Source organism: Nipponia nippon, unplaced genomic scaffold, assembly GCF_047370975.1.
Source record: "Nipponia nippon isolate SJK-2023a ecotype South Korea unplaced genomic scaffold, ASM4737097v1 scaffold_3, whole genome shotgun sequence".
Lineage (NCBI taxonomy): Eukaryota > Metazoa > Chordata > Aves > Pelecaniformes > Threskiornithidae > Nipponia > Nipponia nippon.
In genome coordinates, this window is record NW_028262347.1 from 50,082,748 (window position 1) to 50,226,926 (window position 144,179).

Here is a 144,179-nt window from a genome sequence, read left to right on the forward strand (position 1 = left end):
ACGGATCCCTTTCTTTCTCCTCCCATCCCGCCTAAATTAAAGTTTTAGTACTTAATTAAAGTTAATTTCTGAGGACTGACTGCTTGACTCATCTTCAAAGCTGTTAATAGATTTAGATCAAAATCTTCGAAGCATAATAGGCAGTATAGTTGAAAAATTAACTTTTCAAAACGAAAAACTCTCCATCAGTTTTTCTCATTTTTTAAATGAATTTAAAAGGAAAAAAATGTTCTTTTAGCTAAAGTGTGTATATTTTATTTGCTTTTCCTTTACTTTCCTCCTTGTAAAAGCAAAACAGGAGAAGGCGGGGGGGGAGATAAACGCAGAAGTAAGCAACAGCTATAAAGCTTCACAAAAACATTTCAAAACATGTTTCAAAAAAGTTCTCTGTGTAATATTAATGAAAAATTAAAGGGGATGTCTGTCTTCATTATTTGTGCAAATGAATGAGTGAATTTTCTGAAAAACTTAAATGAATTTTAACCTGTTATTGGGAAACATTTCTTCTTGTTTTTAGGACGCTGTGACTGAAAGAGGGCTCATCAATTACCAGTTTTCTCTCCAACACAAAGACTAGGTGGGAATTTGTTTAAATTTTGTTTTGAAACAAATTGAGAAAGGATCTTGATAGCCCTGGAGTGTTCCATCTTAGCCTTTATCTGGAACAGAATGTCTGTATTTTCCACTCAAAATGACCTTGTTCTATTTTCTTTTTTTTTTTTTTTTTTAATGTCCTATGACAACAACCACTGCTCTTCGTCAGACCTGACTTTTCCACATCCCAGGCTGGCCAGCTCTGTTTCAAAGACTGACTCTGTTGGACTGCAAAATGATAAACACCTATACTTATTTGATTTTAATCTGCTAATATTCTTTTATTTTTAAAAATAACATGTGTCTCCCTGTATTGTTATCTCATAATTCAGTAACTGCCTGCCTTTGGCCAGTCACAAGAGCTTTCTGCTGGTTACTTTATTTTGGCAAGGTTTAGAGATGGATGTGAGTAAGAAAGGACTTCTGTCTCTTCATCTGTTTGCCCCACTTTTTTTGTAAAATAAAGGCCATCTGGATTTTATTTTGCACTGAAGAATGTACAGCATGTACAGAATTTGTTTTCCATGTGAGAGACAGCATTCAGTTACGACTGCTTGGATTGTAAGCCTGCAAATGTTTGTGGCAAAATACCTGGCTTCAAGTTCTGCTTTCTAAAAAGAAATGTGAGCTAAGCCTGATCTTGGGGATGAAGGGGAGGGAGGGGGTGAAATGCCATGTTGGAGAGCCTGAGAGTTTCATATAACCCATGTTCAACCATTAATGTGCTGCCCTGAACTTCGCATGGCCCATCTTAATAACACGCAGACTCCTATAATCATGTGGCAGTTCTGGTGAGAACAGATCAAAACCTCAAATAAGACATATAATGACTTTAAGCCAGAGGAGGAAAAAAACAGCTAAAAACCAGCTTGAGGAAAGTATAAATTTAGCCTGTGGTGTACTATGTACTCAAGGCATGCTGTCAGAGAGGGGTGTGGTTTGTTATTGTGAACTTTTCTGCTTTGCAATAACAACTCTCCCAGCAATCCTTGCTGTAGTAATCATCACCATCATCATCATCATTCAGAAAGAACATCCGGGCTCTGTGGGGAATATTGTGGAAATAATATAGATATGATACATTTTTGCATCTCAATTGTTATGTGCATATACTTAAGAAAACTTGTTCAAAAGGTTGATGGTGGCTTACATGGAAGGTGCTGCCTCTTCCAGGAGCATGGCATTGCCCAAGTAAGAAGGGAAGCACAGTCATGTTCTGCCCCCATCATCCCCAGCATCCTGGCACGCTTTGAGGTACAAAGAGCCCAGTCCTATAAGGACTTCACTGAGCTAGCCTCTGCATTTCTAACTTTCTGGGGGAGAACAGACCTTGTTAATCTACCAAAGTGCAAGACTAGCTCATTATTCCCCCTTAGAGACAGGGCAAAATGCCATAGTCCTAAAACTGAATGTAAAGGCAATTCAAGAAATCATCTGATATTCTGTGAAGTAAGGGAACAAGCTGTGCTGGAGGACCCAAGCAGTAGGCCCAGGTTAATTCTGAAAGATTGCTGTATACTTAAGTCTGGCCCAGGTGTTTGCATCCAAACTTACCTCTAAAATAAAGCACTACTTGAAAGTTTAGGTACTGGAAAGAGGGAGGGATGGTTTGACACATTCCTTTCTCTCTTGACCTGCTTCAATGCTATCCAAGCTAACTGAGAATAAGAAAAAGAAAGAAAGAAAGAAAGAAAGAAAGAAAGAAAGAAAGAAAGAAAGAAAGAAAGAAAGAAAGAAAGAAAGAAAGAAAGAAAGAAAGAAAGAAAGAAAGAAAGAAAGAAGGAAGGAAGGAAGGAAGGAAGGAAGAGAAAAAAAGAAAGAAAAGAGAGGGAGGGTGGGAGAGAAAAGAGATGCAGTTCAAAAAGAAGTATTTCAGAGGTGGAACAAAAATTTATAAGCTACATGCCTGCTGGACATACTTGACCAGTCCTGAGGAGAAGCTCCCAAAGCAGCAGCAGTAAGAATGCGTCAGGCTGAGCTCTCCTACACTCACTCCAACTCGTGTTCCGCAAGTCTACAACCTGGGGACAGCAGCCGTTTTAGCCCATTGCAGCCATTTTAAATCCAATTGTTTGGTCTAAACTGAGCATTTAGGCTTCCCCCTACAACCAAGAGCAAAAAAACGGCACTTCTAGAGGGGGATTCTGAGGTAGATGTCTGGACAGGACAGGGTCTGTTGCTGTCTGGACATTGTCCGTAATGGACATCTTGGCAACTGGCAAGACTAGTTTTTGAAATGCTAAGGAGTCTTCTCTCACAGAGATACTCACAGGATGCAGGACCCATAAAAGAGTTCAGGAAGTTCAGCTGCTGTTGATTATAAGATTTCTTTTGCTTTTTTCAAGTGTATATCAGTCAACAGCTTTAAAACCTCTTCGTTTTCTTTCAGCTACCACTTAATGGTACATTGCTGACATGCATGTTTCACACAACTTGTTTTTCAAACTGCATCACTCATAAAGCATTGGTTAGCCTTCCCTCAGTCCCAGCCAGAATGGAAACATTTCTCCCTGTATAGCATATTCCCATTTCTCCCAGAGATGATTTAATACATTAATAATCCATTATTTAATGTTATCAATCATTTATCTCTCACACATATAATCACAATTATTATCAGGCTACATATTTTAAAGATATGTTTGATCTGTTCCTTGTGGTGGGTTTCACAAAATTGCTGCCAAAAAATGCTGAGGCAGTTTGTGGGAAGCTACAAAAAGTTCAGCCTGCACAGTCTGCTTCATTAGGTTTAAGATTATATTTTGGTTTTAAACTCAAACAGTCCTCACTGAAATGCCATCAATCAAGATAACAAATGAATTTTTAAATGCCATATGTTCTCCAAGTGGAATTTTAATGAGATATTAAAATGTACTTTAAAGCTCAGGTTATACACAAATATCTTAACATCAAATATCTCAGTGTCATACAAAATATTTGACTAAGTCAAACATCTATATGAGAGTTTATGGCTTGTTTTAATGCGAAATGTGTTTCCTGGTGGAAGATAAAGCTAAATAGATTTATCCTCTTGAAGAGAGTGATACTTTTGTAGAAGCCACCTCTTTTAATACTAAACTCACCTCTTTTAATAGTAAACATTAATCTGACAATGACAGCTAGTGAGAATTTCTGCTTTTTTTTGTGAAGAATTACATGGACTCGATCTTAAAGATCTTCATCACTCCATCATTTTTGTCTTATCCAGTATTTATAGCTTCTTCTTTAGGCAGTAAGATTTTAGATGTGGTTTTCTGTATGTCTTAGAGCAAATTGGTACTTCATCTTATGGAATTATCTTCATTTTCCTCTAGTCTGTGTGCCTCATAATAATAACAGCAATCAATTACTTATTTCAAAACTGGTGTTATTTATTCATTTGGAGTATTCAGAACCTGACAAGGCTTGAACTGCCAGCCTCTCACAGGCCTCCCGTTCCTGGCTTTAAGGCTGACTGCCAGGTCTGCTAGTAGTGTTACGTGCTGTGGGGTGCTGGTCATGCATCAAGCAGAGCTTGCGCAGCAACTCATGTCCTGCTTACAGTCACAGAGGGTATTTAATGGGGATCCCGCATTTCCTTCAATTACCAAGGAGGAGCTGATGCCATCTTTTCCTCACTTATTGTAAGCTCCAAAGGACAACTGTGGGAACTATACAGCATCTTTTTGAATGCAACAGCTTATCATACAAAGAGCCTGTAGAAACCGTATCAATCACTGTATTTCAAGTTGTGTTCCTCTTGAGAAATGAAGAAAGTAACCATGGGAAATGTACCAACAGATGAGGGAATTTTCCCCACCAGCAAGTAGAGTTGTTTTTTCCTCCTTGTGCAGTGAAAGCTCTTCACAGTACTTGCTACATTGGTAGTTCTTGCCAAAATTTTCTCATGTGCTCTTAAAGAGCTCAAATAATGCTGTAAGTAAAGCTATTGAGGAATTTACATGTGTGTGTATATAAAAACACAAAAATAGTATACTTTTTAGAATCTGAAAATGCATCAGTTTCAGTGAAGGTTTATTGGGGAAACTAGCTCTCAGATTGAAGCTGGAATTTCAAGTGGGGAATGAAGGGAGGAGACAAACAGGCTCTAATAATATTTACTCAAATAAAAGATAACTTGGTGCCAGGGCATTTTTTCTGGGTGTGAAAAATCCCAGTTTTTGTCTGTGGCCTGAATGACAGAAAATTTGCCTTTCTTCATGATTTGGGCATTATTTTCTCAGTTTGATTTGGTTTAGTTTGGTTTAGGAAGAGTAAGGGTTATTGCTGGTTTTCTTCACTGAAAACCTGCAGTTAGTTGAGATTTTGTCCTAAAGCAGAATAGAGGGGGAAAAAAAAGAAAAAAAAAAAGGAAAAAAAGCACCTCGGACTGGAAAGTTTCATGGGACAGGAAAATTATTTCCTGCTTAGCCTGACTAGTAAGAGCTGGCAAAAGCTCCACAGCTGCTCTGGAGTGTCTCCCTGGTGCGGGGAGTTAAACACATCAGAGGGAAAGGAACACAGCATGAGTAACACGATGAATATTCATGACCTGGATGTGGGTCTTGGAGTCAGCAGAAGCAAGCTCCTGCCAGATGTGAGGGTTCAGCCCAGACGAAGGGGACTTTCAAAGAATCCTGTGGAAAATCTGTTGTGCTCCTACTGACTGAAAGAGTTCCTGTCTCTTCTAGCTGATGACTCAATAAAATGATTTTTGCTTTAAATTTAAGAAGAACACAACTGGGTCTAGTGTATGTGTGCAAGCTTGTAGAAGTGAATGAAACCAAGTGGAGAGCCCAAGTAAATATTTTTCTTCATCCTTTGAGTGCTATGAGGTGATTCGGACACCTATGCTGCATTTATTTTCTGGTACTGACACAGCTAGTGCTGCTGGTAACCCCTAAGTTCAATAAAAGCTTTTTACTTGCTTTCTTTACTGTGTCCTTGTTATTTATTGTTAACCTGTGAGTGCTTTCAGGCTTATAAGACAGAATCTTAGTGAGTGTGGAAACAGCCCTGTTGGCTGGCCTAGAGCAGTTGCCGCATCCCAACACGTGCACAAAGACAGCCCTGAGCAGGGCTCACGGTGGTCGAAACTGCAGAGCCACCTCAGCCTTGCCCAGTGGAGCTTTGCTTTTCCCCTCTCCTAATCGTTTCCTGCCCCCTCTACCCCCTTCCAAGTGTGTGGGCCTAGAAAGTACTGGCAGTCCCTCACTTCATTGTACGTCTGGGCTACATATTATTTACATTACAGTAGCTGCAAAACAGCTCCAGTTGGGACTAAGTCTTTTTTTTTTTTTTTTCTTAAACACTGAACAAATAAGAATGGAAATTTTTGGGTCTAAAGAGATCACAATCATGAACTACAAGAGCGGCTATGACAAAAAGAGCCAGGGAAAAGGGGAGGGGAGATAAAAATGAGAGCTAGAGAGAACAAATGAACAAGTGCAAGCTTGGCTTTGATCTCAGACTTACTCCCAAGAGTTTTTTTTAACACATTTGTTAAATTTTAGCATGCTAAGCTACTATTTTCTTCTGAACTGGAATCAACATCAATGCTAGAATCATCTGATGTGTGTCACTGGGAACTGTAAGCAGATTGGAGAGCCATGCTCCACCTAAAACTGCTGCTCGTCACATTATTCTTCTTATTCTGGCACAATTAGCAGAGAAACAATGTTTGAGTAACTTGTTCTGTAATCTGTTAGACAAAGTGATCTGATACATTAACTATCGCATGCTGTTTATCCACATGGAAATAATAACAAGAGCCAAAACAGATCAAAAATGTCTCAGGAAGAAGAGGCAAAAGAATTTGGCTTTATGATCTGCCCTCACAATCCTTTCGGTCATGGATAAAGGACCAAAAAAGTACAAATGTGTTCTGAAATTTAATGCATGGTGAAAAGTTGGTATCACAATGAAGACCTTGATTTTCTCAATAATTCTACCTCCTACTGGTAACAATGCTGTCCACCTTTGAAAAACACGAAATATATCATTGTACATAGGCTTTGCTAACCTTATTGGGGTTGTTTTAGGATAAACTGAATGAAACTTCTAAGAAGAGCCCATTGGTCACTTATGATGACAGGATCAGAAGAGGAACAAAAGAAAGTGTAGTGGTTAAATGGGCTGAAAACTTTGTGTGTGTGTAGACCACTGAAAGAATAAACAGAAAGAAATTATACTCTTGCAACATGATAAAAAATGTGATTTTCCTGGCATAATAAAGAGTGGGGTAATTCATATGCTGAAAAATTGCTAGAAGGAAAACAGATTGTTCATTAAGGACATGTGGGAAAGTGAGGAAGGGTGATTTGAAATCACAGGGTAAACCTGATGAACTAGGGTTAACAATGGAAAGGGGAATAAACATGGGGACTACAACGAAGGAGGAGGCAGATCACCATGAACAGATGATCAAGAGGATGAAGTTTTATGTAAGCTGTCTATCAAAAGGACAGGGTCTACTTGGAGGATTTTAATTACTCACCTTTTCATTGGGAAAAAACAGCATGATATGGACAGGTGATAATTCTGGGTGTGCTGGAAGCAGTGAGAGGCAAGAATTCAAGTAAGGAAGGACTAGCTGAGAATAAAAAGATGGTAGGCAACTTAGGTGAAAATCACTGAAATTGTAAGAGTTCATGATCTTTACAAAGAAAGGGAAGGGAATAGCAAAAATGCCAGTGAAATTCAAGAGGCAGACTTCATACATTCAGAGACTGCAAGATAAAATCCCAAAAGAGACAAGAGACAATTAAAAAAAAACCCAAACAGGTAAGGAGAGCCAGCAATTTCCTGAACAATGGTAAGGACCCAGGTACAAGCTATCTCAATGTGGAGAGAGAATCAAAAGCATAGATGGAGCCCTGCTGTCTAAAATCACAGGTTCTTCAATGATCTCAAACCTAAGAGTGGCACAGTAAGAAAGTGGAAACTAGGCAGAGTAATAAGGATGAGTATGAAAGAAGAGCACAGGCATGTGGAGACAAGAGAAGAAAGGGCACTGTACAGAATTAACAAAGAGAGGTGAGTCATAGTCATTCAGTAATAAGATCAATAGTAAGAAGAAGAAAAGGTGACAGAAGAATTAAGAAAGCTGAAATATTTAATTCCTGTTTTGTTCCATTCTTCAATAAGAAGGTCAATGGCAATCATGCAGATATGTTTAATGTCAGTAACATGGGAATGAGATGTCAGGCTGGAATAGGGAAAGAAAAGGATAGAGAATAGACCAGGCTAGAGTATTTACATAAGCTGGATTGCTTTAGATCAACAAATTCTGATGAAATTTGCCCTAGGGGACTTAGACAACTGGCTGAAACAGTCCTCAGGGACATTATTTGTTATCTTATGTAATCTGAGGAGAGCAGGTGTGGGTCCAGAAGACTGAAAAAGGCAAACTTCGATCCAGTTGTAGCTGGAAAATTAAAATAAATATGACACTAGTGCCCCCAATCAAACATTGGAACTCTTTCCCTAATATTTTGGCAGATTTGCCATTACTTAAAATCTAATTTAAGCTTAGATGCCTTTTTTATAAGAGCTGCTTCAACTCAAACAGAAATTATAGGGAAATCTGTGAAACTGAGTATGTAGAATAGAGAATTCTTTACCTGGGAAACTATCAAATATTTGGGGTGTTGCAAAAGAGGGGAAAACAAAATCAGGGCAGTAAGTCAATGCAATGAGCTAATCATCCTATCTCCGTGGAAACGACAGTGTTGAAGCAGTAGTCATAAAGTACAAGGTACATTCTAAGATATTTATCATTGTTTAATGCAAAGAAAACTGTAGTGAAGGGTGATTAATCTGAAATGGGAATGCAATGATTGGGATACATGGGCACAAAAATACTTAATACCTAGCACTGTCTCACCCTGTTAGAGCCCCTCTTGATCTTCCAGAGCCAGAGACTCTGCTTTTCTGCAGACAAAAAACAGCAGCAGTGTCAGTGTCAGCAGACCTGGAGGACTATCTTTCCAAAGAAGATAGTAGATCAACCGTAAATAATACTCAGATTTTTGAAGATCAAGATGCTTTCTTCATGTCTTCCTGGTATTTCTGAAATTCCATGACAAAAATGAAAAAGTCCTTAGAATAATCTCTATTCCAGTTTCCTTGAAAAATTCAATTTTTTTCTCTTTCAATTTTCTAAATAAATTCTTAAAGATTAAGATTGTGTTATTTTAAGATTTGTTATTGAAAAGCACTCATGTTTTGATGTCCCATCTTTTCAGAAATAGCTAGCTATCTACTTGTAGTAAGTCGAGAATCAGAACACTGAAATGCTGGGAAATTCCTTCTATACGCCAGAAAACAAATAGAAGTGATTTGAGGTTTCAGATGTAATATACATCTTTTTAGTCAGCTAAAACCATAAGATTTCACTTTATGTAACAACTGTTGTTCTGTTGAAATGGAAAATCATGTAGATTTTGTAAATTCCCTAGAGCTTGTCTTGGGAGCTAGCTGTGTGGAAGAAAATACTGTACAGAACTAGGTTGTTTTATCGTCCACTTTATGATTAGAATGATGCTAGCACTAGCACAAAAAAGGGCAAACTTCAGGTAGAACTATGCTATAAAAGATTGATTTTGGATATAAGAAAGATCTTTTAAAATAGATCAGATTTTTTTTTTTTTTAAGTAACTATGTCACACAATTTTTGGCCAACCAGAAGAATGAAAAACCCTATTTATGGAGAGAATCTTAAAAAAAAAAAAAGTAAGATGATGCAAAGTCTATTACAAGAAGACTATTCTGTTATCAGATGTGATTATTTCTGGCTGTACTACAATATTATCATGTTTGAAAGGAAAGAAAGCAGTCAGAATTAAGATCTACACTCTGCTGAAACCATTAGAGTTGCTCATAAATGCATTATCAAATAACTCTCCAAATGGATATTATTTTGACCTGAGAAAGCCGTTATACCCAAGTGTATTGGCCATATAACCACATTGTTGTTAAAACACACTATATAGTTTATAGAGAGCTTTGCATAGTGAATGTATATGTGCTTATCAGCAAAGCATTTGCTTGTTTTCTTCAACAGGCCTATTTTCTTTATCTGAAATACATGTGACTGATATTCAGATCCTCTTTCCTTTCAAGCAGCTTACCAACCTGTCAAATATTTACTTGCCAGTTTAAGTTTATTGATCCACCATAGTATTAAGTCTCTCAAGTTTTGGGGAGAATTAGATTTAATTTCTTCCCCTCACCTCAGACAATGCAAGCCACAAGAATGCATAGCAGCTGATAGAGCTGCTCATGCATACACCTCAACACACTAAAGCATGTCAAATATGTTGTTGGTTTGGGGTTTTTATTGGTTTACAGCAGAACCATTTTAACCAGTAAGATAGGCTGACCATACCACGTATAGATGAAGGCATTTCCTAAGCAGTGGAAGGCCACTGTCCAATTATGCAGTACAATTGAGAGGACAGGTGTTGTAACAAAAAGAATTGATCAAACCTAAGCTTGGCACAGTCCCTACTGAAAATTGTTAATCTTTATATGATTCACACCCATGACCTCCTGCGCCAAGATCTTCCCGATAACAACATTTATCTTCTTCTGAGGCCTTTGTTCCCATTTTCAGTCATATAAAATGTCTCATCTTCTTCATACCCTTCCACACTTTTCTTTTTAACTTTTGTTAGCTGCAGTAACACAGTATATTTGCACCTGGAGATTATCAGGGTCAGGTATATTTTACCTCACTATGTAATGCTCTGGACACCATGAGACAATGTCAATTTGTCGTTGCACATACTGGCTAATTGAGTTCCTGTTAGCCATACTGGATCTGCTTAGCTCTTTTCAGTTTACATGTAGCTCATCTGAGCTCATTCTTCTTGATCAGATTTTTGAGTAAGAGTGGAAGTAGAACCTGCATACATGGTGGGCCAGCTTTTAGCATTTCCTCCTGTCCTGTTTATCTAACCAAAAGATCCTCTCATTTTATGGACCAAGACTTTGCCTTAACGTAAAATTTTAAAAATATATATTATTTACACAAATGTATCTGAAAATAGAATTGTGAAAAGCATTGAAGTCTGGGGTTTAGTATCCATATAATTTGGGAATAATAATGTTAAAATGGTGCAGAAACATGCTAAATTTTATTTAATCCTAGAACACATATTTGCAGTTCAAAAGGCAACGTTTGTAATACCTATCAAATAAACCTCAATGCCAATACCCAAAGGCTGCTTATAAAGTTACCTTCCACCCTGCCAGAATGCGCTAGGAAAATGACCTGGAAATGCGGATAGCGGGGCAACATTGCTTTTGAAGGAAGTGTAAGCTACTGAAATATGTCTTGCTTCCTAGCTAGTGAAATATGTTTGACATTTTAGGTAGAGGCTACAACTCTAAACGATCCAAATGTCTCTCTTCTAAGACTGAGTCTTTTAAAAAAATAGTACTTCTCAGAGGGAGCACATATTGTCTCCCCAGGATTTCCAAAAATGCTGCAATACAGAGGAGTCATAGCAATGAGAGCAGCTTTATGGTAGCTACAGTTGATCAAGAAATCATGTCTTCCCTTTACAAATATTTCTATTCAACTGAATTCCTTTTTTGTTATTACTTTAGGGATTCTGAGTGTTATGAAAAAATTCTGAAACTATGTTCAGAAAGTAGCTGGATTTTAACAGAAATAATGTTTTGATTTCGAGTTTTGAATGTTCACAGCAAAATAATACTGATTTTCAGAAGTCCATTTTCCTATTTCTTTTTACCATTTTGTACAAAATTTCTATTTTGTCAGAAAAGCTTCTTCGCAAAATAAAGGAAAGACAAATTCTACCCAGTGAATGCAGAACCCATTCTTCTCCTATTTATTGTTTTAACATTACCACATTTCTTAAAAAACAATATCTGCATCTTTCTGGATGTCCTGGCTTCTCCCTTCTCTAGAATTCATTAAACCTGACAATCTCCCAAAAAGAGACTGGCTTCTCAGAGCCAGTGCTGCCTGCTCAGTAGAGCAGCATGCAACACATGCTGCCTGTGAGTGCAACTGAGAATGGCCCAAAGGTGATTTGAAGCTGCCCTGTGCCTTCCTCCCATACTGACTTGCAAATTCTCTTCTTTATAGCCTTCCCCTGCTTGCAACCAGCAGGACAAAACGACTAACCTGATCCTCTTTGGAGCAGAGAAACAGATGTAGAGGTTAGCAACAATAGCTCATTACCCCAGTTGCACATCTCCATTTCACCCTGCCTGTCCTCTGGCAGTTCTTAGCTGCTATTCAGTTGGGGTCTGGAAATGGTCTTATAAAAGCGTGGAAAGTTTCTTTGCTTTCAGAAACTGGTAAATTTTATCATTTTTCAAGCACACTTTTCCAATCATAGCTTCCCACCAGCCAGAATTCTGTTTGTACTCAAGGCATGGTTTAAATATGCTGTCCAAATCCAACAAACCTATCAGTGTACATTTTGCCTTCCTTTCCTTTCAGCTGCCACCTTTTGTTTCATAAAGTAGTACTCCATAGCAGAGTTCAGATAACATATTTTATCTGGCTTAGGTATTTTTCCAAAGTATTATTCTTTAGTACTAAAACCTTCTGTTCTGATAAAGGCAAACGCAAAAACCTACATGTTTCCATGTCTTGTACTTCTTGTATGAACTTCCTTTCACTTAGCTGATGTTTGTATGGCATTATCTAATGTAAGCCAAAGGGGAAAACTCCATTATGGGAGAATGCCAACAACTGTAGAATGAGATAGCAGCTTCCTTCCAGCAGTTTGCTTTGATTCGAGAAAGAAAGCTTTAATGTATATGTGCTGATCTTGGAGACATCATAAATACCGTATTTGTGTTCAAGGGACCACTCCATATTCATAGGAAATAAGCATAAAGAAAAAGCACAGAGAGTTGCAAAACACAAATGAAAATGAAATTTGTAACTGAAAGATCTGCTGATCATCCTTCCCCCAACCATTGGCAACAGGAACAAAATCAGGAAATTTTCATCCACCTTAAAAAAAACCTATCTGGAAATTCCACATTCTCAGAAGACCTCTCATTTCCAGCCTTTTGTCAGAATGATATAATATATTTACAATGTCGTTACTCCAGAAGACTCTGTAATGGCAAAGATTTGAAAGAGACGCAGGTATTTGTGACATCCCAGAGTGTTGCATTCTGGGATGGCTTTACTAGACAGGAAAGCCTGAGGCTGTTCATAATACTTCAAGAGAAGGGAAAAAGAATAGAGTAGATTTAATTCTTCATCTTACCTGACAAGACAACCTGCATTTCAAAACTGTTGACATGTTTTTCATCACTGGTCATCTGTTCCTGAGCCTCAGTTCCACAACTCGATGTAGATCGTGAACAACAGCATTATTTATCATTCATATTCTAAGGGCCTTTTTCTGCTCTTTTGGAGGAGTCTCCAATGGGTGGAGTTACGGAAAGCGCTAACAAAGATGATGTCTTTGAGTAGTGAGGGGATGGGATTTCGGTACAGCAGCACAAGTCCTGTGGGAATGCTCTGTTTAAGGGATGCTGATGGAGATAAGATATACATATGACTAAGTGCGCTCTACTAGAAGAAGACCGCCTCCAGAAACTGTCAGTTTTGGGTATGCCAGCCTGCAAGATCTCCAGTCCTCATGCATGCCACTATTCTGTTTCCCTCAAGAAGGTCCTTTGGTATCTGTCCTTTACGATGTTCTGTTTCTTGAATAGACTGAGGCAAACGTTGTGGGCCTGTCAGTCAATCACCCATTCAGATGCATCATTGCACATGCAGTTTGCAAGGGGCTTGTAGGCAGCTTGGTTTGTATAGGCACAGAGAGGGAATTAGTTTCCCAATACAGTAAGTGAGTAGTACTCACCTCAGGACTCTGAATCAGCCTTTGGAGGTACCTTTCTCCCTGGACAGATCTCTGATGGCAATGTAGGATAGCAAGATGTCTCTTTTAGGCTGCCACAATCAACTTGGTGGGGTCAGGCACTTATTTCTCAATCATCACAGTAATGAAATGAGACATCTGAAGCAGCAAGGGAAAATCTGGCCTAAAACCTATTGGGCAGTAACATAGTATTCACATTCTCTTTATAACCTGTTACTGAGTTGCCTAATTTTCTGGGAAGAAAGACAATCCAATGCCTTACCATGAATTCGTATTTGTAGAATTGAAAATTTCATATTTGTAGAATTGCTCAACCCCTCAAGCTTCTCTATCCCAATAGTTAGGAAGTTCTCCTTGGAGGGACAATATTCACCTTCAAATGCTGCTTTTCAGACCCTGCTCCGAATCATATTCAGTGCTTAAAATGTAGGATCAGTCCTTCACCTATTCACAGGCATACCTGGGTAATATGTCACTGTTCAGAATCTGTTTAGGCTCAAGAGTCTGTTCTTAGATTACACCAGACAGTACATAAAAACAGTTACAAAGTACTGTAATTTGTCTGGCATACCCACACAAGACATACCATTATGTAGAGCTGCTGATGGCTGAAAAGAAAATTATTGACAAATAATCACAATCCAGATAATAGTGAGAGCTGATGATCTATTTTGTAAAGGAAAACGGAGATCAGCCTTGTTTTCATAGAATCAAGCAAAGACCCAGACTAACCACTGGGCAATATAATTTTAGCTCATCTTGTTCAGAAGAACCCAAGCACAGTATTTTATGTGACCATATCTGTATTTAAAATATAAATAGAGACAGATATATACTCCAGCTTCTTCTCTTTTAACCAACTAAATGAGTAAGTTAAGTTCTTCGGCATAACGCACATGGTACCTTTCTGCTAAATGTCTTACACACATTACAAACTAGGTTTTAAATGAAGTTGCTTTATTTACTTTCTTGAAATGGCTTTGCAGTTCATTTATGAATCTGCTTAAATATATGACTGTCCATAAAGTCAATGCAAGCATGGTAGTAAAGTGGAACCAAAGTTGTCAATGCAATGAACGTGCTTAAGAACACTTACGTGAATTTGGTTTTGTTATTTTGTTTTCTAACAAATATGCTTCAGGTTCTTTTTGTTTGCCTCATGGTTGCTGAGCATTGAGGATACATGAGAGTCATATTATGATGCTTTCTTCATTGTGTCTGGGCAAAAATAATACTCTAAAAGAGAAAGGCAAGAAGAAAAAATGAATAAGAGCAGTGGGAAGAATGAAGAGGTAAGTTGAAAAGATAGATGTTGATAGATGTTTCCAACTGACCAATGGTCCCAGATGTTTTCAAAGTAAGCCCCTTTCAGGCCAAAGACCTTGATGACAGAAGGCAACCTGGGACCATAGTGCAGACTGGAGCATGAAGTATAAAAATTGTAATTCCTTTCTGTTCCTTGAGGAAAGAAGAGAGACTGAATTTTAAGCAAGGCCGAATATTGGAATAAATTGGTGGTGGAAACACAAAGTGTTGCAGACCCTCTTGCTCAGCACTATTGCTAAGCCAGGGAGTTGCTCTTGACGTATGCCTCTCTCACCAGGAGGCAGGATGCTCCCACCTCCCATGATGACGCTCTAAGAAAGGTCCTTGAGACAGGACAAAATTAGCAAAACCCAAGCTATTTCATGCTTCCCTGCTACTCTCAGTCAGAGAACTATTTATTCATGAAAGTTTCTGCATGCTCTCTTGTGTGCCCCTACTTCTTATGTCAGCATCAGCTTCCAAGGCCAAGAGGTCATTTACTCCCTTCTTTTTCTTTTCTTTCATTGGCCTCCTGATCCCCTGAAGATGACCCCTTTGCACACCAACGCAGTTTGAAAATTGTGAGAAATTAAATTTCAGTCTCTCACACAATGGCAGGTGCATCCTTTTCTACTCTGCTGGTGGAAGAACAGCAGCTGCCCTGCCAGAACAATAAAACTACTTTCCAGCTCTCTGTGACTGGCTGTCATTGAACAACCATGCATAAATATAATCCATGGAGATCCCAGGGGTGGCATTTCTCATCTCTTATCAGCTCTGCTGCACACAGTAGAATTCGATAAGACACCTAGAAGGATGATAAAAGCTGCTATCAATCTGTCTAAGTAGAAATAATAAGAACAATAGTAACAGTATCACTAGATGTATGGAAAACCAGTGGCTATATTATTTTGATGCTGGTTTAATTATTCATTTCTAAAATCTTTCTTTCTTCTCCTTAAGCTAAGGGCAGCTAAGGTAACAGATCTGTATTTTTATATTAACCTGACAGATTAATGTCCTTTTGTATGCCTGAAACAAGTTCAAAATATCTTCCAATTAATTAGAAAAAAAAAAAAAGGAAAAGAGAAATGAAATCAAATATAGTCATTCAAAGTAACCTCTTGAGCCCTTTTAAACATCCACACCACTGTGCACATACACATCCATATCTGGCCCTCCTCATCCCCAGTGTTTGCAAAGTGGTATACGTATAGTATACGTAATCCTGATAAAATTATTTTGGGATTTATTAACACTGGAATAGCCTGGTGATCTGCCTGGTTCCGTATCCTTTCTCAGGCAATGCTCTATGGCAGATGTTCCAAAGGAAAACATTAAATTCCCTATAGTGTACTTGACAATTGTGTAATATTACTGCTCAAGGGGAAATTTAAAACTTTCCCCAGCTGGTAATCAGCTCATATGTTGAAGTATGAGGACAGATAATTGTTATCCTACCCAGTGTGACTGCAAATGATATTTTTATTCCTGAGCCTTCCTCTCTGAATCCTACTGATTACTTTCTTTCAGTAATACCCTGTGACTGAGAGTTCCCAGGGCTAACTTCATGTTGCATTTGGTTTTGTTCTTGTGACTCTAAATGAATATGTTTCAGTTTCATCCAATTTTTTCTTGCATGTCTTTCTTTTTTTTTGTCACAGGTAGTGCAAAGAGGAGATTCTGGCTGTCCTCAACTGTCTCTATAATATGAATCATTTTATATGCCTCTGTGGCATCCTTTTTTATATCTCCACTCCTCAAAAGAAAAAGTTCATGTATTAAACAATTAGTTCTATTCAAAAGTCACGCTGTTCCATCTTTCCTTTCAAAACCACCAATAACCCAGATAGGTCTAACCCATCTCTTTGCAACCTAAAGGAAAGCACCATATGAGAACACAGTGATAATAATAACTAATGACAGTAGTTTGCCCTTTGTAACTACACCCAACCATAGCATTGCAGAAGTTTCTCTTGAGTACATGCTTTAGCAGTGCTGACTGACACTTTTGCATGTCAGATAATCCCATTCAGAGGAGCAGTAGTAGCTGCATAAACTGGTCATTGCAATATTTTCAGAAATGGTCCTATAGATGCAAGCGTTACTGCAAAGTACGCAGAGAAATATGCAGTCAGTGAAGCACATCCCTCTCACTGAAACGAGTTGGCAGCTAGGGATCAGCCTCTCTTTGCTGGGGTGCTTAGGGAATTATCAGCAGAGGCTTTCCTTGCACAGCTGTGTGAGACTGTGTGACTACAATATCTTAAACACAGAAGAGATGCTGGGAGCACTTCCAATGAGCCTTTCCACGCCATAAATATATAACTGCTGGTCTCAGATTTCCACATGTTGAAATCTGTTGACTGGAAGAGGTATCATTTGAATAGATACTTGTGTGGAAAAAAATGTGCTCTTTGTGGACAAGCTCTAGTGATACTTGTCCAGTAAACAGAAAGCTTTTTAAGGCTTGGTTATCCAAATTATTTCCTTTGTTTAGGAGAAGAAAAAACAAGCTATAGTTCTGGGTTTTTTTCTTATACATGTTTGATGGGAAACCAGAAAGCACAAATTCTCCCTTTCAAAAGAAGAGGAAAATAATAAGGTCAGCTCTGTAGATCTTCTTGATGTATTGGGCAAGGAAGTACGCATGAAGCTTTAAAGGTAGGAGGCATAATGAAGCACCATAGGGAATAGAAGTCAGTGGGGTGCACGGATGCTTCCTTTCAGAATGATACCAAGGGGGTTAATGTCTGGCCTGGTGATAAAAACCTGGCATCTGCTACAGAAAACACAATGAGCATTGTTGTCATTGAGAGAATGGCTCTGTTTTTCCTGGCATGAGTTACTGTTTGGAAGCTGTTTTAAAATAGAAAAGAAAAAAAAATCTCACTCTGAAAACTTAAAAATAAAGGGCTATGCCAGAATCGTGTTCTCCACTGTATTTCTAGGAAGTGTTGTTGGTTCATTGTTCTGACAACATTATTTACATACCTTAAATACAATTGCTGCTGAAATGCACAGCAAACTGTACAGACTTCGACATAGACACCAACTACTGCACTGAATGTGTGTAAGCTCAGAAATACAGGCTAAGAGGAGTCTTCCCAAAGGCTGGCTGCAGGCACAGGGCGGTAGTCCTGCTGGGCTTTCTCTTTGCCAGTGGAGAGCCTACTGTCTCTAGTGCAAGATTCGGAGCACCCAAATTAAGAACCAATTCAGACTGTCCCTAGGCAAGCTTCTTTTTTCCCATTGGAGATTAGCCCCTAGCTAAAGTTCATCTTTGTGGAATGCCCTTCCAAAACATGCCAAGTATTCACATGTGAAATGGGATTACAACCTGCCCTCTTCACTAACCAGTTCCTATTTTTTATGTTTCTCTCCTAAGTCGAAAAGATTTTGTTTGTACCTTCTAGTCCATATACATTAACAATCTAGGAAATATATCCTTCTGCTATGACATATCATCTCATCTTATACCAAACAAGACCCTGTACTCACTGTTTTACCAGAGGCAGTGAAACTAGACAGCAGGCTTTTCATTTTCCTTGCTAATTGTTCTGTCCATGCTCTGTTGCTGTCTGCTATTTGTTGGCTATCAGCTAAATAAACACAAGCAGGGAGAAAAGGTGAAAACAAGCAGTTCTTCAATGTTGGTTTTGATGTCGCTGATTCCCCTGTTATGAAACTTCAGAACTAATGGAGAAAATAATCTCTGTAGGTGCAGAGCAGAGGAGATAGCATATGTTATCCCCAGGCTGCATTACTTGCCTCAGAGCAATGCAAAGGATCATGCTGACTGTGACCACAGCTTGTAACAAAAACATTGTCTTCTTTCTTGTTTCAGACAATGCCACCAGTCTGAGCCAACTGCGAAAGCCTAAGCTGTTCACAAGACGCAACAAACTGAACCCTGTACATTTGGTCAATAACCAAGCACATATTAGCCAGTGCAGCCCATTCTCCTTTTAATTCCTGGGAGGTGACAAAGGAACAGAGGTGATAAGTGAGATTAGGATCAGATTCAGCGCACCAGAGTGGCTCTGCTATATCTACTTGGTGCCAGAGCAAGCTAGGTGTTGATGCAGCAAAGAGCTGCTGCATGAAACTATCATGTACAACCTCTCCAGCTGTAGCCAAGACATGCCTATGCCTCTGGTAAATCTGTGCCTGATTCAGTCAATTCCATGGCTCAAACTGATTGCATCTCAGAAAGCTGAGGACCCTTCCATGGTTTGTCAAAGCCATCATCAAATGGTTTATCTAGCTTCCAAATTGCCTCCTTGAGAAGCAATACAATGGGCCTGATGGGTAAATCAAGAAAAGTTCATTGCATGTCTTTGCAAGTGGAAAATGCACTTTTGATTTTCTGTAGAGTTAAAATTGAAATGTCAATTAATCAAATTATAGGAGAAAACAAACAAAAAGTACATTGAGAAAACCCATTTTAAAAAAACAAATGCTATTTTATATTTCCTACAATGACTGATTATATTGTAGGTAACAAATTTCATTAAGCTGTAATGCATTAGACAACGCAGATAAGTAACACAGTGGCAGAAAGCCTAGTTCAGATTGGCCCAGTTATTCAAAAATAGCTTTTAAAAGCCAGGAAGATCAGAGTTATGATTAAATATATGGGAAATTTCAAATACCATTTACTTCATTCATTTTTCAATGTACAGAATGCATAAATAACGCAGCCAACCTCAAGCCTCTATGGTTTCACCAGCATTGAAGGAATGCCACAAGAGACATACTTCAGTCCTTTAGCTGAATGGTGCATGAATACCTAAATGTGCTTTCAACAGTTTGGATTCATTTCCAGATTCTCATCTCTGGGCACCCTAATTTGCCTCTGGAAACCTGGAGTCTATTCTCTTCTCCTCCATGTGTCCCATAACCTGCTGCCAGAAAAGCCAATCCTCATTTTAGTAGTAGCAGAGAACTGTCATAAAATCTTAAATTGAAGAATTCATTACTTTCACGGCACTGGATAGGGGATCACAGAGCCTTTCCCGGAGAGCTATGTAATATTACAAGTACAATATAGAAAGAAGTTGGCATCAGAAATGCAACAGACTGAATTATGCTGTTGACTGAGGAAAGAAGCTCTACCAGCCAAGAAACAGCCTCAGTACATAGCTCTGTCTACCCACTACACAACATGAGTCATGAGAAGCTGGTATCAGCCTCTCACACTATGCCACCTCTGGCACATCTTTTTCTCACAGGGGACAATTTGGACAAGACTGATTTGGCAAAGGTATCCCCACATGAGCACTTGTAGACGTATTTCAAGCCACTCCCTGCCACCAGAGCAGTCAGTAAGTACCGCAGAGCTGTGGCTTGCTGCTACATGGTGAAGTTCTCCAGGAAGGTCCTCCCCAAATGAAGAGCCACAGTCAAAGCATTTACTGCATTCTTTGTGTAAATGGTAAGGAGCTGTCAGAGTGCTTAGTGTGAGTGATCAGCAAAGCAACTTTGACAGAGTCAAGGTGTCAGAGGACTGTGATTTGCCCAAGGACATTTGCTAGTCAAACGTCTTTTTTTTTTTCCAAAAGCATATTCTAATAAAACAGGTCATCACAGAATTAATAGCAAAAATCAGGGAATGTTCGAAGCACCACAGTAGTTCCATTTTTCTCTGAATGAGGTAACTGATCTTACCTAACTGCAGCCTTGCTCAGCCTAGCCGTCTATGACAGGACAGTGAGCAATAAACGAAGCACCATTGCATAATGAGCATTTGAGCCACCTTTGTAGCTGCATTCTGACTCCTTGCATAGATTCAAACAGCAATACCTGTTCATGTGAAGCAATAGCTTTTTAGTGACCAAGTTAGATAAAAAGATTACTTCTTTTTTTTTACCTGGGAAAACCATGAGATGGAAAGAGATAATGGAGACAGGCCATTCTCTGCTAAAGAAAATGGACACATAGACACCCAAAGGTCCATTCTATTTGCATATACTTTTAAATAAACCATTCATGTCTTTTCTTTATATAAATTTCAGTGCTATTTCCCAGAGATAAATCACACTTGCTTAAAGACTAAGTGGGTATGGAGGGCAGAAACCTCTCAGAAAATTCAGTCACTACACATTCTGAAGTCAAAAATTTTACCCTCTTCCATTCCTGCCTCCCTACAGAAAAGAATTACAGCCACCGACTGTGCTGCTGGGATCCCACGAACTGGGATACTTTTTAGCTCCAGTTTAAGCTGCAAACCATCTTGACTAACATCCTTTAGTGGGGGCGGGGGGGGAAAGCTTCACATAAATGTTCACTGAAAGGGAGTCACAGGCATCCTCTCAGTGAGAATCCCACCTCTCTGAGATGAGCCATCAGTGGTACACATCAGCAGCACTCTTCCAAATAATTCAAAAATTATTCCTGTATTATCATTAAGAGAAGAAAAAAGGTGAGAGAGAGGAGGTCTCTGTCTTCCACATGAGTTGATGGTTTGCAACACCCTTACATAGGCATCCAGGACAAAATCGATGCATAGCATGTGTCTAAGCCCAGGGCCATGAGACTTCACCTGCCAGTCACACACAAAGGAGCCAGTGGCTGTAAGGTAACACTAGCAGAGGCTCCAATACTGCCCAACACTTTCTCAAAGATGATTCTTGCAAGACTCTGATTTTGTTTCTGTGACAGACACACCCCCTCCCCCCAAGACAAGGAAAAATTACTGATACATATGGATTACATGTGGGTTTCTTTTCATGTGGATATTTATGCTCTACCAAAGAAGACACATTAAATTGCCTCCTTCTCTGGCAGCATCTGATCCATGCATTGGGTCTGCCAGGTCAAAAAAGTTCTTCCTGGCTATGGGATCTGCATTAACAAATAGCCATCAAATGCTCTCCTGGGCTGTAAGCAACATCTCAAGCCAGGAAGATGTTACTAAACAAAAAATACAGCTTGAAGCCATATTCACATCCCTATAATGGCTCCTACACACTGGGAAGCCACTCCTTTGAACACAGCTTCACTGATGGGATGGCGTTAAATTTTGCCCCCAGTGAGATAACCTGGAGAAAATTGTTTAGAAGTGTTTGTCTGTTTGTTTGATGCTGTTCTCCTTCTTTCTCTCATTTTTTTCATGTGCTTTGTTTACTCTTGAGGAAGGATTTGTGTGACTGTGAAGATGATTGAAGCACCATTTTCTCAGTCTTTCCCCACATCACTTCTTTGTGCTGTGTGCCATCGTTTTTTCCTGTGACTCTTCCCTTTGTGACAAAAAGCACTGCTAATTGCATAGATGAGCTGCAAATCCAGGATCAAAGGTTTAGCACTTCGATTTTCTGCTCTTCAGGCATTTTATTTTCTTTCTCTCATTATGGGAAATTTGCAAAACCACTCACTACAGAATTGAATTGATTTCCCTCTGTAAGTTGAGGAAAAAAGGCTAACTGGGGAAGGGGAATATTCTTAGTTGACCTTATCTGGTGTTTTGGGAGGCTGATGTATTGCATTGTATCATTGAAAATGCAGAGTGATGGTTTTCAAGAGTGTTTACAGAACTCCTACTGCTCGAAGCCACACTGCTGAGAAAGGAAAGACTGCTACTGTCTCACTTTTACCATTCATGAGAGTGATAAAACTGAACCAACTCTAGGCACATAGTCTGGTTATACATCATTTGCTAGGTTAAATGAAAAGATATGTTGTGTTCCTTGCCTATCAAAAATTTGTACACTCATTCAGAGTGGACAGCTGGCATTTTGAAAAGCTGTTCTGGGCTTTTCAGGAAAAAAAAGTTTATACTTCAACTGGCATGAGAGACCTCCATTTCAAACACCAACAAAGGACAGACAGTGCTTGTAAGAGTGCCTTGTTCCTGAGGGCAGCAAGGACTTGGAGTTCCCTGTGCACCTCTCAGTCAAGTTCAGCCACATTTTCTCAGCTTTTATAAGATTTTAAAAAAAAAAGGGGGGGGGGGCTGGGGGAGAGATTTTCATATTTTAAACCTGGCTTTACTTATCTTTTGCCTTTGAAAATAAATTTTGCCTTTGATTCAGTTTTGGCAGTCAAATTTTGCAAAATTGCTTGCATGCAATTTGAACAACAGTTTAACACTATACCTTGACATGCTGGGTTAAAACAATCCCAGGTGTAATACTCCTGGAATAAACAGAGTTACACTGAGAGGCAACCTGCGAGGTGAAAACTGTGTACATGAAAGTAGATATTACTAATGCTGTGCTTAAAACTTTCAGCCAAAGTAAAGAACTTAAACTTAATGACACGGGGGTGGTGAAGATGAAGCTAGATAAAAGCATAGCTTTCCACAGCACCGTGTTGCAGTTATTTTTCTTATGTACAACCACTATAGAGCTTTCCTTTCCCTTAGCAGTAGCCAATCAAAAAAGTGCAAAATGGCAGATGACTAAAGCAGCCTTAACAACAAGCAACATACCGTTTGCTCAGTGTCTGCATTAGCTAATTAAAATAGAAGCTGAAAGAATCAGAAGCAGATCCATTATGTGGTTTGCTTTTATGTAAGTAGGATTTATTTGTGTTCAAGCTTACAGATAAACAGTTCATGATTCAAGAAACTGCCTGTACGTACAGTCTGTTCATGTGATATTTTGTTTCTTGAAAGCTTCTCAAGATTAAAAAAATTACCCTTCCTATAGCTACATTTTATCATCAAAGACAATGGGAGTACAGAATTATGGTTTACTCGCCCACACACAGAAGAAAATTGTATGTCATTCCTGCATCCTGATTGGCTGATGATTGCAAGGGATGGATATATTTTCTTTCACCTTTTTTTTATTTCTTGTTTTTAGGAAACTTGAATGCCCTCTTTCCTCGGTTTTCCCACTTGTCCATCTACAACCTCCAATGGGAATTTTTACCAAAGGTGCTTGGTCACACTCCCAGACCGTGGGAATGAGTTTTTGCTATTATTTCTGTTGTGACAAAGATTTAAAAATATGAACATCTTCTTCTATTTTTTACTTCTTGAGGCAGTGAGAAAAAAGGGCATTGAACAAACACACGGCATTAAAGTAATAAAATATCAAATGAATTTCTTCTGTATTTCAAGCTAATTATTTTTTCCACTTTGGTCACACACAGCTAAGAAGCATTTAAAGTGATGCAAATTAGAAGAGCGCTAGTATACAAACTATAGCTTCATCTGCCACTCTTCAAGCAGAGAATCACTCTTCCCCCTCAACCACCACTTTCAAGTTCTATAGCTTAGTGTAACCATTTTAATTGTTTTTTTTTTCTGCAAGGCATGAAGATAACCCATGCATGAATCAATACATGAATGAATCAGCCTCTGGTCTAGCTTACTGATGCACTCATCATTTATATCCTTGCATAATTTACAGAAATTGAAACTGTAGCTGGGCTTTGCATTCAGCTGAATGTGGCTTGTTTACACAGGCCAATAGGGTTTCTTGTTCCAGAAAAGCTAATTCTGTAGGGATTGCTCAAGCAGGATGAAAACATCTAAGGCTTTGTGCTAAAACAGATGCAGTTAAGTACCCACATGTCCCAGCACTTTAAGCCAAAGCTTGGTAAGATCACCAGCCTCTTGGCTTTGCCACGTATAATCTCACTTAATTCAAAGGGAGTTTTGGCTCCCTAGGCAAAATGTGTTTGGGCCCCAAATTCAGTAAGCTGAAATATTGACCACTGACTATCAGAAAGAGTCAGATTCATCTCAGTGAACTGTAGCTGCTTAAAAGTTAGGCATGTATTCTAACGTCCAGGTTCCTGCAATGTACTGAGATACCTCCCCCAACCAGCTCTTCCCCAACCCCTGGGGTTGTCCCTCAAATAGCCAGGATTAAAATTCTGGGACCACCACTTCCTAACTGGCTGATTCTTAGATCTTAGCCTCAATTGTCCTCTGCCACTAACCCTAAAGAGAATGAGATTTGAGGCCACAAAAAGCAACTCACAGTAACTATTCTCAACATTTCTTGAAAACTCCCCTTATTATCAGCACATTCCCTTCTGCTTTCTGTACCCTCTCTTGTCATATATTACAGGGACAAGGATTAATGGGAACACAATGCCTGCCAGGTTTCCCCAGAGATCTTCTCCTTGGGGAACGGTGTTCTTTCTCCATTGTCTCCCCTTCCTTGCAAACACACCCTGCATTTCCCCCAGGCACCACTGGGTATAGGGGGCCCTTACAGACTATCGGCCTCCACAGTCTCCCCGTCTTATTTTGGATTTCATTGACCTTTGGTAGGGCAACTCTGTTTCTGTCATGTCTCTTGGTTGCAGTCTCCCAGGGATATGTCTTTTATATTCTGGATTTTAAAAGATTCCAGGGAAGAATTTGTGTCTCTCAAAAGTCCAGTATCTCTTTGAAGTGCTCAGATTTAGCAGTTACAATTACAAAACTGTAGAAGCTTATATGTGAGGAAAGATTTTTTGGATTGGAAGGATATTTTCACTTTGGTTGTAACTGTCAAAGGGGATTTCACAGCTATCCATATTACATCTCACCCCTGCAGCTGACATCAGAGCAACCTTTGCTGCTTGAGTAAAAGGAGACTCAGGGAGATACATTATTCAATTTTGTACAGAGAAGGAACAAAAAATGTATTGTCAGAACCAGTCTAGAGCTCCACATTGAATAACATCTGTATTTAAAGAGAAACATGGGGTCGTGGTCTTAATGAGTTATCGTTATTTCCTGAAGGCGCAGATGAAGTGTTTGGTTCTGTGAAAGCCAGAAATCTCAAAACAGCCATGTCCCATTAACACAGCACATCAAACACCACAGGCTGATTTTTAGTTCAGCTGAAGGCTGAGGATTTACACCACTGACAACAGCTACGCATCTGGTCACATACAGTCAGGAAATGAATAACTCTGCTTGAACCGAGGAGAGAGAGGGTGCAATAAAAACATATCCTGCAAAGGGATCTGCAAGGGGAAATGGGAGGAGAGCTCAGCTCACATGAGAAGAACAAAGCCTGTCTCACATTGGACCCCACTCGTCTGCAAAACACAGCACAGGAAAAGGCCCGAGCCTCAAAACATTACCAGGGAGATATTTCCAGGCCAGTAACTCGGCCTGCATGACTGTCTGTACCCAGGGTGCCAAGAGGGCACCGAGAGGTCCTCCTTGCGCCAAGCAGCCCAGTCCTGGGCTGCTGGATGCTGACGAATATGTTTGGCTTGTCAGTCACCCAAATTCCTATGGTAACTAAGAAGTCGAGACTGCTTGCTCTATGCCTGCTTGTGAAGTAAGAAACTACACATTTTATTTGGCTAGGCCAGGTACAGTTTTGGTATTCATTTCTGTAACCATGGACAGATTTTGGAAGCAGTTAAACAAGCATACCCAGAAGGGCTGGAAGAGAGTAAAAGAGTGTATACTCTCTTGATATTTCTGATATTCCCAAAGTGAAACAAACACAGAAAAAGAAGCTGTGAGTCCTTTGTAACACATTATAATGCAGTGAGAAGGAGCATAAATTCTGTTTTGTTTTGTTTTGTTTTGTTTTGTTTTGTTTTGTCTTAGTACATTGCCCTCAATAACTTCAGTCTTGCCCACCTCAGGCAGAAAAAAACTCCACTGACCTGCCTGGAAAATGTGTTTGCAGAAGGGAAGCAGGACCAGTCAGTCCCTAAGTGGGTTAAACAGAAAATGTACCTATTCTTGCTTAAAAATTAAACAGCTCTGCATGGTGACACTTTGGTGACTTAGGCTGTTTCAGTGACATAGTACATCTAGTGATACCACGAGCATGCCCCTCCTGTTTGCAGAGGGATGTTTGTGTTGTACAGACGTATGCCTTGTTGATGTCTTTGGCCACCTGCTGTCTTGCTTTATCTGATTAATATTTTATTGATTTTTCATGTAATCAGCATATCTGTTCACATAGTAATTAAAATTGGAAGAATTTTGTTGTGTAGATATCTGCACTGAGTTGTGACACCTGGCCTAGATGGTGTACGTGAACATCTTTTATTCATAGATTTTGTGACCTAGAACCAGAATTCTTTTAAAGTAATTAGCCATGACAGACGAGTACTACATCAGATGACAAAAAAACACAATAAAACATAAAATGGATTATTTCTTCTCTCATATTGCTGATAAATCGCAAGAAACTTCAGTGTGTTTGGCAGAGCACTCCACTTCCTCTTCTGTATGCATGTGTGAAACGAAAGGTACATTTTGTGTTAATGTAGGTATACTACCTCTAAAAATAAATACATTGTGATCTCATCTTCACCCAGGAGTAAATGAGAGCAAAGCTAAACTTGCATCTTCAGAGGAATGTAGACAGATCGTTGAAGGCATGCAGACAGAAGAGGTGCTTGGGCCACTTAGGCTAATGGTGCTATTTGTAGAGCCAATTCAAAGTGCTCTGAAGTCAATAACCACCTAATTGGCCTTGATGGGCTTCGAGTCTTTGGTTCCTGTGACAAAAGTAAGAATCTGCTCAAATTTATCTGAGAATGTTGGTTTGCACTTAAATTTCAGTAAAGCAAATCGTGCAGTCTATACTTTCTTATAGGTTATCACAATTTCTTTTTGTTGACAGATGAGGCGGGATTGTTCCTCAGATGCAGGTGAGATGTATACATGTATACTTTTTTTGGAGAAATCAGATGTCAGAGTAGAATTAGATGCTTGAAGGCTCCTGACAGTAAAAGACAATGTGAGGTAAGACGCACTGCACACTGCAGCAAAAACAGACTATGCATATTGAAAGAAGGTTTTTATTCTAATTGTACAAGAAGAAATCCTTGAAATAACTTTCAAGAGGCTCAGCCTCACAACTAAATTAATGGCTCACTCTATTCTAGCTTTCTTTAGGAGCCTGGATAACGATGTTGAATGCACACTTGCTTTTTTACAGTTGGATTTAGCCTCTGATGTGTGTAATCACACCTGTTGGGTGTTCCTACCTGCTGATCCTACCTGTGTTCCCAAGGGAAGCGCATCTCCGGGTGGCTGACAGATCGGGAGGGAAACTGCCAACTAGCACCAGGACAGGGCGTTTCTCAGCTTGGAGCTTTTCCTGCAAGAGATGGGAAGAGCCTGTCCAACTCATGAAATGCAGCACCAAGGAGAGGAACAGTGACAGGGCAGAGACCTTCCCTTGCCCCACTGCTCAGGATCACGCTGCAACAGGGAGCCTCCAACAGCCATGGGGCTGCTGGCTCCACAACAGACCCTGTCTTCCTTGGGGGGGAGCAGGGACCACCCAGCCACCCCTGGGCAGCACACAGGCAGCACTTCTGGGCCATCCTGAGCTCCAACCTCTTGCAGCCCAAATGGCGGTGGGAGCCCCACAAGGTGCCCACGGCCATAGGTGAGGGATGCAGGAAGTAACAGCCTCCCAAACCACCTCCCTGCTGTGGGCAATGGTGCCTACAGCACTCTCTGCTCTCTGTGCAAAGTGCAGCAGACAGTGGTTATCTGATCTAGCCTCACTGACCTTGCACTGATGTGGATATGGAGCAGCCACATGGCCAGGGCACTGGAAAAGAGGCTTAAAATCTGCTCCCAACTGTTTCCCAGAGGGTGTTTACTTCCTCCCAGCTGACAGGCGTGACAGACTGTACAAACACTCCTTGCCCCTTTGAGTTCAAAGTCAAACAAGCAAACCTTCAGCAGCAATTTAAGTTTGTGTGACTTTGCTCTCAGACACATTAAGAGTGATTATATGGCAGGTAACTGCCTCTTAGCTGGGAGATGGTAACAAAGAGCTGGGAGTTCAAAGATTAGACGGAGTCACCTATTCAGTTATGATAATAACCGGGGTACAAATTATAACAGACTGTGAAACAGAATTGCCATTAGACTTAACAACATATGGGTAATTGTTCCCAAATCCTTTCAGTACTGAAAAGTGCACCTCAAAGATTTTAGCCCCATGCAAAGTAACTAGGCTTGGGTTCTTCCAGCCAGGGAGCCTCAGGTATGGATTCAGAGAGAAAAGCGGCAAAGCAGGGACCTCCCTGACCAATGGCTCTACAGGGTAGCAGCATCACCCATCTGGTACCTGGCCCCCCCAGCAGGTCTTCTGCCTACATGAATACTGAGTCCTGGCTGGAAAATCACAGGGAAAGGATGTGTGGGCTAGCCATGAAAAAGGGATCACAAAACCTCAAAGTGGAAAAGAAACAGAAGAAGAGAGAAAGGAAGATGAGTGGGATGTGGAAGAGAAAGTTGTCCAGAAGAAGAAATAATGGTGCTTGTCAGAGGGTGGACATCTCCCTCCTGCCAGCCCGTTCCCCCTGGGAGGTGGGAGTGCTGCAGGGAGGAGCAGGGTGACTCAGAGTGCTGCATCCTCCTCCAGAGCCAGGACAGAAGGAAGGGCTGCACTGCACTGTGATGGATGACTGTACGGCGTGAGGTGTTGGCGCCTGGATGAGACATAAAGCCAAGGCCCTGTTTACTATGTCTACTCATCAAAGCTCTTATCGTTTTTACTTCAGAAGAGCAGGATGTGACACCTAGTTTCCTGCCCAGCAGGTCATTAATTTATTTTTCCCCTTCAGTGTAAACAGTGTTTTGCTTTGTGGTGGCATTCAGTGCTGTTGGGTGCCCTTAAATGCTACACTGTTTTCCTCCCTGACAGAAGTCATGGTCGAGGAAAATCATTTTAGCAAAACCAACTATTTTTTCAATAATGTTTTGGTTGAAAATGCTCATCCACCCTTATAGATCTACCACCTATGTCTCGGCCTCAATTCTGCAGCAAGACTTCCTGTAATCTCTCCGGTGAAGTTTTGCTACGCACAAATCAAATCAAGAGAAGCTTTTATTGATGTGAAATACAACTGAGAGAGCATTTCCCAGGATATATGTCCTAATCAAATGAATTTTCCTTTCAAATTTCCAGCATGATTTAGATTTTTCACATGTTACTCTCATGCAACAATTGTTGTCATGCAAGACCAAACTACATTAGGCTTTCAAAACTGTCACCATGTTGAAAGGAATATGGAATACCAACATCAGGGATAATTCAGCTGCAAATCATTCTCCTTTGTGGGAGGAACCGGGTTTTGGCCACCAGGACCTATAGGGCAATCATCCATCTCTCTGCAATAAAAAGCAGGACTGTGCATGTATGGATTTGGGGGAGTTTGAACAACCAGTTCCACTTTATAGCAGCTGTTAGGAGTCTGGTGTTCCTAGACAAATTCCTGTTATTCCATCTTTATTAACCATAAATTTATAGGCCAGGTCTTTAGCCGGTGTACGTCTGGACTGCTCTGTTCAGGTTGCTCCCTTGTACTACGCAAGCTGCTACCTGACCTTAACATACTGCACATTTCCTAACATTTCTGTATTTATAGACAAGTTATTTTAGACAGAGAAGAGCACTCTTTAATCCTTTGCTTGGAAAGCAGAACACTGTCTTCTTTTGACATGAGTGCATGAGAGGGGCAGGGACTGAGGAGGTCAGATAGTGACCAATGGGAAATATGGAGGTTTATTGTCTTGCATCCACACATAACCGATCCAAGGATTTTAGACTTCAAAACTTAAAGTACTGCTTAGCACTGACGAAAGCACCAGATGTTACCTGACAAAAATGGATTGGTTCAGAGCTGCAGTAACAAGACATTAAATGCCCTTAGGTTTCCTCCCTTGAAATTAAACACCGCTTGTAGAATATTGAGGTTGACAAATTAACAAAATATCTAATTGAAGAAAATGCTTTTGAACCAGAAGGCCATAGTCCTATGTCTGAGGTCACAGATAGCCATGTCACCCAGCACTCCCAATACAGAAATGAGCCACACAGTCACCTTATATGAGTCAGTCATGGGTGACTTTGCTTGTGACTTTAGATAATTTTCACAAATGCACCAGTTAGGACCTCTGGGGCCAATTATTGGTACCCCTCAGCCGAGTACAAATTGCAGAGCAGGACTTGATAGGCCTGGTCGACCAGTCTCTGTGCTGATGAAATGCCACTAATACTGCTGGTTGTCCATGGAGGTAAATAGAGGGGCTGCCAGGGTGCTCTGATTTGAGTCAGAAAGGCATTCAGTGGGAATCCTAAGCAACAAGCAAGGGCTGACTGTGCTCCAAGCAAAAGAAAAGGAAGAAAAATTAATGCAGCTGTAATTGTTTTGGTTTTTAAATACATGTCATTAAATGCAAATTTAGTGATTCTTTTTTTCCCCAGAGTACTCAGCTCTTGAATAAACCACAGTGCTCCCTCCCCTCACAGTGTTCTCAGATGACTTGTCACAGACCGTGCTGGTCAGCTGGGTTCACCTCCAACCCCCATGCATGCTACTGTACCTGATATTTTTGAGTGCCCTGTTAGCCCAGACAGGTTGCATGAAGAAATGAGCATAACAGTATTTCTGGGCTTTGCACCAGGCCAGTGATTTGTTAATGTTTCAGCCATGCCAGTGTGTGCCAAAATGTTCTCTCCCTTCTTTGAAAGAAACATCATCATAAACTCAATCAGCCTGAAAGATGAACCATAATGTTTTATAATCAGCTGTGAAGTCCCTTTGGTTACAAACTGATCACTGAGCTTCTTTGCAGGAGAATGTAAGTGATATGAGCAAACACAGTCACCTCCACAGCTCCCATTCCCACTTGCTCTCCAGCTTTGGCAAGGGCAGGGATACAAATTCCTTTACGTTCCCATTTGCTGGGTGATAACAGCGCTAATGACTGCAGTGTTGACAAGACAGGGCCATTTATCAGTATCTTGCCTGACCTCATTCGGAGCTGTCGCCTGCCCTCAGGGGCTGCCAGCTCTGGACCTCTGCAGACCCTCCATGCTCTTCAGAGAGGCAGAGCTCTTTCCATTTGCCAGGCACATCAGTTTGGGTTGAATATGGGTCACCCGAGCATGACGCATAAATGCCGAAGCTCTGCCTCCAGCATCATGGCAGCTTGCTTCAATCCCACCTAGTCTTCACTTTCCCGGGATGGAAAGCCCACCCTCCTTGGGTAGCTGAAAGAAACTGAGCCCACTGTGCTGCTGCTGCTGCTGCTTACATGGTCTTGCCTCTTGCAGCACAAAAGGGCGCGCACCAAATGTGGCCCTCAGGGATGTGTGTAGTATAAATTAAATTAAAAGAGAAAGTGCAGATGGAGCTACTAGTATCATCAAGGTACGTGGCATTGCCTGATTCTTCTCATCATAAACCCCTGTTTTTCAGCTGTTTATAATTTTGTCAGACTCTGGGGGAGGGCAGGAGGAAGTTTTCCATGCCAGGTGTCTCCCCACGGCTGAATCTTTTATTTAATTATTTGACAGAGTTTCAGCAAAGTGGTTTAGCCATTTCCAAGAATGAAACTGGGGGCAGGGGAAAGAGAGAGAAATGTTGTCAAGGCAACAGTAATCCCATTATTTTCTAACTTCTGAGTGCCTGAGTAGGCAACCTTTATCTTCTTTTCATGCCATTTTTTTACATAATAATAACGTTGGAGACAATTATTCTCATCAGTTTTAAGAAAAGAGCATGCTGGGGTAGTGAAGGGACAGTAAGACAGGCATTTGCAAACAAAACAAAATGGCACCTTCATATTGTTGGCTGCTGGATCTCCTGCTGCTATTTTGAAAACAGGCTTTCAGGGCCTAACCACTCTGTTAGCAACATCTCTTTAAATTGCCCTCCATCCGGACAAGATCAAGAAACTCATTTCCCTGGCTTGAAGTACAATTGACAGCCTCCACGCGTTCTGGTATTGAAATCATTGAGCATATGTTAGTGTTCAGTAATCATTTCCCTCCAGATTTTATGGCTCATTGTCATTTTTCACACAACAAAATGTTTTAAATGAGGAGGAATGCTCTGCTTTATGTTTTGGTGAAATGTCCCTGGGGAGAGAATTTTAATTTCTGCATGATGGGGAAGACTTTTAAATCATATTGCATCAGTTACCATTTGTCAGATAAGACGTGCTCTTACTATAAACTGAGCCTACAGCGTATTTGTAAAGTTCACTAAATGAAAGAAAAAAAAATAAAAGAAAAAAAAATAATTGGCCTTTCAGAAGTCCTGCTGGATTTACATGCCTTCCTTTCCCTCCTCTAGAGCAAATGAAGCTTGTCAAAAAATTTCAGGTTTTTTTTTTTATTGGAAAAATATAGATCTATCAATACTGGCAATACATGCAGTAATCTAGATCAGAGATTGTTTTAGGAAAAACAAGCAGAGTGGAATGTGACAGTTACACTTGAATAGAACATTCTGTGTTTCCATTCAGAAAACATTTTATTTCCAAATTTATTTTTGTGTTTTTACATTTTTCTATTGTTTTTCTTTGAGACTCTTCTGGTATTTTAATACCATTGCTCTGTATTTTTATATTTTCATACTGCAAATTATGGCAGCAACAATTCCTAGCAAGTAGGAACCACTGGCTTATAGCAAATGAAATTTAAATTCTATTCATGGTTTTGCCACTGCACTTCTGGCCTGTATGACAAGCCATTTTATTTCTGTTTCTCCATTCCCCAGCCCATGAAATGGGAAAGATATATGATCCCACTGATTAAGTACATTGATATCTATGATAAAATGCTCTGTGGAAAAGCTGGGTTTCATTATTTGTATGTTATATATAAAATACATAGTATGAGGAAGTGTTTACCTATGCGTAAGAAATCTAATGGGCATGAGATCAGACATGTAATAGGAGATGTCAATATTATTAATTTTGTTCTTATTCAGGTTGAAAGGTCTTCAAAAGTAGGGCTTTTTCCACAGAAAATAAGTCTTCCTTGGCTTCTGCTCATGTTTTGCACCACTCAGCAGGGCCGGTGTCTTTGATTTGCCCTGGGTATTACCCTGCTGTCCTACCTCCCACATCATCAGAGCTTGTCACCTTACTGCTGTAGGAAGCTGAGCTCACATTTCTTTTTCAAGTATGTTCTGACAACCCATGCAGCTTTGTACCTAGCTGATATGTGCGTAGGTACTGAATCCAATCCAGCACTGTACACCAATTAAGTAAATGCACTTTGAGAACAGATGTGACATTTAAAAAATCCCAGCACAACCTATTTCAGCAAAACATCAAGCAAAACATTAGCAGCACTATGAAGAATTTCTCAGAATATCAGAAATTATTTTACTACTGCAACAACAGCAACAAAAATAAACCCATGGCAGGAACAGGAAAACACACTTGTTAAATAACAGCCAAATCAGCCAGTGTGAAAACCTGATGAGAAGTTATTGGCTGCAAAGGAGTACGTGTGCATATACCACACCACCACCACAGAGATACAGGATGTTATTAGTACAATGTGAACCTTCACTCAGTTGTCATTAAACCACAGGCTGTGCCCTCTCTTGGGTTGTTTAACTAATTCTGAGATACATTTCATGGAATCAGCTGTTCTGCTGTATAACTTACACCAATTGTTCTCCACCTGACAGGGTGAAGTAAGCCACTTCTTGTCATGTGGCAGCACTGAAGAAACAAAGCTGCACGTGCTTTCTCCTCCTCCCCAGAACCCTCAAAACCAAATTATTGCGGTAGTACTTAGGGAACTGGAACCCCACACCTGCAAATGCTTACATGTGTGCTGAATTTTCATAGAATCGTAGAATCATAGAATCGTTAAGGTTGGACAAGACCCTTAAGATCATCAAGTCCAACCGTTAACCTAGCACTGTCAAGTCCACCACTAAACCATGTCCTTAAGCACCACGTCTACCCGTCTTTTAAATACCTCCAGGGATGGAGACTCAGCCACTTCCCTGGGCTCCTGAACTTCCCAGTTTGACCTAGTGCAGTGTTTAATCCTGCCTGTAATTAAATAAATGGCAGGATTCCCACTGGGAGGAAGCTAAATTCTTGTGACTTTGCAGGAATAGGAATATGGTTCTATGCCCACAGAACTATGTGTGATTTTTCTCACTATCAATCATGCATTAATCAAACCCTCTGTTCCAAATAACAACAATAATTAAGTACATCGCATTCCCAAGAGGCAAGTATAGTGGTGGAGGCAAGGGTCAATGCAGTTCATGCAGTTCTAACATGGTCATTATAGAGTTTTCTCATTGCTGGGTTTAGAAAACAAACATGGATGCTGTTTATCTGTCATTTTAATTACTACTGTAGCACTGGCATTGTGGAGAAATCCACAGCTGTGAAACAGCAGCTGGCAGCTGTATTTCCTGCTCTACTCCTATCAAAGAGGTAAAACACCTGATATTTTTCTATCCCTCCCAGAAATATAAAGGTGCTTTGCAAAGAGTAACAGAAGTCCTGTTATGGCCACACATATGTATACACACATGTACAGTGACATCTCTGTAATTACTGAGAAACTGAGGGTCAGACACAAGAAAAACTGAAGTTTTTCGAAAGTAGACAGTAATCAAAACTAGAAATGGACCATAGATGTCCTCACTCACAGCCTTCCTTTGAACATTAAAACACAGTTCAAACAAGAAACAACAGCAAGCATAGAAGCATCGAGCAAGCATTAATGGCCTTGAGAAGATGGGCTCCCCGTGAATGCTCTGCAGTTTTTGGTCTGATAGGCATTTGCAACATGCTGAAATGTCCCAGTGTTGCTCTCTTCTCATCTAAGCAACGTATCTGACCTTTCCATGTCATTTCTTGTGCAACATGGGTAGCGTGAGAGCTTTAACCGGGCAAGACAAATGAAAGCCAACATACATGACTGCAGTCACATTATCTGTCTTGGATGCTTTTGCTCAGGGATTGCCACAGCTTCATTTGCTGAATAGTGAATGAATAGCACTTTTGCAGATTTAACCTTTGCTTTATGTTACTTCTCATTTCTCTGAGTCACAAGGAGTTTATTCTCTGTTCTTTAAGCTCACCTGCAAAAAGCATAATTTCCTTCCTCTGACACAAAACATGCACCCACAGAGTAGAGACAGAAGAAACACTGTTATCATTTCTCCTTGGCTGATTTGAAGAGATCAAGCAGCTAAAAGCAACATTGTCTCTGCCTTGTTTACATTCCTGCTGAGCAGGTACAGGCAGGGCACAGACCCAGATGTGTCTACCAGGGCACCGCTGCGCGCACACAAAAACTCCTCTAGAAATTGAAGCTCTGCCAAAGGGGAACTCAAGGGTCTTTTCACAGTATCTAAGGTGGGGATTAACGCTTGCAATTGTGTGCAGTTTTTAATTTCCTTGGGGCAACATTTCTCATGCCATAAAGGCATAATTCTGTGGTTTATTTTCCTTCTAGTTACTCAGCATACATCTCATAAAAAGAGTAATAGAATATTATCTGACTTTCTCTTGCTGTTTTACAGATCGTATTTTGCCAGCAATGCCTTGTCCAGTCTGAGGGCACTTTCAAAGCACTAGTCAAAAAGGACTGCTTTCCACATTTTTTAACCATGAACTTCTCCTTTCATATTAATTTTCTAAATGTCTGACTTGGTCTAAATTTTCACAGGCAATTCCTGAACCTGAGGACCTCCTCTTTTACATAACTGAGAGCAGAACTAAATTTTTCTGAGCTCTCTACAACTACCTGAAAGGAGGTTGTAGTGAGGTGGGGGTCGGTCTCTTCTCCCAAGTAACAAGTGATAGGACAAGAGGAAATGGCCTCACGCTGCGCCAGGGGAACTTTAGGTTGGATATTAGGAAAAACTTCTTCACCGAAAGGGTAGTCAAGCACTGGAACACACTGCCCAGGGAAGCGGTTGAGTCTCCATCCCTGGAGGTATTTAAAAGATGGGCAGACATGGTGCTTAAGGACATGGTTTAGTGGTGGACTTGGCAGTGCTAGGTTAATGGTTGGACTCGATGATCTTAAGGGTCTTTTCCAACCTTAACGATTCTATGATTCTATGACTTTTGGAAAGTCAGGCCTCTTAAATCTTCACGTTGTATTTAGCCAGAACTGTGATATCCCAAATAATCAGACATTTTTGAAAATATAAGCAAAATTTGTACTCTTTCTAGGGAGGCTTTTCAATGCCGAATGCTTAAATAGTGACACCTTCCCACCAATGGGCCAGTGGGGTGGCACACGCGGTAAGTTTCAGAAGAGCTCTAGTTCTTGTCCCTCCTTGTTCATAGAGCTAGGACAAATCTCCCTACCTATAAATCTTCACAGTCTCATTTGTGGAGTGATTTGAAATGCATTAAACTGTTCCTCAAAATTGAGATGTTGTTAGAAATAGTTTGTTAGGTATAAAACCTCACTCCCTCCTTCCACCAAAAGTATTTACTTCAGCAAGCAAGATGTTGCTTTATATCTTGAGGACTGTATGTTTGCCCTGACACAAGCCTCCTCTGGCTCTTTCCATAGATACAATTCAGAAAAATCACTATGGTCCAAAACCTTTAAGTATTATATGTAGAAACAATGACTTGAGTAAGATGGGCCTCATCTTCTTTCCAGCAAAGCCAGAGATTGACCTGCCAGTGTGTAGTTGAGCAGGATTTTGCCCTGCGTCTACTCAAACAGCACCAGGATCCAAAGGTGGAGAAACGAGCAGGGCTTTTTGAGCCAGGGAAATGGCTTCCACTTGAAGCCCCTGCCTGTATGGTTCCTCATCTCTTTCCTGGCCATGGACACTTGATTGCTCCACTCATGCAGCATGCACTTTGCTGCAGATGCTAACAGGAGGATGCACTTGGGATGGAACTGCTGAGGGCCAGCAAGCTCCCTGTCACCAGCTGCAGCAGGAGCAGGGATGGGCCGCCTCCGATTCATGGTCAGTGTATGCAAAGAGTATGGACTTTGCTGCTGTGGAAAGGAAGAGGCAGGGAGGGTCAGATCCAGCCAGCAGAGAGGAAAGGAAAACAAACAAAGTGAGAGGGAGACAGGGTATCCTGGGAAACTGCAAACATCTTATCTAATGGGCTCCCAGGGTCATAACACCACCAGTCTGGCCCATTGCCTCAGACATTTCTTCCAGTTGCTTTCAGTGTCATATGGCCCCGAACGCCTGCCTTCTTCCGCTGCCCTGCTACTTGTCTGCTTTTCCATTGCAGTTAATAAAGCCCCAACTGCCTACCCTTTTGTGCAGTTCTTATGAACTGCTGCTTCGTGCTGATACATTAATTTGCTTGGAAAAGTTTGCAACATTTGAATCTAATTGGTCTTGGCAAGGAGGGACAGCCACACGATTGCTAAATTGTCAGCAGCCCGCATTGCAGTGCCTGGTTCAAACTTCTAGGGTTTAAGTGGGAAAGAAGCTGGGGGAAAAACCTTTTGGAGCTGTAACAGTTTCCAGTGAAACAAGCAGTGCTTGCACAAAGCCTGCTGTGCTGCTCCAAGCTGCGCTCTGACTTTTGCTGTTTAACTGCTTGAAATTTTACACAGTCATTACTAAGAACATTTTTTTCAAATAATAATTGGAGTAACCATAGTGTCTTCATCATGACTTCTGCTGTTAGACATTCACATCTAAGTTGAGATACTGTAGCAAACTCCACTGAAGTGGAAAGCTACACATGAGTGGGGAAGTGATGCCTGGATGAGCTGAAGTAACTTCCTAAGGTTATGCATAAAATCTGTGGCTTGGTGCGGGAAATGAGCTCAGATCTTGCAAGTCGTGGTCCAGTGCCTGCACCCACACAGATAGTGGTCATGAGCCGTTCTGCCAAATGACAAAACTAAAGAGGAAAGGCCATTTCTCAGCAACGGTGAAACCCAGGCTCAAAAAGGCAAACAAAACCTCAGCACTGTAAAATCCTTCCACAGGTGATGTGGAATGAGCACCTGTGCATGGCCAGGATGAAATTCACCCTTGCAAGAATGGCTGTCTCCAAGCCGGGGCATCCTCATTAGCTCTCACTGTGTACAAATTCTCATGATAACTGTGGGTAATGACAAAACATCCTTGGCAGCTTTAGCTGTACAGGAGCCAGCTGTCTCTGCTCTCTTTGCAAACCAAGGGAGGAAGATGGGGGGGATGTCTGTGAGAAGCAGGCATGGCCACCCCCCGCCCTCCTGGCAGCAGCAAGAGCAGCAAGCAATCCTCTCCACAGCACTCCCCACATTTCTCCATCCCATGTTCATCCTGCCTCTAGCCCTGCTTTCTGGCAGGAGGCAATTTTTTTATTATTATTATTTTTTGGCCAGCATTGCCAAGAAGGCTTGAGCTGGCTTTGCAAAACCCTACTGAAATCCCAAAGAAAGGCGTAAGTCTGAGATTTATGTTAGCTTTGGCTCAGGAATAAATCTCACCTGCAGAGTCCAGATGGCCAGTTTCTGCCTTCATTAGATCTCTTGCAGTTTAAGATAGGTAGTCCAAAGACATGTTGAAAGGTAGAATTTGGCCAAACGGTAAACAAGAGTTCAGTTCATGCACCAGCAGAGACTGTACCGCATTCTTAACTGCCTCCGGGTGACACAAACATCCCTGTGAAAAGCATCGTGCACCTGGAAAGCAAAGGGCTGCAGCAGCTGCCCCGCTTCAACCCAGACATCTTTTCTCCAAGGTCACTGTGTTGCATTGCTCCAAGATCACAGATTTATCTCCTCAGCATGCCAGCTCTTGGCAGACCTGCCTAGTAAATACGCAACACATAGTATGACACTTTGACTGCTGCTCTGCCATGGACATACCTTAGAATCCTGTTACTATTCTCCTTCTCAGCTGTGGCAAAAGTTGCCTCAGGAAGCCTGAAGAACAGTATCAGTAACATCAGTGGGCACTGGGGTCTGCCTAGGGCCCCCAGTAGTGCTTCACACACACACCCCCCACTGCTGATAGAGTAACTATTTCTACTAATTTGTCAACATCTAATATATTACACAGAAAGCAGAATGATGTAAGGGCTTGGTTAGAAGCAACCAAAACAATGAAAATAAACAAAAACAAACAAACAAACCCCAACCAAATAGGAGGCATACTAATGGTTTGTAACTTAATTTCAGTTTGCAGGACACCTGGTATTTTCCACTAGAGATGTCAATACTATGAGAAATTTCATATATGAAGGTGCAGCTTTTATGAATATGATTTTTATTTTTGAGACACCTTTGGCTCAGAACAATGAACTGTTCTCTTTTGAACTTAATTTCTCAAATATTTCTTTACCTTGTACACATAGACCATAGACTACAACTGCATCAGAGAACCACAGACTATGTAAGGATATTTGCAACTGGGAGTAATGGCATGCAAATTCATAGCTCTGGTTTTCTGCTGAGAGAGTTGAATAGTACTTGGCACCAGGCTGGAAATAGGAAGCTGCGATATCTAGGGTCTTTGGCAAAAGTCTGAAAAAACATAGCAAATATTAAGAATCCAGGTCAGCTGCACTGGTAGCTCACTGTGCTGCCTTCAGCTGGTCTCTGTCTGCAAACCCACAAGCATCTCACATGAAATGAGCTTTAATGGTCCCCACACACATGTGAACACACACACACACTATCCAGTAAGACAACCATAGAATTTCCCTAGCAAACTGCACAACAACTAGCAGGAGATATCTGGCTGCTGCTTGAAAGATTAATGGCAAACCACCAATATCCTTCATGCTTAGCTTCACACAGCTTTGTTTATTATTTATTATTTATGGGGCAGCTGAGAGAAAATTCTAGGATGATGGACCTCTGTTTAGTAAGTGGTACAGTGTGCACGAGGGAAAAAAATGGAAAAGGCCATGTGCACCTCCTGTATGAAAAAAGCCTATAAGCAAACAATTCACAGTCTAGTAGCTCTCATGCTGCCTGTAGCATTCACACAACAGGATAGCGTGAATTTATTTTTCCAGAAAAAATGAGTTATTGTCTCTTCAATTCTGACAAGTGTGAAGTGCAAGAACAAAGGTCTGGAAATGCTATCACAAGACATATTTGAGCAATGAAGATTTTAACCGGTACCCATGTGCCAGGCTACTTCACTCTTCAGGTTGTACTCTTTGTCTTATACCAAGGATAGGCAATAACCTTTCACCAAGTTGCTTTGAGATTCAGGGAGATAAGGCTGGGCGGCTTTTACAAGAGATGGCAAATGAAAGTTAAAGACTTGCAGGCAGTGTTATTAACCTACCAAAATTGGGACAGATACATGAAATGTGAAAAGAGAACAGGAAGGAAAATACTCCGTAAGGACTTGTCTACTCACACAGGTTACACTTTTATCTGGATTTTATGGAGACATATGGTATTGTGACATCTCTCTCCTTACATTTGGATGGTTTATGTATCACTCCTTATCATTTCAAAACAATGGTGAGAAAATGGGGGAAAATCTGTTCTTCGTAAAAATTTCTCAGCGTTCCTAGGAATGCTCGCCTTTCCCGGAGGGAAAAGTTCCAGCTACTATTTCAGTAACCCATCCTGTCACTCTCTCAGCTTGTTTGGTGTCTCCTTTAAAAAAGGGTTGTAAACTAGCACTAAAATCCTCTTTGGCACAGACAGCAGCAGTACAGCATAAAACCATAACAAGTGCCTGCTGAGTCAGACCGCTGGTCCATGTTGCACAGTATTCTTTTTCAACACTGAAAAAAAAGATACTATTTGGGAAGTGCACATGAGTGAGGACACATTCTTCTCTCCTTTCCCGTTGTTGGGGGTGCTAGAGGGCACCTCCTTGCCTATTGCCTCTAGTATTCACAAATGTGTCTTATCCCTTTCTGAATCTGCCAATAACATCTGTAGCAAGTTCCAGAAGTTTGCTTCCCAATGAAAAAAGAAATCTTTCCTTTTACTAACTTTAAGCTGATCCTCTACTAATTTAATCAAGTAGCACAGGCCCACAGTTCCACACTCAGTGTATTCGCCACATTCATTTTATCACAAACCTCAACCTTCCGTATTCCAAACTAAACAGTCCCAGATTTCTTAGTCTCTTCTCTTAAGGCAGCTGCTCCATCCTCTTGGTCATTGTAGATACCCTTTTCTGCACCTTCCCCACCTTCACTAAATCCTTCTTGAAATGCAGAGACCAGGATTGCACATGGTACTCAAGATGGGGGTACATCAGGTTTCGAACAGCAGAAAATCATGCCCCCTGTCCTGTTCTCGACATCCTTCCTGATGATGCTCAATATTTTGAGGCCTTATTTGGCCATACTGCACACTGGGTTGATTTTGGCAACAGCAACTCTAAGATCTCTTTCCTGAGTTGCAATGGCCAGTTTCAAGTTCAGCATCATGTAAGCGTGATTTAGATTATTAGATTACTAATGCAAATACAGAAATCAAGCATATTTTGATACCATACCTATAATTAAAATGCAAACCAGCTCTTTTTACAGTCCTTGGAACATGGATTTATTTCATCCTTTGACAACTTTTACAGTCTAAAATCTGATAACTGTTTTCAGGGGAAAAAATTTACAAAGTGTCTTAGAAAACTAATTTTGTAAGCATTTGCTTGGGCGTCTGAAGTACAGCAGGCTACTATGAAAAGAGGTCTACTCACTTTTCAAGACTAACATTTAAAGCAGACATGCTTCTAAGCTTGGCAAGCTCTTAGTCTTATTTTTGTATTGATATCTACTTAATGATTATAAATTCATTATAAATTTAACATTATTAATTCATTGAGAATTGATTGCATTAGGCATTACACTTCCAATAACTCATCAGAACTGTCACCACACACAACATATAAAGCAGTTCTATTCAATCAAATTAAATATTGGATGTTATAGCTAAGCTTGACAGATAAATTTTAAGGATAAGGGCAAAACTGAAGCAAGTCATAGGATGAAATTTCCCACTGTGCTGAAGGTTGCTGTCAAACTATGTACTATGGGACCTGCTTTTAAGCTATGGCATTGGAGGGAGTTCCACTTATTGTAAACTGGAACTATTTATTGCTTTTGCAGATATTTTTACCAGTTCACTGGACTCTTACATATGTGTATGGAAATCACCTGCCTCAGACGATTGCTTTTGCTCTAAGTAAACTTGGCTGTTTTGCTAAATTTGCTCCTTGTTTTCTACCAGGATGTTTTGGAAGTGGACTAGACAGCAGCCCCGCAGATTGCTACAAAAACAGCATTTACCAGACAGAGGAACTGATGCTTATGGATTTGTGCCAAAAACAATTGACCTGGTTATCCTGACTGGGTAAATATCAGAACACGGGTTGTAAAGAGTCTGAGAGAAGTGTATTCATGTCTTGGTTCTAAAATCCCGTTCATTGATACTTTTGCCAAAGGGAATAAAAAATAAATACACAGAATAGTCACTGTAAAAAACCACTGGATGCTTGTTCTACACTGTGTAAACTGCTGGAATATTCTTGGTCCTTGCCTCTTTATATGAATTCAATCTACTGAAATCTGTATGAGCTGAAGTCACCTGTTTGAAATTGCTGCACAGGCTGGAGAGATGATTACCCAGTTTAAAGCAGCGCTGTTGGGTTTGATAGCCCCAAAAGGAAACATCTAATAATTTTAATTTCGTATTTCCTTAGTCTTGAATAATTCCCTACTTCCCTCTGCAGGTAACAACAACTTGCCTCCTACCTCCCCTACTGAGAGCCCAAGCAAACCCAAGATATGTAAGCTAAGGTTTGCAGGGAAATCCTCCTGCCTCTGCATCTTCTGCGCTGGGACCTTGGACCTTTGCCATTTCAATAATCAGTATTCTATGTCTGGCAGAGATGCCTTGCTAGCTCTCATCCTAGAGGACTGTGTCTTCTCACAGGAGGATAGCAGGAAGAAAAGAAACACACGGGGAGATGATGTCTCCCAGTTTGGTTGTTAAATCTGCCTGGCCCAGCTGGCCTGTGCTCTGCCTCTACCTGGGGCTCAGACAAGGCCACTCATTACCTCTCTGCTGTGCTAACAGTACATGTTTTGGCTTGTGTCATGTAAAGATGAAGAGAGACTCTGTCAAACTATCCTGGGATGTCCTCACCTGCAAATCTATTTGAAAAAACCCTTTATTTTGGGACAACGTGGACGGTTCCAATGCCCCAATATTGCCTGCTAAAGGAATATTCTTCACTGCAAGGACAACTTGTCTCTATCAGGAGAGTCTGCTGCAGAAAGGGTTGGATCTGAGGGTGGCAAGGAGAGTATTCTGATTTCCCATCTCTCTTAACATAGATGGGAGGATTTCGGCAAGGGTCTCCAGCAGTGTTATCCAACACATCAGAGTCTGTGGGGGCACCTTTGTGGATGTGAGAGGAAAGTGCAGCTCTTCTAAGTTAGGATGTGATGCTGCTGGGAATCAAGGGGTCATTTTGTATAACTGGAAACAAATTTCAAAAGGAGGCTGATTCTTGTTTGATGTTTTCAGACATGCCAGCTTAAAGCTAATCAGGGAAAGTAATTTTTTCTAGTCCTCTGAGTTTTGAGCTAATGTGTTTTGCTGGCTAAAGGACTTGATATTATCCCTACCATAAACAGCCATGAAATCTGAGATGTCTTTTGTCTCCTTGTGATTCATGCAGAGCAGAGACCTGTAGCATTTCAAGCCCAGCGATCGGTATAGAAAATTGACTTGATAGAGATAAAAATGATGTTTTAGTTATCAAAAATGAACTAGCTATCAGAGAGCTGTGTAAAGCTGAATAGTTAAAGCAAATTAGTGCTAAAAGAAGGGCAAAGAACAAAACATCATTGCCATTCTCTCTCCTGTAAGTAGAGGAGAAAATTCTTCCTGATTTCTGTATCATCACTTGACAAGGGGCAGCCAGCCTCAGAGCTGTGCTGGACTGCAGCACTTGTCTCTGCTGCTTTCATAACAGCATCACCCGCCCTGATTCCACTGTGACCAAACCTGAGCAGAGGAGTGCTCTGAAACACTAAGTGCAATTCCCTCCCGCTTGGTACCTGGGACAAATAGTTGTCCCAGTGTTAGCAGGAGAACTTTCATGAGTGAAGGGAAAAAGATTTGGTTCAATGTCCATATACTTCAAATGAACTTTCTTCCCACATATATAGGTGTAGAAATGTAAACCTCTTCCCTCTTTCCCAGGAAATTAGCATCTGTGTTCATTGCTTTACACATTCTCGGTTTTCAGGAAAAGCTGTAATCCAGCTGCAGTCATAGCCCTCGACTTTTAATTTCCAGAGCAGTGCAGACTTTCAGGCCCTCACAGCATTCCTTCTAACACATCGTCACTGCCCGTGAGAGCAGAATCAAACCTACTGTATCAGCCTGGCATCATTCTCTGTAACTGCACACTTGGCAGGAGGGGAGGAGGAAGGAGGGGAGAACTGAGGTTGTAGCTGTATGAATAAAAACCCTGAAATGTTCATCTCTCTCAGACTTTGATGGAAAAAATGTTTGTTTCTTCTTAGCTCAGGGATGTCTTTGGCTGGAATTTAAGATTTAGAAAACAGAAAATCAGATCAGGTTTTAAGAAAACAGTTGAAAGTCTTAAATGTCATCTATATTTTAAAAATCACAAAGGTGCATCTGCTAATCCCCTCCCCGCCCAGTCCCAAGTTAACATCTCAGAGTAATTTCTATGGATTGCATCATGCCAGGATATCTGGTTGTTACTGCTCCAGCTGATGTTTTACCGGCAGGCTGATGACAGTCAGCTTGTGTTTCTACCCTCCACGACAATGAAAGCAGACAGTTTGTGGGAATAAACCATGGGGAAGGACACCGATAGGAAAACAGCTGTTCAAACATTAAGATAAGTATCTGAATAGTTCCTGACTGGGAGCTAATTTTTAACAATCTTTGTGGATGTGGATAGACACAAGCAAAACATTGGAGCCATCCATTTATAATTCCAGTCTGCAGGCAGAAAGGTTGGCCATGTAACATCTTTATCTTCTGATCGGAAAAAGCCCTTCAGTTGAAGAACACCACGTCTAAAAAGTTCTGAGACACTCCTGAGTAAGGGCCAAGTCCTGCTCCATCCAAGGAAATTTTGGAAGGGGCTGCAAAAGTACTGCCTCATGTGCTGGTGCAGGGCAGTGGCAAACATTTCTCCTCAGGGTCAGGTAAGGAGCACTTCCAGAGAGGGAATAGCAAATGCTCATTCTGCAGCCAGAAAGAGAGAAACAGGCTGATGGTTTAAGCAGACTCTCCCTTCTCAGCAACAGCATTTGCAGGAAGATTGTGAACTTCTTTTATGAAGGTGTGCAACAGATGAATCTGTGTAGTTAAACAGTAACTATCTTCTTTTGAGCAAACTATCCCTCCCCTCTTTCTCTTCCTTTCTACCACCACCACCAGCCTCGCCACGTGATTTTAAAGCAAATAGCAGCCCCTCAGCAACCACAGCTGTCACCGGGGAGGGAAAGAACATTCATCCTTGCTAAGCACAACTGCCCCACTACCAGCAATGCTGCACACCCTGACATATGGGGAGATACACAGCACATAGGCACATGCCCTGGGGGTGGCAGAGCCAAGTCACAGGCAGTGAAGACACCTCTTTTTTTTCTAAACAGTCTGATCATAAATATGATCAGTAATTAAGAACAGGTGAGATGATCTTTCCTCTCAAAAAAAAAAGTCTTTGGATGGATTTCAACTCAGGTGGCAAACTCCTGGTAACAGAAGCTGTTTTCTACTGGAATTACTATTTTTTATTATTATTTGAGGGAATAAATGTGGTACTGCTGAATAGATCTTTTTTCACCAAAGATAAAAGAGCATTTTTCCCCTCTGGTAGTTTTCAGTTGTGACAGAAAGCTTAGTGGGGGGAGTGGGCATCCGAGAGCACGCAGCAGCCCTCTGCCCAGGGTATGAAGCAGGACAGGCAGCACTGGTGTGCCATACTGTCCATGATGGCATTTGAAGCAGTTCTGGTTTCTGAAGCGAGCTCAGCAACAGCTGCCACCTCCACAGGGGTGAGGAGCTGGTAACCAGCCAGGATCACTGAGGATGTCCTGCTGCCCAGTCAGTTGAAGAAGCACCAGCCTCTGGGCCTCTCCCACAGGTGACCCATGTCCCACCCTGGCCTACTCCCACCTGGAGAAACCCAGAGCTGATACCTTCCCAAAAGCAGCAGTTTGTGCCAGACCCAGCTCTGCCTTGTGCCCTCCCTCCCCTTCCTTCCCCCCTTTAATACTCCTTCTGACCCTCAATAGCCCCAGCTCTGGCTTAGATGTTGCCCTGCAACCTTCTTTCTGTAGAAGGTGGTTTCCTGCTACAGTCCCTTTTGACTTCACCAAAGTAAATCAACTCTTGTCCTTCACCTGCATTTTCAACAAAACAGATGAGTTATAATCTGTGGGTGTTTTGCTTAACAGAATGATAGATAAAAATGCTTCTCTTTCATCAGCCTGTTTTTTCTCCCATGTCATGTGAAAGGCAGAAAGAAGAAAGCCCAGAAACTCAGCAAAAGAAGAGCAGAGTTTGTCTCTTCTCTTCACCATCTGTGGTGCTCTGCAGCGAGATGGCAGCTGCCATGTCACTGCCACAGAGAGCAAGCCCTCTTGGTATGGGAAAATGCAATAAGGGACTGAAACAACTTACTCTATCCCAAGTGTACGATTCCTCTTTTTTGGTTTTAATTTCACATAGTCCACATTCCACAAGTTTAAGCTTGAGCTTCACATTCAGATAATCCCTCAGAACCTTTACATGAAATTTGGCATTAAATGATCAGATTTATACACTTTCTCCTCATCTGGTTCCATTAATCACTCCATGGCCCCAGTTTTATCCAAATGTTTTGCCAGCTTTTCAGTAAATCTAGATTTTTTTATTTTTAATGAACTTGCCTGGTTTTCAGTTTGACAAGGGGTGCTGTGCAAGCTGTGAGCTGGGATGTCCTCACTGCTGTGCCTAGGGCAGCTCTGCAGCCCCGGGAATGCCACCTAAGGGCAGGTCCCAAGAGTCTGCTGGCTGATGGCAGGAGACGGCAATTTTTAGAAGTTCAACAGAATAGCCCAGTCTGAAGCATTATATTTCCCCTCCAAGACCGAAAGCAAGTAGCAGTTGTAAGAACTAGAAAAAGAGGTACTACCATGTTGTGTCCACGTTAGCCTTATTACATACAAAAATAAAAATCTTATTAAGATCAATCAAGTGCCCAAAAATGACCAAGTCAAACTATATCATATAGCAGAGGTCTTCTTAGCCTGAAGTTGCCTCAGAAGCTTTCGGAGAGCCCCAAATGAGGAAAGCCCTTTTAAGGGCACCATAGTTCACTGCTCAACCATGACTTCCCCTGCCAGAAACACTAGCATGAGCAGGTAAGTAATGCTTTCAGTACCCTTTTGGATACAGCAGTTTTGTCCGGGTAGAAAGTTGTTTTCAACTGTTTCCCATCTGTAGCCCAACTCAGTCTCTGCCAGGAGCAACCAACCACATTTTGGATGTGTCAGTGTAAGGGAACGTGACATCAGGGGTAGTGAGAGAGGATGGGGAAAGTATTGCACAGCAGCGCAATACTGTGGCTATTCAGTTGAAACACGTGCCAACTTTGGTGGTTTCATTGAGCTGTTTACAAAAAAGGAAGATGAAGAGGTAAAAAAATGAATGTTATTGATGCCTGTAGCATGGGCATTGTGTACGAAAAGGATTTTATTAAGAGACTAAACCACTGTGTTCCGAAGAGTACCAAGCAATGGCAATCTGTCTATAACATCATACAAGAGTGCTCTAAGGGCATCAAAGACACTGAGCAGACCAGAACAAGGAGACTCCTCCACTCCCATGCATACAAAAAAGCTGTTAGCAAAAATGCAGGGATGCTTCCTGGGGAAAACAAATTAAAAACAGCATCCAAACTGAAAGCTTCACTCCATACCATGAAAGCATTTTTCATTCTCACAAGCATGGGAGCGAAGGGGCTGGGAGTGGGAGTTTACAGCCAAGGACATGGAGAGGCTTCACAGCACCCTGTGATGGAGCCAGGATGAATCCCCCTGAAAGCCTCTATGAGATTACTCTAATGTTTGGTTCAGATAGAATAGTCATCTGCTCTTCTGGTGGTATAAAGTGTGACAGCATAACATGGAAAAGTCATGGATTAATTTAGCTCCATCTTCAAAATTGAGCTAAAATAATCCATTCAGAAAGATATCTGCATAGCACTGTGGGTATTACACCAGTAATAATTACAGACAGAGGGAAGAAACTAAGGCAGACCAACAAGTCATGGAGACTGTAGGCACAAGATGTAGCAAGACACAGAGGTGGAGGTGCTAGGCAAAGAAAACAAGACACTGCTGGATTTCTGCACTGTCTTCAGTCTGTTCTCAGTGTGTTTGTTAGGAGGAGCTAATATCTTTTAGACTGGATGCATTTGACAGGATGTAGGCATATATGTTTGGCTTCCAAAAACAGATAACACTGAATTTTGGAATAGACATCTAGATGTTATAGACATAAGGTGTGCATTGGTTTTATGGGTACACTAAGGAGATAGCTAAAGCTACTGGTCTCATTTTTAGATGGTTAAATTTTAATTTGGAGAATCCATCTTTAGGAGATCTTATATACTACCAGAGGGGAAAACCTCGCACAAGGTTTTCAGCTCGGGCATGGAGTGTTTCAGCTCATACAGTTATTTGGAATGCCCTTCTCCCCAGGTGTCCACAGCTTTGAAAAGCTCAAATTAAAATTGTCATGAGCCTGGCACAAAGCAGGTGACGGCTTTAGCAGATTAGCTTACATAGATGGACAAGACTAGGAGGAACCTTCTCCAAGCTTACCACCATTTCTACAGTTCCTAAATGTTATGGGTTCCCAGGTGCTGTGCCGCCAGCACTCCCTTTGCTGCACCTCGCACTGACTGCCCTTCCTGCAGCAGGAGCAGCCAAGCCCTGTAACTGAGCAACCGAGGAAGGCAGACAGGAAGAGGGCCCACTGCACGTGCAGCAGTCAGTGTCCAGCATTTGGTGCATGCAATTACATTATTCCCTAAATATGTGACATAATCACATCAGTATGTATCCCACTGCAAGAATCTCATCCAGTTCTTACAGGTCTTAATGTTGTCAGCACTGGATGCCAGCTTACAGTTGCTGTGATAAACGTCCAAGGAAGGACTTGTGATAGGACAGTGGTATTCACCCACCAGAAGTGGGAAGGAGGCTTTCTAGCTTTTAAACTGTAGTTATTGCTTCACCCTTGTTTACCCTATTCTTTCTTGTCAGTTGAATAGGAATTTAAAAGCAGAACCGAATTTTTTTTATATATAAACATTTGTGGTAAGCACTGAGCCACAACAGTGTCGCAACCAAAACACAGTTGCTCAACGGCACCTGTTAGTGCAATTACTTTGACATAAAATGTGTTCTTTACTGTTGTCTACAGGGAAAACCAGCAGCAGCCTGTTACCCTGCAGCTCCAGCTGGCAACAAAATTTGTTACCTTGATCTTGCATAATATTGCAGATGAAAATAACAGAATTCCAGTGATCAGACTTGTTTTTTACTTATTACCAAGTGCAAGCTATACCCTGCAACCAGATAACCTTGAGAAACAAGACTAAACCAAGCTGCTTATTTACAGATAAATATTTTCATGGGACTGAATTTGTATGCACCAAGGAAAGCGTACCTGAGGGCATATTTTTCTTTTATTTTTCTCCATGGCTGAGTTAGTGCTAGAGAGAAGGCAGAGTCTTAACAAGTCATCTCTTTCTTACTGTGTTCTCGCAAACCCTTCCACAGTCCTAAGTAGGGGGAGACTCCAAAGTAGTGGCTAAAGGCAAAAGGGCAACCATATAATTAAGATCCGATCAGAACTTCTGCCAAGTTTCTCCTAAAATAACTGTCATTGTAGAGTGCACAGTGCAGACATTATCCATATATGTAGGATTAAGGCTTTTTATGGTTGTTGACGACTATTTCTAAGAGGTATGTGAAAAACAACTGAAATGAGCAAGAGTAAGCTGGGGAGGTTCTAGTTCACTGCAATGGCACATGTACTTCTGGTGGGAAAGGTGTACAGGTCCATAAACTTAAAAAGAGTGACACTGCATTAGCCAGTGTGGCATGTCGAAGAGACACATCTTGCTAGCAAGTCTACAGGGAGCCTGATCCATAGGTCCCTGGGGAACCACATGAAATTAGGACATTTCCTGACAGTGGGCTCTTGGAGCAGACTTTTATACATCTACGTGCAAGAAGCAACACAGGGAAATAGTGTGGTAGGCGTGGGCTGTCCAAGGCCTTCTGGAGGGCTCAGAACTGGCATAGCTCTCTATCTTCTATGCAGAACTGTAGCACAAGCATGATAATTTGGCTCTGAAGGTGTCTACACGGTTTTGACACCATTACAGCAATGTATAGTGCCTTACAGACAGTCTACACAGTTATGCTAAAGCCAACTTTGTTGGAATAAAAAGGCAGAAAAAAGTTGGGAAGCAAGCAGATGGAAGGGTAAAAAATTTCATCTGTCTGTGAAATGAAAGAACATGAGAGAGGTGCTAAAGTTATCATGGACAGTTTTCATCATCAAGACATGACTTCAGGCTGATGGACCAAATACTGAGAGACAATACTCAAAATAAGCATGGGTTGAGGGCTCTTCTCACAGAACATGCTCAATGGCCCACAGGATAAGGTCTTATTGTCTGAATTATGATGGATGGAGGTCTTCAGGGAAAGGGCTTATCCCACCATTTAATAGACATGCTGGGAGCGGGTAAAATTTAGGTTGCGCCCCACAGAGCCAAAGAAAACAGCGTGAAAGTGGGGCCCTGTAACAGACGTAAAGGAGACTCAAGAAGAAATGGAGTTCGAGAAACCTGAAAGTGGACCCACAAATCTATGTTTAGCGTCTATTCACAGCAGTGAGTAGTAGACTGGGAAAGGTCTCTAAGCTTGTTGTTCATTTTTCTATTTTTATATATTCTTTTTACCTTTAAAATTGGAAAAGAAAGAATCTCAAAAAATGAGCAAAAAGCACACAAAAGAACACCTGAGGGAAAAAGGTTGTTCTTTATAACTTGCAAAGCTAACATTGTATAACAACAGAAGGAATAAATGTCAAAAAAAAAAATAAATATTGTGTACAGTGCTAGCAAAAGGGCATTACTCATAGCCTGATATAAACAACTAACAACTCCCATCTGGCAACAAAAGTCTTTGCAAAGGGAAATACACTAAAACTCCTGCCGTTGATAACTGAAGCCTGTTATGGGAAATGCCTGCAGGATCCAACTGTGATTGCAGCAGAGGGAAGGGAAATGACATGCTCATGTCCAAAATAGCTTGGAGTCCAACAGTATTTGAAGCATTTCAAAATAGCACACATTCAGAAATGAAAAGCAAGTAAAAGTGGACAGTGGGTACAGAGCAGTTCACGCAGCTGAGCTCTGAGATGGCTCCTTGCCCCCGACTTTTTCATGACAGGGTAGCCACGTTACCCTAACATCCACATTGCCCTTACATCCCATTCAGAGGAGGGAAGAGCAGAGCCAGGCAGCAGTGATTCAAGCTGAAAAATATAGGTGAAACTCTTTGGGAAAAGAAAAACAGAAACTGAAAATGGGGAATTTTTGATAATTCCTGAGAAGAAATTGTCATTCATATAGAGCTTGAGCCAGAGCCCACCGAAGCCAAAAAGAGACTTGCTGTGAGATTCAGTGGGCTTTGGCTCATGTCCATAGGCTAAACGCTTTCTCTGGCAAGTCTACAGAGTGATTCAGCCCCAAACTGCTCAGCACAGCCAAATTCAAAAGCCCTATTCATGTTCTAAAAAAGGCAACTGGACATCATGCCATGGTCCCAGTTGCACAATTGTCTTCAAACAGGTGGCAGAAACAACATCCCTCGCCGGCCAGAAAACCAAAGAGAAAGTCAGGAGCCTGTGCTAGAGCAAGATTTTACATCTAACACTCGTACTGTGGAACCAATTTAACATTTTCCATTGAGATTACTCTCTTTAAAAGCACTGGTCAGGCTTTTTCTTTTTCTTTTTTTTTTTTTTTTCTGATTTCACTGCAGAACTAATATATTCATCTCCTCTTACAGGAAATCATATTAGCATGTGGAACTGATATAGCAAACAGTAGCAGGCACGGTAAGATACTTGAGGGACTTTCCATTATTGCAGGAAGAAAGATATCTAGAAATTAAATTAGCATTTTTGAATAAAAGTATTAGTATTAGTATTTTGGATCAAGGAGATTGGAGAAGAGTACATCTCACAGAACAGGAATTTCTGGTGGGAAGAAAGCAGCTATTTTACAGATTACACAGGAAGGATACAAATCAATAGGCATAAAGATACATTATTGGGCCCATCTTTTGTGAATAGTGCTTTTTCAAAAGATCATAGTTTCCAGCCTCTATGAGACTAATATCCTAAATCCCAAATTACACCAAAATAAGCATGGGAAAGAATGCAGTGAGAATGGAAGGAAGCAGCGAGTCAGTCACCCAAACCTCTGCCAAGGTTTTCCTCTCTGAGCAAGAGAAGGTTGAATTATATGCAAGCAGCACCAGCCTATGATATACAGAGGTTAAAATGCAAAGAATATACCTCATGCTTTACAATGCTCAAGCAGAAGATTCTTCAGTGATTATTTAGTTTTATAGCTGGACCAAGTATTTGTGATGAATACGTTTCTATCTCCCCACAACTCCCAGGCCATTTAAGGGAAAAAAATAATTCAGGCTTTACTTATCTGATAGGGGGAGAAAATAAAAAGTAATAGGAAAACACTTAAATAGTGACTATTGACATTTCCATTTTGACATTTTTAAAATTGAAAGGCTTGTTTGGAAGAGGTGAAATGTTTATTTCAATATTTTTCTAAATGAAACATTTACTTTTCCTTTCAAAATAGCATTTTTTGCTTCAAAAAAATCCAGCTGACAAGGAAAAAGGTGTTGAAGATCCCACAAATTTAATAAAAGGCTTTGAATTTAGCTTAAAATTTGAATAGTTTCTCTTCTGCTTGACTCAGACTCTTCTCTCTTCATGCTCCCCTCTAGCTTTTCAGATTTGGGCCAATGAACAAAAACATCTATTATTTACACGTGTTGTTTGAACAATGACATAGGGTGAATCTGCAATGTAGTGATGCTCCAAGAGAACAGGCAATATCTTGGCAAGGAAAGAAGAGCTCCTTATGAGAACAACACTGCTGAATTCCCTGTTGCTTTGTGCTCATTGTAAACCGTTCATGCAGGGTCAATGCCTGTAGCACACCTTTACTCTCATAAGGCAATATTCCTCACCCATTTGCAGCTGCTATAAATAGCTACAGGACAATGCACCATCAGGCCCTAAGGGTGCACAATGTAAGTAAATGTTGGATGGTGTTGCAGCACAAAGTTGTCCTAGAAACCCCTCAATGCAAGAAACCAAAGAGGACCTGGGTCGGGGCAACCCCCAATATCAACACAGGCTGGGGGATGAAGGGATTGAGAGTAGCCCTGCTGAGAAGGACTTGGGGGTACCAGTGGATGAAATGCTGAACATGAGCCAACAACGTGCGCTCGCAGCCGGGAAGGCCGACCGTATCCTGGGCTGCATCAGATGAAGTGTGGCCAGCAGGTCAAGGGAGGTGATTCTGCCCCTCTACTCTGCTCTTGGTGAGATCCCACCTGGAGCTCTGCATCCATCTTTGGAGGCCTCAGTACAGGAAAGACATGGACCTGTTGGAGCAGGTCCAGAGGAGGGCCACAAAAATGATCACAAAAAACCTCTCCTATGAGGAAAAGCTGAGAGAGTTGGGGTTGTTCAGCCTGGAGAAGAGAAGACTCCAGGGAGACCTTATTGCAGCCTTTCAATACTTAAAGGGGGCTTATAAAAAAGATGGGGACAAACTTCTTAGCAGTGCCTGTTGTGATAGGTCAAGGGGTAATGGTTTTAAACTAAAAGAGTGTAGATTTAGATTAGATATAAGAAAGAAATTTTTTACAATGAGGGTGGTGAAACAGTAGCACAGTTTGCTCAGAGAGGTGTTAGATGCCCCATCACTGGAAACATTCAAGGTCAGGTTGGACGGGGCTCTGAGCAACCTGGTCTAGTTGAAGATGTCCCTGCTCCTTGCAGCAGGGTTGGACTAGATGACCTTTAAAGGTCCCTTCCAACCAAAACTATTCTATGAGTCTATGATTTTATAACTAACTTTCCAAAGAATTAGAAGGCCAAGTTTTCATCATCAGTGGAGAAATCCTGGCCATGCTTTAAATCATCAAAAAGTTCTCAGAGACTTCAGTGGGAACCAGAATTCAAGAAAGTATGTACCAGCCTCCCTATGACCAATTTATTTCCTTTTGTCTTGAACTTAATGTAGGGGTGTTTTGCTTTCTTTTTGTTTTTTAGTCCTGAGCAAGGACACAAGGAGGAAGTCTCCATTCTGTGGTAATAGGTGCATGTAGGAACTCGTTGAAGAAGAAACAATGAAGGAATGCACTTCATTGTTTCTTATTTGCATTTCTGAACTTCTGCAATTTCACTGTTCACATACTTCTAGCACTAAAACATGAAGGATCATATAAGTATTTCCATTTACACTTTTTCTCATTTTTCACCAAGAAAAACATCTTGAAGAACTTGTCTTACGAAAAAAGCCAAAATTCATTGTGTGATAAACATTCATATTTAATAGAGTTTACTACAACCCCTTCCAAAGAGGAGGAAAAAGAAGAATTAAAAAAACCACAGGCAGGGAAAGGAACATGTCACTAAGCTATGCTCCAAATACTCCCCACTCGAGCTCTGCTTCAGCATGGTAGAAATCAAAACAACTGGGTAGATCTGAGAATTGCTTCCTTTTCCCATCCCCCTTCCCTCCTCTCCAGCTGGGAGGAGAACAGGGTAGCAGAAAAAATTCCCCTGGTGAACTGTAACCTGTGTTTAATAGTCTTGAGGCCAAATTATACAACTGAATCAACATACTTTGATCTCTTACTATCACTTTTCTACCTTTTTATCTCACATAAATCATTCAGCTTTCCTCTCCAAATTTCTTCTGTTCCCCTGTAAACACACCCATTTGCAGTCTGCTGTGGAGTTCTGACCTTGTCTCCAAGATCCCACCGATGTGACAAAAGGTGCATCGACCTTGCCAAGGAAGAAAGACAACAGCAAGTTGTGCAGGTTTTCTTTCCCAGACAATTCTAGACATACAAGAAATTTATAACTGAGAAGTTTAAACACGTTGTAAGAATATAAATATGCTGTATATACTGCGTAGTAATATGTCTTAACAGGAACACTTGCAAAAACTCTGGCAAACTATCAAAGAGTATTAAAAAGCTGTCTTTCCTCACTCCACATTGTAATGTTTTCAGTTTCTTATTGTTAAATTAAAGGAATACATGAAATAACAAGAGTTGAAAGGAAAAGGTGTACTGCAGATCTTCCCCAGTCACGAGCTAGATCTGTAGATAATTAATTCTGACCAGCCATATGGCCTATTGTGCTACAACTCTACTGTTTTCTATTCATATATAGTTAAAGTGCATTAAAACTACACTAAAGTTGCAGAGTCAGCATTCAAAAGGTTGAAAATGCCAGAATGAAAGCTGCTTGGGCAGCATCAGTCCAGCCCGCTTACGCAAATGCACTCAGATACAGTCTGAATTTTATAACCACACATTTCTTCCCCGCCCTCTCCCACCCTGCCTCAGCGTGCACAGCAGACTCGACACACAGCTATTTCAAATTCTATTTCATACTTTCTTTTTGAAGGTTGATGAAACTAAAGAAGAACGGACACATAATCTGGCAGTGAATTTCACAGACGTTTGCTGCCAGTGAAGAAACTGGCATTTCATTCCAGGCTGCAGATAGGGGTATGCACAGGAGAAGACCATATGCTCTTGTCCTGACCTACCTGCCCTGACCAAACTGTCTAGCTCCTGTCTGTCTCTTCCCTACGCCTTCTAATTTTTCTCCCAGTCCCAGCCTTCCCACTTCAGCCTCCTTTTCCAAGGGCCAAACATTCCCTCCTACCCTATTCACAGTCAGAATCTTCCCAACATTTTTCATGCAAATACCCTTCATTCCCCAGTCCAGTTTTCCCTGTTAATTTCCTAGGTTTCCCCACAGCCTCTGCTTTGGTCTCACTCTCCCAGACCCTCATATTTCTACTCTCTTTCCACCATTAAGCATTTCCAGCTCATCGTTCATGATCCTTATCTTAGTAAGTAACCCTCTACTACCACCAGGCTTGGAACTTAGCTCTTGATCACTCCTCATACAAGGCAAACTAACTCCTCTTCCAGACAACCTGAGCAGCCATGAGTAGTCTCCTTATATTCTACAAGGGCTCCTGGCATCCAGGTAACACCCTTCAACTGGGAAAAGCAGCACCAGAGAAAGTCCTAATTCAAGCAAGGCACCCTGGAGCTAGCATATGTCTGCAATGATAGATTCCTTTTTCTTCCTTTTTTTTTTTCCTTCTTCTTCTTTTTCTCCTTTTCCTCCCTTATCTCCTTTATCTTATTTTTCTCTTTTATCTTCTTTTTCATTTTTTCCTTTTTTTCTTTGTCTCTTTTTTAAATTTTCTGAGAATTTAGCTGCTAAACTGTAGCAAGTCTCAGCAGAGCACATACGAAGAGTTTTTTTTTAAATGTTCAAGTTGGCCAACACCAGTCAATTTGTCCAAAGGAGATGGCAAAAAGAAAATTCCTTAAAAATAAAAAACCTTGTCAGGTTTCAGAATGTCATTTAAGAGCTATAGAGGTGCAAGTGTTCTCCAATGAATTCATTGAGGAGTTAAGGGTTTTTTCCTTTTTATTAAGGAAAACATCTTTTATCTCAAAAGTGGCTTTCAGAAGAGACTTAACTATTTTGCCTTTAAAGTTTTTTCCAGACACATTCCATCCAAGGCAGATAGTCATTTTGGAAAATTTCATACGGACATATTTCTTCACAAAGATCCTTGTGGGCCCACAAAACCTGAGCTATTTCATCCAAATGGTCATCCTGCTTCCATCCTGCCTCCTAATAAAATGCTTTAGTTTCTTAATCAAAGCAGATTTTTATAAGATTTCATTTCTTTTCCCCAAAATGACTGTGTTTTCTGTGTTTTGCCACAAGTAAGATTTTTTTTTTCCCTCTTGAAAAATCATTTACTAGAAAATGGAAATATGGCTCACTGTAAAGCATTTGAGATAACTCAAGTAAAATCATGTGTATCCATCTCACTCCTGATACTCAAGAGTATCAGCGAAATCTGAAAGAGATACAATTCAGAAACAGCTCCAAGCAAGTCTACACACAATGGTTTGGAAACACTCCCTGATTTTTTTGTTGCAGTTTAGTTTGGCTGATGTGCACTTTGGGAAAAAAGTGCTTATTTTTTCCTGCAAGGATTGACCTACATGCTTAGCTTTACCATTTGAAAAGTCAGTAAGATTAAATACGTGCACAAATCTTTGAAGAGGTAAGGCCTAAACAACCTTCTGATGGAAGTACAGGAGAATATGTGTGATCATGGATGACATCTTATTTTTCTCTCTAGATACTACAAAGGCTAATTGCAATCTGCAGCAGCTTACAGATTAATTATCAACTACACACTAAGTTTTTTCATTTCTTTCCTCCTTTCTTCCTTCTTCTACTTGACAGCTGGTAGTTTTACTTTGTTGTCACTTTGAAAGTGCCTACATTTTACTGGTAATAAGTCCTCTCAAAGAATGCTGCTTGGTGTTTCTTGCAGCACAGAGGGTCTTCCAGTCAATCTCATTTCTCCTGGCAGCAAGTGCAGAGATTTCCAGCAACCCACTTTGAGTGGATCAGAGCAATGGAAATACCCTTGAAGACTTCTCCTGGAGAGGGCAGATCTGCTCTTGAACACTTACAGCTCGGAGGCAATTACCACATATTTCCAAGAGAAACTCTGACCTGGTGGCACAAAGGTACACTACCACACTGGTGAGAAAAGGCATTCAAGATGATTTAAAAAAAAAAAAAATCCACAAAACAGTCTGGGTTTTTTTTTACCAAACTCTAGGAATTATGCTTTTCTGACTTTTTTCTTTGGAAATGAACCACCTAAATGCATTGTTTTTGAAGAAGACTATCAAATGCTTTGTGGACTCCAGCAGATAAGACACTGTAATATAGCTCATAGATTTGCTGGTGTTAAGTAGGCTAAATTTCCACAGAGGTTGTACTGGGAGAACCCTTTGAAGTCAGTCCTACAGCAAATGTTGAATCTCACTCCTGAGAGAGAGAAAAAGTCTATCAAATGCCATGTACCTCTGACAGACTCTGGCTGGGAGACAAAACTCATAATGAATGTAGAGAATAGGGCCTGATCCACCAAAGCAAATCTGTGCATATCTTAGGAAACTAACTTTAAGGTATTTGTATTAAAAGAAAACAAAATGCTAAAGTAGAATTAGCATCAAAAGCACATGAAGGATCAAACAACTCACTATACTTATAATCCAATTATTAATATAACAGCTTCAGTGGTTCAAAGAAACGCTGTGTTAGTGGAACCTGCAGTGGAGCAAAATGGAGCTTGGAACAAGCCCCAGCTGCAGTCCAGAAAGTGGAGAGAATTTCACTAAAAGTACCTCAAGAGACCATCATCACGTCAGCCTGAAAAGAGAGTGAGACCCATCCTGTGTGTCACTTCAGCAGCCCCAGATGTCAAAAGAATCACTTACCACATTAAAAAAGTTAAAGATGGATGGTTGAGAGGACTGATAAAAATGCAAATTGAAATCGCCAAAAATTCACAAATTATGAGCAATGGAAACGAACCCAGAAAACCATTCAGCCAGGAGGTTAGAAAGTGTGAGTCAGGAGAATGATGAATGCTAATGTGCCTTTGAAAAATGTGAGGCAAATACTTATACAGAACCGGACAGAAATGAGGTTAAAAGAGCCAGTGGAGAACTGAGGGAATAACCTAAGCATTCAGCCTAAAAAGAAGGAGCAAAACAAATCCACTGCTGGTAGCTGAAATGTGAAGGAGTGAGAGAAATTGTAGCCTGGTTTAGCATATCAGGAGTGGGATCACTCAGGATATGAACACATCTCAATCACCACAGACATATACTGTCTGTTATGAAACGTGTCATAATTAGAAAAACAAAATTCAATAACCAGGGTCCCACTAGGTGGTACATAACCATTCAGCACAGTATACAAAGAAATAGCAATGGTTAACAAGAAAACCAGTTTATCTTCTTTATCAGCCCCAGCACACATTATGTAGACCCACAGACTTAGGACATGGACAAATTCAGCATTGGCTAGCATATTACACTGTTATCGTTCTTTGCCAATAACTACATTTTCAAAACAACCCACTAATTGTGCATCAGTTAATTTGGGATCCTAAATATTAGGCACTTAATTGTTTACCCTCAGCAGTGTTCTGCACTTAACTCTCTCCATTGAAGCTCCTGTTCTGAACATCCTATCCAATTCCTGAAAAATTGAAGTGCTTGCAGAACTGTCATTGTGGCCATTCAGCTTCTTGCTCAGCCAAGGTCTTGGAGCCTCAAGTTTGAGAAATTGAAACGTAGTAACCTAAAATCTGTAAAAGAACTGAAATTTGGTATGAATAATTGGTCTTTGGGGAGCTTAGCTTAATCTATGGCATATTCCACCCCTTATCCCTCTTCCCCATCTACCCCTGAGCCCAAAAGAAAAAGAAAACACGTTTTTGGGAAGTGTTAGTAGGAAGAGAGTCCCACATCAGAGGTTATTGTAAGCAAATTGTAAGAGAGCTGGCTCCCCGTTGATATGGTATTGACCACGCAATCAGCAGTAAAATGTAAACAGGCAGAATGCTCAATAACTGAGAAATAGTCAAAGTTTGTAAATCACCCAAATCAAGACAGAAGCAACTTTATTAGCAGTTTTAAAAAGGACTGAACTACTTTTTGTGGTAGATAAAACTCAAAGAATCAGAGAACCACAATGCCTTGGAAAGACATGCTCGGGAAATACTGGATGCATGCTTTTATCCCCCTGAGCTCCTGGCATTGCAACGCTGAGGCCTAAATCTGGATTTGAATTTCATACTCTAACTCTTGCAGAAATAATTTTAGACAAATTGTCAGAAAGGTCAGGCTAGTTTCATATGTTCTGATACTTAAGCTCATTCAATCCTTATAGCAGATACATCTAGACACACACACACACAAAACAGCTGCATGAGGTGACAGTCAAAGAATTAAAATATTTTTTTCTGAATTGTGGAGGAAAGAGTTCTGTTGTAATTCACTTCAGGTTTTGGGAGAGCAGTACACGGGTGGTTAATATTTTGCCTGACCCATTGCAAAGAACTAATAAAAGTAAAAGCTGTGCAGCTGCCACTTCTAATCTGAGAACAAATCACAAAGGCAGGCACAAACAAAAGGCAGGTGAGTTCTCAACTGAACGATTAGGAGGAGAACAAACAGGGGGGAAAAAAAGGTAAAGCAATCCACCCAACCTCTTCGACAAAATTTAATCAGAAAAGCAGTTTAGAAAGGGGCCGCAAATCTACTGAAAACAAAGTTTCAAATAACAAACACCAATAAAAGTACAATATAAATAATAGCCTCAAGGCCAAAGTCTAGAGATTAGCAGAGCAATCAAAAAGAGCCAGAAACAAACAATCATAAGTCTGCAAAGCAGTCTGTCAAGCAAACAGCTCTCAAAACCAGATTTAGAAAACAAGCTCTGTGGAAGGAATGTTCTAAGGTTGACGGATAGAGCCAATATATCCACCCAGGCTGGGATTTCTTAGTGAATGTCAATCTAATGAAACAAAAAGACTTTTCCTAAAAAGCAAATACACATTGCCAGGATAAGGGATCATAAGGAACAGATCAAAAGTTTGCTGCCATAATCTTAGTATTAAATAGAGCTATTCCCACTTGGCACTGAAAATTTTGGTGACGTTGACTTATGCTTACTCTTAGGAAATATATTATAGCTGTACTGTGGGATACAGTACACATTAGCCTAAGCAACAATAATCAATACACCTTTGGCATACAGTCAATGAAAATACACACTGAGATTCAGCAGCCTTGCCCTGAGTATGGATCTGGGTACTTATTTAAGACAAAGTATGGAAAATGTCCTTTTTTTAATCTGCCCCCTCCTGAATTAATACCATTCGGAGGCTACTGCAGCTCTCAGGCAATGGTGGACTTCTATTCTGGGGATAAAAGTGCCACAACATGACCATTTGGTCATACATAACCTGCAAGATCATAACACCCAGGACAGTAATATTTCAGAATAAGCCAGCCCTTGAATCTAGACAGTTGGCAAGTTGAATTTTATAATCATGCATGAATATTCCAGAATTTAACTATCAAAAAATAATAATTTTCTACCAAATAATAAAAGCCAGTGCTGATCTCTGTTTCCCCAGAATATTTATTCTGGCAAGTTTCACTTTCACCACTTACTCTTTTTATGATGAGACCTCATTTCAAATCTCGTGTTGCACCTTCTCTGCTGAGGCACTCTGTTGCCACATTTGGCAGTGGCAAGCCCCAATCCTGCAAAGTCTGTGCATATTCTGAACTTTCTGGTGACAAACAGTGGCACTGAGGCTAGCAGAACTAACGACATGCATGAAGATAAGTGCACGTCTAATCAAGTATTTGCAGGGTCAGACCCCATTATAGTATTATTAACACATGATCATTTAATGGAGGGACCAGAAACTTTTCTTTGTGTTCAAGGAATAAATCCCCTACTGTTTCAAAGCTCCTGAACAAATAGGGTTTTCATATTTGTCTGTGTCCGCTATCTATTTTGGATCTTTGTCATTGACCCTGCCCCACATTTAGGCCTGGAGCAGCTGAGAGAAAAGTCTGGATGTGTTTATTTTTTTATTTCCCACGGAGCCGAGCCACGAGCTAGTCCTTCCTGAAAGGAAACTAGCCCTGATTGCATGACTGACGGGATGCAGTAAAAAAAATATAGTTCATTTTAAAGTTTACCCAAGAGCAGTGTCTCTTCAAGCAGTGTGACCCTGTGGCTTCATTTAACATTTCTAGGACAGAGTCTGCAAGGTTAACGTGTTAAGACAGTAAAAACATTCCCTTTGCCTCGGGCACATCACTTCTATTCAGCAAGGCAAATAATACCGCACCTACAGCAGCCTGCCCAGAAGCCCAAAAGCTGCACAGCAACAAGCCTCCGTTTCTTCCCCGTCTCCTTGTCTCCTTGAGACTGACATTGCCTGGGTGCTGAATAGCCTGGTGGGAAGAGTTCAATGCAGGGTTTGCACTTTCCCAGCCATTAGCCAGCTGCCACCGCATTTCATTATCTTAGGGGGTGCTTTTATACATCAAAGGCACTTCCAAACAGTGTGATGAAGTGGAAGTAACGGAGCTCCGTCCACGTTGCAAGTCGCAGTATTATTTATTGTCGTTATTTTTTTGCGCCCATCTCCTGCCATCTGGCCCACTAACTGTAAAGACCAGTGATGGAAAAAAGACTCAACACACCCCTTTCGGTTTCTTGGAGTGAATCCTGCTGAACAACTAGGCCTTGGAGCAACTGCCTGTTGTTGTCAGGACTCTCTATTGTTCTGCACAAGGAGCCCTCTAAAAAGCAAGGGGAAAAAACAAAGGTAGTGCACAGGATCTCATGTGAAAACAAAGTAAGCAGAGCATGAAAAGCGGCACTGAGATGGCTTTTTCTTTGCTTTCTTTCCAACATAGCCAAGAAATAAATAGTTGAAAAAGGTTTTCTTTCTAAAGAAGCTGCCTGTGAACAAGCCAAGGTAGTGGGTTTTGCATAAGACCGCCTCAGATCACTGTTCAGCTGTTTTAACTTACTTCAGCTTTTGTCTTATTATGGCTTTCTTTTGATGACAAAAGCCCATATGGTTGGTGATTTATTGTACTTCTCCAGAGTTTGAAACCTGCTTTCCATTACCGGAAATCTCTAATTGATACATTCATAAAATCTTGAGAATTACATTAAAAGGTGAAAAAAAGCAAAATCTCTCTGTGTCACAGACTGCTAATGAGTGGCTTAAACAGGAGTTGCCAGTGGATGTATGATTAAAGTTGCACTCTTGTATGGTAGCTCGGTTTTACAGACCAGGGAATAAACTACAATACATTTCTACCTTCTTACCTCTGCTGTGCCTGCCTGCCACCAAAACGCCCTGTTGCCAGAAAAATAAACTCAACGAGAAAAGCTCATACTTCTCTACTGACATTTTATGGTATAGATATTTCGGCTAATGATTTATTTTACTTTCATGTAGTTAATAACTTGAGGCTTTAAAAATATACAGTAGTTGACTGTGAATGAGACAGGGCAATTGACTGTGCAATGTCAAGGTATTATGGCCTGAAAAATGCCTCAGACATGCAGATCACTTGCAGAATATTTGTTCTCTTTTTTACAAAATCACAACATTGTTTTGCATTTTTGATTGCTTGCTATGAAAAGAAATATCTGTTATGGTGAATCCTGGTGTATAAGGCCCTGATTCTGTAAAATGAGTCACGTAAGTAAAGCTTTTGCTTATACAAACTCCAAAGCTGAATGTGCATGAAAAAGATTTTGCTGTATCATGCTCAAATTTTGCAGCCCTTTAGTAGGCTTGATTAACTTAATTTGAGATTGGCATGAATAAGGGCTGAGACAGTACAAGACTTTTAATTTTGTCCTGAAATCTCTGTTCCGTGCTCACTGCAGCTAACCTGTAGCTGTGAAATACCTCCCTGTAAGCTGGCAATTAGATTTCTATCCAAGATTGACTTAGAAATAGTAGTCAGAGAAGTCAAGCTACTGGCAGCCAACATAAAAAAAAAAAAAAAATCCCTGACCTTGACTGTTCTTAATACAAAAGCCCTTTTCCTGCTGTTTTTGAATGAACGAACGAACGAGAGCCAGCAAATCATATAGCAGACACTTTCTTCTGAAAAGATAAAGCAAATTTATTTTATTTCTGTATACAATCTGCTGCCCAAGCACAAAGACAGGAAGCAATATTGGGAAATTCTTAAAAATATGTTTTACGCTGGATAGAGTCTCTTCCTTCTCCTTTATATCACTTGGAACAAATAGTGAGCCAAGAATTTCCTGAACTTTTGCAATTTGCTTGGAAAATGCGTTCTCCCTTCCTTGCTACCACATTATGAAGAAAGCATTTATTTCTAGTAGTAGCTTTTAAATTTCACTTAAAATAAAACTGCATCTTATAAACTCTGCTCTGTCTCTACTCCTGCCATCCTGGCTTTCTTTGTAATAGGACTGAACAGGTGCTGCGACGCAGCTCCATTTTCAAGCTGCACACAGATGATCTTCCCCATTTTAGAGCACAGCAGGCATCCCTTCTTGGGTAACCAACTCCGTGCCACACAAATGGAGGGAACAGTCACTAATAAAGAAGTCCTTTGCTCAGTTTTAGAAATATGAGCAAGCCAGATGTATCCAGTAAGTCTCCACTAGACAGATTTGTGAAGTGTCCCAAATGAGCTGCCCACAGGAGACCTAAGGCTCACGGGACAGATATTTTTATGCAGATGAACTAGGGGAATTGCTCAAAAGCAATATGGCCAATGCAAGTAGGTTTCCCATCTGTGTAAGGCAATAGGATAGCAGCTCTTTTGTCACTTTGATGAGCATTTATTCCCCATTCAGGACCAAATGTGTAAAACAGCGTCCATTGATAGGCTGGATGGGCAGCGTGTTACCCCAGTGGCCGCACAAGCTGTCGTTTCGGATATGGCACCTGGACAAAATCCCCCTCAGGAAGGACAAGGCAGTGTGCAGTATCTTCTGCAAAGAGGTGGACAGCCAGCACGACCCTCTCTACGGGGGTTTGGAGAAGAAAAACACAGCTGAGTAGCATGAAGCTGCAGGGTGCAGGGCACTGAGCAGCCCAGGGACTGGAGGGAAAGGCTCCAGGAGGGGCTTGTACTCTGGAGAGGCGAGCGCTTGGTCTTGGCAGTACATTTGTCTGGGTTTATCAGAGGCTAATTTCACCCTCCGATAAACTGGATTAGGGAAAAATTCACTGAGTTAGCCTTCAGGCTCGGTTCCTCACCTGATGAAAGCAGAACCGGCTTTCGTTGTCCCGCTGGAGCAGAGCAGCAGCTGAGGACGTGGCCCCCAGCACTTGCTGCCCTCCCGCAGGCTCTCCCCTGTCAGCAATGCTGTCAGATCCTCGCTGCGGGCAGGTGCATGCTGAGGGCCAGATTGCAGCTTGCCCAAACACAGCTACCCCGGAGAGTGCAGTCCTCTCCAGCCCCCACCTCCCCCTTGCCATCCCGCACGGTTGTCATATGGATGCTTTTCTTTGCCAGCTGGTTTGGAGCAACCCAAACTCTTATTGTGGCGTGGATCTGGCATAGTAGGAAGGAGAAAGGAGATTGGATCTGGTATTTCCTTGCTGCTGTCAGAAAAACAGAGAGGAATTAGAAAGAGAAAATGCAAACAGTGCTGCATTCAGAGTTACATGTAGCTCTTCCCTTCCAGGAGAAAGGGGTAAGGTGGAAACATGCTGCAGCTCTCAGGATTGCCTGTCAAACCATGTAGCAGCCCTGGCTGAGAGCTGGTCAACCAAGTCCTATATCTGATGGTCAGAAGGAAAAAAGAGTTCAAATGATGCATCGCATTCACCAAAACAATGATAAAAGTAGGCTCCCATGTGAAGTTATGTTTCCTCTGCATTAGAGTATCTTTAAATATCATGACAGCAAAGACTAAAGATAATAATAGTTGTCACTTTGTTTCAGATGTGGTAAACTAAAAGCAGCTTTCTTTAGCTTTGCATTTCATTAAAGGTCACCGTGAATTATGAATCTCTCTCCTCAACTACTCAGCTATTTCCATGTAGTGTCACTGTCTGGACAACCCTCCTAACACATCAACAGCTAACGAGCAATGACAATAAGTTTTGAAGCACAATTCAAGGAAAGAAAAAACAAAAATGGAAGGATGTAAATTCTATGGAGCACACAAAGAAAAATGGGTGGGATGCTCATTTCCTCAAATTGTGTATCAACTTCATAAGTTAGCTACAAATTATCCCCCATTAAAGGATGAGGGTATCGTCTTACATCCCACCTTTGTGTTCTTTTTCCAGCGCTCCATTGTGGAACCAGATCTCTGCTTCTTCTGTTTGAAGAACTGTAATTTTTTTACACGTTTTTGAAACATGAAGTACAGTTGTTGAAATGATTCAGCCCTGGTCTTGCAGCACAGAAAATCAACAGATGACTTCAAAATATCTGAAAAAAAAGAAATAGCAATGCAGACTTACACTAACTTATGCTCAAATGATAGTGCTTAGACAATATTCAGCAAGACAATAAATTAAGGATGAATTACAACATCTTGAAAACAAAACAGGTTTTTCATACAAAATCTTCCAGCAGCTTTCAGTCAGGATGTCTGTGTTTCTGAATGAGATATTTTTAATATATATTTTTTAAAGTTCTGATTTTAGTTTCCTGTTACTTCATTGCCTCTTCCCACCCCCCAAAAAAAAGAAAATCACTTCCCTCTTTCATTTTTTTTGTGACTTAATACTTAAGAAATGCATTTTTAATCCAGTTGTTTAGTTTCTACATTATCATTGATGTCTTCTGCTTTCAGTAAGATACACACAGTAGCTAAAAATGCTGTTGCATTGATATACTGTACGCAGTACACAGTGTACCAAATGTGTTTTTGTTTTTAATGCTTAGCAGTTCTTAGTCATTAGGCTAACAGAACTTTTTTATTTTATTTTATTTAGGAAAAAAAGGAAAATCCTGAATCCATTTTAAGAAAATAGTTTCTCCTCTAGTATCAAAAGGTTTGAAACATTGGTAAGATGGAGGTTTTCCAGGACACAATGAGAATTGACTCCATGTAAAAATACTGATTTACAGACCAAATTTGTACATCTTTTGCTTCACAAATATGGACTTTCAAGACAAAACAAAGGTGTTATATCTGTAAGGTGGCATTTTCTAAGAAAATACTTATGTGTTTAGGAGACACTAAATTTATGTTACTGTAGGATAGATTAATTAAATACCACCTCGCCATTACAGCAAAGAACATATTTGTTTATTTTGTTACAGGAAATACACACTCTCTAGATGAGGAAGAGTTGCAAATAATAGATAGAAGAAGCATGGGTTTGTGTTGAAAGACAAAATAGCAAACATAAAGTATAGTATTTAAAGACAAAGCAAAATAAATTAAATAATTTTTTTCCATTGTTAGAATTTCACTAAATAGATGCAAATTCAGAGTTAATCAAATCTAGACAAAAATGAAACTGAAAGAGGATGCTCTGTACCAAAGAAAATATAATTTGACAATGTTAAATAGATAGCTGGGATCTGTTGGGAATACATACCTTGCTTTCATCTGATTGACCTCATATCATTGCTATGGGACATAACTACACCTGACAGGTCATTGATTTGGCAGTATGTAAAGCGGATCCTTAAGGAAATAGCTTGGCAGAGAGCAGCTTCCCATGTTTTTCACATTCCCACAGCAAAAATTCAAGTCCCTATCGTAGTATTCATCACATATAGAGAGGAAAGAAAAACAATGCTCTTACAAAAGGCTTTATAAATAAAAAAGACAATTAGCAACAGCCTTACATGTCAATTAACAGATTTCAAGGCTCAGATCACAAAAATGACAGCGTAATATTGATTTCAAATTTCAGAATGAAAAAAGCAATACATTTTTTTTCTCCTTTCAGCCCAGCTTTCACACCACAACTTCAATAACCTCAACACTTTTCATGCTTGGTCCTGCTTGATAATTTTGCCAGAAGTATGCAGCACACACACGTGCACAATAACAAAACCAAATTAGAATGCTATTTATGCTGCTGCCACAAAAGCAATTTTACTCTACTTTGTGCCACCAAATGTACCACAATGTTTTCATCACCAAATTAAAGAGAGTATGCCTAATGGCTTATACAGTCCTACTGCACAAGAACCCTATTCAAACATTTGCTCAAGTCATGCATGGTTTTAGTCACATGCATAATAGCCTACAGACAAAAGGCACAAGAGACAAGGAGGGCTTTATGTATCAAACTGAAAGTAGTATTTCCCTGTGCTAATACTATGTAAACAACAGAGAGCTGCAGGATATCATATTAACATGATTTTTTGTGAGAGAGAAAGAAAGATTAATTGATACCTAAAAACTATAGTACCTATGTCTGGAGAGAACAAACACATAAACAAAAATGATAATGAGAGACAAAACATTGATTTAGATGTTAAGGTGAAAAATAACCAAAACAAATGTTTTTTACATGTTTACAATAAACTAAATTATATTACTTTAACATAGAGTAATCAAAAAGCTTTTTGTCAGCATATGAAAGAGCCACCTCTTTGGTTTTTATTAGATAGATGGACACATTCACAATTTCAGGAAGACATACAAATAGGTAAAACATCACTATATATTGAAAGAGCAGTGTTGCGTGATAGCATGCTTCAGTGTCCAATGCCTGCATAAAGCCTTATGCATTAACATGGGGCAACTGCTCCCGAGTCAACACCACCCATGTGTCACCCCAAGAGAAAAGAGTAGGGAGAGGGAAATCATGAGGCAAAATCATCAGTTGATGTAAACTGACACACACACCCATTCACAGCAGCCGAAGCTGCACTTCACAGAAACAAAGATGACTACAAACTATGAGTGAAGACAGAGTAATCTTACCATATTCATGGACTGGACATGTAACTCTTCTACAAATCTAGAGGGCACGTCACTGTCAACAGGGTTGTCTCAGATCAGATGCCTAATCAGTAACACAGGACCAGTTTCAGGATAAACTATGCCATTTTCCAAGCAAAAAGCAAAGAACCCATAGGTGATGCACTCCTATGGATCAAGTTCTTGCTTCCAGCACGAAGACAATATAATGCACCTCTTCTACATGGTTCAATTATTCAAGAGTGCCAATAAAATTAAATGTTTAGAAAAGCCCAATCTTTGAATCTTGCTAATACAATATGTTGCCTTAGAATACGCATAAAACATATACGTAAAATACACCTATAGCATTTCCATCTGTAGATTCTGAAGCACAGTATGAACGAGATCAGTACCAGTATTCTCATTTTCAAAGAGGATAGCATGAGGAAAAGGCAAATGAACTAGCTCCAGTCCCTCAGCAATCTGAAAACGAGCCAAATGCTTTGTAGACCAAAACTTTCTGAGTCCAGGTATCACCTACAAGAATGTGTCATCTCCCTCAATGCCAGACTGGGACCCCAGCTGACAAAGACCTCTCTGTGGCAAAGAGCTGCAGAATTCTACAAAGCAGTGCAAAATAGAAGTTCATTTCACACTGGAAAAAATGTTAATTTATAGAAATGGAAATTTTCATGGAAATGGCTTACTTTTGATAAAACGATCAGGAAGAAATGGTTTCTCAGGTCCAGAATAAAATTTTGATTCAAAACGAATGAGAGAGGTCCCTAAAATAGCTTCATAGTTTGAATCCCCATGTACAGTGTGAGTATTTCCCAATTAATATTTCATACTCAGGCAGTTTTCACAGAGCCCTAGAAGACAGACTGGTGGCATGAGGTTAATGGAAGAAGGCCTTCAGCGTGAGCCTTCTGCCTCCCATTGAATGTCTCATCACCAGGCTATTAACTTCTGGTGTATTTATATCTGGTGCACGTGTGGCCCACAGCTTCAGTAGCAGGAGGACTGAATTTTGAGGTGATATTTTTCAAATATTCTTTCAAGTGTTAATGCTGGATGATCTTGACTTATTCATTACATGGGAATAAAAGGTCAACAAAATCCTCGCCCCTCAAAAGAAAAACGCAAATAACCACCGAAAAACACAAAAAAGCCATAAGCCTTTGTTGGGTAATAGACTACAGGAGGATGTGCCCTTAGGAGGAAGCAGAGCTGTTGATCTGGCAGTTAGATACCAGCACTGCCCTTCGCAGCGTGTTTTGCAGGATAGCTATCTGGCTGCTGCACGCACAGATACACCCTCTTCTAAGGGAACATAACTATTCTTACACACTGCATTTTTTACTTCTCGTATCTTTTACATATTGCTACAAAACCCAAGCCCTGTTAAGAGATTATCTCTATTTACCACCACATATAGTGCGCTTTATTGTCAACATAGTTTTCAGACTGTCCATCTGTGTGCACTAGCATTTCTAAAATTAAACAAAAAACATATGTGAAGCAACAGTACCTACAGATTAACTATATCCTCAGGACTTTAGAATATTAGAAAAGAATCGGCAATACTACCTTTAAGATACCCCTCGCAGCCTGCACTCTGTCACAGCTCAGCCAGTGCAGTTGTGTTTGCAGTGGGTTTAAGCTCATAAAGCCACCCAGAAAGCCTGGCAGTCCCCCAGAGCCTGCCCTGCCCATCATGTTATTTTCCTTTTTCCTATTTCCAATTGGGAATAGTTGATCAGTGGTGCCCTGGCCACCTGATATCAGGAACAGACACGAAGCAAAGGAGGAAAACTTTCCCAGGACTCCAGATTTCTGCTCTTTCCTCCTGTGTTGGTTTGAGCAAGGGTTATACTGTGTGTGGACCCGAGTCCTAACTCACTTATCAGGACTGACCCTTGGATGAGCCTCATACCACCATTTGCAGGATATAAGCCTATGTATAGTGCTTGAACAAGGCAAATGGAAGCGTGCTAAAGCTTGCAATTAAGGTTTTGACCTTGGCTTAACATTTGTGACAACATACTCTGATACAAGATAACAGGCAGCTCCTTTATTTACCTTCGTACAAGGCATGCAGGTATATTAACCTTAAGATTGCTCTTTTAGTACTGACAGAAACAAATCACTTACTAATAAGTGAAATTTCCCATTAGCTTTTAAGACTAAAAGGCTGTGTGGAATGAAAATACAGTCTCTCTGAAAGTCAGCAATGAAACTATCATAAGCTTTACTGAATTGATCTTCAGGTTATAAGAACTATGAAGTACATGAAGAAGTAGGTTTTCATTTTCTTTAGGGATTTAGAGAAAATCATGAGAACACAGGTTAAATTACAACTGAGGTTTTGTTGCTGAGATTTTTTTCCCCTTTGTTTGCAACAGAAAAAATAAACCGCTTAAAAACCTCTTTCAGAGATAGCAAAAGGTTCTGCAAATTTGGATTAAATTGAGTGAATAAATTTGACAGGCTGAAATGAGGAAAAAAATCAGAAACATAGAAACCTTTTCTTTCCATGTTTGCTAGTCAAACCATGTACGTTTCTGATTTTAGGATGTTTTCGTTCAGAAAGCTGCTAAAGCTTTTTAGAAGCAGTGAGAATTTTAGTGGATTTTGCTTTTGAGCAATTTGAACACTTTTTTCCACTGTGTGGTTTGACCCCTAAATATATAATTTCCATAACACTGATTCTTTAGATTACTTATTATGACATAACACTTGTGTAACCCTGAGAAACCAGCAAATTCATGTTTAATGTGAACCTAATGGAGGAGACTCACACGTCTCTTGGTGGTTCCTCACCTCTACCCGTAAGCAGTGCAAAACCACAAAGCTGTCCATCGAAGGAGCTTACTATTAAGCCTGGGCTCTCTGATGATGCAAATCCGGTGCAAAATTTGCAGCGTAGCTCCCCAGGGCTGCACCCAAGGCTGCACCCAAGGCACATTTCTGCAGGAAGAGCCTCAAAAAGGCACAGGATCATGGCTTCTAAGAGGACAAAGCCACTTATTTCACTACCAAGATGGCAGTGCACAAGCTTTCAGGTCCCTGAAGTCCCTCTAGTCAAGCATGCGAAACTCAGTATTGCACTTTAAGCCCATCTTTAAATGGCTGCTTCCCCCATTACAGCTGCAGGATGCCAACATGCACCAACATGGGCAAAGACGACGATTTTATATCAAGGAGCATGGACAGGAAAGGATGTCCAGAGCCTTTACTTCAGCCCCCTTCCCCTCACTGTGTTGCAGAAACTATATCATATAGCCTCTTTCACAAAAACTGATGGAAATCTCTGTGGATCTTTTATTTAAGAAAAATAATAAAAACTAATATTCCTGGCAAAGAAAATAAGGTGATTTCTGAGCCACCAAAAGGCCTAAACAAAATGTTGACATTAAATCCAACCACAGCTGTAAGCTTCCAAAATTAACTGCTTCCCAATCACAACAATAAAATGCAGGGAGAACCATCATATGCTTATTAATGCAACGTCTGCAGGACTGAACGCAGGGATCACTTCCATGGATCTGACTGGCTCACAAAAATGTCCAGCTTACAAGAACTTGGATTTGTTCAATAGCGATTGACAAAGTGTGAAAACGTGGCCGGTCCAGGCAGAAGACAAAAGCTTCTCATTCAGTTAGGCTTCCTGTCTGAATTTGCATTTAAGCAAAAAGAAATCAAATATGAGTTCTGTAACTGCTGAAATAAGAAATACACACCACAGTTAAGTCAGCTGGATAACCTGTGTTCCTTTCCTGTTCCCTACAGCAGACCATACTACCGTGTCTTGGTCAACATATGCAAAATGTTACTGCTTTTCAATCACATCTATTGAGCTTATATATTCCTTACTTGGGAGACCCTCTCCTCCTAGAAGCTAAAGCCCAATCTTGGTTTTCATTCCTAGTCACTAATGTACTTATGAAAATAAAAGACAAGATCAACCAAACTTCTGTCTTTCAATACTGTGGTCCATTCTGAAATATTGTACTTAACACAGAAAGGGCCAAAAGCCACGAGGAATCTGATACAGGTAACTAATTTGCCACTATGAAGTGGCAACTGATGCTCTGCACTTGTGAGATGCATTTGGGACTTTAATACATATTTAAACATGCATTGAAACAACTATCCCTTGTAGACGTCGTCACTTTTCCTATATAAACTCTGGGCATGTTTCTGTTTCCCTTTTGTATTTATCTTATCCTCTATTCACTAAACTGTGAGTTCAAAACGATAACATAACCTAAGCAAAAAACAGGCATCAAAGCAATGAAAATGGTTTTTTTCAAAGGTAACAATTTCAACAGTATCAAATAAGCAGGAAAAGAACCTTTGCCTTTCAGATTCCTTGCGCACCTCTCCTCTTCCTCCAGGCTTCCTATACCAGTTCAAGTGAATGTACAAAAGACTTCATTTTCACAGTACTTTACTATCTGTATGTTACTTTATGTCTGCCCACAGCAGTTTTCTTACATTCCTTCACTTCCATGGTAATAGAGTGGTTGACTACACTCAGAAAAGTACCCTAACACCAAGTATTTTAAAAAATTTAGTTTATAGGTATATAGAGATTGTTTAATCATGCAACTTTTTTGAAGAATCAGAGCTGAAAACAACTTAGTGATCCTTGAAAACAAAGGAAATGTCTCTAAATTTGTACACATCATTGATGTTAATGGAAGGAGGGTTCTTCTCTAAGAAAAGGCTGATCCCTAAATATTCTTATAAAATATTTAAGATGGGCGTATTTTTTTGTCAGGACAGCTGCATAAGGTACAGCTTGGGAAGAAGGTACAAAAAAATCTGCACACCTTTAATGAACCTTAGACCCATATACAAAGAATGACTACCAAGATAGCATGGTATGGCCAGTTACTGCTCAGGGAATGCAGGGAAAAGTGAGAAAATGCCCAAAATATACAAACTTAGATATTTGTAAACTCAGAGCTTAAGGACAAAAAAAAAGGGCTAAAGATCTAATATTTTATTAACCATTCTATTCTTTCAACCTCTCATATATCACCACATTTCATCCATTTTTTCTAATAACAAACTTACTAACTTATTTTTAACTTAAATATATCTTCCAGAAAGTCACGGTCTTGATTTGTAGACATCACGAAATGGGGCCTTTGGTTCCTTTGGTGGGCTGCTCAAAGGATCAAACCCTCTCTTTGTCAAAAATGTGTAAACTACTTCAAAAAAATGCCTGGATTCAGGCATTTCCCAAACTTCTCATTATCTCCCTCTCCATAAGGCTGTAGGATTCTTGGTCACCCAGTATTTGGTGCTGGGAAGGTTCTTTCAGGCTGTTAAGTGGCTTCTCAGTCCTGTCCTTTTGATATGCTAACGAGGATAGAGACCCAAGGTCCAACTGCCAGGAACTCTTTCAACCCTGATGTCATTCTGGTGGCACTGCTCTGCCCTCTCCCCAGTTTCTGAAGGCCTTACACCAACATTGACACCAACAACATAAGCAGTTTCCTAGCACCCGTCATGCCACATTTCAAAGTAAAACCACACACCTCCCCCTGATTGTGATACACCCAAGGGTCTCACTGGCCCTTTCTGCCCTAACATTGTGCTGTTAGCTGCTGTTCTTGCTCGTCTGCCAAGATGAAAATTCATGCCAGCCACTGGACATATAGTTTCCCATTGCATCTGTATTTCTTACTACTAAATGAATGAATGACATCATTGAATATGTTTCAGTAAGGCCAAATATAACATAAATGGACTGCTTATCAAGCAATATTGATCACTCAGTATCAGCACTTTATTGTCCTTGTTTTATGTTCCTCCAAACTGTGGCATATAAGCGTTTTAAGAGCAGAGATTTTCTATGTATTTTCAAAACACTAATGAAAATCCTTAACAGCACTTTCACAGTGCTGGTCCCTGCAGAACTTGACTGGAAACATTTCCATTCAGTGATGAGTCTCCATTGACAGTCTTTTTGAGAACAGCCAGTTCTACTCCATTTATTGTGTTCTATGACACATTACACAGTTCTTAACAAAGCTATTATGACTGGAAAAAATATCCAAACAAATGAAAGCTCTGGATGTTAGAGCACCAAGGGACAAATCCTCTTCTCTCTGAAATTAAGTAGAGCTTGGGAAAGTTCTTTGTTGAAAGCAGGAGCAGACTCGATCTAAAAAAATTAAACCACAACTCATTCCTATATTGCTAACACACAGAGGAAATTCATTTGCACCAATCAACAGCATCTTTCCCTCTAACCCAAGGTAACAATAACCTGTCCCATGTAATCTGAATGACAGTAGTCAACTGAAAAAGTTTTTAGTGGATTTAACCAAAACAATCCATTAGCATTCACAAGTATAGATGGCAAGCCAAGACTGAATAGCAACTTACTTTGAAAAACAAAACAAAGCTAAACAAAATAACCCACAATTATTTATTTCTAAGTGTATTAATTTACAAGTGGGATAAATTCACTCCATGACCATATTAATGGAGCATCACGCAAAAAGTATGATATTGCAGGGGTTTGTGCAGTCACTGAATATCCAAACATTCAGCTGAAAGGTGACGGTGAAATATCATTGTGCAATAAAATGCACAGCACAAGATAAAAACAAACAGAACCCCTCCTACCATTTAAAGGAAACACAAGTGAAAAACTTATGAGAAACAATGAAAGTCGATGGGCTTGTGTGCTACTGTGAAGATGAGCCCACTGCCCGGTCCTGTTCACCATGACTGATCTTAGAAGTTTTAGCTGGACAGATAAACAGCAATAGGAGGCAGCCTTATTTACAACACATTAAATGAAAGGTAAGGTGGAGTTCAGTGCACCACCTAAAACAGGGACACCGCTAAGAGTCTATCTATTGCTCTCTGCTCCTTTAGTGACCTTGGCTGCCCTTCCCTGTCATGAGTAAGCATCTTCTGTGCCATGAGACAGCCCCGTTTCACAAGATGCCGATTCAGTATGACCAATCCTCCTGGTTTCATGGACCAAAAAGAAAACAAGCACTTTAGGAGAGTCTTAGCAGTCTCCTGAAGTAAGAGAACATGTAGGCAGCCCCTGTCGTTTCCAAAACTTATTTCACTGTTTCATAACCATGGCATTAGAGTTGTCCTGACTCTCCAGCTGCCCTTCTGGATTTTAGAGCCCCAAAGCTTGGCAGCAGCGTACCCCTTGTGCAAAAGTGGATGTCTGATAAGACAAAGAGAGCAATAATCTGGAACTGTGTAAGAAAAAACAGTTTTAATCTTATTCTGACTCCTTATGGTTAACTGTTGATACCTCCACCAGTGGGTTACAAAAAGTAAACAGGTATGTGATCTCTAGCTACTAAATAAAAGTAATGCCATTTCAGTCCCTTGAGATCTCCCAAGAAGCCAGCAGTAGTACTGGGAAAAATACTCAAACAGCGCACACAGCCTTTGCAAGACTGCAGAGTACTACAGGCAGCATCTATTCCCCAGTGGGGTTTGACTCAGAAAAACCATCACGTTAAACTGGCAGAGATTCCCGTCACCCAGCGCTTCCCCGGATGCAGTGAGAGTATGTCGCTTGCACTTTGGCAGCCATTATCAGACAATGCTTTTCTATTCCTCTGGGCCTGCAATGCCACCTGAAAGAAGTAGAGAGACTCTGTCCTACCCTGTGATTCCTAAAACTGTTTGTTTATTGCCAGCCTGATGCTCCTGTCCAAACCCTGCACAACTGAGGTGGGGGTATAATTCATCCAGCGGAGCTACACCCCCAACAGCTACCACCCAAGAGCAGGAGTCCAGCTGGGTTCCCCACAAAACATGGGGCTGCTGCCTGGCAGCTGGAACAAAACCAAACCACTCCAGTGTGTTTTACATGTAAACTCAGTGTCGCTAATACAAAAAACCATGGGTGTGCTTAGGTCCTGTTAGAGCGCTCTGTTCTCAAGGAAGCTGTACTTAAAACGTCCAGTTTTATGCTTAGTGAGCTTAACTTGGTTAGCAATCACTTTGACGTCAATCCAAAGTGAATCCAGTGATTTCAAATGAGGCATTTTACTTTGACACTAAACAGCAGGACTTGGCCTCTTGTGTTTGGGAACTGACTTTTGAAAACTGAGAGAAGCACGAGATGAGGACTGAAATAAATACTTATTGCTTCTTTACATCAAGAAAATGATACATATAAATTAGCACGTAGCACAAAATTCCCTGGGGAAAAGTGTGTGTGCCCACAAGCACAGAGCACGGGAAGCTGGCATGGGACGAGCCAAACCCTGCAACTTCTCAGAAATAAATTTCCACCGTTCCAACTACTCAAGCACATGTTCCCGAAATTCAGGAAACATATTGCTAATGATTTCCTCTAAGGTACTGCAATTCCAGTGGATTTCAAAATTAACATGTGAGCAGAGTAAGCTATTCTTCATTTGAGGCATTAAGAGTTAATAAAATAGTTTCAGGTATCTAATCAGTATACTGCAAGTTAAAGCACAATAAACAATCACATGTAGGACCATTTAGAAGGAAAGGGTGAGACTCACCTAAGTAGATGGAGTCAGTGATATCTGAGCAAGCTGTCTCACTCTCTTTATATAAAGAAGAGAACTCAGTGCTTATTCTAGAGTGCATCCCTTCTAGCCTAGGACACTGAAATCAGTTTGAGGATTTTTCCCACAAAGGTTCTGTTTCTCTTCATCGACCATCAGGAGAGCCTAGGGAAGAGGTCTCAGACTCGGGCGTAGTGGTGACTGGAGAGAGTTACTATTGGGAGAGAGAGAAGCAGGCCATGGAGAGGCATTCTCAGCTGGATGCAGGGCACCAGTAAAGGAGGTGAGAAGCCTCTCTGAAAGTATTTTCTCCACCTGTGGATCAGTCTCTAACTCTCGATAAAAATCAATCGAATTAATTTCAACTCAAACTGAGGACCCCTATGTCACAGTTAGTTCAGAAAAGGACATTTGTTCCTGGCTTAAGCATTTTGTAACGAGATTTAACATGCCGTAACTTCAAACTTTCATTTGACTTTCCATCCTCCAGTTTCTCCAGTTCCCACCTCTCACTGCCGTTTCTCCAAAGGACAGAACTTCAGATAAAAAGCCTAAGTATAAGAATTCTCCCCATGTTTCCAGGGTGAAAGACACAGGGTATTTCTTGCTTTTGGTTGTGTCCACCACTTTTTGCATAAATATTATGCAATAATAATTGTTTAACCATACCAAGGTATTTGCAGAAGCTTCTCACACATTTTACACCACTCCAATCTCTTTTTTCATAGCAATAATTTAGGTTCTTGTATATTTGCGTGGATGTACTTCTATGTACATGCAATGTGTAAGTAACTGAACTGTTAAACATTTTAAGTAACCTGACCATTCTCGAGAAGGTAAGGCAGTGTGCAGACCCACCATGGGAAGAGCCAACCAACCACAATTACCTGTCCCTGAATAATTTCCACTAAAAAGGGTTCTTTATTTAGAAATTATTAGCCAAAAAGACCTTTTTGCATTTCATGTTACACCCCACCACCACCACCGATAGAATGACTGCATTCTGCACCACTGCAGCTCCCCTGGCCGCTGACCTTATGTTATCTGCAGCTCAGGCTGGATCCACACTGCCTACAGCTACATCTGGAAAGCAGGCTGCAGAGAAAATAATCACTTGAGAACCTAATTCCAGCAAATCAGCACTGTCGTTTATCTTGGACTCGAGCAATATATAGTAACAGTGGATGCAGTCGAACACATGCCAAACTCAAGGACCATGAAGATGAAGGATAGGATTATCCACTGAATTGTGAATGTGCAAAGTCAGTTTCCCAAAGTACCACTGCTGTGCTACCTAATAAGCATGTAACATGAATGCTGCAGAGCAGCACCCCATGTTCCTGTAGGTGCCTTAAAAGCAGCTGTACAATGCTTGTAAGGTTTCTAGCAAGCATGCTTAGTTCACATACAAAATTTGCCAGGCTTATTAGCACAGGAGCCTGGGGCAATGGGATTTAGAATAAATGGAAACTTTCAAATGTACACGAGAAAGAGGTAAGCTAAAATTAAAAGCTTGTTTTTTTTTTTTTCCCTGTAAATTCCCTCGTTTGTCCTCAAGGACAGCATATAAATGTGTACACTTCAGCCCATGTGATCAGACGCTGTCTCAAGAACTATAAACAATGCGACTATGAGTCATTATTAGGCTGGAATTACGTTCAGTTCTTTCCCACTGACTCACCATATGGATTACTTGTCTGGTCTTTTGCTCTCTCTGCTCCCTTCCCTCCCCCCAGATCATACATGACCCCTTCCCAAAATTCAGCACAAGTGTGTTTGCTTCACACATCCCAGCTCTTGCAACCAGGTGACAACAGTAGCATGCAGGGCTCCCGCATACAGGCATTGAGCTCATCATGTCTCCAACACCCCCAGCCGTCTGCCAGAGGCTGTCAGCTCCCCAGCAGATGCGACAGCAGCACCAGGCTCCCACCGTGTCTTGGGCATTGCAGTCTGATGTGACACAAATCTAACAACCTAAACAACTTCAGCTAATTTTGAGCAAGAATCAGAAGAGCCATTTCTGCCACCCCACCTACCAGGATGGTAATTTCTGGCAAAGTGGAGGAAGGAGTGGGTTTGGATAGTTACACTTCTTAACCCACTGCAGCTAGGTCAGACCTAGCAATACATCAGTCAAAGCTTTCATCTTTCATTTAAAAGAAAAAGGTAAAGCTAGTTCCTAGCCTTCACAGTCACAGAAAAAATGTGGTGAAGTTATGACTTCCAAATCTTCAAAGGCAGATTGTAAATAAAAGTGCTGACATTTATTGCTTTTAAGCAAATCACATACTGGAGTGTGACTCATGAACATTGGAACTGGCAAGGACCGAGGCAATCATGTTGAGAATGAGATCATGATGCAGTAGGTGTGCAGCATTCTCTTTTCAGCCTATTCACTATCTCTATTTTACAGTAATCAAGAGGAAAGTTTCTTTTCAGTCAATAATAAAGATTTTAATGTGCCTTCCAGTGCCTATGGAAATAATAAAAAACACATTTCTGCTTCACTGAGAAAGCTTTTGACACATACTTGATCTCATAAAATACTGAAGGGCATATGACGTATTCACATGAATAAGTCAAAAGGCTTCATGGTACTCATAACGGTAAAATTAGGAGCGTGCAAAGGCTGGGGTCTTAGATTTTAAAAGTGCAGATCACACTGGAACTTGAATCTTCCTTTTATTGCAAACTGCTTACAAAGGGATGCTCCTGTAGATTGGAGAATACACCAAGAAGGGGCAAGAAAAAGAAATCAACATATTTGTACTGCAGAATTAGTCACGGGGTTGCATCAGTTTGATAATTCAGGAGACATTTTGTACACATGTCAGCTTGGCTTGGAATTAACTTCAACTTCAGTAACTCTACGAATAGTGATATCAGATTTGAATGTTGTGCACATATTTTTCAACAGAGTAATTGTGGAAACTATCACTTTCAGTATTCAGTCACTGTTCTGCTGTTCATGATGCAGGACTTGTCAATTCTGCAAGCAACAAGCTCTGAAGATTGCCACAGGAACATTTGGATAATCAAGCAGATATATTTGTTCAGCTGTCCTTCTGAAAAGTACTTACATATTTGCAACACGGTTCTTCTCAGTTATATTACAAAAACCTCACCCCTGTTAAATATATCCAGATAACAAATAAAGTATGATAAATATCATCAAAATTTAGTCTGGTACCTTCGTCACACAGAAACAGATCCTTTACAAACATGGAACTAAATTTATCATTTGCTTTAATGTCATAATGATTCAGACTGATACTGCCATTTCCACTGCCTTATTTTTTCCCTACCGATCTGAAGTCTACAAACAGAACAACCTTATGCTGACTGCAAGCTGGGGAGTTAGACGATAGGCTGTAAATGACAAAGGAAGCACATAGTTAGGGGTTAAAAAACAGATTATTATAATACAAGCTAAATTTAGAGATGGAATTGCAAAGTGTGGTTAATAGAACCAGCATAACTTCATAGCATTAGGTGCACCACACAGGCAGCTTGATTTTATTTTACAGTTATGATACAGAGCCTTTCACACTTGTAAACAAATTTCTAATTTACACACTATAGAACTTGAATGTTACCAAACAGAAGCAACTGTTCTGGTGCACCCATCTAGGGAAGGGTGCTAGGCTCAACCCAAATGGACCTTCTGCTGATTGTTCAGACAACTGCTTACCAGAAACCAGAGAAATCTCTCTCCTGCGTTACAAAGTATTAGCATGATTATACAATTAAGATTCTAAAAGTATCTTAGCTTTATTTCATTTCAGCCTGGTATTAAATAGATTAAAACGTTGCAAACATTCCTCTAGACAACTACAATTTGCTTTAAAACTCTACAGAAAATCTTGAAAATCTGCTCAACTGAGTAGCAAATTGAGTCAAGCTGCAAATTCACATTCAGAAAATTGAAAAATAGGAACACATGTTCCTGTTAACACCAACGTATTAAGGCATAAAAAGTGAATAAGGAGGGTAATTTTTCCACACCTATGTGAATTTGCAATCTCCAGAACACCTGCAGTGACCTGTGAATTAAATCACAGCAAGCAGGGACTTCAGGATGACCCACTGAAAAAGACTTAAATAATAAATATGTGTGTGTATACATATTTATACAAGAAATTTACATATGTGCCCCTGTGTATATACAAATAAAACTTGATTTAAACTTCAATGCATGGAAGGAATGTTGTCTTTCAATATTCTTCTTAAAGTACAAGAAACTTGTTAATTAACCTGTGGCCAGCAGAACTCCAAAGACACCCATTATCACATGTGCTTAGGTTACAAAAAGCAATAATAATTGAATTTTATAGAACACAGAACAGCAAGGGCACACTGTTGGAATTTCTTAATTGCAGCCAATGTCAGCAGATGATACTATTGGTACTAGAAATCTGTCTTTAAGCTGATCTTGGAGTTAGAAGCTGTACCCAAGCCTTAGATCCAATGTTATAGCCATTGAGGTAAGCATTGCTGTCTGGCACCCAACTGTGAAAGCTGGACAGCATCCCCAGCCCCGCCCCTGTTGTTGGGCATTTCAGACACTGCTGCTCCTTGCATATACTCAAGGCTGCTCCAAGAATGCTGAAGTTCTCCTCCCTTGCATCCTTACAATGCTAACAGATCCGTTTGTTTATCATTTTATTCAGTTATATAATCAGCACATAAAACAATCATGCTGGATTTTACAACGCCCCAGAGAAACTGCAAAGCTAGAGGCCATTTCCTGACATCCAAGAGGTAAAAGCATCAAATAAAGCTACACGTCTCAAGAAAACTTTAAAAGGTTGTTGCAAGCCGTGACAAGACGCTGAGCAGCTGGATCACAGCAATCACAAGGTAGAAACAACTCCCTCTGCAAAAACATGCTTGACATTCCCTCAGCCTGGAATTTTTCTCATCCAGTATCATCACAGTCCTATTTCCCTTCCTCGTCTGTTGTCATGGGTCACTTTCAGTGGAGAAAACCTCAAAACTTGAAGATGCGGCATTTTACTTCTTTTCCTTAGTTGCGCGTCATTTCTCCTTGCCAGCTTTGCAGTCACAGAATTGCAATACTACAAGGGCAAGTATCTGCTGTCACACATGCAGTGTTACTGCTCATGTGGATTTCTTCCCAGCGGCTGGGAGGAAATGTTGTTCTTGTTTAGACAAAACTATCAAATGGTTAGGAAATAAGGAGTTAGGAAAAGCTGTATACAAGGCTCATGCTTGAGAAATACAAGGGTACAGAAGACTTAGCCCCTAAGAAAATTCCACTGGACGTTCAGTTACAATAATTTAGATCTGTTCATTTATGGTAAGTCAGCCATTTTACTGTTGACCTACTTTGTATCAGCAATAATTTGTCACAGTGCATTCTCCAACTGCTACTGAAAGAAAGGTTGAAACCATACATTAAGAGCACAGTGTCAAAGCAACTGATGTTAATTACACCCTGCAATTCCTATGTTGATGAAATTGTCACTGCTAACTATTAATACAGCATTTACTGTCTAAGCCCAGCTTGCTCTACCAACCCTTGAAAGCCACTGAATTAACATCCTGCTTCACAATGTTCACTTTATGCCACATTGGAATGTAAATCTGAAACATGTAAAAATAACCTCTGCTATTACACCAAGAATGTGTAAATATACATTCCTTTTTAGGAGAGCTATTTATCTCCAGTCTATACATATTTCACTCTTTAAACTAAAAACAGCTTTAATGTTCTTCAGTCAAGTGGCAGCTTTTGCCAATATAAACTATTTTCCCTAAAAATTATGGCATCAAGTAGAGGAAACTTTGGAAAATGTAGAGTGCTACTTGATTTATGGAAATTCAGAAATAAGCTTTACATAGATACACAAAAGAGAAAAGCAGCAATGTTCTTCATTTTATTCATTGCTAACCTGCACAATAACAAGAGATCATATTCTCCCAGCATAAGTAAGCAAGGTTAATTAGAAGGACACCTTATGCAGATTTAGTGCTCATGTTCAGTGACATCTGCTTAATTTGGTGACAGAAATGTTTACAAGCATCAGCATGAACCAACCACTCCAGGAGCATTAACTGGATTCTTTATGGTTTGCACATCAGTAAACTGTTTTGGAAGGTCCTACTGCTGCGGTACAGTTCCCCCTGCTTCTAAATCATTTCTCAAGCTACTCTTTTACCCATTTAAACTGAAGGCAGTCAAGAGCATACAGGCTTAACAGTATTTAGCCTTCAGAATTGTCATCACTAGCTATGATAGGAGACAGCACAACTCGTTCTTCTGATCCAAGACGACTCTTTTTAGTGATGAATAGGAGAGACTTTTTTATCCTATGAACTGATTCAATACAAGATACAATGAAAGCAGAAGCTGGTGATGGTATTTTCACATCAGAAGAGTGCCTGATGGAGGTTATTTCCAAATTCTCATGTAGACTGACAGAAAAAAACAATAATAAGAAAATCCCACAGTGCGATGAGGCCTGTCATACAGATCTACCAGAAAATCTTTGCAGAGTCAGCAGAAAAGTAGAAAACTAAAATCAGCATTATTAGTAATTGAATGAAAGCCCTCACATCTCTATTCAGAAACTAAGAATGACCCTAAGAGCTACAGGAGGGAAAAGATCATGGTCCAAATGACTGCTGAAGCCAGATGTACATCTCCAGAATAAGCAGGAAAAAAAACACCCAACTGCAAAGAGAACAGAAGAACAGAGACTCGTACAGGATACATATAATACAACCCTATATAGGAGCATTGTTACCGAACACAAAGTACAAAAGTAAATTCGAGTGCATAGGATCTGATAGCACACATAGCACAGTGGGCGAACATGCTGTGAGAAAAGGAAACATTTGCTCACCTGGCATAAACTAGAAGGCAATTGTACACTTTATAAAGACATTCACTGAATTGTCAACAAGCCTTAGCAGAGTGGTCCGTCAGTTTAAGAAGAGCTGTAACATTAAAGCTGCATACAGTTGAGCCTTCCCTCAGAACACCAACAGAACAACAGGATTATTCAGCGCTTCACAAGGAAAGTCCAACTAATTTAACTAACATGCACTGGGCAAGCAGGTCTTGAATGTGCTCTCTCATCTCTAATATTTGCATTAAAATAAGAGCCTTGCTGGTTTTGTAATGGCACCTTAAATGAAATTCAAAAGTGACAAGCATTTAGCTTAGTGAACTGTTTGTTCTACCTGCACCAAAACATAGGATTGGCAACAGCCTTCTCTAACAGACATACTCCATTTCTCTCATGAGTCCTTCCTGTGCCCTGCTGCCACAGTACGCCAAGTACTTTCAAAATCAGACAAGGGCACATTGTGCGCACGTTGGGGTATATTTAAATTCCAGCTGGAAGAAATCCCAACAACTCTGAGGATACAGGTTGTACCAATTACTAGTTACAGCTGCAGTTAAAAATTATGCCATGAATGAAAGCACCCTACCATAAAAGGACTAAAATGTTAACCATCTAAGGGAGTACGTTCATTCTTGGTTCAGTGTCCCATGCCAGCCTCACAGATGGAATACTTGCTGCCTCACAAAGCTATGCTTAACTTATCAGAAAGAAAGTACCAACAGCTGACGGTTTCATAATTTGCATAGCTCATGTCAAAGACCAACTATAAAGTTACCCTGTCTGATGCTGCTCTTACTGTGCAGCAGAAAAGACTATAGGCAGCACCACGATACACCAACCACAGCTCAGTCAGCAGTGAGCTTCATGAAAGTTTAATATAGCTTTACAGGAAGCCAAACTCAATGTTTTTCTTTCTATTTGCATATACTTATGCTGTCTGTGGACATGTAACACAACAGAAATATCTTTGAGTACTCCTGTTGCTTGAATAAATCTCTTGCTTACAGACTTAACTTGAAAGCATCATCTTAAAAGTAGTGTAATTTTTAAGGTATCAAAATGTGAACCTAAACTTTGACTCTACGCATGAGTAACACCTGTACTTTAAAGCAAGCTCATTCTGAAGCTTTGGTAATAGACCTATTATTGCCAGATACTGAGTAAGCTCTTTAAAGTTCACCGCTTCAGGAGCACTTAGGATTCTACCAGTCTATGCCAGAAAGCCATAGTACTGGAGAAGCCTGAGCAATACTTCAAAGTACTGAATGTTGGCATACATATGCAGATCATGGTAAAAATAATATCTGTAAAGCTGAACTTCCAAAAACACAGTGGGAAAGAAATTGATAGAAAAAAGCTAGACAGGTCAGTCTTATGTTTTGCTTATATATAATCAGTTGTATTACAGATCAGAAGACAGACTGGAACTGGAGATACAACACACTACTATCGCCACATTGTAAAGGCTCATAGTTGAGCATGAGCTGCCACAATGCATGGCAAGCTTGAAGCTCAGTTCTAGCCATAGCTAGCAACTTTAGCTGGCAAGTAATGACTGTTTTTTTTTCTTCAGAGCAACAGCAGTTCTCATAACTGAAGTGACCAAGTTGGGTAGGCCTTTTATTAAACACTCACAGAACAAAGTACACAGGAGAAAAGGAACAGAAAGTTCTTGAGTTTTACTCCAGCACTTTAACAAGTGTAAATAAAGTAGCAAGGAATTTCTCTCAAGTGTAACTAACCACTGTGCTGTATACAAATGACATTAGTGTGGTGCTTAAGTGAATCACATCTCCACATCATTCATTAACTTTGAATATACATATAACTATGGGCTTCTCACTTTGCCTCAACCAACCTTTTAAGTTTGGGAAAAAAAAATCTACATACCTTTTGTTGAATTCCATCTTAATGATTTCTAAAGTGAAAGTCTTGCATCTGAAGAAAGCAAAAGGCGAGCAACCTTTCTGTAGAGTGGTTAACCTGCTCTTAAGGCTAAGGGACACTTGTCCCAGAAACTCTTATTGAGCAGGGAATCCATCAGGGAAGAACTGAGAACTTGTGAGCAAGTAGGTCAAAATGGACATTTAGGTTTGCTATATCCTTCATCAGGAAGCCAAGTAAACTTTAATCCTCTGGATTTATTCAAGTCATCTTTGGTGGATGTTATTTCTGTACCTTTTCCTCATATCCTGGAATTATTGGCCCTGGAGTTATTTCCACATTGACTGATTTTTAAAAGGTTTAAAGTGACATGTACATCATTGTGTTTCCCTAAACTTCCCATGCATTTATATACGAGGTCTTCATTAATCCATGTCTGCACCAAGTGTTCCCTAGCATCAGGGTGCCATTGATCTTCTTAAGCCTTTATAGTACCTATTTCATCTCTACTGTGAGACAAAAAAATAGTTTAACTGATCCTATGTAATCACGACAAGAGATTAATTAAAATGCCAAGATAGGAAACAATTTATTATAGAGAGAAGAAAAATTTCTCATTGAAAATATAGAAATCTGTACAACTTTGCCACAATCAATATACATGAACTGTACAAATTTACACCAGTTCATAATTTACCAAATAAAAGATGACTAACAAAGTTCACAAAATAGATGGTGGTTTGTGGAAAAGACTTTTACCCAATTAAGAACAAGGAAATTACAAACCAGACCTCCACTTTCTAAAAATAAGAAGTTTACTCAATCTTAGAAAACTACAAGCTAGCAAATGTACAGATAGCTGGCTGGTGCTAACACCACAGTTCAGACAGTGTCTTTATATGGTCTTTTTAAAGCCTGTTGCCATGGCATTCGTATCACTTAATACTTTTGAGGCCAGTGTAAAGATCTGACCATTTCCCCAGGTCATACTTACAGTTTCTTATGTACATTTATACATATTTGTAAGTGCTAGGTAAAAGTCTGAAAAATAAAATTTCCAGTACTATCATGTTCATAACAATAAGTCTTGTTACTGAGCTGCCAAAAATGCTAATAATTCATAAATGTAATAGTGCAAATTTACTCTGCAAGACCTACTGCAGAGAATCACTTTATAAATACAGATTGGCATTGAAAATTGGTGTAGAAATTAAGTAACATGTCTTGGAGAAACTGACCCTTCCTAGATCTTCTTCACTCCCTAGCAAGTTGCAATCATTTTGACTCACAGGCTATTAAATCACTGAAAGGTACTGTCCAAACTATGGCACTGTCACTTTAAAGTATACCACGCTAACGTGTGCCAGATCTTCACAGCTGTGACATGGTTTAAATTCCATAATCCATCCCCAGAGGTGCCCACCCAAAGTAAAAACCAAATTTATCCATCCATTTTAAGGTGATCCATCCACAGACTATATCTTAACCTGATACAGTCATCATATTGTAGCTTTTGGAAGGGCTAGTTCTGCCCAAGAGAAGTTCCTCCTTGCAGCTTATTCTGCTGTCTACCATTTGCATGTTGGTGTTATTTTGGCTACCTCCTGCTGGTGCAGCTTCATACAGCACACAGATTGAGCCATCTTCTCCAATACGATAGGACACTTCATACGGGTCAACCCATAGAGTGAGTTCGCTTGGAAGAAGCCGGAACAGTTCCTGACTGCTCAATCCAATCCGCTGTGCTGCCTGTCCAATGAGAGGATCCATTTTATGGTTGATCCGGATACATCGGTAACCTGATCCCTTGCATGGCTTTTCTGGGAACCAGTGGTGTTTATAATGTTCTATAAAATAAAAAAAAAAGATTATCCTCCTTAAGTCTGTATTCAATAAGATGAGTGAACATTGCTCTCTCCAAATTTCACAGCTCGGGATGTTGAGACACTTACTACTTTAGAATAAGTGACCTGAAGCATCATTAAAGCCTTTCTTTTTGTTGATTATTTGCATAAGTGCAGTGTCCCTTGGGAAGTACTCAAGTACTAAGTTACTGTTTCATGCTAACATAGACAGAGAACAATGTTTGCCATCTGAAGGGGTGAAACACAACTTCCTGGCATTCGTAGAAACAAATATTTAAAAAGTGATTACATACATAGCAGGAAAACGCAAGGGCTTCAAAACTACAGGAACCAAGAAGGCAAAAAAGCACCTTTCCAGCATCCTCTTGAGATCACACCCATGCTTAGTGCCTCACACTCTAAGAACACCCAAAAATAACTAGCGAAGGAGTTGGGCAGCATTTACCGACTGACTCAAGCTGTATTTCACCACTGCTCTTCCCAGCCTGTTTTCCAGGGCGAGATACCAATGACTTCACTTACCTTAGGAGTCTTAGCCCACCCAAAACCCTATCGGTCTGAGGCTACTTCTAGCCACTATCAAGCACACTGGGACACAGGCTCGGGATTACAAAACCCACAGGGCAGCGAAGAAACCCTCGGCATTTGATCCTAACCGACATTGTCGGGTGGCTACGAGATGTTTCCAGAAGAAAGGGAAACTGAGACTCATCGTCTACCGCTGAATTTGACTTGACAAAAAAAGCCACTTCGCAGCAGATTTCCTTCTGGAAACCGGGCGGCTGGAGCCCTTGGAGCGGAGCCCAAGTCCGGGGTGCTCCGAAAGCTTTGTCTACGGAGCCAAGGGGGGGCTGCCTGCGCGACGCCCGACCCCGCTTTGTTTACAGCCCGCTCCTGCCGCCCGCCGCCGGGGCCCGGCTCGGCACGGGGGTCCCCAGAAGGGGCGGCCACGGCCGCGGAGCCCCGCTCACCCCCCGCACCCGCCCCCGCGGCGGCTCCAGCCCCTCGGAGGGGCCGCTCTTCCCCTTCCCCCCTCTCCGGCCGCCCGCGGGGCGCGGCGCTGCCGCGGCCGGAGGTGCCGCCCGCAACCCCGCCGGCCCGGGCAGGCGGCCCCGCGGCGGAGGGGGCAGCGCGGCGCCCCGGCCAGAGCGGGGGAGCGGCTCCCGCCGCGCCCGCGCCGCTCTCACCTGCCAGCAGCTCCTGCAGGCTCTGGCTGAAGGTCTGCAGCTGCCGCTCGTTCATCAGCCCCTTGGTCCGCAGGAACTTGGAGATGAAGCCCACGGCCGCGGCGATCTCGCGTATCATGCTGGCCCGGGTGTACAGGGCGGGATGCATGGAGGCGGCGGCGGGCGGCAGCCAGCTCTCCGGGGCGGCCGGCGCTGGGACGGGACGGGGCGCGGGGGGAGCGGCGCGGAGCGGGACGGGGCGCGGGGGCGGCGCGGCTCTAACTGGGAGAGGAGCGGGCGGCGGAGCCCAGATCACATCCCGGGGGCGGCAGCCTCCGCCTCCTCTTCCTGCGGCAGGGGGGCGGCGGCAGCAGCGGCGGCCGCGGCAGCGCACCCCGCATCTCCTGCTGCGAGGGGCGAAGGGAGCTGCCCGCTGACCGCCGCCTCTTATAGCCGCCGGCGGGCGGAAGTGGCGTCAGGGCGCTGGGGGCGCGCCGCACCCAATCGCGCGATCGCACCATTGTGACGGCAGGAGGCGGGCGGGGCCGGCGAACGGGAGGGTGACGTAATCGATTGTAAACAAATAGAGCCGGGGCGCGGGGCCGCGCGGAGTTGGGCGCAAGTGCCTCCGCCTGCGTGGAGGGGGCGGGGGTTTCCCGCCTGAGGACCTGCGCGGCGCGGCGCGGAAGGGAGCAGGGGGGCGCCCGTACGGTGCATCCGCGCAGGTCCCGCCCGCGATCCGCGCAACGGCGTGGGCAGGGTGGGGGTGCGCGGCGCGGAGGCCGGGCTGCGCGGGTGCGGAACTGGGTCAAGCTGCCATGTGTGGCGGCCGTGTGCGCACGGCGGCGCGCCGCGGTCCGGGAGGCGAGCGGCGGCCGTGCGGTGTATCTGGGGAGAGCAGAGCCACGTCAGCGGCGGGGGCGGGCGGCAGGGAGGCAGGCAGGCAGGCAGGCAGGCAGGGAGGGAGGGCGGGCGGGCGGGCGGGCGGGCGCCCGGGCCGGAGGGGAAGCGGGGGCGCGCAGGCGGGTGAACTTCTTCCCCAGCTCTTTCGGTGCGCTTTGCCCCGCGTCGGCTCAGCAGCGCCGGCGGTGGCTGTGCGCGGGGACATGCTCGTACATGTCTCCCCACGTAAAGGCAGCTGCCGCGGGGGTGCTCAAAGATCAGTATTTATTTATCCCCGTGGCCACCGGAGGCGATGTGGCTTTTCTCCGTTTGCCTTCTCTCAGAGCCCCAGGGGTGCCCCAGTGGGACCACTCCTGTACCCAGCACCCCGGCGGTCCCGAGCATGGCTTCATCCTCACATTTGTCTGCCGTAGCCTGAAGACCACGTTCACATCGGGGTCTTCATGTAGGGTCCTCCACGCAGAGCAGAAGCCCTGCTTCTGGGCAGCTGGTGGGCCACCAGGTCCGTGGGCGCAAGGAAAGCAAGGGGCCCGCAGGTCAGCAGCAGAAGCGTCGTCTCGCAGGCCACTGGCCAAACCTCAGCCCTGGTGCTTTGAGGACACCCCAGAAATACAACTTTTAATCTTCCATGCACCTCATGCACACTGCTCAACGACATATTCTCCCTTGGGACTGTACAATTATCCCAGCTTTTCTATCACTTGCTTTGAAAGGGGTAAAACCCTGGGTGGCCGGGAGGACTGATGTATGTTATTCAGCTAGCGATAGCCAAGAGAGTGTAAAGCCTCAAGCCTCCCAATGTCATGTGTCTCCCTTTTTGCAAAACCAAAGGGGAGATGAAAGAAGTCTTTTTTTTTTTTTTTTTTTTTTTTTTTTTTTGTTAAAAACTCAAAGTGTAGCTACTTTGATAGAAAACTCATTCTTCCCCTAGGGTATATGCCCTGCCCCTATGCAAAGCTGCAAATGAAATACAGTCTGATATTTACATGTACAGTTCTTCCAGTCAAAGATCAGAAATCAGGCCATTAAAGGCACAATATTAACACACAATTAAATCCTAAGGGTTTTTTTTCAGTAAAAATAATTCAGTAATGAAATATATAAAAATACACGTGTGAAATAATTTGAATAAAAGATGAAAGGACACCATTTTTGCTTTTCTGATGTTTGAGACGTACCTGAATAGTGCTTTTGGTCTTTTCTCTGCACTCAGGATCTAGTCTATCTTGGCTTCTCGGTCTCAAGGGACTCTCTCTTTGACTCTGTATACACAAGAGAGATCTGCAAAACACCTTCAAAAGATAATACTGAGAGCTTAAACTCACAGCTTTACTGCATGCTAAAAGTGTTGGTGTGGGTTTTAGAGCACAGTCTCATCTATTTTCCCCCCACAAACCTCTGAATGTTACATTAGTGATCATGAGCTGTCCCTCTGTCCCTTGTAAAGGGAGAAGCTGCCAACCTGGCCCCTTGTCTTGCTGCTGCATAGGTGCCGGCAGTCCTTTCTTCTCAGTGCTTCCACAGCAAATGTGACATATATCCAGAGCTGCCATTTCTGCTCTGTTCACAGGTTGGAATTTGCTGTTCTCTTTCAAACCTCAAAGCAGCAGATGCTTCTCTCCCCCTTCACAACAAGGTCCATCATCCTACTGGAAAATACCACTTCTCTTGTGCAAAATCGATGTTATTCTCAGAGCATCACAATTACACCAAAATAACTACTGGAAATACTTCAACAAAAAAGTATAATGTTTGCCACCTTTGCTTGGACCTGAGCTTTATCTGGGCCAGTTTCTCATCTCTCCTACTTAGTTCCAGATGGAATCAAATGCTCAGAAGGACTTTTAGGAAATCCCAAGTAGATAAGTGGTCTTATGTATTAGCACCCCAAAGCACGAGGTATAAAAAGCTCTTCTCAGCTTGCTACAGCAGTAACTGTTACGGACAGCAAGGCTATTCAGTTCAGATTTGAATCGTCCCCCTTGAACTGTACTTTTAAGAACATAATGTGGCAGCATGCACCTCATGCCACACTGTGCAAGAGGGGAAGAAATTTAGAAGATTTTTTTTATCTTTTTATTTTAAAAAGCTTGCTAGACCATCAAAGGGTTTCCCTCAAATCTCCTGCAAAGTCAATAAATTCAGAGCACTTTAGCAGTCAAGAAGTTTTGATAGTTCCTATCGCTTCTAAACAGTTACAGCATGTATAAAGAGGGTCTTGTCAGTGGAAAGGGTAAATGACTGTGCATACAGATCCAGTCTACTAGTGAGGAATGGACTACCTTGGTGTTCTTACTGTGTAGCCAGCAAGCAGTTCAAGTGTAACTTCGAGGCCAAGGCTCTGCGAGATGCCTGCCAGCAGGACCTCATCCCTACCTGTGGGAGGGAACAAGGTAACAGGAGCTGCTGATGCACAGAACCATCTTGTTTTCCCAGTCTAGGCAAGTCCGCCTCCATCTCAGTGCTATGGTGGGATAGGAAAGGAGCTGCTGCCATTTCTTGCCTATGAAATGCTCCCAAAGATCCTCATCTTTAAAGTACACAGGCTCTTTGCAATGATGAAGACTTTGGCATACAGCTCACGAGATCAGGGAAGGTCAGCTTTCCTTGATAGGACTTCAGTGGAGAACATCAGAGAAACTGGCTGTACCTTAGCCTGTTGCTGGTGTGTGCCTTAGCTTCCTGCCAGTATGCCAGCGTGTTTCACTGATCTACTATTTTGCTCTGAACTTCTTCGGCAGCTGTACATTTTGGGATATGCAAAGTGGTTCTTAATTTCTCTGGCCAGGTACCAGCTGTCTACTCCTGCCTCTGCAGCTCCAGACATGGAGGAGGCAGTTTGCCTGGTCAATAGTGCAAGATACTCACCGATAACTTAACGGCAGGGTGCTGAAGGAGATAAATGTAAACATTTAACAACTGCCTTATTCAGCCCATCTGATACTTTAAATGAAGCAGAGGGCCTAGGGAGAGAAAATAAAGAAAAAGAGTATGTGATCATGTAATTAAAGACTGGATCATAATGAATATGCACAGAAGGGTTGAATTAAGGTTGTACTGGCACCCCAGCTTCTGATATTTCCTAACTTTTAAGCAATATAATGCAACCTTTACAACATTTCTTTCATGTTGTTTTGGCAGGAACTGTTTCTTGCCATTGGTTTGGAGAGAGCCTAGCACTTTGTGAGTTCTGTCATAATGGAAATAAGTAATAGAAACACAACTACTTTTATCTGTGCCACACACACACATACACACCCTGCAACTATTGCAACACACTCTTTTCCCAGCTTTTTCTGAAGGAAGCTACTGAGTGTTCTTTATGGTAAGTGGGAAGATTCAAGAGTTCAAAGGAGAAGAATTAGTATTATTTGATTTTTAAAAAATTTGTTCTGGTGCTAGAGTCTGAATTAATATATATTTGTTTATGAAAATAAATACACTACATGTACATCATGGATTTTTTTTTTTCCTGTTTGGGAAATTATTCCTGACAGAATAAGGAAATGCAAGAAGGTGTGAAGGTGTTATAGGCTTTTTATGCGGTATCTTGTTAAAGCCTTTCAGTGTAGAAAAGTGTTAGGTCTGTTCTCTTCCTATTCCAGTCAGTTCTAGCTATGGTTTTGCACTGTTTGGCACTGACCTAATAAAGAAGTAACAGTTGAGAAATAATTGGTATTTGTTTCCAAAAAGCTGCATATGTGCCTTAGATTGGCATAAGCTTTCTCTCACCTGTTAGCTGAAGAGCACTGTTTGCGATACATAAAACACAACAATTCATTCTATGCATAGAGTTTATTTTTAGTGTAGGTTGATGTCATTAAAATGCCACATTATTTTTGTCATTTAGCAAGCATTTGAAAGCGTATAGCAAGAGGTTCCTTCTTTATTTTTTGTTTCTGCAGAGCAAAGCTTACCATGGGATGCATAAAACATTTATTAATGTCGCTCTCTTTAGTCTTTGCTCTGAATATGTAGTTACAGCTGTAAAGACATTAAGTTGCTATTCCAGGAGGCAGATGTAACCCGGAGAGTCTGTAGCCAGCTCTGCATGTCCATGCTGTTCCCTATGGACCCCATGGCCTGGTTGTGAGTTCCCACCTTGTTCTGCAAGGTTTTCAAGCAGGCACCCCTCAAGCTACGGCAGTGACACTGGAGTCCTTCTGGGAAAGACTTTGGCCGCGTGACTTGGATCAAGATGGAGACAGAAGCGATTAGCCCCCCTCACTGCAGGGTGAGTGCCCTTCGGTGCCTGTCAAGGGGTATCTTGGGCCTAATCTTTTTCCCTAAAGCCAGTCCTTGAGAGCAGGCTGCCGTTCATGTTGTGTTGCCGCAAGACATGTTTGGACTTGAGCTCAGGCTCAGACCTGGCCTCCGAAATGTCTTATGGATCCAGCCCACTTGTAAAGCAGCACTCTGCAGTGAGGCAGGGGTAAGGGCTTTTCAGCTCTGATGGTAAGCCTTTCTCTCAACCCAGCATTACGACACTGAAAGTAACTGCAGTGTTGTAGCAATGAGGTTTTTATCCTGAAAAAGTGTGGGGGGTGAAGGCGGCAGTCACATATTGTTCCAAAATGGACAAGTCTTGCTATTGAAAGCATAAGATAGACTGGTATGAGTCAGAGAAAGGGCAAAAGTCTGATTTGTGGCCATACTGGGAACCCCCCTCTTCCTTTAACGTGCACACACACACACACACACGCACGCACTCTGCATTTGTAGACTGGTCTATCAGGCAATGAATTCCTCAAACCATTTCTCACACAAGTGGAGTCATGTTTAAGCAAGCGGGACAAGTCCCATAAGCCAGAGTCCCATTCTGCAGCCCAGCAATAGTCTAACAAACATCTCTGCCACTGCAGGAAGCTTGAGAGGGGATGGAAAGACTCTGAGGGGCAAGGGGAAGCTGTCAGCATTGGTTATAACTACAGTACATTCTGCAAAAGTAATTTCAGGAAAACCAGCTCATGACATCCTAAAATGACAAACTCTGCTGCACTTACTCCATACAGAAAAAGGTTTGCTCTGTGGGGGATAAGTTTGATTTCAAAGGGACCACTCACAGAGAAGAGATTCCTTGTGGCGTGAGCCTCAGGTGGCAGAACCCGGAATCTGGCCAGGACAGATTCATCAGAAGACTTTTCCTATGCTATTGCTTTGATTTCAGCAAGCAGCATGTGATAGCATGCACATGTAGCAGATAAAAAGAAAATTCAGAAAATAGTATTCTGGTTTTGTTAAAAAGATGAATTTTTTTTCAAGTGGGATAGTAGCAGGTGTGGCAGCACACAGGGCGCTTGTTTTTAACAAAGCAATCATAGTTTGGATCCAGTAACAATAAAAATTTAAGAAGACAATAGAAGCAGATGATTTGAAAGCTTGTCAACAGAGAGCTCATCACAACACAGAGTTATACATAACCATTATTACACATCCATTTTTTCATTTGTATGCACTTATGAATAAAACAGGAGAGACTAATATAGATGAGATAAACAATCCGACAGTACAATCCTGCATAGGAAAGCTATTAACAATAATATTAAAGTGAAAGGAGCTTTTAAGTGAAGAGAATGATTTAACCATTTATTGTCATGCTCTGCAATCAAATTATGTCATCTCAAATTCCAGGTCTTAACTCTCCTGTAGTTTTTCATGGTGCAGCTTGGAGGGGAGGGGTGATAAACAGGCTTATCGTTCTGTGCTTCCCAGAGCTTTCTTTTCTGGCCTGCAGTATAGCTTCAGGAAGGCCTGAAATCATTCCAAATCTCCCTTGTCTGTAGTGGCTGTATACGGGCTCTTGCACTGGGTGGTGACTGCCAGAACAGCCTGTGTCGGTCACCACGAGGCTGTTGGTCCCCCCATGGTCAGATGGAGGGAGAACCGGCAGAGGTAACCTGCTGGAAGAAGAATATCCCAACACCCACTTAGGCATTTCAGGGATTCTTCATGATGCTGAAGCAGCTTAAAGAAGCAGGCAGAGGCCTAACATTTAGTCCCATGTTTAATCCTGAGTGAAGTCAATTGGTGTTCTTGAAGGGTTGATTTCTAGGTTTGAAGGCCCAAAGCAGGGTCATTCCCCTCAGCAGGGGTCACAGCAATGACAAGTATTGTCCTGAGCACAACCAAGAGTTGCTTTCTTCTGGTGTTTATGCTAGTAGTTGGGGAGGCGTGAAATCAGCAGCAGGGAAACAAGGTTACAGCTAGAACAAGCTTATCAACTACTACATTAAGGACGGCAAAAACATTATGGATTATCATGTAGCCTTCTGCATCTAAACACCCGATCCATCTGAACACACCTGAGCATATTTTTTACAAAGCTGTCATTTCCAGAGCAGAGCTCCATGCAATGGAGAGTCCACCAGCCTAACTACATTAGCCAAAACCCATTAATTTTAATGATACTTTTATAACAGTATTTCCTGTGTGTTAGAATTAAAACTGGGATTGTCTGCAGACTTTAAGTGCAAATTTCATTAAAATAATTAAAAATCTTAAGAAACCAATATGTTGGTCCTGCAAGTATTCATTTTTCCTTACCAGCTTGTGTGTAGTTAAAAAAACTAGACATATTTTTAAAAGTCCTTTAAAATACCTGAGAAAAAAGCCCTTCCATTTACTCTCCAGTTATGTCATAAAAAAGTCTTAAGCAGCTTTATTTAGGTTTGTAATTTGGAAACTAGATAGACTTTCAAACGGATGGCTCCTTTGGACCAGTTATTAAGTACTAGCTAGGAACAAATACTAGAAGATCTGCCTGTCTCAAAAATACCTCAAAATAGCAAAACATGGAGACATTGTAAGGGTAACACTGGAGATTTTAGGCTAGGCCTGCACAGACTACAAAGGAGATTGCCCACTATTCACTTATTAAGACAGAAGAAACAGTAAAACAGTGACTGTGATATGTAGATAGACATACACACCTGCCTCACAAACTCATAACATCCCTCCACCAAAGCTGGATGTGATGGTTGAGTCTCCATCCCTGGAGATATTTAAAAGACGAGTACATGTAGTGCTTAAGGACATGGTTTAGTGGTAGACTTGGCAGTGCTAGGTTAACGGTTGGACTCAATGATCTTAAACATCTTTTCCAACCTAAACGATTCTGTAATTCTATGATTCTATGATTTTTTTTGGTTGTAAATCAGGTGCTCTTGCACATGTTTCATTCAGTGCAGGGTCTGGCTTTGGAGGACAAATGATTTCACATTAGCTGCTTTTTTATTCTTTCATTGTGGTCTGTCATATCTAAATCCTGCATATCAATGCAATGAATACACTGCTGTAAAAACCGACACTTCTAATTTTTGTTTTCATTTTTCCAAGCCAACACTTACCACAACTTATTTTCTTTCCCATTATCATTTGTAGTTGTGGCACTGCTCCTGTTACGGCTTTTCTTTTCCTTGCAATGGTATTAACTCAGGCATTTTAATCAGTCTCAGACAGAAATTTAGCCTGTGAATTCTCAGGACAAAATTAATATAATTAGTTCTCTAGGACAGATTTGGCAGGCTGAGGGAACATCACATTGAGAGTCTGTGTATTACCTTCCTTTGAGTACTGATAGATCTTCTGTATATAATCAGGTGGAAAAAAAAATAAAAATCACAGATACACAGCTCTTACTTGGTTGTGTAACTGTATATATATTGGTGTGCAACTACATTTACGTGTGAACACTTCAAACATGCTTGTGTGAAAATGTAGTCATTCCTCCCTTTAACGGGATTGTATTGCATGTTGCATGCCCAAAATTAATCTGTTTGGCCGATCCCCATGCAACTCAAACTCTTTCCCCAGAAGCGATGAGCAAACCTGAACACTCAGTAACTTACTTTCCTAATTCACTCATGTGAGTAATCTCCCTGACTTTGATGAGATTATCCATATAATTGCAAATGACCAGGATCATGAATTTAGGGCACATAATCCAAGACTTTGCATCTCAGAGCTCCCACCGCATGCTTTTTTTCCTTTCTGAGGGAGGTGCCATTAACTGAGGAACCTGCTTTGTCCTATATTGCCTATAAATTGCCAATTCCTACAAAATGAAAAAAAAAAGAAAAAAGGAAAAAAAAAATCTGTTTTTTAATGGTACTATTTTTACAGAACACAAGAGCTATCTGACTGTTAATACAAGTATCTTGTATGAGCATGTTTGATAACACTGGAAAAGGGGGGAGAGGGGCCTAAATACAAGCAGAGACAGTAGTCTACTTTTATCTCGCTGAAAAAGAAAGATTTTTTTTCCTCCTTTTTTTTTTAAAGAACATCAGAAGAGACTAACTAAAACAGAAACAAAAATCTTGACAGCAGAAACATACACCTCTATAAAATTAGGCCATTAGTTCTGATTTAGATTAACCAGATGTCTCAGACAGGCCTGCGATGAAAACCAAGAAAAGCACAGCTTTTTAATTTAAAACAAAAAAAAGAGATGCATAGCATTTATGAATCTAAAAAAGCACAGCCTTGTGATCTAAGTCTTTTCGTCTAATACTTCCAACACCACCTTCAGTGACCATTTTTCGCCCCGTGTTTGTCTCTGATGCATTTCCAGAGGCAGAGGAACAAAAAGCTGCTTGATACCCCTCTTACAACAGAAAGGAGATGTGCCTGGCTGTGTGGGAGGAGCTGCTCGATTCTTCCATGTAGCGCTGAGTACACATGCTTTGAGCAGCATTAAGTGTTCCTGGGAGCAGGGAACAGAGTGTTCCAGCGGGATCTAACATACAGGCAAAGATAGAAAGCCATTTTCTTCACAACTACGCAATGCATTAATACAAGATCCCGAGCTTGCAGAGGATGAACCTACTGTTTCAGAACTTTTTCCTTTTCTTTTTCTCATCTTAATTCACTTTTAAATTATTTAAGAGGACTCTGATTTTTTTCAAACATGATTTTTTTCAAAATTCACTGCTTCATGAAAGCCTGCTTATAAAAAAAAATTACATAAGAGATATAGTAGTTGCATAAAGCGAGTCTTTGCAGCAACATTTTCTTTACCTTGGGTTTTTGTGCCCCACAGTTCAGCTAGCAGTCAGTGGAGAAGGAGCAAGTAGAAATTCATGAGATAACAGGGGAGAAGGGAGAGCTAAAGCCATGCACATCTACACTATGGAACAAGAACATGGTGCTGTGCTCCAGCATAAGCAGGTGGAGCCCCACCAGCTGTGTCAGCCCTACTCTGATGCCACGTTATTGCAGCCAGCTCAGGCCCCAAAACTGCACTACTTCATACCAAGAAACCAACATGTGCAAGGCCAAGGCAGGGAATGTCTGCAGCATATTCCTTTCCTCCGCGTAGACATGCCTTCATTGTTTCCACTCAGTTTTGTTACCCTGGAGCTGTAGGGTATTTCCTGCAGAGTCATCTCCTCCCACCAGCTCAGAGCTTCAGTCTCATCTACGAGGCAGCATGGTTTCAGTAGAGCCATGCCAGAGGTGGTGCTGCCAGAACCCAAACACTTCTGTTTCACATAAAATAAAAAAAAAAAAAAACAAAAAGGAAAAAAACAACAACAACAAACAACTTTTTCTCCCCAGCAAATTCCAGCTCTATTCAAAGCTACCTCCCAGTATGGGTGCATACCCCCTGGATTTTCTATATTGATACCACAGTATAAAGAAATGACTAGGAATGTCCAGGAGTGATCATAAGAGAGCTCCTTCAGTTGCTATAGTCCTAGAGGAAATGATCTGGCTGTCAGTTATGCAATTTCCTACTTTATATCAAAGGCAAATTCACTAGTTTATATAAAGATGGCTTCATAATAGCTGTTATTTCCTGAAGACTGGTCACCTTTTTCTTTCTTAAGGTAGTGGAATTTACAGTAAGAAATAGTGATTGGAACCTGGATTTTTCATGTCCATGTTTTAAGTTGCTGGACTGCTGCAGTGATTTCAATACAAAACAGACAGTCTTAGAATGATGAACCAAAACGTACTTTTCTGCTTTGTTGATTTAACCTCAATATTTCAGCCAATGGCCAAAAGTATAAAAAGGATGAACTTCAGTTGCTCGAAATTTGAGGAGTAGTTACAACCATCAGACTAACACAACAGCTATGAGGGCTCAATACCCGGGAGAGCTTTGATGATGTGAAGAATCCCACTTTCTTATGGTGCAGATGGAAATTTCACCTGTTGCTAGCTCTCAGTGCATTTGATAACTGTGGATCTTATTTCATTTATAATCTAATAATCTCAAATCGCTTTGACCCTCTGTTTGTAAATGCCAGAAACTCACTGTACCTTCTCCACTCCAGCTATAAAGTAGTTACATTGACCACAGAAATGCTTGTGTCATCAGTGGAGGTTTTAGAACAAAGACAATAGCAGTTTTACTATTCCTGATAAAGGTAAACACACTCCTCTGTGAAGACAGAGACATAAAAGATTACCTGTAGTAAATAAAGGTATGGATGGTCACATAAAAATGCAATAGTGTTGCTCATTAACTCCAAAGATTGGAGATCAAGCAGGTATTTAATGGAGGGTGGAGGAGAATTTTACATGTACTCATTTCTAAAGCAAATGAAACAAAGGCAGTGGAATATTTTTGTTTTATAACTGGCATGAGTCCTCTCCAAGTATTTTTATAGTTATCATTACTAGCTTCTTCATTGATTATATATCAATTGCACTAACTCCTTGAAAAGAAGGTGACCAGCCTGTTTATCCATACCTTCCTGTTCTGGAAGCATAAGGTTAACACATTATTGTGCACTAATGTCAGCTCTTTGCTGGTGTGTACGCTTCCCAAATTCAACAGGCTTTCTTCTGATGTCAGAAGTGTCTTGCCGTGGACTTCTGTGGATAGAGGGTAAGATTTTACAACATTTTTCACTGTGCTGAATGATTTAGAAACCTTTCCTTTAAAATTTACCAAGCCAATTTTCTTTTCCTTCACCTGGCTTTTGACCTATTGACTGACATTCCAGCTTATTGTTTTTCTCAGTTTTAACTGACAAAGCATTAAAATGTTGGGAAATAGTTGAGTTCCTTCTTGCCAGTAGCAGAGTATGAGATCAGGCATTGTGGAGAAGCAGAGTCCAGAGGATGCTTGTTAGGTACTGTATGTTCTCAGTAGCCCTCAGCATGTAGCTCTAAGAAGTCCTAGGACTGGAGAACTTTGGTTACCCTGTGCACATGACAAACGGGTTTAAAAGCTGTCAAAATTATTGAAATACTGAAGGGTCACTTCAAAGGGAGTTAGGCATATAGATTATTGTAAGAGCAATTATTTTATTTTCTAGGATGGTTGAACGAACTGTTTCTCGCTTGCAAATCAGGCAACACAAACAGCAATGAACCTCATCCCTTTGATAACTTGAATTATTTTAATCCTTCTACCAATACTAAAAGAACTAAAACCCTTTTTTAAAAAAAATTGATGCCAGAATAGTTAAAGTTTTGAATGGCATATTTCGTTATAAAACCCAAGAAATGTTAAACTTCAAAAACTAGTAGATTACCACATGGATTACAGCACTGATAAAACACAGTTCAATGAATTCTTTCCTCAACAATTCATTCGCAATTTAGATGCAAACAGAGAATTAAATTCTAAAGAAGTTTGAAAATGTTTTTGGTTAACAGACTTTAAAGTTTTACTATTAAATTGGAATTGTTCTATTAACACAAATGAAGTCCTACTCCATAAGAGGAATAAATCCATTTCTACTTTCAGTTTCATATGCACAGGTAGTACTTCGAAGAGAATCAAGGGTGTCCCCTGCAAAACAAATAAAATTGTAAACACTCCTCAACTTGCCAGGACAGAAAACAAAGACAATGTATAACTGCAAGTAATGAAGCATTTCAGATTTATTTAGGTATGTCAGTTGTACATCCCAGAGCTCATAAAAGATGGGCAATTGTTTTTACCTCCACTTAGCAAAGCCTTTTATAAAAAGAAAAGAAAAAAATCCTCCTCTCAAATTTGTGCAGGCTCTCCCATACCCCCATTGCTTGGTCCCAGCTCTGACTGGCTCCCCCCAGAGATGAGGGGACATTGGCCTAATGACCAACACCCCCCACCCCGCTGCCTCTGGGAGAGCTGCAGAGGGCTTGAATAACACAAGCTGTATCCACAGGCATGCACAGAAGGAAAAGCCAGGACAGGAGAGTCTTTTTGTTCCTGTGTGATTCCCATTTAATCCCTGATTAACTAACACTCCTTTAGCCTGTTATGCATTTCCTCACCCTGAATTACAACACACAGCCTTGTCCACAAGGCCATGCAGTAGCTGTGCCCATGTGTTGTGGCCCAAAAGAAGCAAATTTACAGAGTGAAACTTTTGGTGCTGAGGAGCCAAAAGACACAGTACACAGCTTCTGGAGTCTGGTCCTCTGGGCTATATGTGACCACCTCTATCCTGGTCCCACGGGCTGTACATGCATTAGTGGATGGAGCACATTAGGTGTGTGGTCCTTCACAAGGATGGCACATGTCAGGCTACTTATGCGTTATGAGCACGGAGAAAGGCATCACTGTAGTGATAGGAGTGAGCTGTAAGTATGGGGCCCACCATGGAGAGCCCCAGGACCGACAGGATAAATGGATGTCGGTCACCTCAGAATATTTTTGCTGCCTGCTTGTGACAGCTACACCAGCCAGAGGACTGGTGCAACGGAGGATCTGGGCTCTTAGCAGCAATCAGGTCCACCTTGCAGCTGATAATGTGACCGTCTAAATATATCAGTGATTAGGGCTACCCTGCATAGATTAAAGTCACAGCTCTGTATCTCCCATCTGAGGCACAACAGTTGGCTTGATGACAGCAAAAACATGAACTCTGTGACCTGTTTTTCCAAACTGTTTTTTAGAGCATGCTTTAAATATACTGGGTCACTGTCTGTAATAGTGGATCGCAACAAATGCAATCCCTTCTCTAAGGATGGCTTTCTTAAACTGAATAAATTGCACTAGGGTGGAGCAGGCTACATGATTAGGAGGTCATCTCTAATGTTTCAGATGCCTCTAATTGTGCCAGCTTGTATTTTTAACAAAAAAAAAAACAAACAAAAAAAAAACCACCAAGAACAAAAAACCCACTAAAATTTGTGTATGAAGCATCAACAAAAGCTTTAAGCAACAGCGAAAGCTCAAATTCAAGCATTTCATTTTATCACCACTATAGCAATGATGCATAAGATACTGTTTTGTTATAATGCCACCTCTTCTTACAAAGGGGCCTCAGTTATCTGTCTTACACATTTCAGGGGACAGAAACTGATCCTGTGATCCTGAACAAGGTGTTCTAATTGCTTGTCTGTGCAGAGCTGAATTTAAGGCGTTGCTGCCTCGACAAACAGGAGTCCCTTTGCTCTCCCTCAGAAATCCCCAATATAATTATAGAAGATTCAATTCTTCCTGTATTTTTCCCTAGGCAATGACCTGCTTTGCTTGTATGGCAAAATCAACCCCGATTTTATCATCCAGAGGATAACAAAGTTGCCTTATCTTTTTCAAATAAATGCAACTGGGAATTGCAAAAAGAAAAAGAAAAAGACCTTATTCCTTTAATTTTTCACCGTTTTAGCATGAAGAAGTTACACACAGGGGAGCCTTGAAACTTCTTTCATGTTCATACCCTTTAATTCAATTAAGGCCCTAAGCTAAAGCAAAGAGCTAGCAAGAGTCAGATACTATTGCTACTGATAATGTAACTGCCAAAAAAATTAATGGCATATAAACAATTCGAGTAGCTGTTTTGTTATGAGATTCCCATTCTGAAGGAGGTTAGTTTGCCTGGTAGATGACAAAATTAGGGATGAATTCCTGACTCACTTTCTTCAGTCTTTGATTTAAAATAGGCCACTGGATTTAGGCACTTGAGGTGCAAAGAAGTATTTATATTTTCTAAATGGCCTTCTGTGATCTGAAGAGATAAATGGCATACATTTTACTTGCATTGCCTGCGTTTGGAGCCTAGGGGGAAAACAAAAGCACAAATAATGGATTGATTTAGATGTAATTTGAGATTGTGGTCTAAGGATTTCAGACATGTTTTGAGGACATGTGAGAGGTCATGTAAAGACCCAGCCACATGTGGCTTTTTTGTATGGTCAAAGTATTGGCTGCCAAATGTGTGACTTTTAAGAAAATGGAATTTAGGTTTAAAATCATTAACGTAGTCAAAAGGAAGGATCGTGGGCCTGATCCGGAGTCCTAAAAAGTGAGTAATAAAAAAGAGGAAATAAGAAAGCAGAAAAAAATTTTACTGAGTTAAAAAAGAAAAGTGCAGTCATGATGAATACTTTTACACTGACACATTTTCATGTAATACCAAATAAAGAACTCAGAAACACCTATTCTGACCCAGAGAAGAAAAAAAAAGAAAATATGTAAAATGAAAAAATACTCAGAAAATTATGTCTAAAAAATCCTGTCCCCTGAAACCCATGAAAATACCTAGATCTGTTGAAAATACATGAAGTGGATTTTTCATGATCAAGCAAAGATACTGAAATACTTGACAGTGTACATTTGAGGAGCTGCATTTTTCTCAGGCATGTTTAGTTAAATAATGACAAAAAAAGAGAAGCATGGACAATGTTGGCTGTAGACATTTGGGATGACTGGACTAAAAAAGGCATCAAATTCTCACCTCCTTACAGAAGTCAGGTAGCAGCTGTAACTCAAGTATCTGCATACAGATCCTCTCTCACAACAGGGATTTAAAAAAGAACATAGCTTTATCTGCTCTCACTTGCAGCTCTCACATGCTGTTTTGGATCAAACTGATCAGAGACATTGGCAAGCCAGTTTGCTTGTCATCTTCTCCCAGAAGCTCTGGAGTCCCAGAGTATCTCAAAGTAAGGGTGAGGTGAGAGGGAGGAACCTTCTCCCTATGCAATACGTGCAAATACCCAACATCCAATTTTGGTAGGATCTTCTTAGGAAACCTGTGTCCTGGGCTTTGGGTCCTGTAGCTTATATGAGTTTCTCCTATGGGAGCATTGTATGAGAAATAATTTACCTCTAGTGAAAAAGCTGGCTCTTGGACTTCACTGCACCTCCTTAGGATGTCCATGCTGCCTGACCTCATTAATCTTCTTTTTCATGGTCACTGTACTGCACAGTTATTCCATTAACATATTGTAGTGCTGCCTGAGGCTGCTTTAATGTATGCTCTGTTCTATATTTGCCTAATTTATTTAGGCATTTGTAGTGCATTGACCACTGTAGGGTCTCTCTTTCCATGGGCAAATGAGGAGAGCATATGGCATGGAACTGTGAGCTATTGACTGTGCTCCTGGGAAGCCCTGTAAAAGGGCACGGATACTCTGGCACAGCAGTTCTACACACCAGCTCAATTAAAAAAAAAAAAATCAAAAATTGCAACAATTTTCCACACAGGGAACACTTTATATACATTTATGCCTATGCATACTGTGCACTGGAGAAAAGGAAGGGAGAAAGTGCCTACAGCCTGTAAGAGGTGTTTAAACCCCTGGACAAATTTGGGATCCAGCTTAAAAAGTAGATGTTGCAGAGCTCAGAAGCAGACCATGTTGTATGGCAAGGCAGGGAGCAACACACAGTTCACTCACTGTGCATTCTATTTTCTGTTATTTTTAGAGGGAACAATAGAACTAGCCAGATTCAGCAAACAAAGTAAAAAACTGTGACAAAATGTTAATAGAAATAGGGCTTCTTTCCATGAGATCATCTCTTCTGCATTTTACATATAGACATACATTTCCTTGCTTGGAACTAAAGGTCATAATTCTTTTTGCTCACTAAATGTATACATGGCCTCCTTCTTTAGGAACGCAAAAAAGCACAAGATGCCTACTGACAGAATCTAAAAAGCATGAGAATGCTTTCTTTTAATTACAGTTAGGTTTAATATATGTTGGTGCAAGTTGTGAATCAAATATAAATTATTTTGTTTTCAAAGAATACATAAGCATCATCTACTATTGAAAAACATTTTAATATTAAATTGCTTCACATCGAGTCCTTATTAGCATCTTGGTTTTATTATTAACTGTATTTAGTTGAACAAAAGTGGAGAGAAAGCCTAGTATGTTAATCATAGAATCATAGAATTGTTTAGGTTGGAAAAGACCTTTAAGATCATCGAGTCCAACTGTTAATGTTTCATTCTTTTATCATCAATGTTTAAATTGTATCCCGTGTTTAATGGATAGTCATCAGATGGTACCTGTAGTGTATTCTGAGTTGTTTTCCTTATGTTAAGAAAAATATTATGGATTTTTGATGACATTATTCAGAAATGGCTGGTGACTTTGGGTGCCAAATTTGAGACCCTTTGTCTTTAACAGATGTATCCATGGTTACTGTAAATACGGTTCACACACTAAAGAACTAGCAGGATAGTACTAGTGAGAATGAGAAACTAATTCACTCCAAATCTGGGAAAATTAAAGATCAGGCAGTCTGCCTTTTGTTTAAGCGTTAAAACATCCACTCATCTCCAAAGTAAGCCCAGACAGCACTGCTCAAAAGACTGAAAAGCCAGCCCGAGCTTGAACTAAGTACCCGTCACCCCTCTGTCACTGTCATTACATGTGCAGTTGCTGTAGACGCAGAGAAGACGTGCTTTTAGACGAGGGAGCAGTTATAAGCTCACAGCCCTGCCTTGACCATTTGTCCCTCAATAACGGTGAGGAACAAGGCAATTGGGAGAACAGAGCTGAGTGCTGCTAGAAGGGTAATACCCTGAAAGGCTCAAAAGCTCATTCAAATTGTTTTATGGCAATAAAGTAGCCTTTGAAATAATTTGAATTACAAACAGTGAAAGTTTATTGCTAAACCAGTTATTGTTTCTGAGCCACAGGGGGCATGTGAACAGGGAGGGAAGAGCTGGAGCCGGATGGAGGAGGAAGGAGTTTCTTACCAGCATGTTGCCTGTGCAGCACAAAGAGCAGATGTTTGCTGAGGGAAGGAGAGCCCTTTACCTATTCAGGACCTGCTTAGCTACCAGTGCTGGGCAGCCTGGTCCTGGGCACAGGTAGGCTGCAAGGGGAAGGGGGCACCATGGAAATACGAGAGGAGGGAAGTAGAAATATTTACCTTCCTCCCCAGATCCATTTTCATCTACAGTATCACACATAACTTTATCCTCTCATGTGATTCTAACTTCAGTTCTAGGTGGAGCTTCTGGAGGTGAGGAAATACTGAGAAAGTGTTGAAAGTCAGAAAGTGGTGTTTACAGCTTGTATGTCCTGAGGGAACTGAGTTCATCTTCTCATAGCTGGAAAACCTGGGAGAAGAGTCCATGAGTAGGTATGTGCACACCAGTGTTGTGTGGCCCCTACACCATAGGGTTCTATGGAAATAGTTTTGCTGGAGAACTGATCCTTCCCACTGACTCAGGTCAAGAGAGAAACCATCCTCTTGGGGGGAAGTTCCAGATTCCAGAAATAATGCATAAACTAAGCTCTTGCCGTTATACTGTACAGAGAAAAGAAGTTTAAAAACTGCTGTACATTATAGCTCCCCTAACAAGACTGACCAGGTCTCCAGAGCAAAACAGCCAGTCCATCATCTCATCTGCAGTTCCAGCCTGAGACAGATTCTGGGTCATCAGAGAACCCAAATACGGCCACTTCTCCCACCAATGGGAACATATTACCCTGAAGTCCCTGACTTTAGCTGTACCAGTGCATTCTTGGGACAGGAAAATGTGTTTACTCAGAAATGGATGTCCAGAAGTGTCATGAGCACTGGCTGATCCAAGCAAAAAACTACTGTTCCCAAGTCGAAATAACTGCCGTATGCTTCTGCTGAGGGGACACCAGAGCTACACCATGAATAAAATTACGTCTTATTTCAGCAAGACCTCCTGCCTCCAAAGAGCTGAAAGCACATTATCAGGGCAACAAGCAACAGCTTCAGCTCCAGATAAGATGTATTCTATAAAGAAACCAACTCCGTGATGAAACACAGGAAAACCTGTATAACTGGATACGTTGCACAAAGTAAATTAGCAATTTATAACTCATTCTCATGATGCAGTTGCTCACAGTGGGAAGCAGACAACAATACCATATTCACTGAAGCTTTAGGAAGACACTATTTTCACTCTGCTTACAAGAAACAGTTGCTGTCAGAGGCCTAAAGGAAATTGTAGGTGTTAGCTAGCCTAACTGTTGTGGATTTGACTGTCAGTTTGGTATCATATTGAGGTTGTGCATGCTTGCATGCACATCTAAATGTCAAACTCCTTACATGCACTGCAACTCAACTGGGTCATGTTAATGAGAGCTTCAGAAGTGTGTCTTTACGTGTTCTGCCAGCCAAACCAGCTTTAATCAAAGTCTTTCCTCAACCTCGTCCTCAGTAACAAAAATACACCTGTACTTTCCTCTTACCCTCAGTGTTGTCAGAGCTCTGACTTGATGGTCTGAGATAAAATGTGTACGCATAAGTTCACGTGCAAAACAATAGCGGCTCTTTTACTTCATGACTGTCAGAGTGTTTGTCTTTGGAAACTTGCTTGAGCTGCTTATTTCCTGTCTGAACTTTGTGGAGGTGCCTCACACTGCGACTTGGGGTGAGGGAGTGATACTGCATGCAACACAAATATGCCCAAAATCCGTGAAATATTTGCAGACACTAGCATGCCCATGCCCAAAATATAAGAACTTAAAACAAGTTCTCTTTCTATTTACATGGACTTTTTTTTCCTCCTCTTTCACCTGAAGTTAAGTGGTATCAAAGTAAAAGAGCTGTATACATGGTGGAACTTAATTCAGAAATAAAGCATTTGATTAGTTCGATGACATGTTATTATTTTGCAGGGTATTTAAGTTACTGAATGATTATACAGGAATTTAGACATTCGCACAGTATTTGCCACAATGAATTTCATATTCTTTTCTCTCTCTTACATTCAGTACATAAAAAAAATAATTTCTGACCTATATAAATGGCATACAATAACACTCTCCCCCGCCTTTTCCAAAGTTTAATCCAACAATCAAAAACGACAACAGCATAGATAAGCACAAATGTCAGCCAGCTGCACACTAGCACAGACATGTTTCATGGAGGAGGTGGTAACAACTTGCACTTTTTTGCAGAAAGAAGGGTGATGTAGAGTCATGTTTGCTTTCCAATATGTATCCTCTTAAAATTTTGTATTACTCAGTTAAAAACAAAATAAAACAAATGCTGCTAACATGAAGACAAGCTTCAAGTGACCCTTCAGTTTTCTAGATCACCATTTGTTATCTTGAAATAACGCATGCACATGCATGTGCTCTCATATGCAGAGGTAAACTTTCTAAATACTAGCAGGTTTTCCTAGTGCTCAAGTGCTCTTGTTACAAAACGTGTTCACTAAGACAGAATAAATATTTCAAGTTAAATGTAGCGATTTTTCTTAAACTAGACTGAAACTTTCCCCTCAGAACCCAAGCACAGGGAAAGCATGGAAAGTGAAAAAATAAGGACTGCTCTTTGGGGAGGGGGTGGCTGGCTTCCAAGGGCACAAAGAAAGTACATGTCAGAGCAGCTGCAAATGCTTGAACTGGGATTCAAGCACACAACCGCAGCCCTCATGGTGATTAAGGCATAAGTTAACTCTCTGTAGAAAGATCTATTATTTATAATATGCAGTGCTCAGCACTGTACAACCAAGAAGGGAAGCACCAACTCGGCTCCTTTTCTCCGGTCTTGAATTTATCAGCAGCTCTCGGATCGTTCCCAGCACACATTGCACTTGAAGCTCAGACACCTGGTTATACCAGCCTTCTTAATCATGCATTTTAAATGTATTCCTCCTCTGATTTTATACTTTCAAACCCGTTCAGCTATCACCTGATCGCAGTTTACACACAACCCTAATCAACATATTACAGCCTGGGAACTGCTGTGCCATGTTATTCCATTAAAAGAGAAACAAGCTGTTCCTGTGATGCATCCAATTGCTTGTTCACACGACAAAGTTAAACCCTTAAAAAAAAAGAGGGGGGGGGGGGAGAAAGCAAGTACTAAACACTTTTTGAACTGTGCAGCCATATGAGGTTAAGCCTTTCCCACCCCCTGCATGATGCCGCTCACATTATGCCTCTGGAAACCTGTCCAGGTGTGCTTCCCACTGCCTGGAATCACGGGGTTGGTGGAGACAGGATCTTGAAACCGCTGACATTGGCTTTCAATACACTCCTTATTTCCAAGTAAATATTTTGCAAGTGTGTGATTTTTGGCACTGCCTTAACTATTGTGGCATTGCCCCGAAGGACAGACTAACCCAGTTTAAAATAAGTGTATTTAATAGTGCAGAGCTCTATAGCCTGTCTAGTAGGACTTTAACCATGGGTTTGTAAATTATTTCAAAACCAAGTTACAAACCAAAGTGAATTTTTCATTGACTATTTTTTTAATAATAATTTAAAGGTTGTTTTGCAGGTTTTTGTTTCTGCAAAGTGTACAGGTTTACCTAACTGTAAGCATATTTGTGAAGGCATCAAATTTAATTTTTGCTTTTGAATCAGAACATAAGTTACTGTTTTAAGAAAGATATTTGTATCGAGCATGCTCAAAATATATGCAACCAAGAGGAAGACAGACCAACTTACTGACCCTCCATCCCTCCTACCCACGCACAGAAACACATATATTGTGGCCAGATCTAGTAAACACTGTTTTGGGGGGAGTTCATTTCAACTTCTTTAGTTTATGTCCAGCACATTTGTTGTGTTTTATGTCAATGGCCATGACAGGAGATTCAAATGTTTAATGGAAAGTACTTAGTTGCTAGTTTGTGTACTAGTAATGAAATACACTGTAAGTATGCATGTTACTCTGACAGTGTTTTTAACACAGTAGGAAAAATAATTATCTTCAGCAAGAAAATAGTGCTGAAATTATTAAATATGGACAAAAATTACCCAAATAGGGTTGTAGGACTGTTCAAAGGGTTTCATAATGAAACCAAAACCATGTCCAGTTTGGAATTTCTTCCATGACCAACATTTGGACTGGGCATGCTGTGAGGTCCATATGCTTCTTTAAAGATTCCACACTGGATTTTAGCTATGCTTCTTGTGAGCCATTTCATAGCCAAATGATAGGAAAACTGTGGGTTTACAGTCTAAGCAAAATCTAGTGATTTTGAGAAATTATGAGACCAAGACTCCAAAAAACCCCAGGGTCAGTCTCCAAGTACAGGGTATTAGGACCCAGCATACTACTTCATGCTGGACCCAGATTTTCCTTCCTTCCTGTTCCTGGTGGAGGACAGATAGAAAGTGATTTTGGCAGCTAAGTTAGAGCCATTAAATATTGTGTTTGTCACAGTAATCTTTTTTCCAACCATTTTGCTCTTGTGGTAATGTTGCTCCAATTTCTGCATTAATCCTGCATTCTTGTTTCACATCTGGTGCAGGGATGATGAGGTAACCCTGAATAACATGCAAATACGAGTTTGTATTTGCACACCACTGTCTTTTTTGCCCATTAGCAGTCCTTAAAACAGAAAAGGATTTTTCTTTGTTAGCACATTGATCTACAAAAACATAAGAATGGAACAATATTGCCGTTATTTGGATTATATAACGAATTCAGAAAAATGTATGAAATTGTCCTGTCTTGTGTATGCAAGATACGAACTAAATTTTGTTCTTCTTAACTGACTGGCATTCTATGTCTTCTTTCAATGGGACTTTTAAGGACTATTAGAAGACTACTCAAAGCCCCTACAAATGCAGAATGGACTAGGCCAGTAAGTCAAGAGAAAATACAGTTCTCCTTGAAGACTCACCTTTGATGTAACTATATTGACCTAAGTGCAGCCCTGTCAATTTTAAGTGTTTCTCTTGCTAAATGAGCATGAAGCCTTTGCCTCCATCTGCAAAAACAACCAAGTGGCAATTGCGCTATCAGAGGTCTGGTGTTTGAGAGACTCTCAAATACTTGCTGATGGTTATGGAGACAATAAATGAGATGAGAATTTGTTTTCCCAGTATATTTGGATTTTTAAGGGAGAACCAGTCCTCAGGAGACAGGCATCTAGACCAGGGAAACAGCATTAAGTAGCCCACCATCTGACACAGCAGATAGCACTGGCATATCCCCACTCAGGTCAGTCAGACAAAGCTTCACAGAATCCTAATTTTGCCCCATCAGCAAGATATTATTTATGTCAGGAGACAGACAGCAGAAAGGTGGTACACAGATGGAAACTGGGTCAGTCAAAGGTAAAGAGGCACAAGAGGAAGTGTTTAGCTGCTATCATTTCTTGAAGATAAGGTTATCTGAAGTCTTGCATTTTCAGTTGTTTATAGATGCATCTTACTATTTGGTTCAAATATTTACTAGACCCCATCAAATAATCACGCGAGATTTAGTATTGCTGTTTCCAAAGCTGATTACAGAGGACAGATATTGCTTATTAATCTTTTCCCATTCCTTGATTATACATTTAGAATATATGCTCCTGCATCTCTTTCCAGGGCACAGATGCCAAAACCACAGGACATCATTTTAATCCTCAGGTACTGTCACAGCTATGGATCCAACTGGTTTTATTCCAGATAAAGTGCAGCCAACTGCAATATGCCTACTTGCAAAACCATAATTGGGGTAACCATCATCTAAGCAAATAATGTTTTAGCTGACCCTTGCACAAAATAAATCCCTCTCCTTTAGATATTAAGCTTATACTCTCTTATCGCCCTGCATGATGGGACAGTTCAGGGGTTTGTCCAGTTTTGGTAGCAGGGCACAAAATGTGGAGCTTATCCAACTTGAGTGGAGCCAGACTTTGACTCTGGCTAGTAGGGAAACACAGCTATTGCCAGAGCTGCAGATGACTATCATTTTAGCTGTGAAACCTGTAGAGGAAAAAAAAATAAATAAAAAGCTCCTGAATTAGAGATAGAAAGTTTCAGCCCTTGAGCTGCAGTAAGGCTCAAGTGTGCTGAAACAGCCTGCTTTATCTGGTGAAAGATAGCAACTCATAAGGTAGCAAATGAGGAATGCAAGTGCATTTAAAGCATTTGCTTCAGTTTGGAAAGGAAACCTAAAGTACATACTTCTCCAGTTCAAGCCTTTAAAGGAAATATTTATGGCTTATGGCTGCAAATGGGTGGCACATTTAAAAGTATTTTTTAAAATAACAAGGGGGAAGCAATTGTTAAATGGATTGTTCATTAATTAGCAGGACTCTGGAAATAAAAGTATTTGCCAAACAAATAACTAAAAAATATAAGCAAAACCATTTTTGGACCATGAATTATTTCTTGTTTAAAACTAGCTGATTAAAGACATGAGAAGCTGTATTAGAGCATCCCAGCTACAACACTGAAAAATTCACAGAGTAAATCTTTACTGTGCTGAGCACCTGAGGATGCACATCAGCCAGCAGCAGTTGTGAGCACTCTTTATTTACTTTCTGCTTCCACAGGTGTTCACAGAGTATTGTTCCCACATCAGCTGGAATAAAAGGATGAAAGCACCCCAAACACTCCTGTGAGCATGTATTTCTGCATAAACACAAGCCACACATGCGTGCACACCAGGCAGGTGCATGCCTGCCTGTGCACACAGCAATGTTTGGCACTGGTTTGGTTTATCATCACAAAGCGGCTCGTGATAGTGTAGGGTCCGAGGTGTGGATCCGGCACCTCAGGTACTCAAACAAGGGCTCCTTTCTGTGCAGTCTTTCAGGCAGCAGAGCCGTCCGGCTGCCGCTTCAAGGGCAACAGCCCTGTGCAAACACCCAGTTACGAACATCACATACCCTGGGCATTAGTCACGGCACGTCGTGGGCTAGCATGTGTTCACGCAAATAGCATAAAAGTCAACAAATACATAAAAACCCTGTCAGTTGGTCTCAAGTGAAAGTATCCAAACAGGAAGATGCATTTACCATGGGAGAGGAAGGACTGCCAAGCTTCATCCAGCCTCCTGGGGTGGCGCTACCTGTCATTGCCAAATGCTCCCTGCTGCGCAGACCTACAGAAAGGCTGGTTCCAAAGCTGTCCGTGTCCTCCATCTCCAACCTAGCCCTGTGTCCACTTGGGTACAGTTATGGGCCACACACAGGGCCTTGCCTCAAGAAATTCCTTACAGGGCCAGATCAGAGAAGAAGGGGATGTTTCCGGTCAGTTTTCCCTATATAATTCATTGTGCAGAGGCAGCATCGTACTCCTGCTCCATGCAATCACCACCTGCACCCTGAACACTTTTTTCCTGGTTTCCTCTCAGTCCCATCGGCACTGCTCTGTATCCTTTCCAATGTGGGCCACCTAGTCTTTCATGGACAATTCCACAGCAAAAGGAAACTTGGATTTCTCACAGGGTTGCTAAAGTCCCCCAGCTTTGCTTCTTCCTCTACTGTAAATCAACCATCCCTGAAGACCCTGGAGCAAAAAGTGCATACCCAAGAGCAACATTGCAACCTTTTATTGATGCAGGGTGTTTGCTAGCTAAGCTTTCTTCAGAAAAATGTAAAAAAAGTACAAGTCAGGAACATAAATTAGTTTATGAAAGACAATTTATTAAAGCAGCAAGCCATTGGAACGGCTTTCACTAACCTCCATGACTCACATCTTAGCAGGCTGATAAAGTGATTCATCCTGCAGGAGAGTCATGTTTAAATACACTGCCGCTATCACACTTCCAGCCTCAGAGCAGCCAGTCCCAATGTCTTTTCTCATCCCAAGAGGCACCACCCGTCCAGACAAGGAGCAATACAAGTTCCTTCACACTTGCAGGCTTGACAGCAAACAGGCTGACACTACAAGGTGGATGGATAAAAACGAATCAAAAGACTGCCCTTTACAGCTGCTCTAGGTGGTGGCAGGGGGAGGAGGAGGAAGAGGGGAGAGGTAACTGGGCTCACTCCTGTGTTTGCATTAGGGGGAGCCTTTTGTCTTTACACTTCGCAGCTCACTGAGACCATTCCACTTAAATTTGGAAGGGCATCATGCAACAGATTTCAGTCAGTCATGGAGTCATTTAATCATCAGTAGCAATGCCACAGCTGGGAGATCTATGGCCAAAGGGCCAATGTTTTAGATGTATGTCTGATTTTCAAAAGATGCAGAGATACTGCCTATTTTACTTCTTCTGATAAAAAAAAAAAGGAAAAATATGTATCTGCAGAAACAAAGCTAAAAAGACTTGAAGTTGTACCAGCACTGATTTTATATAGTTTTAAAATATTCCTATGTTTTATTCAGGATCAGTAGAGAGGCATACTTCATATAACTTTTCTGGGTATATTACTTCAGAGCAGGAGCAGGGAAGAATGATTTCATGCTCTACAGTACCAAAATCATGTCGTTTCAGCAGAACATTAATTAATTTTTTGACCCTTCAGTCTCTCTGACCCAGTTCTGAGAAGCTTATTGCTGTTGTCAGGTCAGAACTTGTTTCAAAGAGCCAAGTGTTAACTTTCCACTTACAGATTTTGCTGGCAGGAGTCTGACTGCTTACATAGGATATGTCTTTGTCCTTGACCTGCATTATTTCTCTAGTTCTCTAATGCAGAAACAAGGAATTAGCCTTCCAACACAATTTATAGATGACATTGATCAGTGGGATAAAAATCCACAGCTGATTAGTTCTGCCTTCTTTAGGAGTTAATGAGAAAATAAACCTTCTCTTTAATGAGATGGACAACATAAAAATGTTTTCTGGGAAACAAATAAGGTGCCCTATTGCAAAAACAATACGTAAAGTGCCCAAAAACCCATAGAAATTATAAGTCTCAATAAATAGGATGGATAATCAGAGGCCCCTGGAATTCTTCTGCGTGGCAGGGTAAGCTTGTTCTCCCTTCCATAACAGACCTACGCCTAAGCCTATTTTGTTAGAGAATGCTAAAACAGCATTGAAGACAGTCAAGAAAACCATTTAGTTTTGTGGTGTGTTGTGGCAGTTTAACCTTTAGCCTGTATGGAATATTATACAGGAAAAACATGTTTGTTTGTAGAGCTAACCCCTTAAATGGGAGCATCGATTGTAAATACTTGAAGCTAATTTCAAATGGCAAGAGAGAGAGTGATGTAGGCACAGGTAAAGGCACATGCCAAGTACGTATATTTTTAGAGAGCACAAATACAGTTATATGTTACATACACCGCCAACACCACCCCTCAAAAAAACTCCAAAACTAAGAAGTTTGGTGTTCGTTAAGCCATTGCTTTCCAGAGTGAGCTCTCTGCATTTTTAGAAACATTGTGCTCTCTTGAGAAGTGCCTCAATTTGAACCCCAGAAACTGAGACACTTCTCAAGTTACAGATGTTATTGAAACACAGACTATGTGTAACTTCATATATTGTATGTGCTTTTTCCCTCTCAGGCCAAATGCATTGCTGTAGATGTGCTGTCTTTAACTAATATAGTCACAATATGGTATGTGAATTGGGAAAGTAAATTGTTTCGTACAAAACAATTTCCTATTATAAATGTATGCATCAAAGTTATAAACGTTATTGATAAAAAGCAGTTGAAGTCACCCAAATAAATACAATGGTAAGGTATGGCAAAAATACAGCACTGGTCAGTTTTGCTTGTAGTTCTATATTTGAGTTTACTTACATGTATCATTTTTCTGCATCAAGTCAAATAAAACAGTGTTGCCTTTAGGAATTTATACTTTCTTGAAACCTGGAAGTGGAGGAACTGCTTTTCTGCGATTATTTCTGAGGGGAACCCAAAAAATTAAGATGCTGCACAGCAGTTGCATAGCAGCATGGTATTTCAGGGTGCACAATCCAGGCGAGACGAGACAATGGATTTATCTGAGGTTCAGCTGTACATCCCTCTGTACTATCACATTAGTCTTACTAAAGGATGTCATGAGCTCCTTAGATGTAAGAGCGAGACCATGCACAGATGCAAAGGAAAAGCTGTTATTCTTTTCCAAAAATGGCAGTCTGTCCTGTCACTACTTTGCTTTCAGCTTCCCTCAGTCCCTTATTCCTTGTACATACATTTTTTCATTGTTAGGCTTAAGCACACATTCTGCTCAATCTGAGTTCACTAAGAAAGTTGTGCTAAGTCAGCCCTTTTAGCTTTTGTGTCTTTGGCCAAAGAGATCAGCGGATCAGTTTGCTTGTATTTCCCCCACAGGGATTTTACTTACAATGGAGACCTAAAGATCTCATTTCCAAGGGACATCCTTGCAAAGACAGTTGCTGCCTGACACAGCTGTTACAGGACACCAAGGAAATCACACCATGAAAATAATACTGCCAACTCTGGGTATACAACATATATATCATTCACGCAATGTTACAAGAATGATGGAATGGCATGTAAGGATAATTTTAAAGTCCACCTAAACTGTAAAAACATGCCCTCTCCAGAAAGTAGAGCACATCTGCACCTGTATGCCTTGTGGCAGGGTAGGATCGGAAAGGGAGCACTGAAAATAGTAAAAGAGAAAAATAATAGCCCTCTCTAAAAAAAGACTTTACACACCGTATGGCAGTGGATTATTACACTGACATCATTGAAGCCCCTCTCTGCTCTGTTCTGAAGTCATCTACAAAGAGCAGGGAAAGGACTGGATTAGCAAAGTATGGCATGCTCTGTGCTGTCTCGGGAGCATTACTAATCTCGTAATAATATCAACTGCAAAACATCCCTCAGTGGTAAGAGGGTGTGGAGCTAAAACAGACAAAGGGAAGAAGGTTCACCAGCACAAGACTGAGGCAGCAAAACAAGAAATGAAACAGGATCAAGAGGCAAGAAAACCATGAAAGGAGAGAAATATTTGAAGATGAGAAGGCAGAGAGGTTGCAAAAATAGGCACAAGAAAACAAACACAATTTTACACCAGCATAAAGGGCTCATCCCAAAGGACCCCCAGTTCTTTTGGCACCTCTTTGATAACAGTAGGACTAACTACTGCGTCACATCAGTGCTGAGCTGCAAATAGTCATCTCATACCGACTTTTAATCACTGACACCTCAAATTCAGAAGAGCACAGCAAGAGAACACCAAGAGATCTGCGTGTCATACAGTGGCCATACAAGGACTTAATCACCTTCCTCTGGTGAATTTACAGAGCAGCTGCTCTATAAGGCCCCAGTGCTTAAGTATGAATAATGTGTTTTTAGGAACACTGTTCAGTATTGAGGAAGATTACCATGCATGTCCTTAGCTGTGAACACCAGGAGATGAAAGAGCTGTTCTGCTTGACCTTTATTATAGAGGAGAGAGGATTTTGGAAAGAAAAGTGTGATTATTTTTATGTCCCATTTTATAGCCTAAACAACGCTTTTCCAGCTCATGCAGCTGTGTTTGACTGTAGGAGAGAGGAGGTCTCAGATTTTATTCTAACAGTTTTCATACCTAAGGGAATGTGATGTTGGCATCCCTGGTGCAAATACATGTCTAAAAAAGAAATTACCAAAGATTGCTTTCCCTTCCTTTTTTTCCTCATAAGTGACACATTTAACAAAAATATTAGGCAATATGTTCATATGTACTTCTTCCCTGTTCTGGTTAACATTGCTTAGGATCCTGCAGAACTAGGGATTTCTTCTGGCAATTTAGGAAAGGAGGGTAAATCTTGCATGTAAAAACCAACCTGGAGAGAAAAAAAACTTTTCCCCACATACTTCCAGAGGTTTTACATTTACCCTGAAAGTGGTCTGCACCCCATTAGGGCAGGAAGAAGCCAGCTTCAGGGCTTGGAAATCGTTCCTTTGGTGGCAAGAAATAAGAAAGATCTACCAAAATGTTCATGAGTTCTGAATCACTATTTTGTTGGAGAACTTACAGGAATGAAATACATATTGAGGATTTTTCTCTCTTTTTGTTTTACTGTGTTTCATACTATGCTAACAAATACTATGTAGGAAAACAAACCAGGAACCTTTTAGTTTTGTGCATAGCAAAAATCCTCCTGTGGCCTCCAGAAAACTGGACAGACTAAGGGAAGTCCAAAAGGTAGCATCCATCAAAAATATATCTTGTAATGATTTGAGATTTGAAAGGATCGGTATCATCCCAAACTCAAAACCCAGAGATGCTGTTCCCAAAATACTCTATACAACTTTAGTAGTGATATTACCAGTTGATAGAACAGGACACTGAGAAACAAGGTCAATGAGCCATTTAGAACAGCAGAGTAGAAAGTATGTAAACCGTTGGGAACACCATATCTTGAATTTCAATAAACCAAGGATTCTGAAAGCCCTGTTTGAGACACCTTAATTGAGCCTGATTTTTGGAAAATGTTGGTCCCTGAAAATAAGTCCTTTTGAACGATTTGTAATGCAGCACTCATTTTGAGAGTTAAAGTCGTCCTTTCTGTAATCAATGTGTCTAAACTCTGTAATACTGTAAAGACCTTCATATTTTAGTTGCAAAATAAGCACTGAATCAAGCTTTGCAGTCTCTTAGTCACAAGTTGTCTCCAATTTCCAAAAGAAATTGAAGGTAATGAAACTATTTGCAGGAGGATGAGTTGCAGGAGAAGGTTTTAAATTAGAAGGGTCAGTAACATCTTAACAATTTTTATGCTACATTAAGCCAGAAAATTATTTCTGTGCTTGTCATGGTTAACTTATAAGGAAACCTTCAATGCATATCTAACATAATAATAGTTTTAAAAAAAAAGCTTTAAAAATATGGGTAAAATGAAAGAGTCATGATCAGCCATTATCAATGATTGTCCTAAATAACAAATATAAACATATATTTTCACTTCAAAATTGATATTTTCCAAACTGATCTCCAGCACAAGTTAAACAAGTGACAGAAACAAAAACTTTTGAAATTGTGAAAAGTTAATATAGCTACATTTTCTATCTATGAGTGTTGCTAAGGAGAGCCAAGATTTGGTCTCCATTTGTGCATGAAGAAAATAAGGAGTTATACCCACAAACATGCTTGCCTGTATGTTATGAATAAATACTGGCAATTGAATAGGCTCATGCTCATGACTAAGAATTTGTGGTTTAAGCATCCTGAGATATACCTGAAACACAGCCAGGTAGTAACTACCATAAACAGCTTAGAACAAGAACTGTTTGCTCTAGAGAGGAGAGAAGAGGAAGATGAGATGCCAGACACTGGTCATATATTTTACATCTCAAAAGACATTTAGCGTCTCAGACTTCACTTTAGCCAGAATACCATAGCTAACACCTCTGCTCTAAATGAACATGCTAGGGTTTTTCTAACATCTCCCCTTTTTGGGTCATCCAAATGACTTTGTCCATAGTACCACGCTGTTCACTGAAAAGGAAGAGTGATATTTTAATAACTTAGTCATCTACATGATGCGTCAGTTCCATGTAGAAACTTCCCTGAAGAATTTCCCCGACCAAGTATTAGTCAGAGCTGAACAAGACATTTTGTAAACAGCTACGGTCCAAGCTAAAACCTTGTTCTATCGTCAGCCATCTGGGTGAAGTGAGGACCATAATCTTGCTGTCCTTACTTGCTTGCAAAAAAAAGACTGCACAACATGTGGGCTCACTTATGTCAGTGCAGCTGTGTATAGGAGGGTCATGGCAAATATCGCCTCCAGCCTGTTGAAGACACTGTCATTCCACATTATGGATTGAATCTATGACTGGTGGTATCTTGCCATAACTTCACTGATTTCAGCAGAGCTATGGTGATGTATGCCATGGGCAATTAATTTGTTGGAGTATCATAGCCAAAATAATGTTTCCTGTCCATTATTCATGCATGCACAAAAACTAAGTAAATAATATTTAAAAAAAAGAAAAAGAAAAGAAAAGAAAAGAAAAGAAACATATGAAACTTCAAATGATCTAATTTGGATTCAATTTAGAAACACTTTTCTCCTCTTCGAGGTATATATGGAGGATACTTTCCCTGTCTCCAAGCCTTCTCCAAATACACAGGAGCTGCTTCATCTTACACTCAGACTTGCATGGGTGACAGTCTTACCATGATTGATTACCCTAGGGTCACATTTGAAACAAAAGCTGTAGAAGCATTTGTTCATGCAATGACACAAATCCACATTCTTTTTCATCTTCCTACCCTTTAAGTGTTCTTGTTTCCTTCATTAGGAACCTTTATCTGAGATCACATCTTTCACTTTAGAAAGTCTAACTGAGAGACATTTTTCCCTTCTATTATGTTAGTTATCCTTTCTCCTCTACTATTACTCAGAAAGTATATAAATAAAAATCACACTTTCTAAATAATATACAACAAAGAAAAATAACAGGCTTCTCACTTAGTCATTGAATTATTTGCCTTCTTCAAACTGTCAACAACTTCTTGATGGAAATATTCTGTGATTCATTTCTTCCTTGTTGTCATCCCAGGGAATAATTTCCCTGCTGTCTTTCACCTTAAGATATAAAACTCCCTTTTTTTTTAGAGGGGCTGATTGGCTGCTTTGTTTTGGATACTGTGCCACTGAAATACACTTAGAAGTAGATGATGTCATTAGTTCTATGAAGCGAAGAAGCATGAAGTTCAATGATTTAAAATATTCCACTTGAGGTCAACCAGGGCTTGCGGAGTGTCATGGATGATTTCAGTGTGCGCCCCTGACTTGGGCCTTCATACAGATGCATCCCTGCACTTTCAGTAGTTATGCCAAGCATTCAAGCACAGAAATTCTTCTTTTTGCAAGTATGTGTGTGCAATTCCTTCCATTTCAGTGGAGTTTTACTCGCATTTCATGAAATGTTGAAGGTCTGAATTTTCAAATGCTTTATATGCTTCATTTCAAGAATGATCCACTTGGATTAACTAATTAGCACTGAGCTCTTTGGTGAATGACTAGATCACCACAGATTTTCACATACTGCCATTTGTGTGCAGTTGGCTAGTGTCAATAACATTTAGGATAAATCATAAAAATATTTTTATGCCTGCTTATATCCAGTTCATGTATATCAGTTGTTATGAGCACATTACAAATCTTTGCTTTGGACTGGAGAAGTCTATGTCTGCCCCTGACAGTCCTTTGTGAGTACCAATCCAGAAATTTCCCTTAGATATAACTAGACAACACTTTCCCTGAAATCTGTATGAGAAAGACACATGGAAGAGGGTTTTTTTTTTTTTACTTTACAAAAGAAGATATGCACAAATCCCCTTAATAACACATAGATTTTTCTGTTATTTTCTACTGAACAAAAAAAGTACATTTCCTATAATAAGGAGAAAATACAATCTAATTTTCCTAAGTATTACTTAGTCCCTTGTTAATTTTTTCAGTAACAATGAGAACAGCAGCATACAGCAGCACACAGCTAACAAAGACTGCTGTAGTGCTAGGATGTCTCTCCAGCTGCTGCTTTATTGAATCCTCTCTTTATGAGGCCTATTATCCATGCATCATACTGGTTGTTTCCTCTTCTTCACCAGCATCTTCCCTACCACAGGTGGCCACTGCTGGCCCTGAATTGAAATTTTCTTGTGCAATAGACCCTGTAACCTCTGCTTTAAACTGCAGAACCTCCATTCAGTTTGCAATATACTAAGAAACACTGCTCTTCCTTTCAATTATTGTGCCTTCAGCATTAGATCTGCTCATTATTTTTCTCCTTTTTTCTCTTTGTTACCGCTTTAAAATCAGAAAATAGTGTCTCTGATCATTGCAAACATGTAATCAGGATAATCAAAGGCAGTTCCTGTAGGCTGTAAAGATAAATTTTAGAAAATTTAGATAGTTTTAGACATGTTTAGATAGATGCTTCTAAGCATGTGTCTTCAAATGATATAAATACACATCTCAATAGAGCCTTCAGGCATCATGTTTTTAACACTAGTTCAGAACGTGGTAAGATACAAAATATAATATATCCTTACAATGTTAAGCATGGCAGTAGTCAAGCTCTTTAGACTGAAAACCAGAAAATGTAATGCACATTCAAGGACAGCTGTTGCTACATTTTTATTTCACAAGAACTTACTGTGTTAAGATACTACATCTAGTCCGCAGGTAGAGAAAGAATATGATCTGGCAGCTGGGCAACATTTGGCTTCAGATGAAAATTGTTTTTCTTTACAGAGTTTTCCAGACCAAATCCCATTACCTAATTAATTAGCACAACTAAATAAGAACATTTTTGCCTTTTGCTGTTTTCTTCATGTAAAGATCTGTTAGATTTTGAAAGGATATAGGTTACAGTTACTAATTTTCTAGGTACTTAAGGAAGAACATGCAGAACATATGTAACAACACATATGTTGACTTTTTGGTTTAGTCTGAAATACATCTAATCCGTTTTGTGAACTATCCATTCTCACTAAAAAAATTAATAGTAAAAAAATATAGGGATCGCCTCTAAACCATTCTTCATATGGGACCTATCATATTCCATCAAATCAAAAGTCCAGAATTATAAGATTTTGATTAATACAGACACAAATGAGAGAAAACATTTTAATTTGCGACTTCCATTTGCTAAACTTGCATTTGAGCAGAACAGAGCCCAGGAGTGATTACTCCAGTTGTGTTCCATGGATGCAATGCTAAACTGCTTTGCAGTAGTCCAGCTGTAAGCCTTGCAGAGCACTCCTCTACTTGTATTGACTGGCTGCAGGAATAATTGGATAGTGCAACACCTCTCTGACAGCTTCTTTTTTCCACCCTGACCATCACAAAAAGAAGTGGTATGATGGAGGTGTCATCTTGCCCCAGCAGACTCTAATGGTTAGCCAACCTCTTTGTGTCAGCAGATATACTGCCTATCTTTTAGCCCTAGTTTTGAGAGAAGCAGATTGACTGTATGTCCACCTTCAGCAATGGTGCTCACAAGGCCCAGACCATCCCTAAGACTGAGTGGACACAAATGTGAATATGCACAAACTTGGCCCACCTGACTCGCGATAGTGGCTCACAATCCACTTTGTGCTATCCTCTGCATAAATTCCATGCTGCAAGAGTCTGAGCACTGAAGAATCTATTTACTTGTCCTTATTCTTCCCCATCATCCTCCAGTTCAAGATTAGTTAATGCATTTTCCTCAGAATTGCCAAAATAAAATAGTAACATCTAAACTAAGACCAAGCATCAATACTTTCAAATCAGAAAGGGAGAGCATAAAAAGTCCAAGTGCAAAACCAAGAATATATTCATATACATTGCTTCAGTATGATGGCTGCTTTGCCAACAACACTGTTTGTTTAATAAACAAATTTTGACAGAATCTAGGGTTCCCAGTTATGGCTGAGCTCTTGTGCTAGGTTTTATACGTGCAGAAAAAAAGATAATTATTTTATTCAGATGTTGCAAATCCCATACTTACACATAAATCTATGTATGAAATATAGTACAAGAAATGCTATATATGAAGACAGATTTTGTCAAACTACTGCTGTCCAAGATATATGTTAGATCAATATGTTAGACTGACATTTTAGCGTGCTGAAGATCATAAGATGTGTTTTATGATGCATTAAAATCTCATCATAACAATTTCAGAGAGTTAGCATAATATATTATTCAGAGTTAAATACCGCCTTGAATGATAAGGGCTAACATGCCATCAGGCTGTAATAAACTACAGCTTTGAAATATCAATTTTCATTTATCAGTAAGGTCATTTACATAGCTAGAGCAAGAACATAATGATGTATTTTTTTGCTATCTAGGGGAAAAAAAAAATCCACTTCTTTTCCAACATCCAGAAAATACGAAAACATTCTGAGAAAGCAATTATTAAGCCATTTAACCTTTCATACAAAATAAATTCTCATGGATTTAGTTATAAAACTGAAAGTAAATACATTCTGGTTTCTTATATTGAATGTAAGTAAACTTCTTTAAACTCTAGGGGAAACATTGTATTCAGGCACAAATGTATTACTCTAACTGGGGTTTTTACAAATTTTATCTATTTAGCTGATATTTCTGTAAGTGACACAGAAAGGCCATGCAACCTTGCAGCACTCCTCTACGTCTTCACCCCAAAGAGGAATTCATCAGCATGAGTTACTTAGAGCTGCACATTGCCCTTAATTCACATACAAAATACTGTATTTTAAGGCCTTTAAGCTGATAAAAGGGTATGCTCATACAGTTAATGGCGTGGAAAAGAGGGCAGCTGATATAAGAGATGGTGAAAGAGGCACTAGATTAAAAAGTACCTTTATCCTCAAATATTCTTCTAACCTCCTCCATGCTCATATGCATGGAAGGCCACAGGAGTCACCACTGTTGTGTCCACCACTCTGGAGAGCTTCAGGCTACCTTCAACTGATTTGATGGCTGAAATTTCAGTGTGCAGTAGCCCCTCCATCAAAAAACAGATGGCCAGGAAAGGCAACAGGCCACCAGGAATGTGTGTGCCATGGGCATCCCAGAGCTCCAGTCACCCCATTTCCCCCACTGCCAGTATCTTTTTATCTGGCAATGAACTTTTGGCATGTAGCAGCTTATGCACATGCAGTTCTTCCTCTGCCTTCAGCATAGATACACGGTGAGGACACCAGAGCCTCTAGACATGAGCCACAGCCCAGAAATGGCACATGGACTTGCACACAGGTGCTAAAGCCATTGCTATGAGAATGCAGTGTGCCAAGGATAAGTCTTGGAACAAGGGGGTTTAGCTTTGCCTCCCACAACATGCTGAGAGAGACACCAGTCCAAGAGCATACATTATTATATTGTCCAGAAAAGGTCAGAAGTTACTCTCCGACTGACTGTTATGTGCTTATGTGGTCATAGGGGACAGTCAGTACAGAGGTGCTCCTGAAAACTGCTATAGAAGCTATGGAGAAACACCTTCTGGGCATGACAGGTCTGCACCCTTAGAGAAAGAGAAGTGATGAGGCTTCCTAATCACAGCAGCACTTGACCCAGATCAAACCAGTCAATCTGAGCCACTTGTGCCTGGATGTGAACTGGTGCAAACAGTCCTTTATCCATTGTCCTCTGTGACATCTGCTGCATTAGGACTAAACTGTTATTTACACTATAGTCTTTAATCATAACAGCAGGCAGATCAGGTCTAAAGCAGTCATTTAAATGGGTTCCAGGGCTTACTGCTTTTGAGTTTGCTGTAAAAACTCACAGATTTTGTGAAGTGTGCACCTGAAAAAGAATATCATGCTATCCTGTTAGGCTCGCCATACAAGGAATTCAATGTGTGTCACAGTCAGTGTTGATTTTTGTGATGTAATTTTACAAAGCTCTCAACTCACATGAAGCGGTCTACTGTGTGCGCACAAAGTTCAGTCATTTAAATAAATAGGCCATTCGAGTTGCAGTGGCATCCCAGAATGCAGCAGAACATCTATCCTGATTTTTGATAGCATGCTAGCTTTAAGTTAGGTGTATTTTGCACCAAGTCTAATTTAATTCTAGAGTCAGTTACTGTTCTTTATCCACGACATCCCCTGTTTCTGCCAAAGCTTCTTCTGCACCGAGGTTTCCTTGGAATTCCTCCTCTTTCAGTCACGAATAGGAGCAGTCCCCTTCCCTTCCCTTCCCTTCCCTTCCCTTCCCTTCCCTTCCCTTCCCTTCCCTTCCCTTCCCTTCCCTTCCCTTCCCTTCCCTTCCCTTCCCTTCCCTTCCCTTCCCTTCCCTTCCCTTCCCTTCCCTTCCCTTCCCTTCCCTTCCCTTCCCTTCCCTTCCCTTCCCTTCCCTTCCCTTCCCTTCCCTTCCCTTCCCTTCCCTTCCCTTCCCTTCCCTTCCCTTCCCTTCCCTTCCCTTCCCTTCCCTTCCCTTCCCTTCCCTTCCCTTCCCTTCCCTTCCCTTCCCTTCCTTCCTTCCCTTCCCTTCCCTTCCCTTCCCTTTCCTTTCCTTTCCTTTCCTTTCCTTTCCTTTCCTTTCCTTTCCTTTCCTTTCCTTTCCTTTCCTTTCCTTTCCTTTCCTTTCCTTTCCTTTCCTTTCCTTTCCTTTCCTTTCCTTTCCTTTCCTTTCCTTTCCTTTCCTTTCCTTTCCTTTCCTTTCCTTTCCTTTCCTTTCCTTTCCTTTCCTTTCCTTTCCTTTCCTTTCCTTTCCTTTCCTTTCCTTTCCTTTCCTTTCCTTTCCTTTCCTTTCCTTTCCTTTCCTTTCCTTTCCTTCCCTTCCCTTCCCTTCCCTTCCCTTCCCTTCCCTTCCCTTCCCTTCCCTTTCCTTCCCTTCCCTTTCCTTCCCTTCCCTTTCCTTCCCTTCCCTTTCCTTCCCTTCCCTTTCCTTCCCTTCCCTTTCCTTTCCTTCCCTTTCCTTTCCTTCCCTTTCCTTTCCTTCCCTTTCCTTTCCTTGCAGCTGTGATATAAAAGAAAGAGGTAGGGCAGATTTAATATTTCAAATAAAAGATAGTGCTAGGCTTTTCTTACGCATTTTGTCTCAAAGGGTAATCGCATGTGCCAGTCCCTGTTCACATGCCTCTGTGGACATGACAAACAGGCCTGCAACAGTAGAGCAAGTTTAAATTAGTATTTAAAAGGTATTTTCTTTTGGTATCTTTAAACCTTTAACCTTTTCTGTTTTCCCCTTCTCATTCCCCTCATACACACTAACATTGCTGTTCCTTTTTTTTCTTTTTTTTTTTGTCACTGGACCTATTAGCAAGGTAGCAGAATGAGATAGTGATGAGCCTGTATAGAATAAAAGGATGTTGTCACACTGGTGTCACGTCAGATTGGACTTTGAGGAAAAAATCAAACGGCCACCTTTCAAAATAATTGATGCCTTCTCCAGCTTTAGCTTAATAATTTTGTGCATTCTTATCAATAGCTTTGGGTCCACCACAGTGAAATTTCCAGCACTGCTCTTGTCATCCCTGCTGAAGTGGATTGTCAAGATTTCCACTTGGCTTAGGCTAGGGCAGGGGACCAAGATTAAAACCCCTATAATCAGCTCCTGCAAATTCCCTTCAGTGTTGCGAGCCTATGGGTGAAATATGCTGGGAGTGGGCAAAGGTAATATCACTAGTCTGAATTTAGCTTTGGGTAAAAATTAATATCCCAGCTTTTAAAATGCAAGGACAAAACTCAAATCCACATTTAGTTAAATGAATGTCCTGATTTTCAATAGTGCTGAGAACTACTAGGTGTACAGTACACTCAGAGAGAAAAGGAAAGAAAACCCAGACACTTAGGTACAGAATTAGGAACCAAATTTTTGCCAGCATGGTCAGGCCAGAGCTCCACCCCAGCTCTGGGACAGCCCTTGGTATGAGCACCAGAAAAGTGACATCACGCTGTAGGTTTTGATTCCACAACATTTGTTTTCAGACTCATTTGTCAACAACAAAAGAACAAAGTTCAAGCAAAATGCTAGGGTGTCATTTCTTACCAATAATGAACAAGACTAAAGACGCCTCCTGCAGATTAATGACTGGTTGGAACCAGTTAATCACCTCAAGCCATTAACCCTAACTGTTATTAAGCTCTAGGATCTAAACCAAGTCCTCAATCATTGTGGCTGCTATTCACCCCTCCTATTTACAGACCCATCCCCCAATCTCCCCCCTGGCTCCACTTCAAAAAAATCAGCTAAAAATTGTATGTGGGAATTACATGTGTGTAGAGAGATAGAAGCCAGCTACACAGATAATGAAGTAGTCCATTTCTCACCTATTTCATAGCAATATTCATTTCACATCACATACATGTCAGCACAAGGTATTTGTGGGCATTGAAAACCTGACACATTAGTTAATCAGGGCTCACCGATCTTTCCACAGGGTAATTTAGTTTATAACGTAGCAGGAAACAAGAGGAAAAAAGCAGGGAGAAAGGAGCTGGGGGGAAGGGAGACAGAAAAGGAGGAAAAAAAAAAAAACCTGCAGGAGATAAATCCATTCAGCATTCTGAAGAGGAACCTATTCATAAAGTTCATTCTTGATGTATTCTGATAGGCTTTTGTTTCGGTGTATTTTACAACCCTATTGTACAGTAGGGAGCCCGTTGTTTGCTCTAATCATCTGTTTCCATGACCTTCACCTTTATTGATTCGGCTTCTTCCTAAGTTTAATGCAGTCTCTGAGATTAAAGCCATTTTTCTCCAGGACGAGTTGGTTAACAGTAGATTTGCTTTAAGAAGTAGAAATCATTTTGATTAGTAAAAAATTATTTTTAGCACAGAAGGTATGTTTTAGGTAAATAAAACCTCTTTACAGAGATAAGCAATGGAAGGGGGATTTTAGCTCACAAATAAGGTCAGCATTTTTTAAAAAGTGTGAAAAAGTGAGTGAAATAAATAAAAGCAACGTTGCTTGTAGTATATTTATGAGTGCTATCAAATACTGCAGGTTTGAAGAATAAGGTACAGGGGATTTTATTCTCCCCTCCCAGACGTTATTTTAATCAGTTTATAGTTTCAATAGGTAGAGAATCATACAATGTGAAGTAATTTTCCTCGACAGACATAGTAATATAACCCAGTATTTTGCAAGTTCAGCAGTTGAGATTATAAATCAAAGATAGAATTTACTACAAGAATATAATAAGCCCAAGCCCATTTTCCTTAACAATTTATAGTTTTGATTTGATTATACATCTTATTTGCTTGGCTTTATCACTGCATTAAACTCCCTGCTCCTTGGTGATACTTTGTTCTCTAATGTCTACCGTCAACCTTCAGTCACACATTTTGATAAGAAAAGCACCCAGCTGCTTCTTGCATGTAGTATATTAAACGCTGCAGACTGCCTTTCCATAGTCACACATACATGGATTTGATTCTGCAGCCCCTTTACCTCACTTGAAACCATAATGAATTACCAGAGATAAACAGAATGAACCAAACCCGCTGCAGTAAATGGAAAATCGTCTGTTGACCTCGCAGGGCTTTGAACCATTCCTCCCCTGACAGCAGACATTCATTTCCTGTTCCCAGCCTCTGCCAGTGTAATAATAATAAATGTATTACCCAACTCAGCTCTAGCACTTGGTAGTAAAATGAACCAGAGAGGACATGCAGTACAAATTAATATACCTAATTTTTTCTGTACCCTACATAAAATTCAGAAGGAAAAATTGTAGAATTATCCTCATCTAAAAAAAAGAATTGAAAAAGAAACTGCAGACAAATCTTCACTCACAATTTTTCTCAAATACTTTGTTGCCATTATTTTTCCATTACCACAATATCATTTCTGTTAAAAAAAAAAGAGACTCTCGTGAATTAATTATACATTTATCTTATAAATATTTGAACCACATATTGCTTTCTGTTAAAATGGTACAGATTTACTGGAAGAGAAACCAAACAGCAGCTACAGAACCACCGCTTCCTGTTGATAACAAAACCTGAGCTCTACACGCTCACAAATTAGCATCTGTTGTCTGGAGTTTCCCCTATAGTGCTTCAGCTGTGTTTTTCCTAGCTATTGTTTTGTTTTCATCCCTGGGAGTTTTCTAAAATTCCTCTGAAACTGAACAATTGGGAAGAAAAATTATTGAATGTTACTATGGCAACAACAACCAAAAAAAAGAAAAACACTTTAAGCAGACTGATGACTCAGGGCACGGCTTCTCAACGGAGGCGAATGCACTGGTGCTTTGTCCACAAACAGAGCAATCTGGGGGCCTATTTAAAGGTGTTGAACTCAGGGAATATATTAATACTGTACTGTATTTAGAATAGAGTATTTTTCTCTACTGAGCAGCTGTATTGCATTATGTGTGGCATTAATTAGCACATATATCGTTGTATAATATATATCCTCCACAAAAATTATTTTAAGATAACTTTAAGGTCAAACCATTACATGCTCAAAAATTAAAGCCAAAACAACAAAGCAACAACAGACAATCAATTAAAATTGTATGTAGGCTTTTTCACCCCTTCACACACAAACTTAAAAGACTCTTTAATTACTAACTCAAATGCCATTTCTTGTACTCAACAGCAGAAGGGACCTTCTGGGTTAATAAGACCAATCCTCAGCTATTTCAGGCAACCACACTGCATAAACCCAGTTGTGAAAATACCAGACTCCTTAAAACAGATATGACTTTTGCAATTATGACTCCTGTCAAGAAGCTGTCCCGGAGCTTTATTCCCATGACGTCTCAAAACCATGCTCCCATTTTCATTCAAGTTTATTTGTTGCCAGATCATATCTATTTTTTTCCAGAGCAAGCACTGTCCTTTAGCTTAAACAACTCCTCTCTCTCTTTGGTGTCTAAAATACCCTCACATATTCATACAGAACAATATTTTCCCTACCCGATCTTTGTTCCATGAATCTAAACAGTTTGGTTTGCTCATCTTTATTTTGAAGATGTACTTTCCTTTCATTTATAGTCCTACAGACCACAATCCTGTAGCCCTCCTCAGTTGTTCCCATGTAATTTCATTCTCACTGAGCAGCAAAAAAACTCCAGATGTGGTTTTACCTGGACCTTGTTTGATGGGATTAATGCTTCTTTGCCATCATTGGGAATCACTCCCCTGATACATTGTGGAAAACATCATCATACTTTCTCAGGCTGTGTATCAATTCATGTGTGTTTGAAAACACCATGCTAAACTACGCTGAAAAAGAATATTACAATATTTCATCTTTTCATGGAAATTAGGACTAAAAGAGACATCTAAATTGCCTAGTTTTCATCTCTTTCCTTTACAAGACAGTATATTTTGTCAAAATATCTCTACCAAGTCCAATGACTTGTGACATTTATCAGTCATCAAAAGTTATATTTAGTCTAAAGTAAGGAACACAAAAGAGAAGGCATTTTTTTATTTAATGTGATGGTCACATTGTGAAGCCCTTCAAAGTACAAAACAACAAATCTAAGAAACGTATCAAAGAAAAATGTTTGATTCTAATTTTTAGATGCTTGGTTCACTATATATTCCCTATGTAATACTCATGCCCATAAGTGATGGATAAGATAGTTATTCACAAGCCCTCCAGTGCATAGGAAAATACATGAGAAATAAGAGGATGGAGGTAGAAGAAAAAAAGAGGGTGTTTTGATGGTAAGCACTCAGTAGAAGGGATGGTGGCAGATTTTTTAGTAGTTGAACTGTCTCCATCATCTTACTTGCAAAGAAAGCAAGCAAATAAAGCCTTGGGAATAATGGTCTATAAACAGCTTGCTTTAAAAGTAATTGACAACTTCAATTGCTATGATACTTCAATCTCAGGGGACAGAAGCTGATATGCTTGCAACGTAGTGCTGAAAGCCCTTTTTCCTTGTTGACTGCAGGAGAGAGTAAAAAGTATTTTCTACTGGTGTTGCACATAAATATATGTAAGTATAAAGCAGTAGCAGAAAAAAATAAACTAGTAGATTTTAGAAACCAAGAGTAGATTTGATAGATTTTTTCACCACAAAAGCAAATTCTTTAAATGAAGTGTACATTTACATCCCTGCAAACATAAACACTTTGACTGATATGGAGTTGATATGGAGTTAGTCTATGAATGTGGTCAGCATTTTTACTGATACATTTCTCTTTCAGTGCTGCAACTTCAGAGTTGTGCAAAAGCTATGGGATGAAGTATGGCCCTTCAGTTTAAAAACACAGATCAGTAGCTCAATGTCACCTTGAAATAACACAGGGCTATGTGGGATAATGGATCCGTATATTTGCAGTTTAGAGTTCATGTAAGTGTGAAACTAATGGCATTAGCGAAAGCCAGGCAAAGCATCAGCAAGCAAGTTGTAAGCTTTCCTTGCCTCAGTCAGGGTCTATTTCACCCATATTACCGCAGGCCAGGGCAGAGACTGCCAGCTGTGTCACTGCTGTGACAAGAGTTTCTGATGCTTAGCAAAGGGCCAAAGATGAGGCCCAATTCATTGTCTCTTGTTGTCTCAACTAGGATTTGGGTACAGGTATCTAGAGAGGAAACTTAAATGAATAATGGCAAAGTGTTTCTTGGCTGTAGGAATAAAATGTAAAAGAAGGTAAAAGGATTGATCCAGAGCTCAAACAATACAAACAACTACTGCACCTTTGTATCCCACCACTGTGACATAATTAAACAAATGTAATAATATTTTTTAAAAAAATCAGTATCCTAACTATAAAACACAACATTACAAATGAATGACAAATGCAAATATCAGTTCAAAGTTGCAGAATAAGATGGGTCCAATACCAGATCAAATGACACACTGACAAAACTGAACTTCTTGATGCAGTTGGTAAGCAAGCCAACTAGAGGAGGTGCCCCGCTGGACCTGCTGTTTACGAACAGAGAAGGCCTGGTGGGCGATGTGGTGGTCGGAGGATGTCTTGAGCTCAGCGACCATGAAATGATAGAGTTTTCAATTCTTGAAGAAGTAAGGAAGGGGGTCAGCAAGACCGCTACCCTGAACTTTAGAAGGGTAGACTTTGGATTGTTTAGGAGTCTGGTTGACAGAGTCCCTTGGGAGGCAGTCCTGAAGGGCAAAGGAGTCCAGAAGGCTGGATGTTATTCAAGAAGGAAGTCTTAAAGGCACAGGAGCAGGCCATCCCCATGTGCCGCAAGTCGAGCAGGCGGGGGAGAAGACCGGCCTGGCTGAACAGAGAGCTTTGGCTGGAACTCAGGAAAAAAAGGAGAGCCTACCACCTTTGGAAGAAGGGGCAGGAGTCTCAGGAGGGCTACAAGGATGTTGTGAGGTTATGCAGGGAGAAGATTAGAAAGGCGAAGGCCCAGCTAAAACTTAAACTGGCCACCGCCATTAAAGATAACAAAAAAATGTTTTTACAAATATATGACCAACAAAAGGAGGGCCAGGGAGAATCTCTATCCTTTGTTGGATGTGGAGAGAAACATTGCCATGAAGGATGAGCAGAAGGCTGAGGTACTTAATGCCGCCTTTGCCTCAGTCTTTAATAGTCAGACTGGTCATCCTCGGGGTTTTCAGGCCCCTGAGCTGGGAGATGGATATAAGATGCAGAATGAAGCCCCAGTTTTCGAAGAGGTGGCAGTCACCAACCTGCTCCTCTACCTGAATGCTCACAAGTCCATGGACCAGATGAGATCCACCTGAGGATACTGAGGGAGCTGGCAGAGGAGCTTGCCAAGCTACTCTCCATCATTTATCAGCAGTCCTGGTCAACTGGAGAGGTCCCAGATGACTGGAAGTTAGCAAATGTGACGCCCCTCTACAAGAAGGGTCAGAAGGAGGATCCGGGGAACTACAGGCCTGTCAGCCTGACCTCAGGGCCAGGGAAGGTCATGGAGCAGATGATCTTGAGTACCATTACACAGCACGTGCGGGACAACCTGGGGATCAGGCTCAGCCAGCATGGGTTTATGAAAGGGAGGTCCTGCTTCACTAACCTGATCTCTTTCTATGACAAGGTGACCCGCTTAGTGGATGAGGGCAAGGCTGTGGATGTTATCTACTTAGACTTTAGTAAGGCCTTTGACACTGTCTCCCACAGCATTCTCCTGGAGAAGCTGGCTGCTCACAGCTTGGATAAGTGCACTCTGCGCTGGGTTAAAAACTGGCTGGACGGCTGAGCCCAGAGAGTGGTGGTGAATGGAGTCAAATCCAGTTGGCGGCTGGTCACGAGTGGTGTTCCCCAGGGCTCAGTGTTGGGGCTGGTCCTGTTCAATATCTTCATTGATGATCTGGATGAGAGGATTGAGTGCACCCTCAGTAAGTTTGCAGATGACACCAAGCTGGGTGGAAGTGTCGATCTGCTAGAGGGTAGGAAGGCCCTACAGAGGGATCTGGACAGGCTGGATTGTTGGGCTGGGGTCAACTGTATGAGATTCAACAAGGCTAAGTGCCGGGTCCTGCACTTGGGTCACAACAACCCCATGCAACGCTACAGGCTTGGGGAAGAGTGGCTGAAGAGCTGCCTGGCTAAAAAGGACCTGGGGGTGTTGGTTGATGGCCGCCTGAACATGAGCCAGCAGTGTGCTCAGGTGGCCAAGAGGGCCAATGGCATCCTGGCTTGGATCAGGAATAGTGTGGCCAGCAGGACCGGGGAGGTGATAGTGCCCCTGTACTCGGCACTGGTGCGGCTGCACCTCAAGTACTGTGTTCAGTTTTGGGCCCCTCACTACAAGAAGGACATCGAGGTGCTGGAGCGTGTCCAAAGAAGGGCAATGAAGTTGGTGAAGGGTCTAGAGAACAAGTCTTACGAGGAGCAGAGGAGGGAACTGGGGTTGATTAGTCTGGAGAAGAGGAGGCTGAGGGGAGACCTTATTGCTCTCTACAACTACCTGAAAGGAGGTTGTAGCGAGGTGGGGGTCAGTCTCTTCTCCCTAGTAACAAGTGATAGGACGAGAGGAAACAGCCTCCAGCTGCGCCAGAGGAGGTTTAGGTTGGATATTAGGAAAAACTTCTTCACCAAAAGGGTAGTCAGGCATTGAAACAGGCTGCCCAGGGAAGTGGTTGAGTCTCCATCCCTAGAGGTATTTAAAAGATGGGTAGACGTGGTGCTTGAGGACATGGTTTAGTGGTGGACTTGGCAGTGATAGGTTAACGGTTGGACTCGATGATCTTAAGGGTCCTTTCCAACCTTAACGATTCTATGATTCTATGAAAAGCGATGTCAGCAGAGCTGAACGCATTTATGCCAGCAGAAGAGTTAACATATGAATAGCACAGTAAGCCACAGCTCACAACTGACAGTCATAAAAGCCAAGGAGCCCCTGTGTCAGCCTCACCTGTGAAAGCCATTGTGACAACCAATGAAGGACCAATGACAACATTATGAAGAAGGAAGTACCTGCACATCAGCTCACAGTGGTTACCCTGGGCCAGTGTATGCTCCTGCCAGCAGATTGCTCTGAGCCACAGAAGAGCAGAGGTGTTGATATTCTGTACAGATGCCCATCATACTGACTGAATAATAAGGCCCTAAAGATGTATTTTAAAAGATGCCTCAGTGACTTTGCCACCTGCTTCTGAATTTTAGAGCTCTTAGAGTTCCTACTCCAGCCTAGGACTAAGGAAAAAAAAAAAAAAAAAGACCTATTGCAATACTTGGTGACGACTTCAATGTGTTGTTATTATTAAGAAGTGCTGACTTTCTAAGGCTGAACTATGTTGCTTTTTCAAAAATTCAAGTTCTTCAATTTGCCACCTAAAACTCACCTACAGCTACAAATCAATTCTGGTTATTTGGGTGATTACTGTTTTGAATATGCAAAGTTATAAAATTCTTCCACATCTACCTAGGGAGACAATTAAAAGAAAGCTAACTTGATTATTTTGTTTTCTATTGTCATCTGTTAACAAGGCTTGAACCAATTCATGTCACATACAGAATAGTCCTGGGGTTGCATCAATATTACCCTGAAAATGAATGCAGTCTTAGTTACATTTGCCTTATACTTATTTGTATTACAATATTTATCACAAGAATAGGATTTTAATGTCAACTCAGACCTACTTAATCTGTGCCTAGCTTATCCATATGTCTGGCTAGCTGAGAGACTTAAGTGGTAACTAATCTAAACAACATATGTACTACTGATTTACTCATCTAATTTGATGTTAATTCAAATGAAAAATGACCTTAGCAACTGCATCAGATGAATCAGGTCTGATTAGTATTCTGTGAAAACTAGAAATAAGCTGTCTTAATTTAAACACTGATCTAATTCATTGGTTCTTCTTATTGTTTTATACTTACAGACTCCATCCAGGGTAGAAGAAAAGGAGCACATGGACAATCAATCCACAGAAAGCTGGAAAGGCCTGGTTTTATATATATATTTATATATATATATTCTCCTACTGGGAAATGCAAAAAGCACAAATTAAATTACATAAGTGATACAATTCTGCAACTTCATCATTTGTTTATAATAATGCAGAAGGCTTTGCTGAACATGAAAAAAGAAACCCTAAGTCGATCATAGAAGTGTACTGAGCAAGGAAATGCTCTTGATCAGAGGAATGGCACACACTGAGGTGGTTTCCTGTTGTAGTGTGTGCTGCTAAGCGCTAATCTATTCCCATGGAGCTGAAAACTGAGGATGAAGGGCAAAGCCAATCCTGCCTAGATTTTGACCTATGGCTCTAGGGAGATTAGTCATTTTAAACAGGAAAAGCACCCAAACAATACTACTATTCAGTATCTTTTTTCTGTGCTTATGTGTAAAACCTTTTTTCCCCCCCCTGAATAAAATGCTTATTCACCACTTTACCCCTGAAATTTTCCCTCTTTCCCCACTCCTATTCTTTGTACATACTTCAGTTTCCTTGTCCACAGTCTTCTCCAGCCTTGGTATAAATCAAGTTTCTAGGATGGTATGTCTGGTCTCCATGGGGAAACATTCTTGTCTTTCAAAATTCAAAGAGCATCTTGCTATATAAGTGCAGTATTTGGAGTATGTACTTAAAATTGTATTTAATCTGTTTACACCCACAGCATGAGACAGTTAACTGTTATTCCTGTTACTCAGTTTTCTTATACCTACCCTACACTACATCAATCCTTTTGTTTAAGACCAAGGTGGGAACAGAAAGGAGTACTCAAGTGTTTGTTGCATCTTTCAGGTTATATAAACCTATATCCGATTTTTGTGATTCATGGGCAGGCACGCCCTCTCTACTGCTTTACATAGTCCTCTCCCTTCCCCATCCAGTCTTTCATGACAAAAGAATGGCTCCAGAAACTGAGGTAGGGAGGAATATGGGCCTGTTGCCTTAATAAGGCAGTGGACCTACTTACATTTGATATGATGAACCTCAGTTTACCTGGATGCAGAAACATATGCTGCAGGGCTAGTCTTAAGTGCCACCCAAAACCCATCACTGCCAAGGTTCTTTATCAGCAGAGGCAGAATCAGCTGCTTCTTCTGGCTTGTTACCAAGTCTGGAGACATGGCTCAGCTGGACATACCGGTGCCCTGCAAAATGTCATACAGGGCAGGTGCTCCAGTTGGGGCTTGCTGGGGCCTGCGCCCAAACCGCAGTGACATTATTCATCATTCTGAAGGCTCACGGGGAAGTTTTGGGGAGCTTGTAGCTACCTGGTGGGAAGTACCCAAGTCGTGGCACAGTACAACCCTATCTCAGTGAGAACCTCAGTTGCCCACAGTCCTACCCCCCACATTCTTACAGTCTGCCAAAGGTGCAAGATGCTGCTAAGGGCCAGGGCAGAGAATAAATGCAAAGCTGTTCCAGACAAAGCCACAACAGATTAGGGTGAGCTATGGAAGACTGTTTTGTAATGGAAATCCCTCATATTTTTAACCCTCCATTCTTGCAAATGCCTTCTTCATTTTGCCTTAAGCTTTCTGGAAAAAAATAGGATCAGATCTGTGAAATTCAGACAAATTTTGTTGGTTAGCTGGAAGTGAAGGACGAGCCAAAATCAGGCATGAAATTGAAAACTGTTCCCTTGGTGATCAGAAAATAAGCTGTCAGAAGCTTTGGACAAAATACATGGCCTAGCAGCCTTTCCATCTCTAATTTCATTGATTAAAGTGATCATTAGCAATTTTTTTAATTATGCATAATATTTCTGGTTTTCTCTACTCCTCGCTTTGTCCCTGTCAAGTTCTTGCAGATCAATTTTGTCTTTCCTTAGCTTATTGCTATGTTTTAATATAAGAGATTAAAGAGATAATTAACTTCATTGCAAGCCTGTAGAGCACCAGCCTTCAAATTTGCCTTCAATCCACATGAAACTAACTGCAATTTTTTTTAAAGTATCGCCAACTTCACCTCCACCAATTATTTCATTCAATACACAGCATTTGATAAGACACATTAATATAAGTAACATAATTGGCAAATGCAGAGGATGAATGAACTGATCCTGCTAGATTTTTCTGACCTCAGTAGCTTGAATGGATTTCGAGGGCAGGAAGGAAGGTCAGCTAAACTCAACTGAAAACTGGGGCTGAGCATTAAGAAGCAGTCTTTCCTAGAGAACAGTTAAAATAAAGAGCATTATTTTTAATAAATAAATAAATAAATAAAATTAATAAATTAACACGTAGTGTGAGGAAGTTTGCTATACCCAACTTATAAATATCCACGGGCTTAACAGACTTTTACACCAAGGCCATCCTTTGTTAGCCTTTGTATTTGCCTAGATAAAGTAATGGGACTTCTTCTGACCCACCTACTCAATTAAACTTAATTTTAGATATGTTTTAGAACTGAATGCATTTTAGTCCTCAGAATCCCCACAGCTGGTATATAGCATGAATCTCATGTGCCATGCTTGTTTTACCTAGAACAGCTGGTCTGCTATATAGGGATAATTTCTCTAAGGTGGATGCTAGTGCTGAGCCACAATGTTTTTATAATTAAACAAGGCATAAATTAAATCACTGTGTGGTCATGTCCCCATGAGATAAAAATCCATTAACAGTCCTCTACCCACAGTTTAGAAAACTGTGAGCCATCACCTGAAATCAATGCATGTATCCTGCTACAAAGATCATTCTTCTACCTACATTTCTCCATTCTACCCACAGATTTACCTCTACTTTCAGATGGAATTCCACCTTATTACATGTTCCTTTTCTTAGCACAGTGGTGTCAGTGTTAAGATATCAGAATTTTCCACATAGAAATCAAAAGCAACATTAAAATCCTTAGGGAATTTCAGAGCCACTGCCACTTTGCCATCTTTGATACTAAAATTCTGCTTGGACTAGGGATTTTTGGAAAGTATAAATTTAGGAATAAATCTGATATTATGACTGTCACATAGGCTGTAAATGATTTACAATGCATGCTAAAATGTGATCAGCATTTGGATTTGCATGATCTCCAAGGCCAGACCATGCCATAGCGAACCTTTCTTTCTCCACCCTCTTGTTATCCCAAACAGATAAGTCTTTATATTTGGGGTTTGTAATCTTCTCAGCTGTCACTGAAATTCAGTCTTTTATGTAGCTGAGACTTGATCCATTCATTGCTTTTTAAGTCAGGACAAGAGCTGTAAACTGGCGTCAACAGCTGACCTGAGCAGCTGGAAGACTTCTCTAAAGATCTGTTGTGTTCACACTGGGCCAAGCCATCGGATACATGGCGTCAGCCTTCTGCCTAACATTGTCTCCTCAGCTTCAGTGATTCCTTTGCGGAAGGTTGTATTCATGGATGGATACAATGATGCCTTAAATCAATGTTTCCTAGACTTCTATTCACTCTTACCTCGCTATTTAGAAAACATTATCTGTTCATCCCAATTTCATCAGCAGATAAACATAACTCTGTCATCTTCCCAAGACTTAGTCACACGTTGACAAATAGGTATATACCTTCAATGGGGAGGCTGAGATGATATTCAACCAACTTTTTATTTCAGTTCACTGACCAGCATCACTTCAGTTTTACTTAGCTATTTTTCATCTAAAACCTGCATAATCGTGTTCATCCTGCCATTTTCCTGATGTGAAGACATTGGTTTTAGCAAAATGCCTTCCCCATTCTTTTGGCAGCTAAGCCTATAGCATGACACCATTTCCTCCTGGATCATAAACAAAGACCATATTTTAACCTGTGACCTCATTTATCCTATGACATCCTCATATCCTATGACCTCCTTATGTTTGATCTGAACTTTTAGTTGATATTTTGAGCAATATTATTAAAATATTAAACACCACAATGAAGGGTGAGTTCCCTTTTCATGATATTGGTCCCCTCTGAATACTACTACTGTACCTGCAGTGGAAAAGAATTATTTGTCATGGGGTCACCTTAAGATACAACGTTAGTAAGCAAATCAGTGACATGAAATTTAATACAAAGATTTGAAAGTATTTCTGGGTAAATACTTTGCTTTTAAAATGTGCCAGATTGCACCAGCTGTCAGGAATTTCAAAATCATTTTCTAAGGAAGTATCTCCTAGCCCCCCTAGGTCTTCACAGACCATATGACATAGTAAAACTTGACACTGTACTGTTCCACCAATACATTAAGTTTAATTTTCAGGAGCAAACCATAAGTCTTCTCAGAAAAATCTACATTTTGAAAGTCTATTTGCAGAGTGGCATCACCCTGTAGAGCCGACGTGAGAATGAGAAAGATTTTGCTTAATGAAGATTCCTCTCCCTCCTCTTTTTGCAAGTGTAAGGCCTGTGGGGTACAGAACACATTAAGGACCTTGAACTGCAGAAATGTCTGCCTGTGCTGATGAATAAAGGTCCTAAACACTTCAAGACTGGGATCTCAGAAGAAGACCTTTGGGGGAATCCCTTATTAACTTAGTATGTCAGTATTTTCTGCTTAATCTGCAGTTCTTTGTACTTCTTTCCCACTCCCCACCCCGCTTTCTCTGTTGCTAGTAATGAAGAGAAATATAGATGATAATAAGGAGAATGGATGCTGGTATTATAATAAAGACAAAACTAGAAATGCTGCAAGAATGGCACTTATAGCAAGGGGGTTTTTAATGTAATTGCCATGCTATAATTGCCCATTCACCTTTTTTTTTTTTAAACCTTAAAAAGTACTAAAAAATTCCATCTGTTCCATCATAAAGAAGAAATTGGATATGAGAAAATAAATGAAAATGAAAAAGTAGCTTGCCACTCTTGAATTAACCTCTAATAGAAATAAATAGATGCATTCTCAGGTTCAACAAAGAGGAAGATAATGGGCAAGGGAAAACCATTCTTTTTCATTGTGCTTCTTGGCATCAAAGCCTTAAGTTTCTTGTCAAAGAAGAATAAAGATAGAGACTACCTAAGGAGAAAAATGGCAATCTCCCAGCATACTCAATATGCTTCTAAAATAAGACCCTCCCTACAAGCCACTCTACACTGGCACATCAGTTTGCTTGCAAATAGCCTGGGAGAAGTCAATCATGCAGAAGTCTAACCTGGTGGAGGCAAAGTGTATGGTTTGCCTTGTCTTGGCCCACTGAATCCCAGATGAGGTAAATCCATGGGAAAGGATATTTTCCTCCACTTTTCAGAGAAAAAAAAAAAGACAGTAACATTGTTATCACTAGCCTACTTTATAAGACATTCCTGAAATCTATGATCTCTTACATTCAGTTGTTTACTTGGACCTGAGCCACATCAGTTATCTGTATTTAAACCTTTTTGTGGTTATTTGCCACTGAATCAAACACATTAATCAACATGGCTGATCAACTCGAGTTTCAAATGGTAATGTCTTTCTGAAAGTGGCAGCTGCAGAGTCATAGATACGGTGTAAGAGCCCTGCTTAACACTGCTCACCTCAATAACTGTGGAAGGCAAAACCGGTATTTTAGTCTCATCTCAATCATTTATCCATTGAGTGGCCTTGGCAACTGATTATCTCCTTTTCTTATGGTGTCCGTCCTTGAGAAGGAAATAACAAACAGCCAAACGTAAAAGTAAACAGCTCAACTCTATAAAAGAAGAAAAAAATAAGCCAAGTATTAAATGCTGCCATGCTCTACTGAGATGTTGCTAAGCCTCCTTCTCAATCTGTTCTGATACACACTAAGCAGCAGTTATCTTCACTATCTACCACATACTTACTTAGTAATATTGCATCTTTATTACCATTTACAACCGCAACCTGTAGAAGTATTACCGAGAACAAACCTAATCGCTCTTTAGTAGTAACAGAAAAAGGCAGTTTAATTTTCAAGGTTTTATTTATGCTATTTTGGGATTTACTGAGACTTAAATGCACATCTGCATTTAACCTTAGCACTCCAATTTCTACACACAAACAACAGTGCAGTAGAAAAGGGAAGCTAGGACACTGCATCAGCTTGTTTGCTAAGAAGCAAAAATTTCCAAGGACTTCAACTGGGAAAAGAACTATAAATGACAGCCATGAGAGACAGCTAGAGCAATAGCTCCCTGCCTCCCTCATTTCAGCAGCACTGGAGCAGCTGAGATTGAACTGCCCTTGGAGAAACCTGTGTGAGCATGTGCTGTAAGACTAAGATTATCAGGAGAAAAACAGAAACTGAATGCACTCAGCACTAAAAGAAATTCAGAGACCACTTGTGAAATGGCTACTTCAGAGTGGCACGTGCTGCTCTCCGCTGAATTTAATGGAGCCGCCCTACAAAAAAACAGGCTGGGAAATCTGCCAAGTGAGGCTTGAAAAAGACTAAACTATTATTATGAAAGAAACTAAGAAAAAGGCTATAATAAAGGGGTTCAAATTTTGCTTATAGTTAGTTTACAACTCACATGTCGCAAGTAGATGTTGCAAATTATCCTACATAAGGGAATAATCAAAGTCAGTACAATTTTTTCGCAGCTTTTCAGACTAAAGGTTTCGTACATTAGGAATGCATAATGTCAGATAATTCAGCACTTTCATGTCTTTCATCAGCTATTTTTCTCTTGATGCTCTGCTCCTCAGGCACATATAGCCTAATGTGGGGTTTTCCTGCAAGGATGCATCACACATGAACTGGTCAAATCTGTTATGGAAGAGACAATTCTCCACAAAGGAACGGGAGCACCAAGACAAGGAAAACTCAAAATTTATCAGTCTCTTCCCATGAACACATGAAAGCATAATTTAAACAGGTGATGAACCAGAATTTAAATGGGTAAAAAAACCATATATGACACACCACTGATAGTGGATATTGGAGAAACATAGATGTTTACAATGAGATATATGCTTAAGAGTGTTTCTGAATCAAAGAGATGCCTGGGAGTGGGCTCAAGAGTAAGTGAAATTACTCCGTCTTTTCTAAACCAGGGAAAAAACAAAATTAGGCAGCTGCCAAACCTGGACTGTATTAGAAGCAAGGCTATTTACATCTGATTAATAAACACTTCAGAGTTCACTGAAGGATCCTTTGACTACCTTTGGCTGCAGTCTATTGTCCTTCATCAAATATTTTGCATTTATTTTTGGATTTGGTTGAAGAAATTTCTGATTTCCTGTAATTTGGGATAAAGTGCATCTTGTAAAGGATCATAAGCTTGATGAGAAGACCAGGATCCATTATTTATTTTCCTTCTTCCTCCCTGTCACTGTGATCTCAGATCACATACATAACCATCTGAGAAGATAATTCATAGGCTTCCCTGTATCCAAGCCTTCCAACCACTGGGCTGTCAGCCATGCTCTC

General features: G+C 40.7%; 2 protein-coding genes and 1 long non-coding RNA gene across 4 annotated transcripts in view; 1 reads left to right on the forward strand and 2 right to left on the reverse strand.

The window, feature by feature from the left end:
• The window catches only part of LOC148054581 (uncharacterized), an 11,442-nt gene extending 10,187 nt beyond the window's left edge, over positions 1-1,255 (forward strand). The window contains exon 3 of the long non-coding RNA XR_015706851.1: positions 1-1,255. This exon is cut by the window's left edge and continues 3,423 nt beyond it. This is a non-coding gene — a long non-coding RNA (uncharacterized LOC148054581).
• Positions 1,256-26,227: 24,972 nt separating this feature from the next.
• Positions 26,228-86,859, reverse strand: LOC148054582 (uncharacterized). 2 transcript variants are annotated; one of them, XM_087765532.1, is made up of 4 exons: positions 84,543-86,859; positions 66,521-66,684; positions 27,688-27,787; positions 26,228-27,182 (listed from the first exon to the last, which is right to left on the reverse strand). In XM_087765532.1, the coding sequence occupies exons 1-4, from the start codon at positions 84,547-84,549 to the stop codon at positions 27,148-27,150; spliced, it is 306 nt and encodes a 101-aa protein (XP_087621658.1). In that variant the 5' UTR covers positions 84,550-86,859; the 3' UTR covers positions 26,228-27,147. The 2 variants fall into 2 exon arrangements, with proteins under 2 accessions (XP_087621658.1, XP_087621660.1); XM_087765534.1 differs by having other exon boundaries at positions 26,228-27,406.
• A 137-nt stretch (positions 86,860-86,996) lies between these two features.
• BTG1 (BTG anti-proliferation factor 1) lies at positions 86,997-89,894 on the reverse strand. Its single transcript, XM_087765531.1, has 2 exons — positions 89,485-89,894; positions 86,997-88,279 (listed from the first exon to the last, which is right to left on the reverse strand). Exons 1-2 carry the CDS (start codon positions 89,630-89,632, stop codon positions 87,915-87,917), a joined length of 513 nt encoding a protein of 170 aa, XP_087621657.1. The 5' UTR covers positions 89,633-89,894; the 3' UTR covers positions 86,997-87,914.
• Between the last annotated feature and the right edge of the window lie 54,285 nt (positions 89,895-144,179).

What these genes read in the sequence shown, in the direction of transcription:
- LOC148054582 (XM_087765532.1), bottom strand. An exon ending in GCTGGAAAAAGAACACAAAG is followed by an intron (nt 27,788 to 66,520) that starts GTGGGATGTAAG and finishes CATCTCTTGCAG; the next exon opens with GAAAAGCTCCAAGCTGAGAA. An exon ending in CGCTTCCCTTGGGAACACAG is followed by an intron (nt 27,183 to 27,687) that starts GTAGGATCAGCA and finishes CTTTTGTCACAG; the next exon opens with GAACCAAAGACTCGAAGCCC.
- BTG1 (XM_087765531.1), bottom strand. Translation starts at nt 89,632, where the DNA reads ATGCATCCCGCCCTGTACACCCGGGCCAGCATGATACGCGAGATCGCC. An exon ending in CCTGCAGGAGCTGCTGGCAG is followed by an intron (nt 88,280 to 89,484) that starts GTGAGAGCGGCG and finishes TTTATTTTATAG; the next exon opens with AACATTATAAACACCACTGG.